Source organism: Micromys minutus, assembly GCF_963924665.1.
Source record: "Micromys minutus genome assembly, chromosome: 11".
Classification (NCBI taxonomy): Eukaryota; Metazoa; Chordata; class Mammalia; order Rodentia; family Muridae; genus Micromys; species Micromys minutus.
Genome location: NC_137980.1, coordinates 23,770,190 through 23,892,085, shown reverse-complemented (window position 1 = coordinate 23,892,085; position 121,896 = coordinate 23,770,190). Strand labels below are relative to the sequence as shown.

The window sequence follows — 121,896 nt, the reverse complement described above, 5'->3', positions numbered from 1 at the left end:
CTGTATTGGATTTTTAAGAACTTGAAATTTGTATTTCCTGTAACAAAAACATTATTTTTCTTCCTAAATAAAATAATTATGATCAGAACCCATGGGGGGAGGCATGATAGTAGTCCAAGTCAGGGTTTCTATTGCTGTGTTGACACATCATGACCAAAAGGCAGGTTGGAGAGGAAAGAGTTTATTCAGCTTACAAGCTTACACTTTTACAAAGGAAGTCAGGACAGGAACCTAGAGACAGGAGCTGATGCAGAGGCCTTGGAGAGGTGCTGCTCACTGGCTTGCTCTGCTGCTTTCTTATAGAACCCAGGACCACCACTCACCATGATCTGGGCCCTCCCCTATCCAGAAAATGACCTCTTCTCTGATGACTCTAACTTGTGTCAAGTTGAAACAGAAAACCAGCCAGTACATGAACTGAACACACTCTTTAAAAATAATTCTTTATTTTTACTTTATGTATATCAGTATATTCTGCCTGCATGGGAGTCTGTGTGAGGGTGTCAGATCTTGGGGTTTTGGACAGTTGTGAGCTGCCATGTGGTCCCTGGAAAACTCCCAAGATTTGAATCATCAGAGAGGAAGGAGCCTCAGTTGAGCAAATGTCTACATGATCCAGCTTAGAGCATTTTCTCTTGGTTGCTGCTGCTGCATACTACAAACGGACCCACACACTTCGAGGGGATTCTGCCTCAACCTGGAATCTCACAACAGGAGTGCTGGACTCACAGGTACATACCGCATGCCTGGCTTTCTATAAGGGTTCTTGGGGTCTGACCTCAGTGCATCAGGTTTGTGTAACAATCACTTCTACCTGCTGAGCTATCCATAAAAATACAAATATTTTTTAAGTCATAAAATGCTATTGCTAAAAATAATTGGGTATACAGAATTTATTTGGGGAAGCAATTTTTTTTCTTTTTTAAAAAAGGATTTTATTTTATTTATATGAGTACTGTCTTTTATATATATATATATATATATATATATATAAACTTATATATATATATATATATATATATATATATAGACTTATATATATATTATATATATATATAAGTCTATCTTCAGATACACTAGAAGAGGGCATCAGATCCTATTACAGATGGTTGTGAGCCACCATGTTGTTGCAGAAAATTGAATTCAGGATCTCTGGAAGAGTAGTCAGTGCTCTTAACCACTGAGGCTCTTCAGCCCAGAAAAGCAATTTTTAAATTTCGTTCTCATTGACTTTATAAAACTCTCAGTTAAATAACTGTTCTTTTATCCCGCCCCCCCCCCCCCAGGTATCATACAGCCCAGGCTGGCTTCCAATTCACTATGTAGCCCAGGTTAGTCTTTCTGATCCTTCTTCCTCTCTCTTCTAAGTGTTGAGGCTGCAGTACAGTACACCAGCCCTAAAGAAAACCTTTTGAGGAAGGTTGTTAAGGAAAAGATGAGGGGGCACCAATGAAAGGAAAAGTCACGGGGCACCAATGTTGTGAAAAGATGATGTCCCAGATTTCGGCACCAATGTTAGGGGAAGGATGTAGAGAGTGGGGGGCATATGGCCCATGGAGGTGCGGTGAGGCCCGGGGGCAAGGGAGTTGCCTCTGGGGGGCCCATGTTGGGAATCCCTTTCCCCGGAGGAACCAGCCACACAACGGTATAGTACAGAATAGAGTTTATTCAGGTCATGGGAGAGTTAAGAGGGTGGTGGAGGCAGAGAGAGAGAGAGAGAGAGAGAGAGGTAGAGAAGAGGCCGGCCATGAGCACGTGGAGGGAGAGGGGAAAAGGGGAAGAGGAGGGGTACAGGTGGGAGAACGCGGCTGCAAGAGGCCAAGAGGCCTAGAGAGGCAAGAGAGCAAGAGAGAGAGGAGGGGGCAAGCAGCCCCTTTTATAGTGTCAGGTCACTGGGGTGGAGCATACCTGACTACTGCCAGGTAACTGAGGGGTGGGGTTTACAGAATCCCAACATTTTCCTGTTTTGGCTTAATTAAAAAAGAAAAATTAGAGGTGATGGTGGACCAGGAATAGGGTTGTTGTGATCTCTTAGACTGCTTCATGCTTGTTTGGGGCGACATTTCTAGAGAGTCCAGAAAAGTGGGGTAGGGATGTTTGTCCAGTCTTAGAGTTGGCTGTTTCCTTGTTGTCCAGGGTCTGTGGAACCATTTGAGGATAAGTCAGAAGGAACAGGTTCAGTAGAAGCGTCTGTGTCTGTGAGAGAAGGCTGAAGCATCTGTAGGTTGCTTCTCTGGAGCTGTTCTAGATGTAATGAGCTCCTGGACTTGACAAGATGCTGGAACACACATATGTATACATTATAGGTAGAAATTAAGTACATTTGGTTTGGAAGAGAGAAAAAGTTTTCAGGAGTAGTCCTAATGCTGCCACTCCTCCCCTTTTCTTATCGTAAAAAGGAGAAAGGGGGGAGGGGGAAGCTGATGGTGAAAGGGGAATAGGGGTGGCTAGAGTCTCATTGGCTACTTCCTGCTGTCTTGGGGCATTGTAGGGGGTGCAACTGGCTCTCACCATCAGGATCCACCTGGCAAACAATTACATCAGGCTCCTCTATGGACAGTGGCTGGTAATCCTGTAACAGGAACTAATTAATAGTTTGGTTAGAAATTTTTGTGTCTATCATTGGAGTAGACAGAAGATTGATAAGGTTTGGAGCAAATTACTATAATGTGTCCCGGATGTCTTAAAACAGTTTGCCATGCCATGAAGAGGGATAGAGGAAAGGTGTGGAGTCATGGCAACGTCAGAGTCAGGGCAGCTGATAAAGGGTGAGGTAAGGTTACTAGGCAACATGACTGGGGAGGCTCTAAGTGGCAATTGTGAGTTTGTTCTAGGGGGCATGCATAGCCAGCAGTCTTTAAAACGGCCGGGTGGGATGACATCAGTTGAGACCTTTTTTCTGAATGTTGATAGTCTCCCACCTGGGATCCCATGGATCTTGTGTGTGGAAAAAGAGCTGTAGGCATCTCGAGAATCACCTTAAAAGGGTCCTGGTGGGGTCTAGTAATTGCATGACAACAGAAGAATGATGTTTAGCAACCCACTCGGGGGTCTACCTGAGAACCTGGTAAAGGAAACATGTTTGTGTTATTAGGTTGACCGGCTAGAAGGAGCAGAGGGATTGCTGGCAAGCTTGGGTTCAGGCGAATGGGGGGAGCAAAGGAAATAGAGGCTCCCAACTTAGCTAGAAGATTTCTTCCCAATAAGGGGACAGGACATATTATCACGTGAATGGGTGAGAGGTACACCCCGCACGTGGAGGGAGAGAGGGAAGGGAAGGGGAAGAGGAGTAGAGGTAGGAGAGCAAGCTGCAAGAGGAGAAGAGGCCTAGAGAGGCAAGAGAGGCAAGAGAGGAGGAGGCAACCAGCCCCTTTATAGTGTCAGGTCACTGGGGCGGAACATACCTGGCTACTGCCAGGTAACTGAGGGGTGGGGTTTACAGAATCCCAACAAAGGGGACTTAAATCAGCTAAGAGATGGAGGTGGTGGGGGAGGGCGCACTGATAATGTCAGGAATCCCGGGGACAAAGGAAGCATAAGGCATCAGGAGAGTGCAGTGGGTTGTTTTGCTCTATTTATTTATTTATTTATTTATTTATTTATTTATTTATTTATAATCATGTAACAGGTAACTAAGAACTTACTGGAGGTCAGCATTCTGTGAAGTCCTGGAGAATGAAAACTGCTTGAAGCAGATGCCAAGATGCTATGCTAAGGCGGAGGAGACTCTTCTAACTTACGCTTGAGGCTCTCTGACTGAGCTTCCTGGAGGCCCTGTGTGCTGGGAATTTCGAGATATCTATCTATCTATCTATATATACATACATTCCAGAAGTGAGTCAAGTCATGGAGATTTCAGCATAGGCAAATTCATTTTATTTACTTAATTTTACCCTCTCCTGCCTAGAAAAGATTATATGTGTGGTGTGAGTACGCGCGCGTGTGTTTTAAAATGTCCTAACAAAAAAGCTGCATTTCCTTTTCTCTTCGACCATCCTGCCTGCGTGTGGAGACAAGGAGAAAGCTGACATTCATCCTCCGGCCGGCAGGGGGCGATAGGCTGCGCACCTTGAGGTCTCCAGCTACTCTCTTTCCCACGTCGCTTGCGTACTGGCAGTGCTACATACTGCGCATGCGTACGCGACTCCGGTCTTTTTCCCCCTAGCGCGGCCGACTCTGCAGGTCTGCGTGGAGCCGCGGTTGCGGGTCTCTGTTCCGCAGGATGGTGAGTGGGCATCTGGGTCTCAGGCCAGCGCGTGCACAGGGGCGCCCTCTCCTCTCGCGGATGCCCATTCGGGGCTCGCTCGTGCGGCCCGGGGGGCCGATGGCGTTCGATTCCCGACTTCTGCCGCCGCCGCTCCAGCGTGGCCTAATGGCTGCCGGCTGCGAGCCGGGGGAGGGGCCGCGGCGGAGGGTGCCCGGGACGCGGCTTCCCAGGCGGGTGGCGGGCCGCAGGCTTCTCCGGGGTCATCCGAAGGCCGTGCTGCGGAACCCCGAAGCCGCGAGTGTCAGTCAGTGGAGGTCGAGGCGCCGCTGCGTCCGGGAAGGGAGTGCGTGTCATTCGGGATGAGCCGGCCTTTGGCTCTTCATGGCCAGTTTTCAGTGTTTTGCTGAAATCGCACTGAGAGGTGGGGTGCAGTTCTTCATTAGCGGGGAGTAATTGCAGATCGTACTCTGCCTGTAGAGCCCAGTTTAGGCAGGGAGGAAGTGAGGTGCGCGGTTGTCGGCACAGATTGGGTGCGGTGTACGTAGCACATCCCAGAGGGGTGGCGTAGGGATTAGTGGTACAGGATGTGAAAGATTGTTTAAAAGCAGTAGGAAAAATGGGTTTGTACCTGCAAACGTAAGGAGTCTGCAGTTGTGGAGGGAGAGGGCTGAGGTTTGGGTCCGGCCCTACTCTAGCCGTTTTTATGTTTTCTGATGTATCAGCAGTTCTCAATTTGGTTCACAACCCACCTGTCAGGTATTTGTATTAAATTAATAACAGTTAACAAGAGCAATGAGATATATGGTTGGGGGTCGCTACAGCATGAGGAACTAAGCAATGCTGGGCCATCTTGGGCTACATAGTGACATCCCGTCTCAAAAGGAAAAAAAAATAATGGGATGAAACAATTAGCAAAGCACTGATGTTTTTGTTTTTTGTTTTTTTTTCCTTTAAAGGGGTTCGTGAAAGTTGTCAAGAATAAGGCCTACTTTAAAAGATACCAAGTGAGATTTAGAAGGCGGCGAGGTATGAGCAGCTTTTCCTGTTCTAGTTTCTGAAGAATCAACTTAGGAGTGGAACATTCCCTGATGAAATTTTTTTTTTCTTGCAGAGGGTAAAACTGACTACTATGCACGAAAAAGATTGGTGATCCAGGACAAAAATAAGTACAACACACCCAAATACAGGATGATCGTTCGTGTAACAAACAGGGATATTATCTGCCAGGTGAGTTATGTTCTAGACAGTGTGATCAGGCCTCACAACTCTTTCAGTAACTGGCAGAGATGATTTTCTCGCGGTAGATTTAAAGATTAAAGTGGTAGATGTCAGTTGGGGCAGGTTTGAAAATCCTGACTTAGCTTAATTTCCATTATCGAATTTGGGGGAAAGGCTGGAAAACCTTCCCAGCATGACAAGCTATTTTGTTTGAAATAGGTCTTAAAATGTACAAATAAATACCTTCCACTTTGAAAGCCCTTTGAAAATTGGCAGTTCCTGTATTCAGAGCTTTACAATTAAGAAATGGTGCTTGGCTGAAATTTGCTGGTCAGAAGACACGCTTTTTGTGCATATTTGTTGACTATGAAGGTGGGGTTTTCTGATGTTCTGATAATTAAGGAAGAAGTATCTAAGACTTGGTTAAATTTAGCTCAAAATATACTTTAAATGGTTTATATTCTTGTTGACTTGGTCTCCTGTAGACCAGGCTGCCTGTCTGCCTCCCCAGTGCTAGGATTAAAGGTGCCCTTTTTTGATTGTATTGAGTTCTAACGTGTATTTTAGCCATACTTTCCCCTAAACCACTGTAGTTGACGCCCATGCAAATCCATGTTCATGAGTTGTCTCCTCCCCACACCTTGTTAAGGTGCTTGGGAGTGACAAGTAATGAAGCGTCGAAGGCAGTTAATTGATGGCCTGGTTTTTCTCGCTGCAGATTGCATATGCCCGCATAGAAGGGGATATGATCGTCTGCGCAGCATATGCGCATGAACTTCCCAAGTACGGTGTGAAAGTCGGCCTGACGAACTATGCTGCAGCCTATTGCACCGGCCTGCTGCTGGCCCGCAGGGTATGTACGCAGTGTCCTCAGCAAGGTGCTTTTGGCTTCAAAATGTGGCTTGCAAAGTCATCAGGGAACTTGGTTTTGTCAGTCTGGGAAGCAGTTTGTCTTCCTGTTTGTTGCTATGGTCACTGTAGACCAGCTGGCTCTAGGTAGGGAGCAAAGACCCAAGCACCTAAATAAAACTGAAGAAATGTAGAAGGAGCCAGACTGTTGCATTGTTCTGACTGTACTGAGGCTGTTTTGTGTTGACTTGTGTCCACAGCTTCTGAACAGGTTCGGCATGGACAAGCTCTATGAAGGCCAGGTGGAGGTGACAGGAGATGAATACAACGTGGAGAGCATTGACGGCCAGCCTGGAGCCTTCACTTGCTATTTGGATGCAGGTCTTGCCCGAACTACAACTGGCAATAAAGTTTTTGGGGCCCTGAAGGGAGCTGTGGATGGAGGCTTGTCTATTCCTCACAGGTAATGGTATTTAAGATTATCATCTTGACCCCACTATTTCCTGCTGGTCACTTGTTGACTGGCAATCATTCAGTGCCTGTTCTATGTAGCTACTGTACAGGAACCTGTTTTAGGGTCTCACTGTCTAGCCCAGACCAGTCTGGAACTTGGAGTTAAGATCTTCCAGCCTGTGTCTCCAGTGGAGTGCTGGGATTAAATTTGCGGTCCACCACCTGGCCTCATGCGATTTCCAGTCAAAGTTTATTTACTGGGTTAGGGGAAAATGTGGATTCTACAAAGCCTCAGATTTGTAAGCTTTCAGTCATTAATAAGATTGCTAAATATTAGAGATTAAGTTAATTTGTAATTCCTCTGCATTTTTGTTGTAGATGTCATAGTGACTTAAATTTTCATAAATTTCTCCTTGAACAGCCTCATTGATGATTATTTAGACAAATTCTCATTCTAGCTACCACTGAGAACTATTTAAGGGATGAGTTTTAAGCTGCCTCCTGTGCCAAAGGGTAGGGAAACTTGTAATAGAAAGCCCTGGTGCGGTCTAGCCCTGGTGCTTGGGGCCGACAGGATGGCTAGAGCTCGGGCCAGAGTTCTGAAGTACCCAGGGCAGGGCGGGCTCTAGAAAGGTGAAAGCTAATGTGTGTGCATGTGGGGTTCTTATGAGTTCGGAGATGAGCTGCTAATGATGATACAACACTAACTGAGCAGTTAGTAGTTGGTCCTTTGATTGCATGTGATGTGATCACTGTTTCAAGACGGGACTGATGGCAGCATCTGAGGAGAATTCCTGGAGTGTTGTAGTTGCTTGTCTATGATAACATGAACTTCCCATTTCAGTACCAAACGATTCCCTGGTTATGACTCTGAAAGTAAGGAGTTCCATGCAGAGGTACATCGGAAGCACATCATGGGTCAGAATGTGGCAGACTACATGCGCTACCTAATGGAGGAAGATGAAGATGCGTATAAGAAACAGTTCTCTCAGTACATCAAGAACAACGTAACTCCAGACATGGTAAAAATTTACCTGATCATGCTGTTCACTTGGAGAAACAACTGCTTATCTTAGTGGTTGTAGTCTTAACATATGTTTATTTCATTTTGCAAAGTGGAAGGTTGGATGTGGCTTTGTAGGTAGATACAGGTAGGCTAAGCTGCTACTACTTTTGAGTGAAGTTGGTGTATTGGTCAGGTGGGGAAAGGATGTTTTAGATGCTGATGTACATGGGCTTCTAGCATCTGAAATCTTGGTGTGGTAGGAATGGTTTTTGCATTGCCTGCTGCCTCATGCTGGTCAGATTTCTGTGCAAACTCGATCACTAGCTCTGCGTTATGTGGCAGCAGCTAAGGGAACCAGGTTTGCTAGAGCAACTTTGGTGATAGCAGTGTACTGACCTCAGAAGCTACTGAGGTGCCCATTCTGTCCCAGTACAGTATTTTAATGGCTGCTTTGTAAGAGATGTAACTTTGCTTTGTGAGACAGGGTTTCTCTGTGTAGCCCTAGCTATATACTGGAGCTCACTTTGTAGACCAGGCTGGCCTTGGAAATTAGAGATCTGTCTGCTTCTGTTGGGATTAAAGGTGTGTGCCACCACTATCCAGCTTTGGGGGTGAGGGGTGGGGTGGGTGACCAGGCCTCACTTCTGGATTTGTCTGGGGACTTAATATTCAACCAGGGCCACCTTTGACTTTAAGGTAGTCCTGACTTAGTATGGTAGAGTTACCATACTCCACTGTGACTAGCACTTTGGGTTTTGGATGGTATGAAAAAAATACATTTTAGAATTTATTGAAATCCTTGGGCTCTGTACTGGTGTTTGCAAAAGTAGGGGTGGGGATGTAATTGAGTTTGATACTGGAATTTATTGGCTGTAAAGTTTCCTTTCTAAATTATGGGGTGGAAATACTTCCTGTGGTCTGTGCTCTTATACTAAACACAGTTTGAGCTTTTAAAAGAAACCCACGAACAGTGGTTTTACTTTAGACTGAACTTCACGGCAGTCTTTCTGCAGTCTTGTGCTGACCTACTCATGTGATACTTGCTTAGAATTTTAGGTTTTTGGGCTTTATGTGCTTATTACATGTTCACAACATGCTTTTCAGCTAAGGCATTTTATTTCATGGTGCTGGAGATTAAATCTGGGGTTTTCTATGGGGTGAAGCATCTATGCTCAGCCTCTGGAGTATTCTGTTTAGGTGCTGAAATCTGCAGATGTGATGTTTCTCAGCAGAGTGAATCATTCCATGGCCTTGTCTACATATGGAGGCTAGCTTTCTCTGTTGGAAAGAACTGGGTTGTTCTTTTGCGGTTTTCAGACTAAGGGTTGAAGGAACATTTAAGTCTTCCTGAGGTACTGATGAATGGCTTGAGAGTGAGGAAATCTGTACTTCATGGGAATGTGTCTTAGGGGTTGAGAGGGGATTAAAATAGTTGGGTCTGCAGTTCAGTAGACCTTTCTGCATATTTCTTTTTCACTTCCTCCATACTGAAATGAATCACTTTAGGAAGTTCATTACAGTCACTTTTAGTAAGAGCTTGCTGGGTATCAATCAAGCTCTTGGCATTCCTGTTTTTGAGCACCTGTACTTTTGAGGGGGTGCAGTTAATAGGTTACAGCCTTCAATTTTATTTAAGACAAACTTTAGAATCAAAGATTCCAGCAACAAAATCTAACCAATTGGTGGGGGCTTTTTCAGAGACCATACTGGCTGCCACATAATAAAATTAGAGCATAGAGTATGTCTCTAGTGCTGGGAATTGCTTTAAAACGCCTGTCACATAAGAGGGATTGTAAATCTTGGATATATAATAAAAGAGATTGCTGTTGCCCCGTTTGGTGGGGTACCCACCCCCTCCTCATGCGCTCAGTTATCAGTGTGTCCTCGTCCCTGTCTAGTTCATATTTCGTGAGCATGCACCCTCCCTCGACAGGCAGTAAGTAGACTATAGAGTGTTGTGTGGTATACAAAAATGATGGGCTTGTAGACTCCAGGCATGGCTACCTTCCTTAGAAATGCACGCAGGTTCCTCATCCTAAACAGTGAGATGTAAGGAAAGGGTAGGCTCCACTTTGGGATTTAAGGGGATAGCATTGGCTCAGTTGAGGTCTTTGAGAACTGAAAGCAGGTGGTATTGTACCTTACTAATAGGGCACGTGAAATGAAGGCAAATACTGTTTGCTTTGCTTTGTTCCAGATGGAGGAGATGTATAAGAAAGCTCATGCTGCTATCAGAGAGAATCCAGTCTATGAGAAGAAGCCCAAGAGAGAAGTAAAGAAGAAGAGGTGTGTGGTTTACCATTCTCTAGGAAAGAAACCTGCATCATGCTGGTCAGATTTCTGTGCAAACTCGATCACTAGCTCTGCGTAATGTGGCAGCAGCTAAGGGAACCAGGTTTGCTAGAGCAACTGTGGTGATAGCAGTGTACCGACCTCAGAAGCTACTGAGGTGCCCATTCTGTCCCAGTACAGTCCTGCATGTTTTTTTTTTTTTTTTTTTTTAGTTACCTATAGAGAATCCTTTCTTTGCCTGCATTCATGATCTGCCTGAATTCATAACATTTCTGCCTCTACCTGACACTAGGCTTATAGTGTGCACCATCATGCTCAGCTGAGATGGCATCTTATTCCTTACTTTGTTTTGTAGGTGGAATCGTCCCAAAATGTCTCTTGCCCAGAAGAAAGACCGGGTTGCTCAGAAGAAGGCAAGCTTCCTTAGAGCTCAGGAACGGGCTGCTGAAAGCTAAGAGTTTTCTATGAAGATTTTTTCATAAAGACAATAAACATATTGATCAAGCAGCTTTTTCTGTGTTAAGCTGTTATTGTGAGACTATAGGAAATAGTGTGAAGTTACAAAAACAAAAGTGTAGCTAGTTTAATTTATTTTACCTTTTCTCTTGTTGCACCGTGACCTGCCTCTGCTGGGATTAAGGGCAAGTGTCATCACACCTGGCTGAGATTCTATTGTTTCTCTTGACAAAACAAGTTTTTTTTTTTTCCCCCCCCCAGGAAAAGCCAGCTTACACGGGCTCCTACAAAGCTCCAAAGTGTTTCTTGGGTTTGTAGTCTTTCAGATCTGGTAGCAGCATCGGGACATTCATTTATTACACCCAGGTGATTAGTGGGAAGAACACCTCAGGGTCAGTCTTGAAAGTGAACAACTGGTGCTAACCCATAGCTTTAAAGGTTTGAGAACTAAAGTTCATGGATATGTTTCTTTTTTTTTATGGTGTATGCCAGATCTGAAACTACATAGGGTCAAATGTTAAACCTTGCATATCATGTTCATGTGGGAAATAGGTGATATTTATGCCCACAAGGAGGAAGGACTATCTTCCTGATTTATTCTAGTCTTATTCTATCTTGGCTGGGGTGGTGTACATCTTTATTACCTCTGTCTTACAGTGTCTCCAGCACTAGGGCATCACACAAGTCAGGTAACTAGTTAACTGCTTATCTAGACCCCCAGCTTTAGAATAATGAATTTCAGTCAGGGTAGTAACTGCGTGTTAACTTGAGCATGCAGAATATATGCTGAAGCTAAAAGCCATTCAACAGTTCACTCCATCTGAAGTTAAGATGTGTAAGTATACAGTAAATCATGCTATATTAGATTAGCTTTTTAATAAATGAGTCATTGGAATTTACCTGTGTGACATTCTTAATTTGTGTTAATGTGCAAACTTTTACCATGCTAAAACATTAGTAAATTCATGTATAAATTTCTTTGTTTAAACAGCAGCTTCAATGCAAACAATGTCCAGCAATGGGATTGGCTAACATCTACAGAACACTCACTGTTTATGGAATGAGGGTTTTCACAGCATTAAATTTTTTTTTTAAGTCAAAATAGTTAACAGTGAATATACTTGTGAACTTTTTTTAAAGGGCAGGAATGAGTTTTGGACACCTCTTGGCCCTACACCTGCCATTATTGTCATGCATTTAAGATGATGACTCCATAGGCCCAGGGGACAGAAGCCATTCTTTTAAATGCTCAAAATCATAAGTAGGTTCTCAATGGCAATAGTCCAAATGAACTAAGAGTCATTCGTGTAGGAAATCTTCTTCCACAATAATGTTTTTAGGTTATTTAATATCAAAGAATGTTCCATTTCCATTTGATTTGCTGTGACTTTGAGAGCAATACAAGAATAAAGCTGCTTTTCTAATTCTTCCCGGATTTCACTTGGAGCACCATGTAGTAGGTAGTCTTTGAGTAACTGACAGGCTTTTGCCAAGTTTGGTTGTATTACTTCTGAAGTGCACTTCATTGTACTCAGGTCACAGCTAGTTCTACAGTCTGTCCCGTAGACACAGTCCAAGTCAGACTCACAGTGGCGGTCCTTAATAAGTTCCTTCAGGTTTGTCTCTGGCACAATTTTTCTCATATCCACCATTTTCAGGTCATACTTCTCATTATATCCTAGGTTTTTGGCACTGGTATCACACATGAGAAAGTTTCCATAGGGGCCGTGGAAAACATCCTCTACGAATTCTAGAAGTCCTATGGCTATCTTGGCCTTTCTGGGCCATGATGGTGTGAACAACTGATCCATGCTCCTTCTGAACCCAGATGGAATAAAAAGTTCCATAACCCATGGAAGACTTATTCCATACAAAGAGGTATATTCAACACTTTCCATCACGTAGAGATCACCACAGAATCCCATTAGTTTGGGGGTGTGCTCTTTATCTTGAAGTATCACCATCAGGAGAAACTCATTCAACTGAAGAAGTGCCCATGCTGACTTGGCCTCTCCTAGGGACACTTGGCCGTCTCTGTCCCCGTCAGCCACTGTTAAGATGAGGTTAACCAACTCTGAGAGATTTCCTTGGTCACCTAACTTTGCCTGTCAAGACAAGAATTGAGTTAAATACAGACAAAACTAGAATTAGGATCCTAAATTCAAGGACAGTCTGTTTAGCTTAGCAAGTAAATCTAGAGTTGTAGGTGTGAGGGTCCTGAATTTAACTCCTGGTCCAAAATATAACAACTATGGGTGGGGTGTGAGTATATGTCTGTGCACACGTATACTGTCAATGCCTTTGGGTGGATGTCAGCAGACAACTTGTAAAATCAATTCCCTCCTACTACCATGTGGGTTCTGGAGATTAAATTCTATTTAGTGCATTTGGTAGTAAGTGAATTTGCCCTGAGCCATCTCCCTAGAATAAAAAGTAAATGATTTCCAATACTACTTTTATATTTGTGTGTTTACATTTTTTCTTTTTTAAAAGAATTATTTATATATGAGTACACTGTCGCTGTCTTCAGACACATCAGATCCCATTACAGATGGTTATGAGCCATGATGTTTTCCTCCTTTTGAGATGGTCAAATGTAGCCCACAGAAACTCTAAATTCCTGGTTCTCTTGCTTCTGCCTTCCAAGTCTGAGATTGTATGTGTGCACCACAATGGCTTTCTTAAGATCTAAATACTTTCCAGTCCAGTGTAATGGTGCACACCTGTAATTAATCCTGGCTACTCAGAAGGCTGAGGCAGGAGGATACCAATTCAAAGCCAGCCTGATCAATTTAGTCTGCTTCAGAATCAGTTACCAAAAAAAAAAAAAAAGGGGGGGGGGGGAGATGGCTCAGCGATTAAGAGCATTGACTGCTCTTCCAGAGTTCCTGAGTTAAATTCCCAGCAACCACATGGTGGTTCACAACCATCTGTAATGGGATCCGATGCTCTCTTATGGTGTGTCTGAAGACAGCTAAAGTGTACTCACATAAATAAAATAAATCTTTAAAAATGTATAGATTTGTTTAAAAATTAAGAAAGAGCTAGGGATAGAGTTTAGTGGTCTGGCCCTGGTTTGTTCCCCATAGGAGAGGAATGGATGGGAATCCAGGGAGATAGAGCATACTAATTTTATTTCACTATTTTGATTTCAGATTTATTGATTTATTTATGGACATGGTGTCACACTGTACTCCAGGCTGGCCTGGAACTCACTATATAGTCCATCTGGTCTCAAACTGGAGGCAACTCTCCTGCCTCAGTCTTCAAAGCAGCTGAGATTACAGGAGTAAGTCACCGTACCTGGCTCTGCATCAGTTGAATGTCTAAATGTACAGCAATCTAATACCCCTCAATTCTATTAATATGATGGCTTAACATCAATTTTTTCCCTTTCTCTGAATTATTTCTTCCAGAGAGAGTCTCTGATGGGAGTAAAAGAATGTCAACAATATGAGGTCTGCCAGTTGCTCTAGAAGGGTGAAGCTTTATACTGAGGTGTAGGACTAGATAGATACACTCACCTTAAAGAGACTGTACACCATTTCCTTGAATTTCTGTACAGTAGTTCCCTTGGTTGGTTTATCAAATAGCACTATTTCTTTTCTTGGCTCTAGTTCAGTTCCAAAATCAAGATGAAGAGCTTGTTCCATTTGACACTTCACAACACCTGGTAGATTATCCCAAACTCCTAAATACATCTTTGTGAAGAAAAGTGATAAGTTATGCATCATATGAAAGGAGACTGCACAGAGCATACAGCAGACATTTTCAGGCCCTCTACAAAACGTAAACAAGCACTGGACCTCTCAGATCTGTGACTTTATTTTACCTTTGTAAGTCAGACCACTGTGTAGTCCAGGCTTCATACTCCAGTCTTGCCTTAACCTCCTGGGTATACACTAGCATACTCAGTTCCTGACTTTATTTTTGAATGCACATCTGAAATATGCCCAAAGTATTTTTCCTTAAATGACTTTTAGAAGATGAGCGTAAGGCTGGAGAAATGCTCAGGTTAAGAGCACTGACTGCTCTTCCAGAGGTCCTGAGTTCAATTCCCAGCAACCACATGGTGGCTCACAACCATCTGTAATGGGATCTGATACCCTCTTCTGGAGGGTCTGAAGACAGCTACAGTGTACTCAGATACATTAAATCAATAATTTAAAAAAGATGAACATAATGCATACCTAAAAAGTGAAACTGGAAGGATCCTAGCCAAAAGCAAGGTCCACTATGATCTACTTCTCTGGTCCCTAGTTCAGAGGGACATTTTGTGCTTTGTGCAATGCTTTTTGTGCTGCTAAGATTTAGGGTCTCCCTAAGCTGTTCAGGCTGCTGGCAAATTATGGACATTAAATAGGTACTTATCAAATTAACATTATGCAATATTTACTACATTTTATGTGAGGCTGAGTTCCCCACAAGCAGCCCCTAAACGGTGTGATGAGCTTGGAGTAAAGTCAACATTGCAATGGAGACTCAGAGGATAGATGTGAAGGAATGTGTGAGGGACTTAGCAAGTAGAGCTGGGCCTGCTGGAGCCCCCAGGGGCCCACATGTCACAATTTATCTGAATAGGACCGAGAGTTGACCATGGCCAGTCTCTTCCTCCTCTACCTCGTTCCTCCCTTTGGGATGGGAATGGCTTTCTTAACAAACACTCTTTATGCTCAGCTAGTGTCTAAGATTAAGAAACCTTTGTTTTGTCTCATTTGAGTCAGGGCCTTTCTAGGTAGGTCAGGATCACCTTGAACTCACTGAGTAGTCCAGGCTGACACTAAATTTGCAATGATTCTCTGCCTCAGTCTCCCAAATGCTCCAATTATAAGCCTGTACCACATGCCTTGCTTAATAAATAACTATTAAATGAATGTATCAACCCTTACAAGATGGAAATACATATCATTCCTAAAGCTGTTTAATTCAAGAATTTTTAGTTATGTATATTTGAGAGGATGTGTTTTGTTTTTAAGACAAAATACTCTCTCTCTCTCTCTCTCTCTCTCTCTCTCTCTCTCTCTCTCTCTCTCTCTCTCTCTCTCTCTCTCTCTCTCTCTCTCCAGGGTTACCTGAAATTTGCTATTTATATCAAGCTGGCTTCAAACTCAAAATCCTTCCGCTTCAGTCTCCTGATACAAGCATTCCTCAGCTTCAAGAATTTTTAAAAAATATTTATTTAATGTATATGAGTACACTGTAGCTGTCTTCAGACACACCATTACAGATGGTTCTGAGCCAGCACGTGGTTGCTGGGAATTGAACTCAGGACCTCTGGAAGAGCAGTCAGTGCTCTTAACCACTGAGCCATCTCTCCAGACACCAAGCTTCAAGAATTTTTAAATAATGCTTTAGTTTAAGGGAAAATTAGAATTTACTAGCCAGGTAAAGTACAATACTATAAACACAACTCTTAGAAGATGGAGACAGAATGATTAAGAAAAGCTATAGCCACAGAGAGAGAAACCAGTTCAACTTACATAAGACTGTAGCAAAAACCAATAATTAATAATGACGACAATGGTCAGATCTGTACCTGGTTGTTGGGCTTGGTGGACAGACATTTTCCAAAGTACAGTGTTTCTGTGACACACAGGCTGTTGCATGCAGGTCCGTCAATAACTCCAGTCTTATATTTGTCACACTGAGAATCAGGAAATAAGAGGGTAGTAAATGTTCATGAGGAGAAAGATCTGAAGGATCTGAGTAAATGATAGTTACTTTATTTTTTTTTTTACATCTTTAAAACAGTTTATATAGAAAGCCCAGGAAATACAGTGAACTGTTCATTATTACAGTAGAAATACAGTAGGTAGGAGGTAACTGAAAACCAATGCAACATCAGACTCAATTCTATGACTTCTACAGCTCCTTACACATGGTTTCAGAAACCAAACCCAACATTTCCAGTAACCATAAAAACAGTTAAAATAAAAACAGCCATGAAAGCCCTTCTATCATGCTTGATATAGGGAGGCAGGAAGATGTAAGAACCAGGACACATGAGACATGATGTTTTATCTACAACTCCTGTTTGCTTTACTGAAGATGTTTCAAAATTCAGTCACCTTCTTCAGCTTCAGACACAGATTCCTCCTCAGCATTTTCGAACCATTCTAAAAGCGTCTTCATTTGCTCAAGGAAGACACTTTCCCCTTTGCATCATGGGCTCTTCACTCAGGATCTCAGCTTTATTTATTTTTTATTTTTTATTTTTTTAGATTATTTTTTAATCTTTATTTTTTTACAGTTATAAAGGTTTATTCTGTAGGAATCAATACAAAGTGATATATGAATATATATTTAAAGATACAGAGATAGGTAGTGAAAATATATAGTTATACTCAGAATTACATAAATTGGTTCTTTGTTTTAAAAATATAAGGATTGAGCATAATGTCTTTTTTGTTTGTTTTGTTTTCTTTTTTTCTTGAAATTCACACAGTCTGTGAGTTGTTTCTGGGGCAGTGCGAGCCTCTGGGGTTAGCATCCCACTATCAGTGACTGCATATTATATCTGTTCTTTTGTGACTGGGTTATCTCACTCAGGATGATATTCTCTAGATGCAACCATTTTCTTAAGAATTTGTTAAGTCATTGCTTCTGATAGCTGAGTAGTACTCCATTGTGTAAATGTACCACAATTTTTGTACCCATTCATCTACTGAAGGACATCTGGGTTCTTTCCAGCTTCTGGCTATTATAAATAGAGCTGCTATGAACATTGTGGTACATGTATCTTTGTTGTATATTGGAGTGTCTCTGGGGTATATGCCCAGAAGTGGAATAGCTGGATGTTCAGGTAGTACTATGTCCAGTTTTCTGAGGAATCGCCAGACTGATTTCCAGAGTGGTTGTATCAGTTTACAACCCCACCAACAGTGGAGAAGTGTTCCTCTTTCTCCACAACCTCGCCAGCATCTGCTGTCATCTGAGTTTTGGATCTTGGCCAATCTGACTGGTGTGAGGTGGAGATAGTTACTTTCTTTAAGAGAGAATTCTCAAGCCAGGCGGTGGTGGCAATGCCTTTAATCCCAGCATTAGGGAGGCAGAGCCAGGTGGATCTCTGTGAGTTTAAGGCTGGTCTACAGATCGAGTTCACACACACACACACACACACACACACACACACACACAACACACACACACACAAAGGGGGGGGAGGGAAAGAGAGAGAAGATATTCTTTGATGAAAGAAGCTCAGACTTTGCATTTAGACAGACCTGGATTTGAACCCACACTCTGTTGTTTACTAACTGTGAGAAGCTTCCTTCTGGGGTATACACAGAATTTTGAAAGATTTTTTTTCCTACTTAACATGGTCTGAGACAGTATGGTTTCTACTCCTTCCAAAAGAAAATTACTATACTTTTAAAAAATGGTTCTAAACTTTAATTAAATTTAAAAGTTTGAAATAACAAAATAACTTTACCCTAGTCATTCTAGGTTTAAGGAACACAGCTGTAGGAATGTCCCAGAATTCCATTTGGCTTCATCAATGAGGGGCTGAACAGCAAAATTCTCTCTCTCTCTCTCTCTCTCTCTCTCTCTCTCTCTCTCTCTCTCTCTCTCTCTCTCTCTCTCTCTCTTTTAAGATTTATTTATTTATTATATATAAGTACACTGTAGCTATCCTCAGACACACCAGAAGAGGGCATCAGATCTCATTACAAATGGCTGTGAGCCACCATGTGGTTGCTGGGATTTGAACTCAGTGTTCTTAACCGCTGAGCCAACTCTCCGGCCCAATAGCAAAATTCTTAAGCTGTTATCTTGGTTGGAAGCAGGAAGTGGGTAGACTGGAGTTGGGAGGGGAAGAACTACAGGATAGCTAGCCTGTCTGTCAGCCACAGGTTTCCTCTCTCATCTACAGTGCACACAGGCACATGCACACCAACTTTACTGCTAGTTTGGTTTACTGCCTGACTGTTTATGAAAGAAATATGAAAAGCGAATATCAAAGGCAATATCCTAGAAACTGCTGGGATGAAGAAGAGAAAGAGTGCTATGAATTCAAGGGATTTACTGACATCCCTTAAGTAAGACTTCGGAGCATCAAAAACAATGCAACAACAGAGGAAATGTAGAATAAGCTAATGGAACTTAGAAAGGAAAGGAACAAAAACCTAGAAATAAAAAGCCACATTATGGGGAATGGAGAGAAGGCTCAGTGGTTAAGAGTACTTTCTGTACCTATAGAGGACCTGGGTTCAGTCTCCAGGACCCACATGGTGGCCCACAGGCTATAAATAACTCCAATTGTGGGGCTCTGACATCCTGTCTGGCTTCTACTGAATGCACATGGTATTCCGAGAAGCAGGCACACATACCTACCTAAAAAAGTTAGTGTGGGAGAAAGGATAAACAAGGGTAAAAATACAGGAAGACCTAAGATACTGCATTGAAAAAACTAAGAAATAGGGACTGAAAAAAACGTAAAAGAATTTGAGATAAATCTGTAGATGGTATAAAAGACCAAAGATGTACAGCACGCTGGGCAGTGGTGGCATCTCTTTAATCCCAGCACTTTGGAGGCAGAGGCAGGAGGATCTCTGTGAGTTTGAAGCCAGCCTGGGCTACATAGTGAGTTTCAGGACAGCCAGGGCTACATAGAAAAAAAACCTTGTCTGATTAAAAAAAAAAATAGATGCACATCACATGCTCATGTTAGAGTTTGCAGCTGGAATGCCCCGCAAGGTTCATTCACTGAAAGCCCTGGTCTCCAGCTGGTGGCTGCAGGGAGGTAGTGTCAGAGTAAAGCTGAGCTGTGGGGCAGGGCCACTGGGTGGAGCCTGTGAGGGATACTCTGTTCTCTGCCCTTCCTTCTCTGTCTTTGCTTTCTGGCATCTGTGGAGCCTCCTTTACCACAAGCTCCAGCCCCCACCATATTCTGCCTTGTGGATCTAGACAGGCATGAGACACATGAACTTTTCTTCCTCAAAGCTGGTTTTTTTTGGGGGGGGTGAATGGTTACCCACCCTGACAGAGAGCTAACAAGAATTGTGGAAAAGAAAAAAAATATTCAGGGCTGGAGAGATGGCTCAGTGGTTAAGAGCACTGGACTGCTTTTCCAGAGGTCCTGAGTTCAAATCCCAGCAACCACATGGTGGCTAACAATCATCTGCAAAGAGGTCTGATGCTCTCTTCTGGTGTGTCTGAAGACAGCTACAGTCTAATATATATAATTACTAATATATAATAAATATATTTAAAAAAATATTCAACATAAATTTTAAAAGCTTTGTTTTAATCTGCAGAAAGGAAAAGTATATATATGTGAATGTGAATGACTCTTGTGCCTTGAAGTCTACTGGACTTCAAACATGACTAATCAGGACTGTGGACATCGATTCATATGAAAGGAGGAACGGAGCAGGTCTGGGAAGAGAACACCTTGGCATTGCTTTGGAACTGCTGATGCGGTATTGCAGTTCCCGGTGTCCACAGTGTGACAAGCACTGCCCAAGTGCTGCAATCATCTATTTCTTGACAGTTTGTCACAGAAACACAAGTATCAGTTAAGCCAGGATCCCAACCCAGGCAGTCTGGCTCCCAACCACTCCTGTACACACTGAGATGCTCCAGGCTCCTGACCCCTGCTCTCACTACTAACAGCACTTGGTGCAGTTTTCTGTGAAGATAAGGATGGTCCAGAGGAAGGTTGAAAAACCTCCCACATGCAGAGCAAAGTGCTACTACCTGAAGAAGAGGCCTTTAGTTGCCGATAGCAAAAGGTTTTGAGACAAGCCTTTGACTGTGCCCAGCTTTCTCCTTTAGCTCTGGCTGTAACTAGAAATGTGGAGTTCTACCTTCATAGGTGGAGTAGAGCAATCCAGTCCGTACTGCATGTCTGGGAGACCATGAGGGCACAGTGCTGCTCAATGCCTTTCCTTTGTGAGACTTCTTAGGAAATGCAGTATCTGCATAGTGGCATCTGCTTAGCAGCAGATGGCTAGCCATCTCACTGGCAACTTCTACCTGATGCAAAAGTGCTGGAAGCCCTGAGGCTTCTCACTGTGGAGCGAAGCCTCCTGCAGGGACAGTCCACAGAGAGATTTAAACCATGCAGACCACATACTCTCTGACCACAGTTCAAATACAGACCAATGCCCCTCCACCAAAAGATGAAAATAAAATGTACTGAAAGTCTATGTAGGAAGAAAAGGAGGCTGGGCATTCAGAGTGAGTTCCAGTACAGACAGCCAGAGCTACACAGTGAAACTCTAACTGAAAAACTGAAGGAAGGAAGAAGAAAGGAAGGAAGAAGGAAGGAAGGAAGGACCCTAAGTAGTTAAAAATCAGAACACACACACACACACACACACAGAGAGAGAGAGAGAGAGAGAGAGACAGAGAGACAGAGAGACAGAGAGACAGAGACAGAGAGACCTTAACCAATAGTGAAGCATTTTTCTAATATGTATGAGGCGTCATTTTTGCTCCAAAGAAAGGTCTAGGCAATCCTCTATAAGGAACATGGGGTTTTCTTTGCAGGCATGGAACATGGAGCCCAGGCCCAGCCAGCTTCCAGAGCCTGTGCTAGGCTGACAAGCTGAACTGGAACTAGCAGAACAGGTTTACGGCTGACTTCCTCAGATGCCCCTCCTACAGTCCTCATTGAAGGTCTCTGGTCACCTCCCTCCCTCCACACAAGCCACTTGAGACAAAGCCACAGCTCCACATTGTCCTTTTGGGGCTTTTATGCAATGACTGACAGATCATCGAGCACAGAGGAAGGCAGCTGCCAAACTGTCAAGCTGAGGGAGCCTCCCCTAGTGTAGCATATTCTGCCATGACAAGCTGGGGCAGGACTGACAGGTGCCTCCTTCAACTGACTTGACTCCAACTCCTGAATCCCAACATCACTTCCTTGTCTAAAATCAAGATTTGAAGATAGCCATCTCTGCAACACTTCCCTTCCTATGTGACCGACCTCTGCACACCCTGAGCAGGCATTCTTCCTCTCTTCTTCCCTTCTATCCCCAAGTCGGGCATCGTTTGCAGCCTGGCTACCTACTCTGGTGGAACATAGGTGATTTAAAGGCACAGACTGTCTGGGCATCTCTGAAGTTCCCCTGCCCTTGTAGTATACAGAACAGTATACAGTATGAAAGGTCCTTTTATTTTCTTAGTAAAGGCTCTTATTAGTAAACCAGTAAGCAGCAGCTAGTCTGGTGGTATTCAGCTATAAGAATCAAATTTCTTGCTGTGAGCAAAAGCCTCAAGCTAATCCTGAATCAAAGGGATGGTCACAATGAACAGCTTGTGGCTTTCCATCCCAATCAAAGGCAAACTTCCCAAATGTTTGTGTGAAAAGAACAGTTGGCTTCATAAAACTATAATCACTCTTAAGAAATGTCTGCAAAATTTTTCTGGTGTATATCAAAATATCTAATGATGTTACTAAGTAACTTTTAAATAACTAAAATTCCTAAGACTTATTACTATTGTAATAAACAGCGCGCGTTTAGCTTTGATTGAACATACCTCATTATACCAGAAGAGGGCACTGTTTACTTTCTTTTTACAAAACTCATGTCTACTGAGGGAATCCTGCCCTAAACTACAAACTGGACCGAAAGGGGGCAATAACCACAAACATATACGTGTAATCTTTGGCTTCTAAATATTTTTAAAAATCCATGTTCTAAAAATGTACTTAAGATATCACTTCCAGACAGCTGGTTCTCCTTAACAAGACTAAAAAAAAAAAAAAAAAAACCAACACAGACAAACTGACAGACACACACTTACAAAAAACCGTAAGACACACACAGGCACATGCATACACAGAAACACACACACACACAGAGACACATATACACAGACACACCTACACACACACACACAGACATAAGGCACTCATACAAATACACACACACATACACACATACAGAGACACACATAAACACACACAAAAACATACAGGCCTTCACATACACATGTACACACACAGATACACATGCACTCAGGCAGATGGGCACACACATATATACACAGACACTCCACCCTCCACAAATACACACAAAGACACTCATACAGATACATAGACATCCACACACAGAGAGATAAAGCTAGATACAAGGCACACACACAGACACCCACCAACACACACACATACACACACAGATGTACAGAGACAGCCACAGACTAAAACACACAGTGACAGAGATGCATACACACACACACACACACACACACACACACACTGACAGACACACAAACAGAGGCTGACATACAAACAGACACACACAGAGAAGGCAGAGCTGGGTTTTTCATAATGCCTGGAGACTTTCCAATTATCATTTCCCCTCTCAGGCGTTACTAGTCTTCACCGATTTCTGCGCTCTGTCTTAAGCTTTCCAGTTTTTCCTTGAATGACTTCTTCCTCACACATTGAAGATGCTCAAGCAAGAAGAGAAATGAAATACTGTTGTGCATTTCTGTCTAACCAAGTACATGGCTCCTAATGGCTTCAGTTCAGTGGGTCTTAAGCTGATTGTTTTAAGTAACAAACCATTATCCTTGGAAATTGAATCTCAAAGGAGACTGTGATTAAATTAGGGTCCCTGTAGTCTTTTAGTGCTTCAGTTTAAAGGCTATGTTCCTTTAACAATCACACCAGCCCTCTAAAATGTGTGTGGGGGGGCACTCCTCAGGGAAGTGCAGGCTGGACCCTGAACTCCCAGCACAGAGGAGCCAGTCAGATGACGCAGAGGGGACCTTGTGCACAGAAGAGAAGCACCTCTCCACTCTGGCTGATGAGACGCCATGTCTGGGAAATCTCACCTAGAGTCCAACTACAAGATTTCTACAGTGGGGCATCAAACAAGATTGACGGCAATAACTTGGTTTAGGAATTACGGTTATAGTAACTGGTATATGGTTACAGTCATCTGGAGTAGAAGGGAAGTATACGCAGATGGCATTAGTCACCATTTTACAGACACTCAGTAGTCAGCACAGCCTACAGTTCAGAAAGGTGACTGACCTCAAACCTAAGGAGCCTTTACTTCAGCACTCACACCACAACAGCAGACACTCAGAGGATGAACCAGGATGAACGTGACTGCTGATGACCTCACCTCCAACTCCTAACAAAATGGAAACAATGCTCTAGGGGAGCCTCTCAAGCAATCTTTCAGGAAAAGCTTATACGGTGTGAGACCATTTGCTCCAGACTAAACAGAAGCAAGCGGAGGGCATTCGAACCTACTCTATATCCAATTGACATGTTAGAGGACCATCGGGGGTAATGCCCAAGCGTGAAGCTGAGGGGCAAATAGGGCAAAACCATTTTTCTCACCTGTAAACTAGAACTAAAGCGAGGCTGTTATGGAAGTATGAGCACAGCCTAGGACTTTGTCTCTAGCCTGGTGTTCACACCAGTGAACCGACAGGACACAGTAATCAACAAGATCCTGATTCTCAGTGAACTATCACTAATATATAGCTCTTCAGTACATGTACTGGGTGAAAGTAGTAAGATGTCAGGGGTGAGCACTGGAGGTGGTTCAGCAAGGAAAGATACTTGGCATGCAAGGTTCCCTTAGATGAGCTCTTTCTTTGATGTACAGAGCTGGAAGGAGGGAACCCACACCCACGCTCACAGGGTCATCCCCCTGTTCCCCACCTCGTATCATGCACACACAGTGATCATTCATAATTTAAAGGTTTGTTATTCTATATGTACCATGTGCATGTCTGCTGTGCAGAGGCCGGAAGAGAGCCCTGGACCCCCAGAACTGGTGTTATAGACAGTTTCGAGTGCTAGGAACTGAACCTGGGTCCCCTTCGAGAGCAGAAAGTGCTCTTAACTATTCACTGAGCCATCTCTTCATCCCAGAAATAAAAAGCCCACGTGAGAGCCGTCTTCCTCAGCCTTCCTCCCCAGTTTTAGGATTTTGTCTCACTGTTCTTTTCCTTACTAGCTTTGTCCAAGTTTTCAGACAATCACTTCCTTCCCATCAGGTTCCAATTCAAAATGGCTTTCCATGCTTTCTCCGTCTTTTCTAGGAGGGATTATATGTAAAATCTACATATAAATCAATATATAACTTATAAAACTATCTGCCTATACCATCCTTAACTATCCACCCACCCATCCATCCATCTTTTTTCTGAAGGTCTGATCCATCCATCCATCCATCTTTTTTTCTGAAGGTCTGGTTGGTCTCAAACAGATATGCCTGCCTGTCTCCCAAGCACTGGGACTAAAATGTGCCACCAGACCTGGAGAAATTACAACACTTTTTAAATGACTGCTATAGGAGGCTGGTTTCATTCCCCAAAATCACATCAGGCAGCCAGCAATAACCTGTAAGTCCAGCTCTAGGAAACCTGACACGCTCTTCTGGTCTCTGCAGTAGCTCCACTCATGCACATGTCCATAAGAGTGTGTGCACACACATACACATGCACACACACACACACACACACACACACACACGAGTGTGCTGGTTGTTATATGGTAGCATTACTTTGAAAATAAACATTTTAAAATAGAAAAATAACTAGAGAAAACATAAAAGCAATATTGCAAGGCTGGAGAGATGGCTCAGTGGTTAAGAGCACTGACTGCTCTTCCAGAGGTCCTGAGTTCAAATCCCAGCAACCACATGGTGGCTCACAATCATCTGTAATGGAATCTGATGCCCTCTTCTGGTGTGTCTGAAGACAGCGACAGTGTACTTATATATAATAAATAAATAAATCTTTTAGAAAAGCAACATACTCAAAGAGAAAAAACAACTATGCTTTTAAATGCTAATAAATAGTGTGTTATTTGTAGATTCCCTCTTGGATCTAGGTGTCTCCTTTTTTCTTTCTTTCTTTCTTTCTTTCTTTTTTTTTTTAAAGGTGTCTCTTTCTAATCTTCCTTAACAAAGATAAAACTGAGGATTTGGGATGAAATCTGCTCAAAGCTTACACACAGAATGCTATAATATTTTGCTGAGCATGGTTTTGTTATGTACGCTTTGAGATAATGCAGTTTTTAATTTGTATGCCTAAACTTTTTAAACAGCAACCTTAGATGATCTTGTTTGGTTAGTTTACTTAAAAGAACAGTAGATGTAGTAATACACAAGAGAGACAAATTACTTAGACTCCATATTTCTAAATAAGAACTGGGACAGAAGAATGTATATACATTACTAATTTTTTTAAAAAACAGGTAGCTGCTTAGGCAGATACTGCACAAACACTGGGAAACATCTGACATGTATCACATTTTAAGACAGTGAGGGCTGGCTCAACTTTCTTCAACACATATATTGTTAGGATTTGAATCTTTGCGTGGATGATTTTCTATTTTAACTTTACAGTATTTAAGGTGTGTCTCTCAAATAGTACAGTTAGATTTGGTTTTGGTTTTGAGGCAGGTTCTCGTTCTGTACCTCAGGCTGCCTTGGAATTTGTTACCCAATCTATACTGATCCTTCCAAATGCTGCAATTACAAGTCAGTTGCTACCACAGCAAACTCTAGATTTTGATTTTTAGAATACAGCCTGACAAGCCCTGTACTGAAGATATCTGGTCCATTTACATTTAATGTAATTACCATCAGCTGAGTTTAAATACACTGCATTGTAGTGCCAAAGTAAGCCACACAAAACTCCTTCTCCAGGACTTGAGAACTTAGATTAATCTAACAGTTGCTGGGAACAGAAGTAGCAATGCCCCTGTTTTAGGACCTAACTTTAGCAGGAGGCATGACTGTTTGTAAGGGTGGGACTCCATACGTACCAACTAGCCAGTGTCAGGGTTAAAGCTCTGGATGTATATCTCCACAAGTGTGTGCTTGTGGAGGCCAGAGGCCCACCTCAAGTTCTATTCTCTTGAGTCAAATATAATTAACTACATCTTTTAAAGCCAGTTGTAAGAAAATTATATATTTTAGACTTGAAAGAATGTATAAAATAATTAGCAAATTATTACCTGGAATCACATTTTGTTTCTAGTTCTTACAAATTAAAGGGAAGTTAGAGTAGAAAAGAATGTTTGCTGTCGGCTCCATCTCTGAGAGCATTATCTCTGATACTACTAGATGATGTGAACAGGCCCACCTGGAATGAGATTGGAACAGTGAATTTCTTCTAACCAAGTACAGTTATTTTTCTTAGATATGTGAACACTCACTACTACATTAAAGAATATTCAGTAAGGCCAGTTGTTTTGTTACTAAATCACTTTTTCCAAATGTTTGACTAAGGAATACTTGATTCAAAGAGTAGACATATCGGTATGTGTGCTGATATGTGTGTGTGGGGGGGGAATGCCTGACATACCCATGTCTGTGTTCATATGTGGCAGGGGAGACCATCAGGTGGTGTTAGATGTCTTTCTTTATCACTTATCACCTTATTTGCTCTCACGGATTGGGTAGACGGGCTGGCCATCAAGCACCTGAGTCCTCCTGTCTCTGCCTCCCAGGACTGAGATTGTTGGCATGCACTGCAGTAGCTTGGCTTTTTATGTTGGTGTCAGGAATCCAAACTCAAGAACTTTACCCACTGTGGTGGTTTGACTATGCTTGGCCCATGGGAAGTGGCACTATTAGGGTGTGTGGCCTTGTTGGAAAAAATGTGTCACTGTGGGCGTGGGCTTTAAGACCATCACCCTAGCTGCCTGGAAGCTAGGTTTTTCCTAGTGGCCTTCAGATGAAGATGTAGAACTCTCAGCTCTTTCTTCAGCACTACATATGCCTGGATGCTGCCATATTTCCTGGCTTGATGATGACTGAACTCTGGATCTGTAAACCAGCCCCAATTAAATGTTGACTTTTGTAAGAGTTGCCTTGGTCATGGTGTCTCTTCACAGCAATAGAAACCCTAACTAAGACACCTACTCATCCATCTCTTGGCCTGACAATACTTATTTCAATATGATTATTCCTTTTCCTCTCTGTTCAGCTATAGGTTCTGTGAGAGCAAGACATTCCCGTTGTACATACACATCTGAGGCTTAGGGAAAGTGACATCCAATACTTGCAGAACCTTTAATGATTTATAACTACAGAAAACCTAAGAATTAACCCTCCCCTTCCTCCTCCTCTTCTTTCAAGATATAGTTTCTCACTATGTATCCCAGTCTTGTTCTGAACTCAATCTTCCTGCCTCAGCCTCCATCGTACCCAGCAGTCACAGGCCAGGATTATTAAAAATAGAGTTGTATGATGAGGCCAGCAAGATGGCCCCATGGGTTAAAGCACTTGGTAAATAATTCTGATGATCTGAGGTCAATCACAGAACCCATGTAAAATGCCAGATGCGGCAGATCACACACCTGTTATCTTGCACTCCTAAGGTGAGCTAGGAAGGGACAAGGAGAATTAGCCAGAAACTCACACAGACAGCACAGCAAAGAGCATCGGCAGAAACATGGAGGAAACAGAGAACTAAAAGTTGTCCTGACACTCAAAGGCACATGCTTGCACCACACGCACACACTCACATGTTAACATGGAGCAAGCTCCTGCTTGGATGCTGAGGTCCTTGTCTGAACCAGAGTCCCATAAAAACAAAACAAACAAACAAAAAAAGAATACAGAAATAAATATATGGTCCTGAAATAGGTGTTTTGACATATATTGAAAGATCTTAGTAGAAAATATGAAGTTAACTTAATTAAGAAACTCAAGTATTTAAAATAAATTTTCTACAACAGTCACAGCCAGTAAATATGGCTATTAATCTTGAACTGGTAAGGTCATTTTATAAAATAAACTTATTACTGGGAGAGAAAAATAAGTGATAAATTTAAACCCTTTAAAGTTTAGTGTTTGCTATGACTTCATTTATTAAAAATATGTACTCTAGAAAATCTATACATTCGCATACTTATACCCTAAACATTTAAAAATATGATATATAATAAACCAAATTTCAAATATATTTGAAAATAAAAATACCTTTTCATAGTGAGATTGCTTCCACACTGATTTACCTGTACTATAGATTTCTGAGTATTGATTATATTAAAAAGTTAGGAAGTTCAGCACAACTGTAATATCAGATTGCCTTTACTGTTGAAGACATTTAATAATTAGTCCCTATGTAGTAACTGTAGTCTGTTATAGGAGGTTTAAAAAAAAACAAAACTAAAATGTTTAAAATACTTACGATGATTTTCTTACAGTCCTTCCCTCTGCATAGCTCTGTATAGGTTGAATACTGCACATATATGATCCAGCTTCCAACAAAAACCACCAGCCAGGAAAAGAAAAGATACTTCACCCGCATGTAGGACAAACGAGCCTGCAAAGAAGGACACATGACAGTCATTCAGCAGCAAGCCAGCACTCACTGCCCTGGGACGGGCATCCTCCTTGCTTGGAGAAGCACAGTATATAATCCAAGCTTTTATATGGCAATTCTAGAACAGAGTGCATTTTCAAGAAGCCCTATAGCATGGGTCTCAGGAAAGTAAGAGAGGAAAGGGAACACACACCCGTCCCTCAGGATGCACAATTAACACCTCCAGGATGCACAATTAGCCTCTCTCAGGCAGCTTTGCTCAGAGAGGCCACTCCAGGACCAGGAAACTGGGGAAACACTGTTCCAAGTTATAGCGTTAAAGGTCTTAACGAATAAACGTAGTAACACTGAATATTTTAGCGGGGCAGTGCTGGCACACTTCTTAATCCCAGCACTTGGAGGCAGAGACAGGTGGATCTCTGTGAGTTCAAGGCCAGCCTGGTCTACAGAGCAAGTTCTTAACCCTAAGCCCGAGTTCCCAAACAGCCAGGACTACACAAAGAAACCTTGCCTGGTGTGTGTGTGTGTGTGTGTGTGTGTGTGTGTGTGTGTGTGTGTGTGTGTTTTGCAAGCCTGTACTCTAGCATTTGGGAGATGGAGGTAGGAGAATCAAAAGTTCAAGGTTATCGTTAGTTACACTGAGTTGCCAGCCAAGGCTATATAAGATTCTGTCTCAATAGAAGAAAAACAAAGAAAAACAACAACAGAAAGGAAGTAAAGCATAAATTATTCCTTGCACGTCAATACTGATATATGATCTCAGCTATTGATGCCTTTCTACATCAGCCACAGGTCAAGCCTTTCAGTATCCAAACATGGCCATTGGTCAACACAGCCTGATATTTACTTTTTGGATCTAGAGTTCCAGTGGTTTGTAGAACTGAGGTCTACAGATAGAACTGAGAAGAATAAATTAAAGATGCACACACACAATGAAAGCTAGTTTTGCTTTTATATTCCCCAGCCAGCTTCTCACACTTGGAAACAGTAGATACTGTGAGAGGGCTGAGCATGCAGAGAAAGCAGAAAGAGACTAAAGAGCCGTGGTGCACAAGCAGAAGACATGAGTTCAAAGGGAAACTGTGCCCAGCGTGGCGAGCTCAAAGGGAAATGGTCCTATCTGCAGTTCAGACATCTGTCCTAAAGGGGTTTCACAGAAATATAAATCCTAGTACAAATAATTCAGTTAAACAGTATGTAGATAAGTCTGAGCTTTATTACTAAATGTAAAAGAGCTTTTAATATAAAACATTTTATATAGCACTAAATGAATTCACACACACACATACACACACACCACACAAAATTAAATCACATGCACACACACACCACACAAAATTAAATCACATGCACACACACACCACACAAAATTAAATCACATGCACAAACATACACCACACAAAATTAAATCACATGCACACACACACCGCACAAAATTAAATCACATGCACACACACACCACAAAGTTAAATCACATGCAATACAATGGAACCAAGCCGTCTGTCTAAAAATCATTTGAGATTACTTGGCCCTAACAAGAAGTCTGATCAACAGCTATAAATTGGCAGGTGCTAACATTATGAGACTCCACTAAGATTCAAGACAAATGCCTGCCAAGCAAGGTGTACACTGAGCAAACAAAAAAAACAAAAAAAACAAAAAAAAAAAAAGGTAAAATCTATTTCAAGTCATCCTGCAAGAGACCAACAATGTTGCCTTTGGCTACCTCCAAAAAGGAAGGAAGATCTTGAACCTCTAGCTGTAACCACCTGCACACAGGAAATAATGAGACAGCCTTTAGCACTGAAAACCGTGAAGCAAAGGACAATTTGAGGCAAAGCTGTGGGAAACATGCTATTCAAAGAGACCATTTCTTTAACAATTAAGTCACAAGGGGTAAGTCTAGACAAGGAGAAATTTAAGACTGGAAAATATTTAAGAAACACAGCAAATAATTACAACATAGAAATCTTTTTAGAGTTCTGACTCAAAATTAAAAAAAAAAATCCAACAACTATTTTTAAAAAAACCCACAAAAACCATCAACAGAACAAAACCAAAGAGAAAAGACCAGAACAGGGAACCAAAAGGCACATGGGAGGAGTACAGGGGGTGGGGGGGGAGAGCTATTAGGGCCCCAACCCAGAGGCAGAACTATAAGCACCTAAAGAAAGGTGAGTGGGGCAGACAGCCTTTCCAGGGATAGTCACACCATACAGTCAACCTTGAAATCAGTTACATAAATGTAACATTATACAGACTGATCAGGTTGTGTTTGTGTATTTAGAAACATATTATATATGCATGTACAATTAAAGGAAAAGAGGCCATGCATTTGAAGTGTGTGGGTGGGGAATGGAGAAAGGAAAGAAAAAAGGAGAATAATATTTTAATTTAAAGAAAAATGTAGGAACTAAGGAAGGGAGCTCAAGTGATCTGCGGTCGTGATGGAAGCTACCGAAGCTACCAAGGAGAAGACAACTCGACATTTAACCTCCAGGGATATCATCTTTGAGTTCACCTGTGACCAGTTAGAGGCACTAAGAAAGGAATTCGAGAAAGACCCCTCCCCTAACCCGGAGACTCTGGAGGCCTTGGCTGATGCACTCGAACTGACAATACAACAGATCAAGATTTGGTTCCAATATCAACATCAAGAGATGAATTCTAAGGAGTTGTCCAAGCCCCGCTCTGGGATGTGTTCCTGTGATTCTGCCAGAAGGGATGTGTCAAAGTATGGCGTGGTTTATGCGATATACAGTACATTTCCTGAAAATTACTCCAAAGGCTTTGGGTCACCCTTGAAGAACCCCAAGGAGTGCCCAAGGATCTGGAAACCCTGAGGAATTTCATGCTCTCTTCCGGGTACCAAAGCAGGGGTGGCAGCTCACAGGATTTCTGACCCCCTGGCATGCCCAGCATGTGCTCTTTCTGTTAATGTTTTTTTTTCAACTTTTGGGACAGAGGGCTGTTGGGTCTTATGTCTACAGATGGCACATTAATAATAAATCTGGCTGTTTCCAAAAAGAAAGAAAGAAAGTTTGAAAGCCAGGAGTGATGAAATACAATTTAATCCCAGCACTTAGGAGGCAGAGGCAGTCTGATCTCTGAGCTCTAGACCAGCCAGGGCTACATAGTGAGACTGTCTCAAAACAAAACAGAAGGAAACAAAGAGAAAACAAAATCTGTGAGTCAGGCCAAAAGGTTTTTTTTCCTATATTTTTCCCTACTAAGTAACTGTGTGTGTGTGTGTGTGTGTGTGTGTGTGTGTGTGTGTTTTCAAGTGCCATAAGACATTTGTGGTGATCAGGGAACAATTTGTGGGAATTAATTCTGTACAACCATCATGTGGTACCAGAGGTTGGATTCAGTGTCCAGTTTGGCAACAGATGCCTGTACTAGCTAAGCCATGCCACACACATGCTTGTCTGACCTCCTTCCCTTCCTCCCTTTCTCCGTCCATCCTTCCTTCATTCTAATTGTCTTCAGTGCTGGGGACCAGACTCAAGGTTCTGTACAGGCACACTACCACTGAACTAATCCCCACACCCCACAAAGTACCGCGAATACTTGGGAGACAACCAATAATCTGAAGTACTGAGAACCATGCAGGAGGAAGGACAAATGGCTTTAGAACTCACAGATTCAGCCCAAGGGTCACCACAGCCACATGGGTGAGCCCTGAGGAACACTTGTCCTGAGGGCTTCGTGCTGTTGTGGATTTCTGCTCTGCTTGCTGCCCTCACAGCCCCCTTAATCTAAGAACTGTGAAAACTCTGAGTGGCTTCCAGCCCCTCACTGGGCAGTGTCTCTGGCACTCACAAGTACAGTGCTGGAGCTCGGCAGCGATGCCAGAGCAGATTAATGATTCAGTCACCACCCTAGGGAAGAACTGAGAGCAGGGAGCACCACCCTTACAAAGCGTTTGGAAAAATGAAGCTGTCAGTGAAGCTGGGTTGAGATGTTTTCACTACTAACTCTGATGTAGAAAATCTTAGGGAACAATCTGAAGTTCAGGAAGACACACTCTTATTAGTCAAGCCAGGGACCTTTTATGGTCAAGGGACAAGAACAATGGCAGCGCCGGCTGACGTGACTCGCTGAGGCTGGACTGGTTGTAATTATTTCTTAGACCCATTTTTTAACTATTTATTTATCTTATGTATGCTCATATACTGTAGCTATCTCCAGACACACCAGAAGAGGGCATCAGATCCCATTACAGATGGTTGTGAGCCACCATGTAGTTGCTGGGATTTGAACTCAGAGCCTCTGGAAGGGCAGTCAGTGCTCTTAACCTCTGAGCCATGGCTCCAGCCCCTTTTATGCCCATTTTGGCCCTCAGCTTCCTGATATGATTTAATAGAATTGCTGATGTGTAGATATGCATTCTGAGGAGTTAAAATAAGTATGACTGACTTAGAGTTTTGATCTGTGATTAAGATTCTTACAAGATTACTCTTAAAGATAGAGAATAAAATAAGTAATCCTTTCTTTGTAACCACAGTTGCTGCCGGCCGGTAAGAGAAGCTGAGAAAACTACCCTGCTTGCTGACTTGGTCAATCTATAACAAGTTGCTTAGCTATGAATGTATTCGGATTCTTGGGAACAACTTGTTTCCTTCACCTGCACTGCATCATGTCATTTCCTATAAAGCAATTGGAGAACACACTGCTTTTCATAATCACTCACTAAAAGAAAAATAGTTCGCAGCCACATTGTAACTTTCTACTGCCTGAAAGATTTTGCTGGTACATATAAGCGATGGAGGAAAAAACGAAGTTGTTGGACCCTTGTTCTTCCATCCATCAACTATGTGTATGTATGTATGTAGTATATATATGTCTGAGTATGTGTTTTAGCTTGCTGCATCCACCAATTGTGTGTGTATGTATGTATGAAATGCTCAAAGCCTGCTTGTTGGAACTTTGTTCCATTAGTCCATCAGGTGTACATATTTACATATGTGCATGTGTGCACACATGTATATATGTGCATATGTGTATATGTGCATGTTTCCTTAGAGACAAGTCTGCTGAGTAATTTCCTTAATCACTGGCTGCTATAAGCAGCAGCCCCCACCAGTACCTGAACCAACCCCCATCAGCGACTCTAAGTATTGAACCCCACTGGCTGCCTGCCTCAGTTTACCCACAAAGCTGGTGATTGGCACTGAAGGATGACAGAACAGTCGATGATGTGAGAAGATGGTACTGGGGTACGGTTTGCTCTTCTCTCTGCATGAGCTGTTTTTCCCACTTCCCTTGGCAAATGAGCAAGCTGAAGAACACCCTGAGAGCTGAGGGGCTCCACAGAAGGCAGAGGAAGTCAGGATAATGAGGTCTTCAGCAGGGTGCTGGGCATCACTGTTGTAGGTGTCATGGCCAAAGAAGCCAAACACATTCTTATCCATCGAGCTACAGAAACCTGCTGGGACTCAAGTCTGAGAACTAGTGCAATGGCCTTTCCGTATCCCTTAGTACCCACAGATCCTAAATGTCTTACAGCTTAAAGTGACTGAAGAAATGACTATAAATTAGAGCTCTACTAACTAATTTTATTGTTTCCATGTGGCATTTGCTAAAATGCTTCTAGTGATCTGTTTTGTTTTGTTTTTTTTTAACAATTACCAAGACAATCTAGCCTTTGATTAAGAAATACAGTATGAAACTTTTGTTCATGCTGAACAACTTAAAATTGCTGCCTAGCAGGTTTTGTGTGTGTGTGTGTGTGTTGATTTTGTGCTTAGCTCCTAATGGAATGTTGCTTTATTCCAAATTACACTCCTGTAGAGCAAGACAACCATTTAGGAAGCACAGGACAGCGATCCTCAGCGGTGCTACTCGTCCTCTAGTGAGGCACTTGCCTACATCTAGTGACATTTTCAGCCTCAAGCTGTGGCTCACCATGGACTGCCACGGGTAACGCCTAGAAAGGCAGATAAACACATTCCAATGTTCCCTGTGTTCCCTCCCCCAAGCATCGCCCAATCCAACATGTCAAATTTATACGACATTATCATTTTATTTTCAATTAGCCTTTAATGCATAAATTATTACTAATTTAAAAGGTATGTGACATCTGTCTGAAAATGACAGACCCATTGGTAAGAATCAACATTAATCTTTTATTGTAAATAAAGAAAAGTCACTGGAAATGGAAAATATGCACATAATAAACAAATCTTCACTGTGGGTTCCACATTCAGGAGCAGGGTGCAGTTGGGCACAAAGCCCGGGGCCATCCCCAGCACAGTATAAACTGGGCCTGTTTCACGTCTGTAGTCCCAGCACTGGGGTGATAAAGGTAGGAGGACCAAAGCTCAGGGTAAAACTCAGCCATGCAGCAAGTTTGGGGGCCAGCCTGGGTAACATTAGATCCTGTCTCAAAAGCAAAGGCACAGGACAGAGAGATGAAACAAACTGACTGTTCTCCAGGTGACCCCCGTTCAGGTGACCTAGCACCTCCATGGTGGGTAATAACCATCTGTGACTCTAGTTGTCTAGGGGACTGACACCCTTTTCTGACCTTCACAGACAAGTATACAAGCGGTGCATTGACACGTGTGAGCGAGACTTGGAACAATGAAGGGGAACTAAGGCATAAGGCTGGTGACTTGGCTCAGTGGGAAAGGGGGCTTGCCATTAAGCCTGCCATTGACCTGAGTTCAAGTCCTAAAACCCTCATGACAGAAAGAGAAAACGTACACCTCCTGCAAGTCCTCCACACAGAGGCATGCGCTGTGGGAGGGTGCTACACATATGCACATAACCAACCTCCCAAATACATTTAAGGCAAAATAGAAAACCCCACAAAACCCAGAGTGATTGTGGTGCCAGCGGTGGCACATGCCTTTAATTCCAGCACAGTGAGGCAGAGGCAGGCAGATCTCTGTGAGTTCAAGGCCAGCCTGGTCTACAAAGTAAAGTCCAGGACAGCCAGGGTTATTACACAGAGAAGTCCTGTCTTAAGACAAACAAAAAGCAGCAACTTTGCTTCTTTTAATATTGCTGACATTATTGTGATTATTTTTAAAAACAAATCTGAAGATTTTCTGTTTGTGGGTTTTATTTTCGAGATAGGGTCTTCATAGCTCCCTGTCCTGAACTGACTGTAGACCCGGCTACATACTCAAGAGATCTGCCTGCCTTTGCCTCCAGAGTGCGGGGATTAAAGGAATCTTACATGAGATTGATTTTTCCTGAAACAAGTGTTCTAAAATGTCCAGATGTGCCACCCCAACCCCAGTATATTTTGTGTGACAAGTTCCACAGACTGAGGTGAAAGCTTCAAAAGGAAGAGGTCTCCTGGAACCGGTTGTGGAACTCTTGGCTGGAGCAAAATACTAAGCTATAATTCTCATGGCAGTATGTCTGTTCTATCTTCTTCTATTCCCTTTCCATATTTATGAGATATTCCTGATTTTAAAAAATGGTTAAGAAACCTTTCCTTGGGATGGTGTCACCAGCCATGACCTTATCTCCAGGAAAACCAGCACTTTTCTTCATAATCATTTACAAAATTACAAGATAGTATTATGATCAAAACTTTCCCAACATTAAAGTTTCATATGGCTGTACATGTGTCACTGGAAATGGGCTTAGGTAAAGAAAGCCTTAAATGAAAATAATTAAAATAGTTTAAATTTACACCTCCAGAGATTCACAAAAATTAGGTACCAGATGCTAAACAATATTGACCATAAAAATTTATTAACCTGATCCTGGAAATACACCGTTAGCTTTGGATGATTTTGTGCTTTACTGTGCCAATGACAATGATGGCCTGTCTGTGACTGCTTCACTAAACACATCTAGGAATTTTAATACCTGTTTCATTATGTATAAAATTCCTTGCTTGAGAACTGCAAAATACACTCAGATTCAAACTACCTGTGAATGTTTCTGTTTGTCACTGCCAAATCCTTACCCACCCAGCTTTCGAGGACCCTTATCCCAGGGACCCCCATATTCGCTGGGGTAGTCTGTGGCACAGATGGAAGCCACACCATGTCTGCAGCGTTCTTACACAAGACCAGCTGAGGGAAAATGAAGAAGAGAGTCACACACAGGACAACTGGGCTCAGTGAGGTGTGGCTCACTGAGGGCCAGCTGTGTAGACCAGAAGATGACTGAGAGGCAGGACCTAGGGGTGAGAAGAATGGCATGTCTGTAAAATCAGCTCTGGGAGGCAGACACTCAAGGATCCTGGGCTTAGCTGGCCAATCAGGCTGGCCTAATTACTGAGGACTAGGCCCCAGTGAGACACCTCATCTCAAAAGACAAGGTAAACTGCTCACGAGGAATGACTACCAAGGTTACCTCTGGCCTCTACATATACACATGTACAATGAGCAATCCTTCCACACATGAAAATACACATAATTGTCAGTATTTTTTGTAAGACTTAAAAAAAAAAAAGAATGTGGGAGAGTCTGAAGGTTCTTTTGCTACTCTTCATGTGATGTCTAGACCCACAGCAGACATTGCAGCATAATCTTTCTAAGAGAAGCCAGTGTGTACTTCTGGATATTCAGACAGCCAGAGGCACGAGAGGCTGATCTCTGTAAACCAGTCTGTCCAGGACAGTTGGATGCTCATGGAGTATGGTCCTCACAACCAGAGTCAGTCGGGGGGATGCTACCCCATGGGCTGGTACTCTGACCACTTCCTGAGTCCTAGAACAGAACTGCTTTTTCCTACTGTGCCTTGAAAAGTGTCCATCTAGTTTACTCTCTCAGCCAACCCGGAAAATAAACCTGTACACAAAATACATTATTTTCTTTAAAAAAGTAGACTCACGTCATAACAGAAGTTATCTTTTTACTTAATACAAACATATTCCTTTCCCATTAGGTTTTTATATTAAGTCATTAGTTGTATGTTTATGTGTGTGTATATGTCTGTGTAAGTGTAAGATACGTATGTCTGTGTGCCAATATGAGCCAGAAAAGGGTATTGGGTCCCCTGGAGCTGAAGTAATAAATGATTTTGAGCCCTCTAATGATATGAAGAGCATGAAGCAGAGCAGGTCCTCTAGAGGCCCAGGAGGCATGCTGAACCACTGAGCCATCGGTCCAACCCTCCCTTACATTAAAAAATGCTTTTTAAAGTGTGTCTGTGTGTATATACATGTAGTATATGTGTATTCATGTGTGTGTGTACTCATGTCTGCCTCTGCAGAGGCCAGAGGAACCCATTAACGTGTCTCACTGTCACTTTCTGCCTTGTACCCTTCAGTCAGGGCCTCTCACTGAGCCTGGAGATAGGCTAGCAGCCAGCAAGCTCTAATAACCCTCTTGTCTCTGTTCCCCCACCACAGAGCTGGGTTTCCAGGCATGTGTGCAGCCATGCTCGGCTTCTTGTATGGGTCCCAGGAATGTGAACTCAGGTTTTCATGGCTGCACAGAAAATACTCTTATCAAGCCAGCCCCTCCCCTTAGTTATTTTTAAATGGTGTCTAAATGGAGACCTAACATTTTAAAGTGCGGTGTGCTGTCATATACTTGACCCTATGTGGACTGTTGAACACTGATTGTTTCCAATATTTGCTAAAGTAACAAAAACAATACTATTAATGAAGATCAGCATGAGCTAGTGATGTTCCACAGATGGGTTAGGGTTAGGGTTATGTACTTTAGGTATGTTGATTTATTTAATCCTCTTAAAATTTCTGACCAATTAGAGTAAGATAGTCAAGGTTAGAAAGCTCTGGCCCATAAGCCAAGATGCTCTCTGATTTTATTTAAATTACAACCATAACCCCAAAAATCTATGTATTAACTAATCCAGCTTCCATCCTACAACAGTGACGTTCAATGGTTGCAGGGACCATACAGCTATCAAAGCCAATGTTTAAAAATCATTTGGATCATTACAGAATCTGCTAACCTCTAAACTGTCTGGAAGATTCATTCTCTCCTCTGCCTCATGGAGTCAACTCGGTGCTAAGTGAGTGTGTGGCATGATTTGTCTACAGGAACACATCCCTGGTCATTTACTGACCCCTGGAGAACAAGTGACGCCACAGTCCACATGAACCACACCCGTGTCTCTGCAAGCACAGCAGAGCATATCTGGTGTGTGGGGGAGAAACACATGCTTGTTGTACGCTTGGGGGAAATTGTTAAACACACTGCCGTAGCTGACTGACCTGAAGGGATGACCATTATTCTCACAAGAACTCAGGGTGGGACTAGTCTTCACAGCACAGACACACACACCTGAAACACATAAGGATTAAGCAAAGCCATAATGGTTCTAAGTAAGACAGCCTGAATTTGAATCGAGGCAGCCTGGCTTCAGGATTTATAATTGCTCTGCTCCACAGCCTATTGTAATAAATACATAAATCTTTGCCTAAGTATTTGATTATTTTTTCAGAGAGGATTTCAGTGACTGACATTTCTAGGTCAAAAGCTTTGCAGTTTTAAGAGGTTTAAGAAAACATAATGTTACAATGTTTTCCCAAAAACTTGTAAAAATTAACACTCACTGTTTTCTCAAATGCACTTACTTTACCCAGAATCCACTTCTGCAGACATCAACAAAGGCTCATTTCTTTGACAGTGGCATATTTTATTTTATTTCTTTAAAAGATTTTATTTATTTTATTTATGAGTACACTGTAGCTGTCTTCAGACACACCAGAAGAGGGCATCGGATCCCATTACAGTTGGTTGTGAGTTGGTTGCTGGGATTTGAACTCAGGACCTCTGGAAGAGCAGTCAGTGCTCTTAACCGCTGAGTCATCTCTTCAGTCCAACAGTAGCATATTTTAAAATATACTCTTTGAATTTTTACCATGAGGCCTGACAAAAGTCCAGGGACACTGAGGCTAGGTGGACACTAAACAGACTAAACTTACACATGACAGCCTTTTACAATGCAGAGTATGCCAGGGCTGCAACCAGAAAAGCACTGCAGAGATGGAACAGATGGAGCCCGTTTCTAAAGCACTCTCAGAGGAGGATGACCTGGGTCAACATCACATATCGTAAGATCTACCAAGGCTGAACTCTTTGTGTCTGACCTAGAATAATGAAAATTCAGGTTATAGGATTGGACTAGGATTATAATCTTGCCTATATGCACTCTCTTCAAAGGTCTTGAAGATTTGCAGGCACATCTGTAGAATAATGGTCATAGTGGCAGTGGTTTTCAGAACAGACTGAGGAAAAAAAGAAAATAAAAAGTCAGTTGATAGGGCTACCAAGATGGCTCAGCGGTTTAAGAGCATATACTGTCGTTTTAGAGGGGCTCACAACTGCCTTAAACACCAGTTCCAGGGCATCTGATACTGATGGCCTCAGTTGGCAACTGCACACAGACACATATATATATAATTAGAAATAACAAAAATGAATCTTAAAAAAACAGTTTGGGGGGGTCTAGAGCTGGCTGCTTTCCAGGGCACTTGGATCCAATTCCCAGAACTCATATAGCAGCTCACAACTGTCTATAACTCCTGTTCCAGGAGATCCATCCAATTCCCTCTTCTGACCTCTGTGGATACTTGGACACATGGACACACACACACACACACACTAAACAAATATTTTTTTTAAAAAATCAGTTTGTAAGCTGGGTGTGGTAGCACACACTAATTCCAGCAATCAGGAGGCAGAGGCAGGAGGTTCTCCGAGTTTGAGGATAGCCTGGTCTACAGAGCTAATCTCAGGACTATCAGGACTGCACAGAGAAAACAAAACAACAAAACAGTCTATAATGATAAAATGTTTTTAGCGAGGCTTAGACACCTTAAATCACACCACTTGGGAAGTGGCCTGGTGTGAGTTGGAGGCCAGCCTAGAGGACAGAGTTCTAGGACAGCCAGAACTATACAGTGAGACTCTGCAACAAAATAAACAATCTGATTTTAAAAATATTTCATAGTATGCAAACAGATGGCTCTAATTTTGGAATTTCTCCAACAGGTGTTAATCTAAAATTACCTTCTCAGTTCTCAAATTGTAAAGAAAGCTAAAAACAAAACCTAGAGAAAGTTCTTCAAGAAAAATAACAGCTGTCTTGATCACAACAATGTTTACTTAGGAATAAACTTATAATGAAAGTGCAGGAAGATATTCTAAGAGCTGTGGCCACTTCCACACTGGTAATTTCTTATCATAACACTCAAGCCAAGGTAGTAACAGGCTTTGCTCTGCCCTAACAAGGATGCTGAAAAGCAACGACCCAGAAGCCTTCATGAAAACACAATGCTTAACTGAAGTAAGGGATAGCACACAAATGAAATCTGAACTGCAACAAATTCCTTAAATGTGTGCGTGTGTCTCATAGGCAAAAGACATGAATGGCTTTAAAATTTACCAAGAGTGTGTGTGAGCGGTGGCTCCCCAGCACAGCTGTTGTCATTTTGTTCCATGCCTGCCAGCTATTTCATATTGCTGCTGTAACATGCAGAAAAATAACTTGACTCAGAACATACCCTGTTATGTTCTGTGTCTTCTATATGAGGTTAGTTAATCTTAAAAAAAAAATCCACAAAGTTTTACATCAGACCCATCAACTTAAAGGTCATTATGAACTGTTATGTCTAAAGTGGTTTGAGTCAGAGCTGACCACTGAACAGCACTTCCTGCACCTGTGCATGAGCTCGTTGTGGTTTTTATACTTTGCAGACTGACAGAGAAAGATGTTCAGAGGTATAGATAACTTCAGCTACTCAAATCCAAATTATGCTCCTGATCTAATCAGTATTAGGGCGTGCATTCAATAAACCATCCCTTCTAACTGAGATCGGTGTTTGTGTAGCGACTCATGGACCTCAAAAGTTTGGAAAGATTTTGCAGTTGGACGTATGTTCAAACTGCCAGTACCCATATAAAAGCTGGACATGGTTGTGTGTACATGTAACCTGAGGTCTGAGTGCTGGAGACAGGGACGCCAGGAGTGTGTTGACCAGCTAGCCTAGCCAGGTCAGCGAGTTTCACATTTGGTGTGAGACCTTGTCACAAGGCAGAATAGGACACAGCAAGAGATGATGAATCCTCTGCTAGCCTTCAGAAATTAGAGGTGTGCGTTATAGAATATTTGATCACACTGTGAACCCCAACATTGTGTTTTTTATTGAAAAAAGCTTGTTTCTAGCTGTGGTGTGGCTTAGCCTTAGCACACACCTTTAATCCCTTTGGCTGCAATGCCTACAGTCGTGCCTTTATTACACGCCTTTAATCCCAAACAATGAAGGTAGAGTTAGATTATAGAAAGAAGCAGCCATGTTTGGAAGGGATGTCTAATTGACTGGCAGACAAAATGACAAATCAGAGAAAGATTTGAAAAAACAGGCTATGCCCAGCTCTCACTAGAAGAGAGAGGAAAGGGAAGCTACTTAAGAGAGCAGTGCAGACAGAGAGAGGTGGGAAGAGGGAAAGGAGGAGAAAAACGGAGAGATGAGGAGCGCAGAGAAGAAAGAAAAGAGAAAAAGGCCGTTTTACTGGTTGTATAGAGACATGCTGCAGAGGGAAGACAGGCACAGGTAAAGACAGAACAAGCCAGAGAATGAGGAGCCAGAAGACTAGAACGGATGGCCAAAGTTAGCATCAGGTCAAGCAGTGCAATTCAGGAGAAACTGAAAAAAGCCAGATTAAATCAGTTAGTGCACAGAGGAGTTTGAGCCAGAACAGCTGAGATGAACCAACCAGCCAGAGTCCAGAAAGAACTAGAAAGTGAGCTTATTCAGCAGTAAGGCTCAGAGGCTGAAAACATTCTAGGTCTGGATAGGATTGTATGGAGGCTGGAAGCTTCCAGGACTAGGCCTAGGTCAGCAGATGGGGGCAGTAAACCTTTACAATTATCAGGCAAATAAAAGATACCACAACAGGTGGACACTACCAAACTGTTTGTGAAATGCTGGGGACTGAATTTAGGCCTTATTTTTGTTAGTAATCTACCAACAGCTACATACCCAGCCTCTTATTTTTGTTGTGTTGTGTTGTTTATTTGATTTTGGGTAAGTAGCTCTTTGAAGCACTTAACTGAATGGGCCATCCCAGCAATCTCCCTGTATTTTTTAAGCTTTAAAAGACTACTTTGTGTTTTATTCTAGGGTGTTATTAATTTTAAAATTATATCAAACACTTCATAAAATCATCTGAGTGGTTGCTTTATGGGATAAGTGACTGACAGGGTCACATGAGAAAATTTTAAGAAGATAGAAGTGTCAATATAAGTCATGTGTTGGTTATCCTATGAATACATTTGTCCTCACTAGTTCGGATTATACAGCTGAAAACTAAAACAGTTCTTTTCTTGTTATACCTCAGTAAGACAGGCTACTTGCTATACATGTTAGAAATAGACCAGGTATTGAAATGCTTTTAGATTTAAACATATCTACATTTCAAATTCTAAATAATGTCTGTCTTTGGAGTTAAGAAAGCAGGGCCAGTTGGAAAGTTATTACATCAGAGTTTGGAAGTAAGAAAGGGAAGAAAAGGGAACAGGTGAAAATTAGAAAACAGAGTGATCAGAAATATATGATTATGAGCCAGATTGGACAACAGACAAACAACCCCAGGAAAGTACTAGTCTTGTGGGGGGTGGATAGAAATAAGGAGTTTGAAGTGGAGGAGGAGGTAGTGATGAAGGAGGAGGAGGTAGTGATGGAGGAGGAGGAGGTAGTGATGAAGGAGGAGGAGGTAGTGATGGAGGAGGAGGAGGTAGTGATGGAGGAGGAGGAGGTAGTGATGGAGGAGGAGGAGGTAGTGATGGAGGAGGAGGAGGTAGTGATGGAGGAGGAGGAGGTAGTGATGGAGGAGGAGGAGGTAGTGATGGAGGAGGAGGAGGTAGTGATGGAGGAGGAGGAGGTAGTGATGGAGGAGGAGGAAGTAGTGATGGAGGAGGAGGTAGTGATGGAGGAGGAGGAGGTAGTGATGGAGGAGGAGGAGGTAGTGATGGAGGAGGAGGAGGTAGTGATGGAGGAGGAGGAGGTAGTGATGGAGGAGGAGGAGGTAGTGATGGAGGAGGAGGAAGTAGTGATGGAGGAGGAGGTAGTGATGGAGGAGGAGGAGGTAGTGATGGGGGAGGAGGAGGTAGTGATGGAGGAGGAGGTAGTGATGGAGGAGGTAGTGATGAAGGAGGAGGAGGTAGTGATGAAGGAGGAGGAGGTAGTGATGGGGGAGGAGGAGGTAGTGATGGAGGAGGTAGTGATGGAGAGGAGGTGACAATTATTAACAAGAACAAAAATCTACTAAACTGTACTACACAGCACTGAATGGGTATGTTGTTTCAGAGGTTATAAAAGAGCTTCTGTTTTCTAAGCTGGACAGAGCAGAGGTAACAAAGCAGGAGTTTCTGCTCACCTCGTGATACAGAAATCATGAGGAATCAGGCAGAATAGTTAAGCAGGGCGGGGCCTCTTCAAAAGAAGTTTTAAGAACCAAAGCCAAGCCACTTCTGCTCTAAGTGCTCAGAGAAAGTGCACAGTGAGTTTGGTCAAGCATTCTTTTCAACACACGGGTGCTTGAAACATTTTATCAGTAAGTTGACTTTAAAATTCTCACCTAATTGTAATTCCGCTATACCACAAAAGGACTTAAAAAGGTTCTTATGTGCTCATAATAAACTCACAGCCCATTAATCATGGCTGTTGATTTACTCCATGAGAACTTGATTGACCTCACCTGATAAAATTCTTTAACTAAGAGTTTCAAGGATTCACCCTAAGACCTGCTGAATCTGAATCTTTGGGATTAGGCCTGGGAGCCATATTTATTGTTTATTTGCTTATCAGTGTGTGTGGATGTAGGTGTGTTGTGTGTCTGCTTGAATGATATGCATATGTGCTAATGCATGTGTGTGGAGCTCAGAGGACAACTCTGGAGTTTAAGGGTACCAAGGCTCAAAACTCAGATCACCAGACATTCATGGCAAGGAATTATCTGCTGAGCCATCCGAGCCAGAAATATTCTCCTTAAAAATTCCCATGCCTAGGAGAAAATGGTTGCGGTAAAAGCCAAGTAGATGAGGACCTGTGGGAGGACACCTATTCAGTCAGCAACAGTAGGATTATGGAAGCCTCAGTCCTGTCCATTCCAAGGTTCCATTTAGTAAAGGACTTTGAGTGATGTCACTGCTGATAACAACATGAAGAGACAATGCTGCAGCTCCTGGGAGGTGAGAAAATCCATGGGGAAGGGGTTGCCAGCAAATGCATCCACTGAGTTCAGCCCTGAGGACCCACATCTAGGAGAGTCCTAACTCTCACAGGTCATCCATCCTCTGACACCTGCTGCCATATGTCCCCATATAAGTAAATGATTTTTAAAATGAGTTTGGATAATATTCTTTTGAGACAGGGCTTCTCTCTGTAGCCAGGCTGGCTTTTAACTCAAAGATCTGCCTGCCTCTGCCTCCCAAGTGCTGGGATTAAAGGCACACACCACCATCACTCAGCTATAAGTTTGAATAATTTATTAAAACTTGGGTTTTAAATTTCATACATAACTATAGGATCTTGTGTAGCAGCTGAGAAATAATGTAAAAATCCTTTTCTCAGTTTTCTCCAATGATAACATTTTGGAAATCATAATACTACAATTACAATACTGATACAATCCACTGATTTTATTCAGATTTCCTACTTTAATTTCTTTCACTTATTTTTGTTTTTATAGACAAGGTCTCACAATGTCGCCCTGGTCATTCTGGAGCTCCATGTAGACCAGGCTGGCCTTGAACTCACAGAGACAGAGATCTACACCTCCTGCCTCTGCCCCGAGTGCTGGGACTAAAGGTCTACCTTTACTTTTACTTATTTTATTTGCATGTGTGGGACACATTTCCTCCATGTGGGTTCCAGAGAGTGAATTCAGGTCATTGGGCTTAGGGCAAGCACTCTTACCCACTGAACCATTTTGCCAGCCCCAGACTTCCTGTTTAACATACACAGGTCATGTGTGTGTGGATGGTATAGGTGGCTATATTTCTATATGATTTTATGATCATACAAAAGAGTTCTGTCATTAGAAGTTAACACTCTTTTTATAATCACAGTCACCTCTATTCCCCCTCCCGCTCTGGCAACATTAATCCGTTTTCATCGATACTATTTCATGACTGCCATATAAAAGGCTTCATACAGTTGACAAGTGTTTGAAATTGTAATGTTTTATGTGTGTGAGTGTATCGTGTGCATGCCTCATGCCCACGGAGGGCCCGAGTGAGTGCTGAACTTCCGGGAATTGAGGTAAGTCATGTGCTGTCATGGGAGGAAGAGGAAGAGCATCTAGTGCTATTAACCACTGAGCCTTCTCTTCAACCTCTAAGTTGTTTTTTTGTTTGTTTTTGTTTTTGTTTTTGTTTCCACTGAGCCTAATTGTCTGGAGACTCATCCAGGTTATGCTGGTTTGAATGTTCGAGCTGCCCACATAGCACAAAACACAGAGTTCTCCACGCCTTTCCTTTGCAGACATTTCATCCTGCAAAAGGTATTTAATCTCTGAGGAGTTGTAGGCACCTATTCTCCAGAATGAACAATCAATAAACAGTGTGGAGCCGAGGACTGTATCGGCTCCACACTGTTTATTGATTGTTCCCCAGCTCCCCCTGCCCCCAACATGGGGGCAGGGGGAGCTGGGGAGCCTTCCTTGTATAGAGCCGCCACCCCAGTCTCCAGAAGGGTCCTCCATACTCCCGGACACTCACCCCCTGAGCTAAGCCAGAGTTCCCTATCTCTCCTGGCCTCATCGCAGGCCTAGGAACCCCCTTTGTTTCAAACTCCACTTGGTTTCCAGAAGTGACTAGATGCCCAGGAGTTAGGGAACCCCAACTTTAGCTTCAGCTTGTGTTGTTTTCCACTCAGTTTCCTACCTCCGGAGTGGTGGTGGAGTTCCATACCCCAGCAGCAACACAGAACACCTCCTCCTCCAAATTCTTCAACCAAGCTGATGGCACCAGGAGAAAGAGTTTTTGGACAGCAGCTAAGCCATGAGGTTACTGTCTTCATTTATGGGACTGATAACCTCATAAGAGGCCCTGGTTTTTTGTTTCTGTTTGTTGTTATTTTGTTTAGTTCTCTCTGTGGAGGGACGTAGCTAGAAGGCAACATTCCACAGTCCAGAAAGCCGGACTTCACTAAATAATGCATCTGCTGGCTGCTACCTTCACCTTGGGCTCTGAGAAATAGCCTTTATAAAGTCTGAATGATTAGGAGACCATGTGCATCGATACGTTCCATTCTACTGTTCCGTAGTGTCCCACATCTATTTGTGCTGGAACTTGGTTAAGCCTTCCTACTCAGAGACACCGAGGTGACACATGGGCTGCTTCTGGCCTTTATATGAATTCCTGTGTCAAAGCAAGGTTTTATTTCCCCAGAACCAACGAGCAGGAGCACGTCTGCCGGGTCATGTGACATCACATATTTAGCTTCCAAGTGATTTCCCAATTATTTACAAAGTGTTTTACAGTTAATATGCCTACTAGCAATGTGGGAGTGATCCAGTCTTTCCATATCCTCAGCAGAATTTGGTGCTATCCCTGATTCCACTTGGAATCACAACACTACACAGTTAAATGAGGAAGGAGTCTGGACTTGAGGGGGAGGAATTTAGGATCGTGTTTTGACTTTGGCACTTAGTAAATACAGGCAAACTTGAACTCAAAACTTTTAAAAATGTATTTATTTATTTACTTCATATTCCAATCACAGCCCCCTCTCTCCCCTCTCCTCCCAGTCCCACCCTTACAATCCCTCCCACAATTACCTCCTCCCCTTCTTTTCAGCGGAGGGAATGCCCTATTTGGGTACCACACCACTGTGGGCCATCAAGTTGCAGCAGGACTAAGTGCATTCTCTCCCACTGAGGCCAGACAAGACAGTCCAGGTAGAGGAAGGGGGTTCAGTATCAGGCAACAGAATCAGAGACAGCCCCAATTGTTAGGGGGCTCACATGAAGACCAAACTGCACATCTGCTACAAGTGTGTAGGGGGCCTAGATCCAGACCCTGAATGCTCTTTGGTTGGCTGTTCAGTCTCTGTGAGACCCCATGGGCTGAACTCAAAACTTTAAAATGCTGCTGGGCATGGTGGTGCATGCCTTTAATCCCAGCTCTTGGGAGGCAGAGACAGGTGGCTCTCTGAGTTACCAGGCTGGTCTACAGAGCAAGTTCCAGGGTTATACAAAGAAACCTTGCCAATTTTTTTCTTTATATGTACAGGTGTTTTGCCTGCATGTATGTGTGAACCATGTGTGTATCTAGTGCCTATGGAGACTAGCAGAGGGCATCAGATTTGGGATGACAGATGGTGAGTCAACGTGTGGGTGCTAAGAATGAAACCTGGGTCTTCTAAAAGAACAGTTAGTGATCTTAATTGTTGAGCCATCTTTCTAGACCCTGAACACTGTTTTGAGACAGGTCTCATCTGTATTGCCCAGGCTGACCGTGGGCTTTCAATCTTCTCTTGCCTTGGCCTCCTGAGTAGCTGGGCTTGCAGCTGTGCATCAGCTGGCCTAACAACTCATACACACTTGTTGATATAAGTGGTAGTTTGTCCTTTAAATTATGATTCGTAACTCAGAATAGTATTACAACAGAATTATATTAATATATTTTTTTAAAATCTGCGTCAGTAAAAAGACAAAGGATTCTCTTAGCTGGTAGGGAAGACAGGTGGAGTACAAAAATATTACATGAAGATTTGCAAGAAATTTTATATAAAGAGCGAAGGTTCTTAAGTTGTTTGGGATTTTTTATTTTATGTGCATGAGTGTTTTGCCTGCAGGCATAACTGTGCACCATTTGTATGCTTGGTGCCCATGGATGCCAGAAGGTATCAGATTCCCTGGAGCTAGAGTTACAGATCATTGTGAACCACTATGTGGGTGCTGGGAACCAAACCCTGGTCCTCGGCAAAAGCATCAAGTACTCTTAAACACTAGGCAATCTCACTAACTCCTCAAAGTATTTTTAAAGCATTACAGTGTATTAGGTACCTAAAGAGGGTTTCAGTTGCTTGAACCTTCAAGCCCACCCTACCCTCCTCTCAAAGGCTGGACAAGTGTACAGCGCTGTGCTTGCCGTCTTCTGAGTTCAACAGTTGCTTGAATTTTGTTCACAATCTGAGTTCAGAGAAAGCAAAGGTCACAGGGCAGGCCTAGTAATTTAAAATATGTATAATCTTTCTGTTGCTACTCTGGTACAGCTCGGCTGAACATAACAGTCATGGTATCTATACACAGACACACGGGAAACAGCATTAGCTGAGCTGCTATTTCTGTCCACCACATTCATGCCAAAACATGCCAACTTTCTAACTAAGGCAAAATGAATACTGACTCACTATAATTCAGTCATTTATGCACTCTATTCCTGAGCTCATGAAATGATATATGAGAGAATTCAGAGTGAGCCCAGATGGATTGCCTTAAGTTCAAGATCAGCCTGAGCTACAACAGACCTCAGATGAGTTATTGATACCTATCAGTAGCCCTGTGTGCTCCCAATTCTTAAAGAATACTGTCTTTAAGTCACAATGTGAAAAAAAGGAGACAAAGTGGTCTGCCCACTTTTATCTATATTTGGGGACATTTCTGCTTTTAGAATACTACAAAGATAGATACTGAATCCTTAAGCAGAACACACCAGAAACACCGTTTTCTTTTTCCTATTACCAGTCTCTTTTGCAAAAACTGCACAGAGTTCTCTGTTCCACAGAGAATGAGACGATAATCTCTTAAATTCCTTCAGGCGTCACAAGCAACAGAGGGAGCCCCAGAGTGTAAGAAGCTGTCACCAGTAGAACACAACATTCCAGAGGCCTTAACCATGCCTCACAGCCCTCCTGACACAGCCTTTTACTGCTCCTCATGGCTTATTTTCTCTGAGCTACATCATTCTTCCAACCCTGATGAACAGAAAATGAAGAATATGACAACACTGTCATTCTCCTGCCTCCATGCTGGTAGTGGGGACTGAGTTTCCAGGACATGGACCTTAGCGGGCATGCCATACCCAGGCTGTGGCCATGTTCAGAGAGCTCTGACACTACCCGAGGCTCCTGTCATCTGCTGGAGCCCTTAGCAGCTATCACTCTTCATTTTACTTACTCCAGTTCCCCTGATGTGAGAACATCAGTAAGAAATTTGGCATCAACTCGATCGATGTTTAAAGCAAGCCCTGCATTAAGAGCTGGAAATGAAGCCAAAGGGATCAGGCTCTCGTACCCTGGCAGGGATGGAGGTGGGATGAAGCAGCTGCTTTGGAAAGCAATTTGGCAGTTCTTCAAAAGGTTAAGGAAAAACTGAGCATATGACCCGACAGTTCCATTTCTACGTATGCAGTCAAAAGAACTGAAAACAAATGTCCACATTAGAATTCGGACCTGTTCTAAGTGTTCATAGCAACATTACTTGTAATAGTAAAAAGTGGAAAAAATCCAAATAACTATCATCTGGTGAGCAGATAATGGTGTGTGCTGTCCTGTACAACAGGCTATTACTTGATCATAAAAAAATGAAGGGTGGGGGACGGAGCTTTAGTAGCATGTCTGCCTAGCACACACAGGCCCTAGATTCAATTCCTAGAGCCACGAAAACTGACTAGGAGGCCCATGCCTTTAATCCCAGTACTCAAAAATCGAAGGCAAAGGGATCAAAATTTAGGGTCATCCTCCTCAGCTACATTGTAAGTTCAAGATCAGCCTGGGCTGTGGAGCCCTGGTGTATACCACAAGTGTGAACCTCGAAAGCTTTATACATGTAAAGGAAACCAGATTAAAACAGCCACATGGGAGACACAAAATAGATTAGTGGTTGTCAGGAGCTGGAGTGGAGACAAACGTGTAGTTGTCTTAATGGCTTCTGAGAATGGAGTCTGTGACATCCCCAGGAGGCCATTCTAGTATCACAAGTTTCCAGCACATCTGTTTTAATAACTAAGAAAGCAGAGGTTTCCTCATTCGTAGGGCATAATATTTAGGCCTATGTAGAAAAGAAAAAGGGATCAGAATCCAGGGTCTTCTTTTAACTCAAATCTCCCAAGACAACAATAATCTGAATTAACGGACAACCTGAAACTCTTCATATTTTCCTGGTTATATTTGTAAATGTGTCTATAATCCCATTATACTAGAAGAACAGCTTTAATTATCTGTTTGCTTTCCTAGCAATCCAGATGCAATTTACTTTATAGACAGCTATAATCAGTATGCATTCTTTCTGCACTGTAAACACTGTTAGCCTTGTTTAACAATGTTTCCAGTGTTGCAGGGATGCTCCACCCAGACGAATGATCATTATTTACCTTTTCTTTCTCGGCTTTTGTTTTAGTTCCTCTACTCTGCTGTGTACAAGCAAAAGACAGACTTTGAGTTTCACTCTTTCAATTACTTTCTTCAGGTTGTCTTTTAACAGCAGTTTACAAGTCATGGAACATGAACATTTTTGTGACTCTTGTTCTCCAAACAAGTTTCCACACTGTTTTGCACAGTGTTGTGGGGGCATGCTTACAGATAACTAATTTAACAGATTAAATAACATTAAAATCTTATTACTGAATTTTATTTGTCCAAACAGATCTATATATGCCTTTTAATTATAAAAATTACAAAGGTTCTCTACAAAAAAATGAACAGTTGCTGGGCAGTGGTGTGCATACCTTTAAACCTGGCACTCAAGAGACAGAAGCAGGCAGATCTTTGTGAGTTCAAGGCCAGCCAGGGCTACACAGAGAAACCCTGGGCATGGGGGGGGCAGTTTATAAAGCAAACAGAAAGGGAAAGGGTAAAAGGTAAGTCTTCCTGTGTGAGAGGGCTGTTGAAGCACACTTCTCCTAAATTTGATGTTATCTAAGTATAAAATGCATTTGATGATCAAAGGCTCTGGGGATGACCACATGGAAGTTATGCATAGCTGATGGAACACAGAGGATTCTGGGAATGCAAGGACTAGGAGATAATGCAGAGTGCTCCAAGAGAAGAGCACACATGTGCTTCTCTGAGGAAGAGATGCCAGGGATAACAGTCCTAGTCGCTCTGACTGAGTAGCTCAGCAGAGATTCAGGAAAGCCTCCCTTCCTTTTCTTTAAGATGAGGTTAGGGTTAGAATTACCTAATCCAACTAGTCTTGAACTGGCAATTTCATTTTTGTTTTGTTTTTTGAAACAGGGTTTCTTTGTGTAGACCAGGCTGGTCTAGAACTTATAGAGATCCGCCTGCCTCTGCGTCTCACCTCTGAAGTGCTAGGTTTAAGGAGTGAGCTACCACTGCCCAACATGAACTGGCAATTCTTGAACACCAGTTTCCCAGGTGTCCTAGTGCAAAGAATATCCCAGCATTCCATCTAGGAACTCGTTTTATGCAAACAATAATAATGCAAAAATCTTAGCTGCATCTCCCATAGCTCTAGGAGGTGACATGCAGTGTGTTGGAGGAGGATCACCAGCAACAGTGTCAACAATAGGTCCCGTGTGCCAGCTTCAGGCAAGACACGCCCCCGTGTGCAAAGGTGGCATGGCTACTGCAGGGATAATTAATCACTTATGTTTGCACTTGACACACATTTCACAGGAAGGAATTTACGTCTGGTACTGTAAACCTGGTCAAAGGCTATGTCTGGGAAGGCCATAGGCTGCAGTAGGGAAGATACTGTTGCTTTATTAAGTAGACATATAATTGACTCCTAAATGTTTATGCTTATACCCACATCAGAGATTCAAAATTAGTCCAAGTTTTGAAAAGTAATGCTTAGTCCTATGTAGGAAAATTCCATCACCCCCTCCAAGGTTCAGACAACTGCACAGAGAGGAGACAGAAAGGAACGCAGGAGCAGAGGAAGAGGTGGGCTTTATAGACACCTGTCCTCTCAGCAGAGATGGCCACTGAGCTCTCCACTGTCAGTGGTAGCAATGACCTGAACAAGATGCCCACGGTTGGGTCTCTCAGCTCTGTCATGTGGTGGAGCTCATAAAGTTCTACCTTCCCTTGTGAATCTATAGGCAGTTAATAGTTCCTCAATGTAGGGAGAGACATTTTCTTCCCTGTTATAACCACTGGTAAGTTAACTCCTAAACAACCCTACTAAACCTCACGGTGAGCACACGACAAGGGAGCCATGAAAAGGGAAAGGACGGCTTGGAAGCTGAAAGGGAAGAGAGGGCGCAGAGGAACAGAGAGGAATGCCAGGTCGGCACATCACAGCTGCGTCCAAGGCAAGAGAAGAGAGCCATGCTGCTTGCTTCTGCTTCTGTTCAGGCACCTTTCTTTATCATTAATGCAGCATGGAACTAGCCCATGAACTGCGACCACCACATCAAGTAACCAGGACAATCCTCCTCCTCATAGTTAATCCTAGATTGTATCAAGCAGGTAGTTAAAATTACCCAGTTCAGAGGAAGGCCTCTGAAGGGGAGCCATTCATTTACATAGGTCCAATAGGAACTCACCAAAAGTTTAATAAATTGATTTAACACCAACCTTCAAAATAAAAAAAGTATTAAACAATTCAGCACAAAATTCTCATATGAAGGAAAGGAAGAATGATGTCAATCAAAAGAATGTATTATTTGAGCCAAATCTATTAGGGTACAAATAGCACTAGGGGCTCAGTCTGAGACTCTGCATGAGACATAGTCTTTCCTTCAAAGAGCTACATTCCAGATAGGATGTAAAAACATACTTAGAGCAACACATAATAAAAACCAGGTTCCAGACAGGATCTCTACAGAGATTTGTGTAGCTGGAGGTGACAAAGGGTAAAGGATTTTAAGAATAATGCCCTAGAGGAAATGGTCACTGAATTCAGTCTTAGATGGTTACAGTATGTTTGAACATTGAAAGGGACTATTTGTGGTATGAGATGAGTGTCCTCCCAGGAAAAGAGCATGTTCGAAGGGAGTAAACCCTCGCGTACTGCCAGGAATAAAGATGGCTGGTTGGTGTTGACCAGCTGAAGAGCCCAGCGGAGCACCCAGGCCTCAGGACACACTGAGTGTCTGAGCAAGGGAGTGGCAGCTTCTAGCACAGTAGTCAGCCTTTGAGAGGAAGGAAGGGGTGTAGGGCATGGTGGCTGAGAGAAGAGCATTCATGGAACACAGGCTCGGGAAGTAACCACACAGAGCACTGGGTAGAACTGAAGGCGGACCTGAGGTACTTCTCGCAGGGTCTGGAGGAAGCCAGATATCCACTACTGGACAGTAATGATTATGTGCTGTTGCTACTGATACTTTGTAAAGATGATATTTTTAAATCCCAAGCTGCTTGTCTTAAACTGTATATGAATAGAAGGAGGCACTACTCCAGTTCTCATGAACTTGACGATTGTGTTGAGAAAGCAGTTCTTTGTTCTAGTTTTTAAGGGCTACAGAAAAACACTTTAGGCAGACATATTGTGACAGACTTCCTTGAAAAGGAACTGAAAAGCAATGGCATTTCCAAAGAGGGGTGTGTCAGATTAAATCTAGCACACACTCAAAGTGTAATGTGCAAAAGCTAAACCAAAACCTTGAAGTGAGATAGGGTGTTGCACACGGCCTAAGAGGGGCAGAGGAGTCTGGGACGGGGACTGTGAAGACAAGCTGCTGTACCTTCAAAGAAAATCTAGCTATTAGTCTTAAAGAAACTCTGAGAAGATTAAAAATTGTTTGTTAAAAAAAAACCCCAGCATTCAGGAGGCTATAGCAAGAGGATCTCAAGTTTGAGCTAGCTTGTATTACATAAGAACTTAGCCTAGGGGTTAGAGAGATAGCTTAGTTAGGAGCACTGGCCTAACTAAGAAACCCAGGTTCAGTTCTGAACACCCACACTGTGGCTTACAGCTGTCTCTAACTCCAGTTCTAGAGGATCCAACACCCTCACACAGACATACATACAGGCAAAACACCAATGTACATAAAATAAAAATAAATAAATCATGTTTTAAAAAAAGGCTGAGTGGTGATTCATACCTTTAATCCCAGTACTGGGGAGGCCAAGGCAGGCAGATCTCTTGGGTTTGAGGCCAGCCTGGCCTACAGAGTGAACTCCAAGACAGCCAGGAGTATATAGAGAAACCATGTCTCTAAAACAAAACAAACAGCTTGTTCCAAATAAAACCCCTATGAGAGTGTCAGGAGCGTACATGTGACACACTGTGCTGGTCTCGGCAGGACATCTAGGAAAGCAGAAATGTGGAGGTGATAAAGAGACAGACAGGTAACATGAGAGGGAGGGAAGGGGACGGTGGCCTGGTGTCAATGCAGGATGACGACTGTAACCACTACCGTGCTACATGCTGACAGCGAGAGAGGCTCAGTCTGTGAGGATACAGAATAACAGACTCTGCAGGTTACTCAGCTCTGTTGTAAATCTCAAACTGCTGCAAATATTCTTTTTTTAAATTTTAATTTAAAGAGATTAGTGCTAGAGAGATGGCCCAGCTTTAAAAGCCCTCAGTGCTCTTTCAGAGGGCTAGAGTTCAATCCCCAGCATCTCTGTCAGACAGCCCAAGGTTCCCTATAATGTCCGTCCCATGGATCCAGCACTCTCCTCAGGCCACCATGGCTACCTGTACGTGTATAGGAGACATACACATAAATAAAAATCTTTTTCAAAAAATTAAAAGCTCAGGAGACATAGCCTGGAGCTTAAGAGCACTGGCTGCTCTTGCAAAAGGACCTTCTGAAAGTTCTGTCCCAGCACCCACATGTGGCTCACAAGCATCTATAACTCCAGTTATAGGGACCCAACACCCTCGGCTGGCCTCCATGGTCACTGCATGTATAGATCCAGGCAAAATACTTCTATGCATAAAATAAAAATAAATATTTAAGATTAAAGAGTTCATAGAGCTTAGCAAGTCAAAAAAACAAAACAAAGTAAAATGAGAAGAATAAAGACAGAAACTAATAAACCAGAAAACAACCTAAAACATCCAGTAGGGCGACACACTTTTGTGATTCCAAGAATTGTGTGGTAGAGGCAGAAAGGTTAGGAGTTCAAGGCCATCCATGGCCTTATAGTAAGATGGGATCCAATTTAGGATACAGGAGGGACCATAAATAAAGACTGACAAAACCAAGACATTGTTCCTTTAAAAATTCCAAGAACAAATGGAAAGTGTGAATAATTTCTTTACCTAAAACTTCTGGAGACAGGCATGGATAATGTATTATTTATCTTCCTATCGCTGTGATAACCACAACAATTGACAGAAGTTTATTTGGGCTTATGGTTCCACATGGATATGACTCCACCATGGTGGGGAGACATGGCAGCAGGTGGCAGGCAAGGGGACAGGGGCAGGAAGCTGACAGATCACATCCTGACCACAAGCAAGAAACAGAAAGTGGACTGGAAGCAGGGCAATGCCGTGACAAACTTCCTCCAGCCAGGCCACACTTCTTAAACCTTCCCACACAGCATCCCAACTGGGGACCATGTGTCCCAATGCCTGATCCTTCAGAAGACATTTTCATATAAGCTACCACAGTCAGCAATATACAAAACCATAACAAAGTAAAGTGCTGTTAGGACTGAGAACTGCCCGAGGAGCCTGGTGGTGCAGAGGTAACCTCAGCATAACCTCAGCACGCTTAAGCAGGATGCGGTGAGGCAGAACGAACTTTCAAATGGAAAAGGTCCTGGGTAGGGTAACAATAAAGCTGACATTATATATCTTCAGAAGTTAGATCCAATTATTACACAGTAATGTTTGCTTAATTCATTAAGTTGGATGGAAAAGAAATAATTGCATATGTAAAACTTTAGATGTTTGACAATAATGAAAATAAAGAAGCTGTAAGATTCCTAAGTAAATCCACAAATGAATGCACACAGCCTGGTCAAACTGCTATTTAAAATCAATCTAGATGTGGATGCGGAAGTTTTGAAAGAAACTCCAGGACAGAGAAACTAGTCCAGACTGTACGATGTGTCAGGTGCAGCACAGGCTAAGTCTCTGGTTTGTATAAGTGCATATGCACAGTTCTTTCCACCTCGGCTCCCCTCCCCCCAGCGTCTTGAGACACAGGTAACTACAGAACAAACAAACATTCTGCATTCCTCCTCTTCCCACCAAACCATGCACCACACCACAAAATTAAACAGGCGTCTCTAGGGAAACCCATTTGCCAAGACAGTTTGTGGCAAAAATAAATCCTGGCTCTCCTCCAGCCTGCTGTGCATGGACCATGGCGGCTGTGCTGCAGATGGAAATTGATTGCTGGCTGACTGTGGTTCCTTAGCAGTGGCAAGATGAAAGATATCAGGTACAGACCATCTCATGCCCAAAGACTTCTACCAACAAACTTGCTCTGCCTACCTTCTCACACTCGCCATTAATGAGGATTATTTACCAAAGAGATGGCGTGCCCTGTTCCTGTATGTTACTGACAAGTAAACTAAAGCCAGAAAGCCCAGGCCATTTGCCCTGAATCACACAGATGACTGGTGTCAGCTCAATGATTGCTAAACCTCTCTACCAAGCAGTACTGCATGCCAAATGATTATTAAAAAAACAAAACAACAACAAAAACAAAACAGGAGCTCTGTTTTCTTGGGTTTAGAGACCTGCTATGGTGTCTCTCTCAGGGAGAGGGTGAAGAAAAGTGAAATCAGCTAGTACACCAAGTACACTTGTCCTGTCTATGGCAAGACCAAGATGAAGAGACAAATCACTAGCATCTGGCACTGTGGCTCTGTGATAGAAAACAAGGGCTGAGGGGCTAGACCATAATCTCTGTTCTGTCAAACTGGAGTCTGCCATCAGAAGACTGAAGGGACCAAAGACCAGTAAAAGTGCTTCATTTGAGACTTGCCTAGCCTGCAATAAATGGGTTAATTTATGTAGCCAAAAAGAAAAGAATGTTCACATCTTTAATAAACACTTTTCATCTTAGTCATCTAAAAAATATGAGCCACAGACTCTTCCCTATTTAGTATAACTTTTGCAAGAACTTGTATATAGCAGATTTTTGTTTGGTTTGGGTTTTGTTTCAGTTTATTTAAGGCAGAATTTTACTCAAGTGAGACTGGGATTCACTCTGCTGCTCTGGCTGAATTTGAACTTGTGGCAAGTCTCCTGTCTCAGCTTTTCCAGTACTGGAATTACAGGCATAAACACCGTGCCTGGCTCATACTAGATTTATTTTATCTAGTGATAATGGTTGTGTGTATGTGTGTGTACATAATGTGTGTGCTTGGGCATGCATGCCACCGTGCACACATGAAGGTCAGAGGACAATTTGGTGGCTTGTTTACTTCTTCCACCTTTGCATTGGTCCTGGGGATTAAGCCTTAGCTTGCCAGTGTTGCTTAGAAAGTGCCTTTATCTGCTCACCCACCCCAGCTGACCCTCATAATAGCTTTCAAACAGACTGTGTTAGGATTATAAGTTCATAGCCTGCCTAGGCTGTATAGCAAAACCATATCTCAAAATAACCTAATAGATAGATAGATAGATAGATAGATAGATAGATAGACAAACAGACAATGTATTTAAGTTCTAGAGTCACTAAAAAAAAAAATAGAACTGATTTAAAAGTATGAAAATCTACCAAGCAATGGTAGTGCGTGCCTTTGACCCCAGCACTCCAGAAGCAGAAGCTGGCAGATCTCTGAGTTCAAGGTCAGCCTGGTCCATTAGCAAGTTCTAGGACAGCCAGGGATACACAAGAAACCCTGTCTTAAAATAAACAAAAATATAGTTGTTGGGCTAAATATTAAAAAGAAGGTGACTGGTTCCAGCGTGGCTCCACACCACGCTACCCCCGTTACTCCCTGACCCCGGCGGTCTCTCCCACATTACTTCTGGCACAGTGGGCCATACAGAACTAACATTATATTCATCTCATCAGCGGCCGCCCTCTGCTAACCGTGAACTCTGGCAACACCCCAAGCAGACCGATAAATTCAAAACTCCAGAAACTTGTAATTTAACAATGGTTTTATTTATTTTTAATTTAACAATGGTTTTATCTCAGATTTTCTCAGCAAATTTTACACTTCACAAAACATCCAAACCATAAACTCAGAGCCAAATGATATGATACAATTTGCCCACCTAGACAAGACAGATCATCCTATACAAACCCATTCCTTATAGAATATTCATAGCAACCTGTAGCTATGCGGAGCAGCGCAGAGACTTTCATCCTCACCTTCCTCCATCCTGCCTCCTCCCTCTGGCGTCTCTCTTCCTTTCTAAAACTTTGTGGCTGCCCAGATAAGACAAACTGTCCCAGCACAGGCCTGTGCCAGCCCTCCTGGCATAAAAACAACAATCTATATGTAATGACAAAGAAAATCTTCATTTGTAACCCTGGATGATTCTTTAAAACTTGTGGTCTATGAAGTTTAAGAGGAAGGACATGGCAATCAAAGCCACAAGACTGAGACTACTGTGGTTTGGATGTAAATGTTCCCCACAAGATCTTGTGTTGAAGCCTTGGTCTTCTGCATGTGTCACGATTTGTGGTTGGTCCTTAAGGCTTTGGGAGGTGAGGCACAGTGATAAGTAGGAGGGAATTCCGGGGACCTGCGTCTGCCCCTTGTCCTTCCTGTACCCGTCTCTTCTTCCTGACCACACAGATCGATAGTTTTGCGTCTGTCTTATACCTTGTTTGTCACCAAGGCCCAGAAATAACGAAGCTGATGACCATGGATGGAGCTCTCTGAAACCATGAACTAACCATCTTTTCTTACTGAACTGCTCACTCAGCTTCGCTGTTAGTCATGTGATGAGAAATTAGCTGGTATAGCTTTAAACTTATGCAACTGACCAGTGTAATTTGAGCCCATTTCCTTCTCATCAAAACAATAAGTAAATACCATTATCTGAAATTTATTACAGACAACTCAAGGATAAGATCTTTACTGTATTCTTATCACCTTGTAGCCTTGCTCCACATCTGATCAGGAAATACCATCTCTATTATTTAAAAAAAAAAAAAAAGGTTGCAGGCTCGGCTCTGCATAGTCAGAGAGAAAATGTTAACAAAAAAGTATAATATACAGTCAGTGTTCAGAAGACTTGAATCTCATCTCTTTGCATTCATTTATCTATACAGATGGTTTTTAAACCCTAAGTATGGCTCAAGGGGAAACAGAAAAGCATAAAGATCAGATCAGCTGTCTGAGTCCAATCACATCAAGGACCAGCCGTGGCTTGGGATCAAGTATCAGCAGCCTCTGTGCACTGCTCTGTTTAGTATCATTGCGTGCAGGACCTGGACGGCTTACATTTGATTCTATCTAGTCAATAAGTCACTCAGATCTTTGTGTATGTGTGCTTGATGTACTCGTAAGTGTGCACACATATGGAGGGGGAGAGGACACTTTTGGGAACAGTTTCTTATTACACTCCAAGACAGGGTCTCTAATTTCTTCTGTACCCCATACGCCAAACTAGCTATTGGCCAAGATCCCTGACAATTACTCTGTCTCCACTGCTGTCACACTACAGGAATGCTGGGATTATGTCACCACATGGCCAGGTTCTGAACTCAGGTTGTAAAGCTTGTTCAGTTAGTGTTTTACCTACTATATCCCAAGCACTGAATCATTAACAACAACAACAATAATAATAATTTTGGTTAACATGTGATGGGTTTCACTGTGACTTTTTTATACATTATATTTTGTTACACTCTGTTGTAACTTTTATTTTTTTCAAGACCTATTTTTAATGGTGGTTCTTAAATGCTTTAACCTCTCTTTTAACCCACCACCCACCAGAGGTAGTGGAAAAGAAAGGATACAGAGGAAGTGGACCTGTTTAGAAAGGTCCTTTGGAGTAAATCTTATCTGTGTTGTCGGGAAATGAGCAGTTCATTTCACAGGACTCAGCAGTGGCAGCACGATCCCAAGCACTGTATGGATACACTAGCAGTCCCGTGCGGTAGAGTTGGGACAGCAGCAGTGGCAGGACCTAGCAGAGACAGGGAGGCCTCAGTTTAGGCACAAGTTAGCAGGAGGGATGAGGAAGGAGGCCAGGAGAGAAGCTCTCAGTGGTGCCTTTCTCGGTGAAGCAAAGATCAATGAGGATGCAAAGCACAGCACAGCTCGCTCTATAAGCATGCCTGCCCCAGTCTCTCTGCATCTGTCCAGTCTCCTCATGGCCAGTCTCTGAGGCTAGCCCTATTGAAGCTGATCTGCATGCTCTTTGAGAAACCAGTAACTGAAACAGTCTGTGAATCATTTGGGCTATTTGCTTTGACTTCCACGTCTCAGCTGATAAGAGGTTTTTCCTGATCAGATCTAACATTTATAAATGTTGTTGATAACCATATTTTTTTATTCCCTCTAGATATGTGAGCATAACCACATCCCCTTCTTAAAACTATTGCAGGATTCCATTCTAATGTCAACACATCCTTATAAAATACTGGTTTGCCTAGGTCCTCAAGTTTTTGTGTTTTGATAACCCAGGGTCTCTCACTGCTGCTGTTCCTTTTTTACCAACATAAAGAAAACTGAGAGTCAAATGATTGTGTAGACTGTCCCTGGGGGCTTTTACTCTCCCTTTCTGTTAATCAGTATCCCTTTTAAGGTATGATTGGCTCTTTCTGTAACTGCTTGTCTGTTAGATTGTGGGTACACCAGTAACAGAAAGGCAGCAGTAAAGTGTGATTATCCTGCCCCATGAGCCAAAACACAGGCAAGAGCTGCCAATAATCTCCAGCTCATTTGTCAGACCGAAAGGGTTTTTAAATAAACATTAAATAAAGCTTTATATCTTTTCTTAGAATAAACCATATTTTGAGGATCTTTGTTCCTTTGGGTCAGTTTGCCTAGAACTGTCTATTGAAGCTAAGTGAGGAAGGTAAACAGACCACTCCAGCTTTCTTTTAGCAAATTAACTGGTCGCTTAGAAATAACTTGTTAGTATTACTTGACTGGGGACGGTAAGCTGAATTTCTATTTAATTCATGGGACTTTCGGTGTGCAGAAAGGAAACTCCCACCTGCTTTTCTTGGTGGAGGCCAAACAGCAAATCAGGAAAGAAAAAGAGGTTCGAGATGACTTTAGGCCTCTCTTGGAGCCAGAACTGAAACTTATTCTAGACATGAGTGACTCAACATTGCCACAGAATTCCTTCTAAATTCTGGCAGTTCTAAACTTCTAAACTTCTGGCAGTTCATGTCAGAATGCTCACAACAACCTGTAACCCGAGCTCAGGGGGAAGTGGCCTGGCTTCCTTAGGCATTCATGCCTACATGCCTTACACATACATAGGTAAGGCTGATTAAAAATTAAAACATACACAAATAAAAATATTTTTAAATTGTGTATGTTCTCAGGGAGGGTGTGTAACGTGTATGGGAAACCCAAAAGTCAAACTGAATGCTAGCTATTACTCGGGTGCCATCCCCCTTGCTTTATCTGAGGCAGGCTCTCTCATTTGGCCTGGAAGCCTCAGAAATCTACCTGTCTCTGCCTCACCAGAGCTGGGAAGACAAGTGTGCACCACCATGCCCAGCATTTTTCTATGGCTTCTGGTCTTCAGGCAAGCATTTTACTGTCTGAGCTATCTATCTCCCTAACGCAATTACACCCTCAGTTATACAGCAATCTAGAGGACAACCTGTGAGCTACATGAGATCCTGGAGGGACAGACAGACAGACAGACAGACAGAGACAGCGAGATTGATTCTCCAATAGCAATATAAACATGGGAGCTCACAGTGAGTTATTACCCTTCTGCTCTTTCTGCCCTGCGGGATTGCCCACAGGAAGTGGTAGTAGCAATGGAACCAAGCCTCACCAGGGAACCCGAGGTCCTTTGATTCTGAACTTCCCAAAACTATAGAACTATAAAGTAAACGTATTCCAGTAAGTAATAATGAATCCAGTAATTAAAAATAAACTTCATTATTTGGGCATCTGTTAAAGCAACGCAAATGTGCTACAGCACTGTTTGTTGTTTGTGGCATTTATGAAGCCCGGGGAGCCTCTTGTTCTCATCACTGCCTGATGCCCAGGTTCGTCCTCAGCCAAAATTCAGCATGTATCCACACTCTGCACCGCATGTGGCACCGCCACACTTCATTCTTCCTGTATCTCCATCCTTACTGAGGTCTTTCTCTCCCTGACCCATATTAGCAAGAACGTCTCTGAGTTTGAGAAAACAAAACATAGTAGAATCTTTTGGAGAATTCATTTTAAGTATTTATTAAGGTTAGAGAGATGGCTCAGTGGTTAAGAGCACTAACTTTTCTTCCCAAGGTCCTGAGTTCAATTCCCAGCAACCACATGGTGGCTCACAACCATCTGTAATGGGATCCGATGTTCTTTTCTGGTGTGTCTGAAAACAGCTACAGTGTACTCATACACAAAATAAATCTTTAAAAAGAAAAAAACAATTATTAAAAAAAAAAAAGACAGCACAAGGGGAAACTGTTCCTCAGAGGATACAGTTTTGTCTAGATAGGTCAAAGGATACAAGATTTGAGTTAGCTAAGAGGTGTAAGTAGAAGAGATCTAGTGTGTAACACTGTATAACATGCATAATTAATAACAGTGATGGCCTATAATCCCAGAATTCAGGAGGCTAGGGCAGAGGACTGCCAATTTGGGGGATTATAATAAAATCCTGTCTCAAAACAAATATACTCTAAAATCCACAATGTATTGTACACTTAAAAAACTGGTGAAAGTAGAACTTTAAATGTTCTCACCACTTTAAAATGTTTAGTTTTATTATTAATGTGCATGCATTGACGTGTGTGTGTGTGTGTGTGTGTGTGTGTGTGTGTGTGTGTACACATCTGTGGAGTCCAGAAAAAGCTGGAACACCTGGAACTAGCATCATGGGCATTTGTGAACCCTCTCATACGAGTGTTAGGATTGGCACACTGGTCCTCAGCATTGAACAGCAAATGCTCTTTCTTAACTGTTGAGTCATTTCTCTTCCCCCAAGACTGTTCTTTCATCTCAGCCATTGGCATGCCTTCCACACTGAAGAAGACCCAGAAATTTCACTTCTATATGAGCCAAATCCATTCCCACACTGACAAGAACCAGAAACACCCAGGAGGATAAGGTAATGCCTTGGCATGGATCATCACAGTGCCCATTTTGAACTGTATCACTCAGGTTACTCTGGAAGAAAACCAGCTTGAGGCTACCCTCCCCCATCACTGACTGACTCAGTGCTAGCAGGCTACTGAAGTTTAAGGAAGTTCACTGAAATTTAGTGCAGCAGACGGGCTAAGGAGGCTTATGGGTCTTGGAATATCTGTCTTGATGACTTGAAAGTGTAGACAAGAGGTTCATTAAACCAAAAGCATACACATATATTTCTATGACCTAGCTATACCATTTCAACCCACATGTTTACATATTTGCAACTTCAACAGCTTAAAACTGAAAACAACCCACCCTTATTAATAGTAGAATGAGTAAGTTTAGCTATGTTCACACAGGACAACCTCCTGCGTGCTGGGATTATAGGTATGTGGCACCATAGCCAACTTAAATCTCATTATTTAAATAGAGGGAAATATAATACATAGAGCTCCTCTAACATTCCCCCAGACAGGGTTTCTCTGTGTAGCCCTAGCTGTCCTGGAACTCACTCTGTAGACCAGACTGACTTTGAACTCAAGAGATCTGCCTGCCTCTGCGTCCAGATAGAGGTAGGAAGATCTCTGTGAGTTCAAGGCCAGCCTGTCTATACAGTGAGGTCCAGGCCTGGCAGGTATTCATAGTGAGACCTGGTCTAAAGCATACAAACAGTCAAAGCAGAGCTGAGAAAACAGATCAACTGGCAGGATTCAGACATGCAGCAAGGCCTATCTTAGGTCTCTAGTACAACACAAGCCAGCCGGTACAGTGACATAAACCATGTGCGGTAACACCACCAGTAATCCTGTAGCCTGAGGTTAGAGGCAGGAGGATCAGAAGTTCAAGGTCATCCTCTGGTACATTTTAAGTTTGAGGCCAGCCTAGGTTGTAGATTTCGTCTTAAAATACAGGAGTCAGAGTGCACCTGTATCAGGGCAAGCAAGGGACCCCATGTAAGGGAGCAGCTGAAAAATGAGCATTTTTTCATAAGGATAAGGACAACTGCAAAACCAAATACACCAAAATAGTAGCATAATACCCATCAAAAGCTATAATTTGAAAGCTAAGAATCATACTGAAGCAAATTAGACTACTGCTTAAACAATAATAATGAAGGACTATAAATTCACCAAGTAACTATCGTGAACTAAGTAGGTTTGTTTATCCCTTCTCTGTCCTAGGGGAATAAATGATGTCATGAGTTCATTTCATCCAGTGCTACTTAAAAGCTGAAGAAATGCTTAGACAAGTCATTCTATTAACATAAAAATCCTTTATAGAACATAAATATAATCAAACTCAGTAAAGTGGGAAGTATTTCTGTACTTGATAGTCCTCAGAAATAAGCCACAAACATTCCTGTATGTGTATGAGTGTGTGTGAGTGTGTGCGTGAATGAGTGTGTATGTACAAGGACTCGAGTGCCACAGTGTGAATGTCGGGCGGAGGGCAACCTTAAGCATGATCCTTGCCTTCCACTTTATTCATACAGGGTTTCTTTGCTGTGTTCCCATGTGTGCCAAGCCAGTTGGCCCATGAGCTCCCACCAACTCTTCCACCTGCTTCCATCTTCCCCTAGGAGTGTTGGGACTAGACACTAGTGCTATAGCATCTGACTTTATGTGGGTTCCTGGGAATCAAACATGGGCCTTTTCACTCATGCAGTGAAATGCCACCCACTCTTACCCACTGAGCTGCCTCTCCAGCACAGAACTCTAATCTCTAGGTTGTCCTTTTTTTAAAATGTATGCATGTATGCATGTATGTATGTATGTATGTATGTATGTATGTATGTATGTATGTATGTATATATGTATGTATACTTATTTGTTTAGTTTTGAGACAAGGGTTCTCTGTATAACCCTGGCTATCCTGCAACTATGTAGACCAGGCTAGCTCAGAGATTCACCCACTTCTGCCTCTCAGGAGCTGGGATTAAAGGCATGACCCACCACTGCCAGGCCTAGGTTGTTCTGTTTTAACCAAAATAAACTTGCTACACAAGACATTTTTGTTTCATTTAATTTTTTGTTTTATTGCTGTTGTTTGCTTATTTGTTTTTTAAGACAAGGTCTCTCTGTGTAACCCTGGCTGTCCTGGAACTCACTCTATAGCCCAGAATGGCTTTGAACTCAGAGACCTGCCTGCCTCTGCCTCCTAAGTGCTAGAACTAAAGGCATGTGACCAGCAATTTTAAATTGATACATTAAATATAAAAGTTGCTGCCAAAGCTATGCAGAGAAACTCTGTCTTGAAAGAATCAAAACAAAAACATAAAAATTGTTAGCAGTTGCCATTTCAAAAAACTTCCACTGTATAACATTTAAGTCAGGCTTAAACATACCTATTTACACATACCTTTTCTTTACAGTGAAACCATTCAAACTCTATTGACTACCTTCCCCTCAATGGAATTTTTTTTCCAGTTCTCACTTATTTTGTGTTGTCATTTGGGGGCCTGGCTTATTTCACCAAACAATTAGTTCCGTTAACATGTTATGAATGGCAGGACTTCATTTTTTATGTCTGAATAGTTTCCTGAGGTGTAGCGTGTCACATTTCTTTTCATCTATTCAAGAGACACTAGACATATTGGTTGTTCCCATTTCTTAAGGAACACAAAATATGGGAACCCCTTCCAACATACTGATTTTATTTCCTTTGGATAGATAACCAACCATTGTGGGATTTCTAGATTATGGGAGTCCCATTTTCAGTTTTTTTAGGACCTTCCATATTGTTTCTAAATTGGCAACACTAATTTACAAACCCACCATATATGAAGGGTTTTTTCATATCCTTGCTAGAACTTGTTACCTGCATTCTTTCTGGTAATAGCCACTTTTTAATTTGTATTGTTTTGACATTTATTTAGCGGTTGGTGAAACATGACATAGAATATGTATGGAGGTCAGAGAACAAGGATCAAACTCAGGTTGGTAGGCTTGGTGGCAACTGCTTTTTACTCATGGAGCCATCTCTGTGGTCACCCCACAAGGCTTCCTCACTGAAGTGCACTACTTTTGTGCATGGTAGGACTGTGCATGTTTGTAGGGAGGATGTGTGAGTGTACGTATGTAAGTCAAAGGTCAACCTTGGGTGTTGCTCCTTAAATGTCCATCTTGTTTTCTGGAATAGGGTCTGACTGGGCATAAGGCTCACAGATTAAACCAAAATGGCTAGTCTGCGAACTCTAAGGCTCCTGCTGTCTCCAGCTCCACACTTGCTGGATCACAGTATTCAGCATCATGTCCAACTCCATACACAGGCCCTAGGAATCAAACTTGGTTATCCATGCTGTGTGGCTTTTCCAGGTCTTGAACCCTGAAGTCATATCCCATGGATTTTGCATTTCTCTGATAGTGTATTAGCTACTTTTCTCATTGCTGTAATCAAATACCAGGCTTCAGGAAAGAGTCCAGCATGGCCCAGAAGGCTGAATGAAGTCAACCACTTTGTGCACACAATAAGAAAGCAGAGGAAAGGGAAGACTGGTACTGAGTCTGCACACACCTTTCAACTTGGTATTTGGTCCCTCTGCATGGAATGGTGCTGCCCTCACTTAAATTACCCTCACCTCAATGAACCCATCTAGAAAATTCCTCGCCGACATGCACAGAAGTCTGTCTAGATCCTGTCAAGTTGATATCAGTATTAACCATTCCATTTAATTATGAGGAGCATTTTCCTATACCTGATGGGCATTTGTAAATATTCTTTTGAGAAATATCCATTTAGGTTTGTTGAGTTTTTTAAAATTTGGGCCATTGAGAGAGGAGAGGCTTGTCAAGGAGAGCGAGCAAGGAAAGGTGAGGCAGGGCAGAGAGGGAGGGGAGGGGAGGGGAAGGAAGGGGAGGGAAGGAGTGGGAAATGCAGAGAAGTTGCTGTTATAGCTTCTGGAGTGTACAGATGGGTGATATTAATGAATTTTCTCCTCTAATGTGTGTACTAGTGAGCAGAGGTGAAGCTGTGTTTCTCAATGTTCGGGAACATAAGCACATGGTATCTTCAGTAATATAGTTGTAATCAGGGAGAAGGGGAGGAAGAAAGGGAGAGAGTGGGGGGAGGAGAACATGTGTGCACTCAGTACACATTTGGAACAGAAGGTGATGTGACATCTGGAGTCTTCTATCTTTTTCTACCTTAACTTTTGGAGTCAGGTCTTTCACTGAGCCTGAAGCCCGTAGTTGCAGCTAGATTTATCTGACAGTGAGGCCCGGGATCTCATCTGTCTCCACCCCACAGCACTGGTTAAAAATAAACTCTGCCATCCCTGCCTTTAATGTCATTGCTGGGGATGTGAACTCGGGCCATCACACTAGCAAGCACTTTGCACAACTGAGCCATATCCCTAGTCCCTTAGCTACCAAGTTTCTCAGGCCCTTGTACGGCTGAGCCTTAATCCCTTGTCGGATGCATCGCTTGGAGAATATTTGCTCTTGGTCTCTAGGTTGTCACTTCATCCAAGCAGCTGCTCCCTATGCTCTGCAGAAGCGTCCCATCTGATGCAATTCCGCCTGTCCATTCTCACCTTTGCTTCCCTTCTTGTCTCCCTTTAAGGCTGGTAACTCTAATTCTCTTGCCTTATTTAATTGAAATATTGAAATAACTTGCTAATTCTGTGACAACTAAACACTGGAAGGTCAAAATTCATATCAGGACTTCAAGATGTTAAACTGAAGATACATGTTTGCTATTACGCAGCTTGCCACGCCACACTTTATCCAAATAAACAAAAGATCAATAATTGCTAACATTAAAGAGAAAGTTGGACAATCCATAGTATATAGAAGGGCTAACAAAATTGTAGAATTAAAAAGGCAAATGTAATTCTGATAGAAGGAAGAGGGAGGCAGAGAAAGACACAGACCAGAACATTCCTAAATAACCTGGAAGCAGAACTCTTGAATCCAGAAAGCCAGCCTAGCCCCTTAGCACACCTAAGGGCTTTGGGCTTGGAGTCAGCCAGGAGGAAAGGGATGGAAAAGGGCAGTGAGACTGGGGGTGGGGTGGGGTGGGGCTGGGTAGGTGAGGGTGGGAGGGTGGAGGTGACATTTGAGAAGCTGCATCTTGCTGGTTGGCAGCTTGACTGCTTCCCCCACTCAACACAGGTCAGCCAAAAACTAAAAACAAAACACAGACGTCTGGACCTGGAAATGCATTCTTGTAGCTCCAGCTCTCGGCAGGCAGTTTCTAGGAGGCTGAGATCAGCCTGGGCTACACCGTGAATACCTGGGCATTCTGGCCTGCAGTGTGAAAACACATCTAAAAATCAAGAAGGAAAACAGAAAGATAGGATTTCTGAAGAAAAGAAGAATCAGAGATGGCCAAAGCTTCTGTGTAGGTGCAGGATCAGGACCACAGGAAGTACTCCAGAGGCACAAGGGGCCTGGGGCCATAGGGCAAAGCAACAGCCACTACATTCTGGCTCTAGAGGGGCTCAGCCAGTTATCATACTAGTCAGGAGTTTACTGATAAAACAGAACAATCTACCACACGAGATATACTCAGTCCTTTCTGAAACAGATAATCAAAGATGAGCAAGTACATAGGAAATCCAGGGGCATGAAAAAGAAGAGCTAAGAAAACAAATGGGGGAAAAAACAGCTGAAGGGAACAAAGATAAAGGGAAATAAAATATTCTTCATAACTCCTATGAAAGCTGTGAACACATTCAGCAGTAGAACACTTACTGAGGAGGCCTCAGACTTGGTCTTCAGCAGAGGCCTGGCAACTGAGTGGTGGAGTGAGGGAGGGAACATCTACAGTCCAAATACCAGAGAGGAAAATCCACAAAAAAGAGTAAGGGCTGGGCATAAGCCAGACATGCTCACACACACACACACACACACACACACACACACACACACACACACACACACACACAGCATTCCAGATGTAGCAGAGAAATAAGACGGTTCAAAGTCTAGCTGTGGAAATAGCTTGCATTGCCATGCAAGCCTGATGACCTAAGTTTGATCCCTAGAGTAGAAGGAAAGACCCAGCTTCTGAAAACTGTCCTCTGACCTCCACTTGAATGTGATGGTGTATGCGTGTGTGTGTGTGTGTGTGTGTGTGTGTGTGTGTGTGTGTGTATGTGTGTACTTGTGTATACACAAAAGCTTTTTATTTTAAGGAAATGACTTGTGGTCATTACCTATATAATGACAAGTTCAAGGCCAGCCTGGGGTTCTTGAGAACTTTTGTGAAGCAGTTCACAGATATCACCTTGACATACCTAAACAGAGGGAGGCTCAGGTGTGGAACTGCCTCCATGAAATTAGCCTGTGGTATTTGTGGAGCATTTTCTTAATTGCTAACTGATGCAGAGGGTACAGCCCATGTGGGCAGGGTCATCCCTAAACAGAGGGGGCCTGGACTGTATAAGAAGGAAGCTGAGCAGGCCAGGAGGGCAATCCAGGAAGCAGGTTCCTCCAGGCTTCAGTGCTTCCCTCTCCTCAGGCCTTGGCTCCCCCTCACAGAGGTCTTTAACCCTTTCCTCTCTGGGTTATTTTTTGACAGCTTACAGGAAATGATACAAAGATGGACACAATAACATGAGACACAAGGAACCAATCCAAGAGACACATGATCTGACAAAGACAAAGTCCTAGAGAGTGGAAGCAAAGAGTATAACAAACTGTTACATCAGCATATCCTAAAGCTGAGGTAAGAAAGTTTTAGCGTTTAATACCCAAAGGGCTGATAAGCATGGTGGCATATGCTTTCAATCTCAGTACTTGGGAGGCAGAAGTAGACAAGTCTCTGTGATTTAGGCCAGCCTGATATATGTCCTAGGTCAGCCAAAGTACACAGTAAGACCCTATCCAAAGAAAACAAAGACTATCAGAAGGGCTCAGGCAGAGCCCAGTACAGCTGATACAGAGACTGCACCAGTCCTCAGGGAATTTCGAAACAACTATTTAAAAAAAGAAAAGAAAAGAAGGGCTGGAGAGATGGCTCAGCAGTTAAGAGCACTGACTGCTCTTCCAGAGGTCCTGAGTTCAATTCCCAGCCATCACATGGTGGCTCACAACCATCTGTAATGAGATCTGATGCCCTCTTCTGGTGTGTCTGAAGACAGTGTACTTACATATAATAAATAATCTTTTAAAAAAAGAAAAAATTCTTATTAAAAAAAAAAAGAAAGAAAAGGAAAGAAAGAGATCACATACAAAGGACTGAGACTCAAACTGGCCCTTTGGCAACAAAGTGCTATTAAAAGATCCATGTTTTTGAATTTTCAGGAAAAAAAATTACTTTCGGCTCTAAATTCTACATTCAGCTCAGTGATAAATAGGAAGTAGAATATAAGAAATCCAGTTTTAGACATGAAAGCACTCAGAAGGTTCACTTCCCTCACATGCTTCCTTTAGAACTTATTTTAGGATGACTGTCCCAGTAAGATGACAACATAAACCAGGATAGAAGAAACTCAGGATCCTGAAGGCTGTGAGTCCAACCCAGAGAAAAAAGGAACCTGGGCAACTGTTGTAAGCCCAGAAGATCCATGGGGTCTGAGTAGAAAATACCTAAAAAATGTTACTTACTGCATTCACTGAAAGAGGACAGGAGAGCTGGGCAGTAACAGTCTGCAGCACAAGGCCAGGGATTTGTTTTTAATCAAAGAAAAGTCAGGTATGGTGGCGCAGACCTTTCATCTCATTCAGGAGACTGAGGCAGGACTGTCATGAATCTGAAACCAGCCAAAGCTGCATTCATGACTTTCAGGCCAGCCTGAACTAACAAAGTGATACCTTGTTTGTTTGTTTGTTTTAAAAAGAGCCAAAACCCCATCCCACCCCCCAAAGGAAACAGACTACACAGGCAGCCAGTGCCCTGGGCATGAAGAACTGATGGCATATAAGAAAAACCCAATGATTAATGCTGGAAGCCTGGGAACCCAAGGGTCATTATCCTAGAGAAAAAGTAATCTTAGCATACAAACTAGGCCTGCACTGAGTAGTATTTATAGAATCGCATTTTAGGGAATACTAAAATTAAAGATTACTTTCATCTTAGGCCACAACTAACAATGACTATGTTGGGTCTCAAGTCATAAATTGCAGGATGCTAGGGCCATCAACTCTGCCTTTTAAAAAGACACATAATATCAGCTGACTCCCAGCTCCACCTTTCTATACTCTTCTTCTGGAGGTGAGAGTCATTTTCATTATTCAAACGGCTTGATGCTCTTCAACCAGCCCAGGTCACAGGGACTTGAGAAGCAGATAACAGGAAAGACATCTGCACCGAAAGCTGAGAAATCAGTCAGAACCTTGGGAACGAGGTTCATAATGCTCTCAACTTTTACTAGGGCTAGCTTTAAATCATTATTCTTTAACATAAATGTGGAAAAGCAACCAAACCTAGACAATCTGCAAATGTCACATTTTCTTCCCAAGTTGCAAATATGTGGTGTTTTCTGGGAAGGAACTGCTTCAGTCTGCTCCCGCAGGTGATCAGTACAAGCTTTAGTCTATAGATCTCATGTTTATTTCATGGAAAAAGTGGAAGGAGAAAAACAACTCCTGCAACAACCTGACCTACATATACATGCTATGGCATGTATGCAACCACACACACACACATACATACAACTATAACTGAATAAAAATATAATGAAAAGTTAAAATCAAGTGTATTGTTTATATGACCATGGGGGACTCAGGTGAAACTCTGGGAGTTAAAGACCAATATAGTGGTTTGAATAAAAATGGCTCCCACAGCCTCCTAAGGAATGGCACTATTAGGAGGTATGGCCTTATTGGAGTTGGTATAGCCTTTTTGGAGGAAGTGTGCCACTGGGCAAAGCTTTGAGGTTTCAAATGCTCAAATGTCTCTCTCCCTCTGCTCCTGTTGCTTACTGATCTGGATGTAGAAATCTTAGCTAACTCTCCAGCACTATGTCTGCCTGTGTGCTGCCATGCTTGCTGCCATGCTTGCTGCCATGATAATGAACCAATTAAATGTTTTCCTTTATAAGCGTTGCTCTGGTCATATTGTCTCTTCACAGCAATAGACACAGTTAGCAGTTAGAGGTACAGCTACCAGACAGGTTTTGGGAGTAAAGCAGGTCAGATAGAGTGGAAGGAGGCGCTTAAGGCTTGTAGGATATTATCAGCTATGTGCTTTTAGTTACTGTGTACACATTCTTTCACATAAGGAATTAATCAGTTCCATAGACTCTGTATCATGAACCAGCTGTAGAGGTGCCCGTGTGAGAGCCCAGCAACAAAAGTCTGAAGCAGGAGTTCAAACCAGCCTGGTGTACATACAGCAAGACCCTTCTCAAATAAGCAAATGGACAAATAAGACACTCCTGTCCCAACTCCCCAGGAAAAAGCCCTCCCTATCTCTATAAATGTTTAAGCACATTCACTGTACAACTGGCCACCTACTCTGAGCTAGACATAGGAGGCAAAGAAAGGAAACTGACATTTCAGCTCTCAAGGAGCTCCCAGCTTTGAGAAAAGACAGGAAAACACCATGATGCTTCAGTATCTTGCTGGCTATCATTTACTCAGAGTCTGAAACAAGCAAGAGAGGCAGCTGACATCTGAAGGTACTAGAGAGGAGTGTTCAAAGGTCACATCCTGTTTGAGTTAAGACTAAACCAGGCAAGCAGATGTGAAGGCTCAGCGGAGGAACGGCTCTACAAAGAGGAAATGGTAGGACGGGGAAGCGGTTAAAGGCAGAGCACTTGTCTAGCATGCACATACACCTGTGCAATCCACAGCACTAAAGAAGAGAAATAAAAACTAACTTAAAGCAAAGGGGAAAGGCTGAGGCAGACATGGCGAGTGAGTGGCGTGCTAGTGGGTTTGGAAAAGTCAACTTTTTAGAACTGCTGGAGCAAAGGGTCACATGACTCCGTTAAAGGACAAGTACAAAGGAAGGAAGCCCAGACAGACTTGCACCTTGGGGGTATTGCTGAAGGTGGGGGTGCCTCTGTACTGGTAGAGCAGGCTATTCTACTAGGACAGCCAGCACAACAAAAGGTTATGGTGCATTCATGTGTTAGTTAGGAGATGCATCTTTAGAATTTGGGCATACCACTCTCGCGTATAATCGGAGATGACCCCTAAAAGAAATGGGGAAAGATTCAAGGTAGGTGACAATCCAGAGGTAAATATCAAGTAACTGTTGAAAACACAAAACTCAAGTGCTGGGGTAAGGGGCAGGCTAGGAACACTAAGATAAGGCCCATTGTTGTGGAAGCCATATAAGGAGACACATTCACTCAGAGCCTATTCGAAATGAGAATTAGGTTAAAATCCTAAGGATACTGAGGAAGGGAAGGGGAGACAACTGTGGGGCTCCAGACTAGAGGGAAGGTGAGTCAGAGAAATGAGGAGGTGGTGGTAGAACAAAGGCAGGTGGGTGAAGAAATGGACCCAAGAATGTGGACTAGAAGGGAAGGAATACCCTCAGAGAGGACTGGAAGGAGTGAGCTGACAAGACCCTCTACCCTGAGGATGATGTCCCTCACTTGGTAAAACACTTGCCTAGTTTGTTGGCAGGCCATGGGTCTCATCCCTTGAACTGCAAAAACCAGGTGTCACACACACACACACCACACACACACACACACACACACACACACACACACACACACACACACACACACACACGAACTCCCAGCACCCTGGAGGTAGCAGCAGGAGGAGGATTAGAAGTTCAAGACCAACCCTGACTAATCCAGGAGTTCAAGCTAAACCTGGACTATATGAGACCCTACCTCTAAAAAGTAAGTCTAAACAAAACAAAAAAAAGATAGTATCAATAAAGTGACTGACAGGTAAAGACTGTGAGCCATGGCACTGAGCACCCAGTAAGTACAATTCCATCCACTTCAAGAGTGGCCACAAAATATGTTTGATATGTATAAAGTATGTATGTGCTTTTTGCCCCCTGAACACATTCTTAGAGTGGAAGTAAACAGTATAACAGGACTGTCTTTGTTACTGTTCAGGAGGCAGAGGCACATGAATCTCTTAGTTTGAGGCTAGCCTAGTCTACTGAGTGAGTTCCAAAACAGCCAGGACTACACGGAAAAAAACCCTATCTTGAAAAGCAAAAACAAAACAAAAAACCGAACAGTCTAAATAACCCAATAACTGATCTGTGATGTCTGTACACTAACTTGTTCAGAAGGTTGTCAGTACATGCAAAATCTTTCAAGAATGTCCTCAGACATAGTCATTCTACTGTTTGGAAAGAAACAGGAATGTGTTTACAATAACCCATAATCTCACTGAAAAAAAAAAAAAGAGTCAAACCAAAACAATAAACCAAAAAGAAACTTTCCTTTAAAAAGACCTACAAATGGTCAGCAAACCTATGAGAAGATGGCTCAATCGCCAGCCATTAGGGAAACAAAATCAGAACCACAATGAACTATCATCCTGCTCCCAGAGGATGGCCACTACAGTCAAAACAGAAAACAAGTGCTAAGCAGAGTCTGAAAGAGCTGGAATCCTTGCACACGGTTGGCAGGAATGTGGAGGGAAGTATGCCCACTGTGAAGAATAGTATGAAGATTCACTGAGAAACCAGAAAGAGAAGTTTCTCTTACATGTAGGCCTAGCTTTAAGTATTTAAATACATATGGGATGTGGATATATTAAGAGGGAAGAAGGGGTTGGAAGGAAGGAGAGGGGAACGAAAGAGAAAAGATCGAGTATTGCACATTTTTCCTCATTTCCAGATTATAGAAACACATACTAATATTTAAGAGGCAGAAAAGGAAAATGAGGAGAGAGTAGACATGGGTTTTGGAGGGAAAGATATGAACAAAGCACAATTATACACATGACAAAAATGAAAATGTCACAACGAACCAACTATTCTTCATACTAACTAATATATTAGTTATTCTAATAACATAAAAAGACACTTCACTGTATGGTGGTAGAGAACATCTTTAGTCCCAGCACTTGGGAGGCAGAGGCAGGCAGATCTCTAAGTTCAAGGCCAGCCTGGTCTACAGACTGAGTTCCAGGACAGCCAGGGATACACAGTGAAGAAACCCTGTTTTAGGAGAGGGATTAAACACGGGGGGGGGGGGTTATTAGTATTTTTGCTTGTTTTGTTTTTCAAGAAAGGAGTGAGGGGAAGAGGCAGGAGGACAAGGGAGAGGAGAGGAGAAGTAGAGAAGAGCAAAGGAAAGGAGGGAAGGACAGGAGAGGAGATTATGGGTGGAAAAATACTGCAGGGTTCTATTTACACAAGTTATTTTAGGAGAGTCAAACTAATAGAAACAGAAAATAGGATGTGGTTACCAAGGACTAGGGTGGGGGAGGGACTAGAAGGAAATTGGGAGTATTTCAATGGGTGGAGTTTCAACTTTGCAAGATGAAAAGGTTTTATAGGTCTTTTATAGGTCTGGTATTATTCCAATACCAGAGGCAGAGACAGGGAGATCTCTGTAAATTCAAGATCAGCCTAGTCTACAGTGAGTTTCAAACAGCCAGAGCTAAATATTGAGACCCTTTATCAAAAAACAAAACACTAAAGTACTATGAAGGCTAGGAATACCGACTGCTTTTTTAGAAGACCCAACTTCAATTTCCAGCACACAATTGGTGGCTAACAACCATCTGTAACTCCAGTTCCAGGAAATCCAACACCTCTTCTGGCCTCCATAGGCACTTGGCACAAAACACTCATGTATATAAAAACAATTTTCAGGTAAGTTTGAAAAACTTGCTAGAAAATTAATTATTTATGTTTCTCAAGAAGCATAGTATTGTGCTAATTCTATGTTTAAATTTTGTTTCTTTTTAATTCACTTGTTTCTCTCTCTTCCTTCCTTCCTTTCTTTCTTCCTTTTAATTTTTTTGAGACAATGTTACACTGGGTAGCCTAGAATAGGTTACAATTCTCAATCTTCCTTCCTCAACCTCCTAAATCCTGGGACTGCAGGCATACACTTAAATTTAAAGCACTATCAGTCATGCACATTCTCTGTGCACTCACAACTTCAGAGAGCTAATTATAGCTCTAGAAAGTTCATTTCAGACAGGGTCAATGCATGGGCTTCTCCCTCTGCCACCATTTGGGAATACAGAACCACCTACTCTAAGATTCAGCGGCCATCTTACTTTTTTTCCTTTAGCATTTGTCAACATTGTAAGAGCTACCACTGATCTATCAATAACTCCCTGGAACTAAATCCTATAAAATATCCATATAAAGCACAAAGAACCAAAAGTCAAAATTCCAGGAATTAGAAATTTTAAATAATAGGTAATATGATTATAATACCAGCACTTAGGAACTAGGGCGGGGGGGGGGGGGGGGACAAAAAAACAAAGACAACCAAAATACTGTTCTGTCTTAAAATACAAACAACAACAACAAAAGAAATGTTTACTAAGTGCTAACAGTGTAAAGCCAGTCATTGATAGATGTGATAGCACATTCCTGCAATCTTAGCAGCAGGAAGGCTCCACAAGTACAAAGCTACCCTGATACACATGGGGAGCTCCAGGCCAGCCAGGGTTACATAGGGGACTCTCTCAAAGAGTCAAGAACAAAAAAAAATGTCTATCCATCCATTCATAACAGCCCGACTGAACACATTAAAAATGCCAGAGCAGTTATTTTGGAGAGAACATCCCCAAATTTAAAACTTCTACCCCTGGGTTGTGGTGGTGCACGCCTTTAATCCCAGTACTGAGAGGCAGAGGCAGGCAGATCTCTGAGTTTAAGGCCAGCCTGGTCTACAAGGCAAGCTGTAGGGCAGCCAAGTCTTCAGAGAGAAACCCTGTCTGAGAAACAAAACAAAAAAATTCTACCTAAAAAGCTTGAAAACTTCCAAAGAAAGATGTCTTAGACCTCAAATTTTCTTAGAATTGTACAATCTTTTCCTGTGTCACACAGTATGTGTGGAATGGCTGGAATGTGCATAATCTAAGCATATAAAAAGACCGCAAAGTCTTAACTTTCCTTCTTCCAGGGCTTACTGATAGAAGAAAGCAGATGTTTCACACTAAAGCCAACAGATTACAGGCTACTGTGTTGTCTGTCATCCTCACTGAACTGTAGTGAACCCCAAACAAAAACAGATCCCAATTTGTACATAACACATTGTTAAAAACGCACGCAGGTTCAATGCAGAGTCCTGAAACATTCCTGCTCTGACTGTAAGTATAAGTTCTTTATTTAAGCTGGCTGACAGAGCAATGAACCAAGTCAAGAGTCTAACTTGGTTCACTCTGCCTCAACACTTGGCACACACAGAAAGTGTTATTTCCAGTGTTAATTTTCAAGAAAACGGTGCCAAAGGATGTTGGGTACATTAGCTTTCTCTGAGAAATGATGCCTTGACACGGGGAAACTGGGGCTCAGCTGACTTATTCTGAGAGGGTGCAGTGTTCTTGCATTACTGCCCGGAAGCAAGAATTCCCCACACCAAAGAGCTGGCACTGGTGAAAGCTGTAATGGGGTAGTGGGTCGGAGAACAAGGTCTATGTCCATAGTCAGCTCGACTATAGTCACTTCCCCTTCTGCCTCCCCCACTCTTTACTGTTTTACTGAACTATAATCTACATACTACAGAAATATGCCTTTGAGTATTGTTAGGTAACATGCAGTCATGCAGGTACTTCTCATCTCTTTCCCCTCAAATCCTACCCACAGCCACTCTTTCTTACCACCCAACTCTAAGCACCCACTCATCTATCTCAGTCTTTACTGGTAAATAATATTTTACTATATGGATACAGCACTTAAGTTCTTTTCTTCACAAGCAGTGGAATCTCTTGGCCGTATCAACTGAGGTGATCATAGTTGTTAGGTACTCACAAAGTCCCGTTAGGTTACAGCAGAAATTATAATATTAATCACAAAATACTAGGTTTTGGTGGGGAGGAGAGGTGACTTACTGGTTTTTTGTTTGTTTGTTTGTTTTGTTCAGGTTTTTGAGGGTTTCTCTGTGTAGCCCTAGTTGTCCTGGAACTCTCTTTGTAGACTAGGCTGGCCTTGAACTCATAGAGATCCACCTGCTATTTTTGTTTGTTTGAATCTTTGTTTTCTGAGGGTTTTTTGAAAGAGAGAGAACATTAAGTTGGGTGGGCAAAGAGGCAGGGAGAAGCTGGGGGAGAGGAAATATAATCAAAATATGAAAAGATTTAGAGAAAAAAATTTACTAAGAAAAAAATATAGAAAAAGGAACTTAAACTCTCTAAGGCCTAAATGGGGACATAAGTGATCTTTGACCCCACCCAGTTGAGACAAACAAGAGAAACTGCCAAGTATATAAAACTGGTTTCAAAATCTTTCCAGGCCCTTTACCCTTCCCTCCTCTTGGAAATAAATCTATCTTGCTGTTTCCTTATCTACAAAGACAAGAGTACCTCCTGTACCTGCAGAATGATTACAGCCTCCCTGTAACTAAAATGTATCTGGAGGGGCAGGTGGCACATGCCTTTAATCCCAGCAATTGAGAGGCAGAAGCAGGTGGATCTCTGAGTTCAAGACCAGAGTGAGTTCCAGGACAGCCAGGGCTACACAGAGAAACCCTGTCTTGAAAAATCAACAACAAAAATATCCCTGCACAGAACTGCTACTGAAGTCAGATATCTGGCAGGTGTGACTGGACCATTTCCCAGTACCTGAGAGGTTATTGCAGAAGAACCACTGTGAGTCTGAGGTCAGCCTGAACACATACTTGGGTACAAGTCAGCCAGCACAAGGCCTTAGCTAGAAAAGCACAAATGGAAAAACAAAAATCCCTCAAAACAGGTATCTGTGCTATAAGATATTCTCTCAAAACATAAGAACTAGTTCCCCTGAAGTGATATAGTGGGCACACTTGTAATCCCTGCGGGAATTCAAGGCTAGCCTGTGCTACTGAGACTTGGGTCTCAAAAGGTAAGTGTGTGTGTGTGTTCTATGTGTTCTAACATACACAGGAAAGTTTTTTATTTTCTTTTGCCAAAAGACAGTGTACCAGAAACCCTCTTTATGACTAGTCAAATTTGGCTAATACTAAGTTAATGCTAAGCATGAGGTACAACTTTGAAGTACTAAAGAAAAAATAAAAACAACTGAGAACCCGAATAAGTGGAGACAGGAGGATTCCTGGGACTCACTGGTCTATGTGGAGAGTTTGGTGGCTCCTCAGGAACAACAGTGGAATATGAATTGTGCCATACCTATATACCCTTGCAGTCACAAAATCAGAAATTCAAGGTCATTCTTAGCTACCTAGCTAGTTCTAAGCCAATCTGGGTCACAGGAGAACTTGTCTTTTAAAAGAAATCTTAAGTTTACCTTTAAAAGTTTTTGACACAAAATTTATCTATGTGGCCTCAAACTTACAGAGACCTGCCTCCCAAGTGCTGGTATTTTAATAAGTTTAAACATTCAAGGAAATGTAGTAATCTTAATATCTGCCTACTAGCAAGCTTACCCTCATTTGATCACTGATAATGATGCAAATTCAGAAAGAAACACGCTGTTTATCATTAACATAAGCACAACCATTTGTAAAACTAATTTTGTGTGTGTGGTTTTGGGGATTGAACCCAGAACCCTTAATTAAGTTTCCAACCTTAACCAAATCAGAAAACCCATGTGCAGTTATAGTGCCAAAGATTGCAATCGAATCTGTGGAGAACATTTAAAGCCAAAACTAGAGCCTAAAACTCTACCAACCCTTAAAAAAAATCAATAATAGTAAGCTAAGTAGTTTAAGTTCAAAGAATGTGCCAAATGCTTTATCCTGGCGGAGTAGAATGCTACACTGGGTTCTAATACTGGTACTGAAGGCACAACTATTTCTGGCCGTGATGCTACAAACGTTTAGTCTCACACCCTTAATACCACGAGTCTTCTCAATCTGGGTATCACTCGTTTCAATGTAATGACCTACACATGCAGATTTCAAATTAAAATGTTAAGATCTATTTGGACTGTGATGGTTTCTCCTCAACTTTTCTTTGATACTCCTAAGAATCACACCATCAGCTGACCTAAAACACACACCCGTCCCAGGTTGTCAGGCCTTTTAATGTAAGCAGTGTCCTCTAGAGACCTAACTATCAATGTGTGAGGCATTGATTTGTAGTTGTTTTTCCATCCGAGCTATGTATTTGTTCTCAGCTACTCACGACGTCCACTAGGTCCCCCTGGTGACCAAACAGTGCACGAAGGCAGCAGGAGGGTTCTAAAGTCTACTGACAGCGCAACAGAAAATCATGAAAAATTAACACGCCAACAGTACACACGACGTGACTGAGAATTGCGTTCGCATTGCTGGCGGGCTGAGTGCAGAGCCGCACCACAGTCACCATCCTCTTTTTTGCAAAGCGAACGCCCATCGCCACGATCGGGCTTGCAGATTCCTCCCTCCCATTTAAACCAGAGATGTGATGAGAACACCAAAACCAGGGGATCTGCACGAGGCACAGCGGCTGGCTGGGACTTGGGGGACCCACTGGCATGACAATCGGTCACGATTCTGTGAAACATGGAGGAATGACACACCACCCCTTTCCTACCCCAGACAGAGTCAGGAATGGCAGGTCGCCGGGGCCCTTGGGGAAAGCGGTAGAGCTCGCAGAGGAGGAACCGCAGAGCGTCCGGGGCCGGGACTCCGAGGGGCGCAGGGCTGGGGCGGCGCCCGGGGAAGCGGGACGCCGGGCGGACCGGGGCTGGGGAGGGCGCGCCGCCAGGTGCCGGTCCGCAGGAGGCGGCGGGGCGCGCACGGAGGGAGGACGGGGCGCGGAGTCCCGCGTGGCGCGGAGCGGAGGGCGCGTGGCGGGGCCGCGGCCGGCCTACCTGGAGGTAATGGGGTTTCCTCAGCCAGGCCCCCGCGCAGAGACTCCTCGCCATGGCACTCACATCGCCCCGCCGCGCCGCAGTCGGAGGCGGACCCGAGCGCGGCCGCCCGCCGGCCTCCCCGCCCCTGCCCCGCCGGCCCGCCCACGGCCCGCCCCCGGCGCGCGCAATCCCCGGCCGCGCTGCGGCGGGTGGCGGAGGCCGGCTCGGCGCGCACAGCCCCACCCCCACCGCCAGCCGCCGCGGTTGTCAAGGCGCGGGCGCGGGGCTCCGCCATAAAGGCGAGTCGAGCCTCGCGTCCGCCGACACAAATCCGCCTGCGCCTCGGTGCTTAAAGGGGAGGCGCGGACGGGGGAGGGGTGCGGCCGAGGCGGGCGGGAGCAGCCGCGGGATGCGCGAAGCGTGGGCTCTGTGGAGCGCCCACTTCTCCGTGACAGGCGTGCGGCTCCCGGTGCGGAGCCTCGCCGTCTGCGCTCTGGACTCCGTTTCGAGTCAGGACCTGTGCGAGCCGGTTGCACCGAAATTCTGTGGATGCTTGGTGCTGCTTCCTAGGCGACCAACTCCTAGATCCTCTCCAGGGAGAGGAGGCGCTCGGGAGACCCGAGCACCGGTATCTCTTGGAGGAAGAGACTCCTTCCCGCTCAGTTCTGCGCGGCCTTTCAGACACTAAGCCACTTTGAGTACCTTCAATTTTTTTTTTTTTAACAATTTTGAAGTTTGCATTGTTTGCAAAACAACTTCAGAGTTTTCTTGCCTCTACCATAGAATCCTGATTCAAAGGTTAAATAAACAAATGCCCAATAAATACAGTTCTAAAGTCAGGGGACTTCCCCTAAGACATGGCAGAGCAACTCATTTAAGGCTTTACAGCTCAAGGCGGTGACTTCCTTCTTTTGACACCGATGCCAAATAACTGGAAAGAGCCACTCAAGAAGGACAGCTATTGATCTGAATGGCTTGAAAGCAGGGAGATGCAGGTCCTATTTCACCCCCCTCCATTTACCATACTTTCACGCGATACCCACTAAGTTTGTGTTTCTAGTGCTTTCAGTTTCTGGAGACAGGTTTTTAACCTGGATAATATTTTGTTACTTGCAAACAAGTTGCATTAGCCACTGACTTTTTTTTTTTTTTTTTAATTAAAGGGCTTCAGTAATTTCTAAGATAAAGATAAATATGAGCAGGGCATGGTGACTCTTACCTGTCATTCTAACATGCAGAGATGTAAACAGGATCAGGTATTCAGGGCCAACCTGAGATGCTTAAGACAGAGACAGAAAGAGGGGGGGAAAAAGAAAGGAGAAAAGAACGGACCCTACTGGCTTTGTTTAACTTTTTAAGATTTTATTATTTATATGTGTATGTTTGCCATATTTGAGTGATTGCTCATAAAAGCCAAATGAGGGCATCAGAACACCTGGGGCTGGAATTTCAGTTGGTTTTAAGCTGCCCAACTTGGGTGCTGGGAACCAAACTCAAGTTCTCTGGAACAGCAGGAAGCCCTCTTAACCGGGGAGCAATCTCTCCAGCCCCTCAAGTATTTTCCTTAGCACTCAGATACTGTTTAATTTTTTTTCTGTATACACAAAAAAAGACAAAGCCGGTAGAATCCCTACCTTTATGGATATTACATTTTGGAGATGGGAAGACAGGCAATAAATAATAAACACCATGACTATAGAAAATAGTCTGGTAAGAGCCAGTTAACATATGCCTACAGTTATAGTGCTTGGGAGGTGTAAAAAGATCGGGAATTCAAGGCCAGCCTCAGCCCAGCTAGCCTGAGCAATTTGGAAACCCTATCTCAAAATAAAATAAAATAAAACTGGTCAAGGCCAGGTGAGGTAGTAGCAAGCAGATCTGTGTGAGTTCAAGACCTGCCTGTTTTATATAGTTTGTTTCATGCCAGCCAATGCTACATAGTGGGACCTTAACAGTAATGGGGTAGTGGGCGGGGGGGGGGGGGTGTAGAGAAAACTGCAGACAGTTGGCTAGACAGAAAACACCAAGAGTTTATTTGTTCAGGTTACATTTAAGTGTGTATTTGGAATTCAACTAGAGTCTGGGTTTGGGGTTTTGGGTTGATTTTTTTTTTTTTTAACCAAGATTGTATATAGTCCAGGCTGGCCTTGAACTCCTAATCCTCCTGCCTCTACTCCCAAGTGCTAGGATTGCAGCTGTATACCACCATATCCCGCTGTCATGGCAACCTCGAGTAGGTGATTGTGTGCATGAGAGTATAAGGTAAAGGAAAATATTCCACACTAGAGATACACAGGAATTACTGGCATTTTCAGATGGCATTAAAGCCAGTTTTTACAAACTAGATAGTTTTGTAAAGGGGAGTGTGTAAATAGGAGAGAATCAAGGATGGAGCCCTGGGTATAATACAAAATCAAGGGAGGCGAGCAAGGGGCGGAGTCTCCGGAGCAGCCAATTAAGGATTAAGGTGGCCTTCTAGGCAGGTGAGGCTAGTGTGTCAAGGAAGAGTGAGTACCCTGGTAAGGAACTGACCACTGGATTTAGTCTGTTAAAGAACAGTGACAGCGCCTACATGGCAGCTCACAAACCACCTTAATCCAATCCCAGGAGATCCAGTGCTGTCTCTGGTCTTTGAGGGCACCAGGCATGCAAGTAGTGTGTGTGTGTGTGTATCTCTGTGTGTGTGTGTGTGTGTGCAGGCAAAACACTCATACAAGATACAATAAAAATGAAGTTTTTTTTTTTTTTTTTTTTTTTTTTCCTTAAGAATGAGGAGGAAAAAAAAGCATTTGGCGAAGTGGGGGTGTGGCTCAGTTAGAATGTTTGCCTAATAAGCACAAAGGCCTGGGTTTGAGTCCCAGCACCACATAAACTGGAGGTATCCAGAACTTCAGAAGTGGAGGTAGGAGGGTCGAGGTTATTCTCAACGTCATAGTGAATCTGAGATCAGCCTCATGTAACAGAGACCTGCCTCTAAGAGAAGGAGGGGAAGGAGGGGAGAGAAGAAGAGGGGTGAGGAAGAGGAGGAAAAGAAATCGGAGGAGGAGGGGACGGGGAACAGGGAGGGAGGAGAAGGGGAAGAAAGAAAACAAAGGGAGGAGAGTGATTGAAGATGGTGTTTTCCTAAAAACCAGAGCCCCACATTGGAGCAGTTGAAGTGGAATCAGAAGGAGATTTAGGTCACTGGGTCCCCTTAATGACAGTGAATACCTGAATGCAGACATCACGGCCGCACAAGATGGTGAGAATACCCAACCATCAGCGCTCAGCTAAACAACATACTTACAGTACCTTCTCTAGATGTCAGGAAGCGTTTTAGAAGAGGGACAGAAAGTGTGTAAGAACTGGAAGATGGTGCAGAGGGATGTAGAATACCATCCGCTAGACTCAGCACAACTATGACAATCATCAATGTACAGCAACTGCCTAACACAAGACCCGTCCTGAAAAACACCATCTGTAGATGGAATCTGTAGATGGAGAAGGCACCCTTGGGCCCTTACTGTTACTGATGAACTATTGGCTGTTGGTAAACTCAGAGGTAGGGAGGGGAGAGGGAGGAGGATAGGGGAGGATGAGAGTCGTTTTCTTCAGTAACCCACTGGGCTCCAAACCTATGCACAGCTCTGGTTAAACGCAGTAAGTCAGTGACCTGGACCAACAGGTTGTTCTTCAGTGGCAGGTACCTGGGGAGGAAGGGTCAGAAGATTAGAGATAAAGGCAGAGTGTGGGTTCAGAAAGTCTTGCATAAACTATGTCTTATGCCAAGCAATGTCTTATGCCAGCCTGGTCTACAGAGAGAGCTCCAGGACAACCAGGGCTACCCAGAGAAACCCTGTCTTGAAGAAGCAAGGGGCAGGAGAGATTTATAGGAGAAAGGGAAATAAATAGGTAAGAGGAAGACAGGAAATAGATGGGGGTAAGAGTGGTCGGTATGTGTCACATATACTTGTGAATGTCTAAAGAAATTATTTTATAAAAGATTTAAAAAATTGCAGAGACATATCGTGATGCATATGACACCAAAAAATTAGAAAAAAAAAAGAATAGGAAATGAGACCTGCTGGACAGTATTCTGGAGAGGTTTTGTCTTGGAATCTGGTTCTGGTGGTCTCTGTGGGAGCACACACTATATATCTAGGCACGCAGTTGGGTAGAGGTGGTAGTGGAACCTTCAGGTCTCCTATTCTGATAGTTTCAGGTTTGCTAGAGGCATAGGAAGTAATGTTTCCGGGATGAGAAGTGGGAAAGGTCAGTGGGAGTTTGAAGAAGGAGAAGGTTTCACACAGTCCTCAAATGGGAAGATGGATGGGCTAGAAAAAATACGAACTTGCAGAGTGTGCCCGCTGCCCAGAGTTCATGAGTTTAAGTGTGATAAGTTGATGTGATCCTGGTGTTTTCCCTAACATAATCTCGACTGAGGATGCAGGTTCAGCTGCTGAGAATTCTGCCATCAAAATGTACAAGGGATAAGGGTAAAGATAGGGCAGTGAGGAAAAGGGTGTGTGGACAGGAGACTGAGTTTGTAAAGAGACGGAGTGGGGACCCAGAGGTCAAGGATGGCCAAAGGCTGGTAGGATAGGCAACTGGCAAGCACTACGTCACTGAACCCTGGGATCGAAGAGCTGGAAGTCTGTGGTTCTGAGGGTTCTGGGTCAAGGCAAAAGAGAACCATCTGGACAGAGGCAGTGCAAATGGCCTAGCTCTGTCTGTTCTCTTGGTGGAAAAGTTTCGACCTCTACCCTTCCTTTTTGTGCCTCACATCTAGACTGTGATGGGATCCACAGATCCTGAGGATGTAAATGCAGGTCAGAGTGTGTGATCACAAGAGCTGGGTGTGGTGGCACAAACTAGAATCCCAGCACTTGGAGGGGAGGCACCAGAAACAAAAGATCAAGAGTTCAAGGCTGTCTCAGCTATATTGGAGAGCATAGGGGGAATATGACCATGCCTTTAATTCATAAGCCAGGTGGCTCAGTCACCCCTGTATAGTGCCTGGGCTCTGCCAGCCCCCATCTTGCCATGATCCTTCTCCTCTCGCTTTCCCGCTCTATCCTCCATAGTTTATTTACCTTTACTGTCTGGTTCCTTTTGAAGTCATGACTTCTGGGTTAAAGTCATGGAAGTGATTAGGGAAGGTAGACTCTGACAGGAGCTTCTTGGAAACTTCAGAATGGAAAGCAAGAAAGGCACAAGTGAAGGAGGTGGGGAGGGAAATTAGGCTGTGGTTGCAGCTCAGTGATACAGTGCACGAAGCCCTGGTTTTGATTGCCAACAGCAAAGGAGCAGGAGACGAATGAGTGCAGGTGGAGGGGGGTAATCTTTACCTGAAACTCCCCAGGTAATACTGTTACAAATAAGTCCTTTCTGTAAGCTGCCTGGCTTGTATTTACCTCTTTTGTCAACGTGGTGTAGAGTATTCATAATTCAAGAGGGTCAGTGAATTTACACCCCAAGAAAACTTAAACATGTGAAATATCCTACAATTTAATCATGAGGCTGTAAAGAGAAATTAAAAAAAAATCCTTCCATGAAATGGCTTATTGGACATAGGCATAAACACAAACATGAATCAGGCCAACACAGCAGGTCAAACCGTTAGCCATGCAAAGCTGGCAGCCTGTGTTCTAGCCATGCAAAGCTGGCAGCCTGTGTTCTAGTCCAGGAACGAATGTGAAAAAACAAACAAGAGGCCAGGTACTGGTAGCCACGCCCTTGATCTCAGCACTGGGAGGCAGCGGCAGTAGGATCTCTGTAAATTCAAGGACAGCCTGGTCTACAGAGCAAGTTCCAGGGCATCCAGGACCATACAGAGAAACACTGTCTCAAACAAACAACAGATGCAGTGGTACACATTGTAATCCCAGTATCCCTACAGTAAGATGGGAGGCAGAGACTGAAGGACCACCCACAACCTCATAGGCTTGCTAGCCCTATATTAAGAACACAGAAGCAGACTTAACAAGAGACCCTCAACACTGTTGTCTTAGAGCTATTTTGCCCGGATGAAACACCATGAGCAAACGTAACTTGAGGAGGAAGAGTTTATTTGCCTTACATATCCTGAATCACAGTCCACTGAGGGAAGCCAAGGCAGGGACCTGGAAGCAGGAGCTTACGCAGAATTCATGAAAAAGTGCTGCTTATTGGCTTGCTCCTCGTGGCTTGCTCAGTCCTCTTTCTTGTAGAACCCAGAAGCACCAGCCTAGGGATGGAACCACCCATAATGGGCTGGGCCCTTCCATCAATTTAAGAAAAAGCTCTCTACAGTATTGCCTACTGTCCAGTCTTAAGGAGGCATTTTCTCAATGAGCTTCCCCACTCTCAGATGACTGTAGCTTAGGTCAAATTGGCATAAATTTAGCCAGCACAAAGATGGAAGGCAAGAACCAGTGTACACATACACAAATAAAACATAAAAAATAAATTCCATTTTTTCTACTACAACCATCAAATATGAAGAAACACATTGTATCCAGTACACAGAAAAACTGCTGTTGAGGATATGATCAAAAGAAACGTATTACAAAGTAGGGAAAACATTTTGGACACCTGGTATCAATATGTGGAGCAGTGCTTACAAATAAGAATTAAAAATAATTCTAATTCATTGTCGTATTTCTCATAACTAGCATAGCACAGTACTGATCTATATAGGAGGTAAGCTGTTCAAGCTTGTTAAAAGGGTGAGTACATTCTGCTGTCAGGAGGACTGTGGCGGTTTGACTATGCTTGCCCCTGGGAATGGCACTATTAAGAAGTGTGACCTTGTTAGAGGAAGTGTCACTGTGAGGGTGCTTTGAGGTCCTATTAAGCTCTACCCAGGGTGAAAAAGACCCTGCTTCTGGCTGCCTGTGGAAAACAGTCTCCTCCTGGATGCCTTTGGATCAAGATGTAGAACTCCTGGCTCCTTCAGCACTAAGTCATGTCTGCACATCCAGCACCTGCATGCCGCCATGCTTCCCACCATAATGATAATGGGCAGAAAGCCTCTGAAAGCCTAAGCCAGCCCCAATTAAATGTTTGCCTTTATGAGAGTTGCTTTGGTCATGGTGTCTCTTCACAGCAATGGAAACCCTAAGACAGAGATGGTACCAGGCACTGTGGTATTGCTGTGATGGGCCTGACCATGCTTTTGTTTGGAGAAATGTAGATTTGGGGGCTTTGGAATTGGAAATCAGTAGAATGCTTTAAGTGGGACTTGATAGGCTACCCTAGTAGGAATATGGGAGATGGTTGTACTGAGGATGATTTAAACTCTGGGGATCTGGCTCGGGCTTCAGGAGAAAAGAATTTTAATGTTGTCTAGAGATCATCCTTGTGATGTTTTGGTGAAGAGTGTGGCTGCTTTTTGCCCTTGTCTGGAGACTCTGCCTAGAGTTAAGGTAAAGAGATTGAAATTAACTTTATTGACGAAGTCTCAAAAAAAGCCTAAGTTAGATTTTATCCTGTGGTTCACTCTTATGAGAATAATTTAGGGGATGGAGAGATGGCTCAGCAGTTAAGAGCACTGACTGTTCTTCCTAGGGTCCTGAGTTCAATTCCCAGCAACCACATGGTGGCTCACAACCATCTATAATAGGACCTGTTGCCTTCTGGTGCGTCTGAAGACAGCTTCAGTGTACTCATTACATCAAATAAATTAATAAATCCTTTTTTAAAAATGAGAATCATTTTGGTCAAGTGAAGCAAGCTGAAAAAGGAAAAAGAGTAAAGGGGCACCAGGATGAACACAGGAATGAAGTCAAATCCTGTGTTCAAGGATATTAAATGGAATTAAGGGAGTGGGAACCTCCGGGCAAGTTCCCACCCACCTAAGCTTATTGCTCCTTGTTTATTCATTTGTAGTTGAAAGTTACATCATGTTAGGCACGATTATGACCTTGTTATTTTCATTTGGACTCGAGAGGATGAGATTATGTGTTAAATTGACAAGTGGTGGATTGTGGTGGCTATTCTCAGTTGTCAACTTGATTATATCTGAAATGAAGTACAAGCTAGAACTTATAAAGGTCTTGTGAAAAGATAAAGAAAGGCTTAGGTCTAGGCGTAGTGGTATACACCTTCAATCCCAGCATTCTAGAGATAGAGGTGTGCCGTGGACTGAACCAGCCAGCACCAATTAAATGTCCGCCTTTATAAAAGTTGAATTGCTCACGGTGTCTGTTCATAGCAGTGGAAACCCTAAGACAAGGATAAATAATACTAAGATAAATGTTTGGGGGCTGGAGAGATGGATCCACAATTCAGAATACTAGCTGCTCTTCCAGAAGACCCAGGTTCAATTCCCAGCATCCACATGGAAGCTCACAGCTGCCTGTAACTCCAGTTCCAGGGGATCAGTCTGACACACACTGGTGACTGCATGGAGAACACCAGTGAACATAAAAAATTTAAAATAGACCCTTTGGCTTTAAAGATGCTTTAAAATTAAAGGTAGCACGCAAAATCTGAAGCAGAATCTCAAACATCAACCTTTCCTCTATTCATTATTCATATTGATGTATTCCCTAGAGAAATGATGTTTTTGATAGTTCTTTAAGAAAACAAGCAGCCCGTATGATTTAGCACTACGATTTGGTCTGGCTTGAAGAATAATAATATGAAACTCTGGAAATACCCTAATGAAAATCTGTATTGGTAATTCACAGTGATTGTTACAAAGGTCTGAGCTTAAACTGACAGGAAACCTGTCACACGGAAGTTACTGAAAAGATCACCTATTATGGTGCCTTGTCTTAGGAGGACAGCGAACTTGTCCTGAGGCTGAGAATATGTCAGCCTCAGTCAAGATTCCCTATTTGGGGGGGGGGGTGGTAGAATACTGTCATTATCATTCTATGTAGCAGGTTTAGCCACATTCTCTACAGGAACTCTGCCGAGACAGACATAAGGAAACAAGTGGTAGCCTGAAAATACCCTTAGATCACCGTTCTCTTTTGTTGTTTTCTTGGTTGTTTGGGTGGGCAGGTGGGAGGATTGATCAAACACATGTCTGTAATACCTCTTGTCTTAGTCAGGGTTTCTTTTCCTGCACAAACATCATGACCAAGAAGCAAGTTGGGAGGAAAGGGTTTATTCAGCTTACACTTCCACATTGCTGTTCATCACCAAAGGAAGTCAGAACTGGAACTCAAGCAGGTCAGGAAGCAGGAGCTGATGGAGGGGCCATGGAGGGATGTTACTAACTGGCTTGCTTCCCCTGGCTTGCTCAGCTTGCTTTCTTATAGAACCCAGGACTACCAGCCCAAGGATGGCACCACCCACAATGGGCTAGTTCCTCCCTCCTTGGCCACTAGTTGAGAAAATGCCTTACAGCTGGACCTCATGGAGGCATTTCCTTAACTAAGGCTCCTTTCTCTGTGACAACTCCAGCTTGTGTCAAGTTGACACATAACCAGCCAGTACAATACTTCTGTTAGGATTTTATTGCTGTGAACAGACACCATGACCAAGGCAAGTCTTATAAATGACATTTAATTGGGGCTGGCTTACAGCTTCAGTGGTTCAGTCTATTATCATCAAGGCAAGAACATGGCAGCATCCAGGTAGGCATGGTACAGGAAGAGTTGAGAGTTCTACATCTTCATCCAAAGGAACAGACTGAGCATCCTCAGGCAGCTAGGAGAAGTGTCTCCAAGCCCAGCCCCAGAGTGGCACACTTCCTCCAACAAGGCCACACCTTCTAATAGTCCCGCTTCCTAGGACAAGCATATGCAAACCATCACACCTCCTGTAATGCCAGGTCTAATCTGTTTATACTGGAAATCCATGGACAGCCAGTGTCTTCAACTAGTCCTTGTAAAATATCAGCTTCTGACACAAGTTAATTTTACTTCTTTCTTTACAAGTGTGCATGCACATGATGCATGTGAGCATATTTATGCTCAGACAGACGTACATGGCCACACTGTATGGGAACACGTGTGTGCCTGTGCAGGTGGAGGCCCAAAGTTGATATTGAGACTCTTCCTTAAGGGCTCTTCCACCATATTCTTTGAGGCTGAATCTCTCCGGCAAACCCTCAGAAAGGCAGTCTCTGTTAGCTGTCTAGGCCTGGGATTTCAAAAGGACCACCGTGCCTGCTCAGACACTGAACCATTTCCCCAGCTCTCAACCGCTCTCTTTAAAATTATTATTATTATATTTATTTATTTATTTTTGGTTTTCTGTGACAGGATTTTACTGTGTAACAGCCATAGCCCTCCTGCAACTTGCTCTGTAGACCCGAGGTTGGCCTCAGACTCAAAGAGAACCACCTACCTCTGCCTCCCTTGTGCTGGGATTAAAGCTGTGTGCCACCACGCCTGGCTTTTATTTGTTATTTTTTATGGGCATTCCTGTATGTGCCACATGGTATGAATGTGATGGTCAAAGAAGTGGGTTCTCTCCTTTGACCTTTGCGTGGATTCAAGGACTTGAATTCAGGTCATTGGGCTAGTGCAACAAGCACTTTTACCCAATTAGCCATCCCAGTGGCCCAGTTTGTCTTGTTTGTCTGTCTGTCTTTACGGCAAGGCGTCACCAGACAGTGGTGGTACATGTCTTTAATCCAGCACTCATAAAGGGAGTTAAAGGCAGAGAATCTCCAGAAAGTCATGGTGGTAAAGGAGGCAGGAAGAAAACAAAGACTCAACAAGGTGCAAGGCAGGGATCAATCTGAGTTGAAGCTCTCAAATCCACACCCACGCATAAGCACACACATCACATAGATAGACAGTAGGTAGATGATTGATAGGAGACAGGCATGTGCATGATAGGCAGACAGACAGTAAACAATTTTGCTGATCAAACTTGTCTAATTATCTTAGCTCTAAGGAGGCAAAGGCAGGTGGACCTCTGTGAGTCTGAGGCCAGCCTGATCTACATTGAGAGTTACAGACTAGCCAGAGCTATATAGTGAAAGCCTACCCCCAAAAATATAAATAATAAACATGTAGCTAGCAAGTTGCTGTCTCAGTTACTGTTCTGTTGCTGGGAGGAGGGAGGCCCAATGACTAAGGCAATGCTTATAAGAGAAAGCATTTAGTTGAGGGCTTGCTTACAAGCTTCAGAGAGTTAATTATCGTCATCAGGGCAGGGAGCACAACTGCAGGAAGATATGAAGCAGAAGAAGTAGCTGAGAGCTACATCCTGATCCTCAGGTACAGGTGAGAAAGAGAGATGCTGGGCTTGGATTTTGAAATCTCGAAACCCACTTCCAGTGCCACACCTTCAACAGGGCCACACCTCCTAATCCTTTCCAAACAGTTCGTCAACTAGGAACTAAGCATGCAAGTATGGAAGCCTATAGAGGCCATTTTTATTCAAATCATCACATTTTTCCACACAGTAAAAAAAAAAAAGATCCATGAAAACTTTCCTCTTTCCTTCTCTACTGAAGAGCCTCTTCATTATCCAGCCTTTTCCTGTAGAACTTGAATACCCAACTGAATGTAGTAGTTCTGAGAACATGCTTCCATTACTAGAGTGGGCAAGAATTAAAGATGACCTTCCTCGGCTCCTCTGAGTGTACTGGGCAGACTTATTCATGTGACAACTCCAGCAGCCATCTGGCATACTGCTTTAATGACACAGTAACTGTCTGTTCTTTATGACAAGCAGGAAGAAGACAGTGGGAGAAACGTGAAACACACGTGGACTCACCGACGCAGGTGGATCTCTGTGAGTAAAGTCAGCCTGGTCTACAGGGCACGTTTCAGGCATCCAAAGCAACGAAGCAAAATCCTATTTCTGAGACAATGCGTACTTTGGTTATTGAATTGACTGGAACAAATGTTATGGCAATGTTAGCTCTGAGAATACGAACCTTCTGTGGGCTCCACAAACACATGAGCAACACCATCAATTTCATGGACACCCCAGAGCGATGCAAAGGTTTATCCTTGGGACTAGTTAGTGTGAAGACATAGCCACATCTTTGAGCAGTGTGTTCCCATTAACACCACCTCTCCCTCTGTGGAACAGAGGCATGTCAGCATTTAGCTCCAGCACCTTCATCACCATTGCAGTCAGAAATTGGCACAAATGCCACCTGGTTAGTATTATAGTCAGTTCCCTTAAGGTCAGAATTGGCTTCCATAGCTCTTCTGGCTGTAGCTAGCTCAGTGGGGTCCATTTTGGTAATAGCCAAAATTAGTCATTTCTGTAACCTGGAGTGGCAAGCTACAATAAATCCCCTTCCCCAAGTTGCTTTGTCAGGGTTTTTTTTTTTTTTATCACAACAAGAAAAATTCTTGGTAGAATTCTAACAGCACACCTTCACAACATAAACTTGGGTAAGTTATCCCCGGGAACTTAGTTCCAGTCTGTGACCTAGGATCAAGCCATCCTTCCAATGGTCTCACCTTGATGAAATTCTAAATGTTAGTTGCCCCCATGAACCTCTATTCTTGTAGATTTTTTTGTTGTTGTTTTGTTTTGAGACTGGGACTTCCTATGTATCTGTGGCTAGCCTAGAAATTGCTGTGTAGAGCAGGCTGGCTTTAAACTCACAGAGAATTGCCTCTCAGTATTAGGATTAAAGGCATGTGCCAGCACACCTTGCTTCATAACTAGACTTTTGTTCTGGTCTCTATTTTTAGAATTTCAGTTCCAATGACCTAGACAGCTCATTTGATCTCTAGATGGGGCCCTGACCTGTCAGGTTAAAAACCCCAACAATCTCCAATTACCACCTCTAGCCCACCAGTTTGAATTCCAGAGCGTCTCCCCCTGAACTTGTTGGTTCTGTGTCGGTTTGAGTCTGGCTAGCTGCTTCCCTTGTACCATTCATTGACAACAGCTCCACGACTTCAGCCTGACATTATGGAATATTTCAAATGTGCCTGCTCACAGCCAGAACTTCCGAGACATAGCCTCATGCTAATGAGTGTGTTCAGCACTAATTCTGAGGTAGGATAAAAAAGACAGGGGAAAACTTTTCTCTGAAATAGGGTCTTTGAATGATGGGATGACACAATAGGACAGATTTTTGAAATAGGGTCTTTGGCTGGCAGGGCTACACAGTAGAGAAAAGCTCTTGCCAAACAAGCCTACTTACCTGAGTTTGATCCCTAGAACCCATAAGGTAGTAGGAGAAAACCAACTCCTGGTACATGGGCAGCCAGCCCCAGTGCTGCTCTTGACTGTTTCCCATAGCTTTAGAGTTACAGTGGGTACACAATCATACCACAAGAGTTCACCTGGGTGCTTGTATTTGACAGCAAGCATTCTTGACCATCCTGTTATCTCTTCAGCAGCACCCCAAGTCATTTTCTTCAATAGCATAGCCACTTTTAAGTTGCCTGTGTGCCAGCAAATAACTTCCGCCGTGTACATTTGAACATCCCAAATAAAACCAGTGGGTCACAAATGAAAGATATGAAATTAGGAGGGTAACTTGGGAAGCAAGAAGGTATTCAGGGCAAAAGGCAGAGTGATGAGGTAGTAATGGGGTGCAATGACAAAAATACAGTATATACAAATATGAGATAGAGAATATAATATGTACATATATGAAATAGAGGATAATGCAATATGTACATATATGAAATAGAGGATAATACAATATATACATATATGAAATAGAGAATGATACAGTATATATACATCTATGAAATGGTCAGAGAACAATACAGTATAGAAACAGATAATGATACAGTATATACATATATAGAATGGAGAATAATACAATCAGAAAATAATAAAAAATGTTTAGCCTCCATATGGCTCAGTGTAGCCAGGATTTCTTTGACCCTCGAGGTCTTATCAGACTATATAATCTCATTTCCTGGAAAAATAAAAGCAGGGAGTCCTCTTTGGATCCTTTTGAACAACTTATGTAGTCAGGTGGTGGTAGTGCACACCTTTGATCCCAGCACTTTGGAGGCAGAGGCAGGTGGATCTTAGAGTTTGAGGCTAGTTTGATCTACAGAGCAAGTCTCAGGACAGTCAGGGCTACACTGAGAAACTTTGTGGCAAAAAAAAAAAAAAAAAAAAAAAAAAACCCAAAACACAACAAACAAACTAACTAAAAACAAACTAAACAAACACATAGAAAACAAAAACCAAGGAAGCAAAGTTTTATCTCTAATAGTCTTGGCTAGGCATTGGACCAGCCTGGTAAATTAGGAGCCAAGAGGACACATCCCTCCGAGGATGTGACTCAGTGCGGACAGAGCCTTGCCTGTCATGCATGAGACCCTCGTTCAATCTTCAGTGCTGCTTACATCATAGCAAGGGGCACTCAAGAGTCAAGGACAGGACGACTCCTCCAGAAACAAATGACCTACCGAATGCTGCACATGTATAAGTTAGGCACAAAACAGTGACCAAAGAGACTAAGGCCAGAGGCCTTTAATCCCAGCAGTCATGAAGCACAAATCTCTGAGCCTGATGCTACCTGGTCTACATAGAAAGTTCCAGTCCAGCCAGAGCTACATAGGGAGGCCCTGTCTCAACAAAGAAACAGAATAGAAACAATAGGCTTGAGAGATGGATCCGTAGGTAAGAGTGCTTGGTGCTCTTCTGTAGAACCAGTTAAGTCTCCAGCATCCACACTGAGTTCACAACTGTCTATTAACTCCAGCTCCAGAGGATCTGATACCTTCTTCTGGCCTCTGGAGGCACACACCAAATTGTGGCATTCACTCACACAGATGCATAAAAATAAATAAAAGTCATCTTTAAAATAATAAAATTAATTGGGCTAGAGAGATGGCTCAGCAGTTAAGAGCAGTGACTGCTTTTCCATAGGACCTGAGTTCAAATCTCAGCAACCACATGGTGGCTCAGAAACATCTGTACTGAGATCGGACGTTCCCTTCTGGTGTGTCTGAAGACAGCAACAGTGTACTCATATACATGAAATAAATAAAATAAATCTTAAATAAATAAAAAGTCTTTTTTTAATAGAAAAAAAGGCACCAAGACATGAACCACACCCAAAAGCATGGGTGTGAACCCTCAAAGAGGAGTAGTTATCAAAAGGCTTTTGTAAACGTAGATTTTTTTTTTTCTTTTTTTGGTTTTGGTTTTTGAGACAGGGTTTCGATGTACAGCCCTGGCTGTCCTGAAACTTGATCAAGCTGGCCCTGAACTCAAAGATCTCCCGCCCCCACCTCCTAAGTAATGGGATTAAATGAGTACACTACCTCCACCCAGCTAACATAGTTTGTTTTGTTTTTGTTTTTAAATATGGGAGTTAAGAGAAAAAGAAACACTCGGGGAAATAAGACAGGTAACCCCAGTCAAATGTCGGTGTTAGCCATACGCCCCTCTGTGGTTGGCACTTCTCAAATTACATCTCAGAAGGGTTTTGAACCTCCCCACCTTCACTTTTTCTTTCTTTTTTTTAATTTTTAAATATTTATTTATTTTATATATGCTCATACACTGTAGCTGTCTTGAGACACACCAGAAGAGGACATCAGATCTCATTACAGATGGTTGTGAACCACCATGTGGTTGCTGGGAATTGAACTCAAGACCTCTGGAAGTACAGTCAGTGCTCTTAACCACTGAGCCATCTCTCCAGCCCTTCTTTTTCTTTTTAAAAACACTTTTAAAAGTTATTTTTTTCTTTGCATTTAATGTCTTTGTTTTGTATGTATGTATGCACACATGCACCAGGGCACACTCATGTGCCAGAAGATACCTAGAGAAAATCTGTTCTCTCCTTCCACCCTTTGGGACCCAGGAATCACACCTGGGTCATCAGGCTTGCTGAAAAGAGGTCTTTACTTCCAGGGCTCTCTTTTTATTTTTTGATGTGTGAGATTATAGATATCTCCATGGATGAATTATATCTGTTTTGATCTTTTTTTTTTCTGTAGCTGAGGACCGACCAAACCCATGGCCTTGTGCTTGCTAAGAAAGTGCTCTACCACTGAGTTAAATCCCCAACCCGATGGATTATATCTGATAAAGTAAAACCAGAACCCTATAGGGCTATACAAGGGCTCAGTACATGTCCTTCCCTTGAAAAGGGTTTTCTGGTGAGAGTTTTAGAAAACAGCACGTTTGTAGATAGGAAGGGGGAAGGCCTCACACATTTGTTAATTGTGCTGTAATTTTCTTTTTTGCCTCTCAGATGGAGGAGGCTTCAGCCAGGCTTTGGGGTCGGAAGCTCCTTTTGCTCCCAGTTTCCCCTTTCTATCCTGTCTGAGAGTAGTCTGAGCAAGAGGTCAGAACAGGGGAGGTGGTGGGGAGGTCAAGTACCAGGCAGAGAATTCCCCAAGGAAGTCCTCCTTCTCAGGCTAAACAGTGTCTGGAAATAATGTTCATTCTTTCGTAAGGAACATGGGTTGCTCAGGACCAGCCTTTCCCTTTCCTACTGCTAACAAATGTTTTGGCTGCACAACATGAGAGCTGCCAGTTTCCTCCACTTTTGGGCAGTGTCTGCTGTGCTCTCCCTGGGTACTATAAAGTTCTTAATCAGGACCAGCAGATGCTTCTGCGCTGATTCTGTCTGGCAAGAGACTCCGAGCATCTGGGGACATGTTGAGAACTGGAAATAGATCCTGCCCATTGACTCAGCCTGACAGGAAGGCTTGCTTCTTAATCCCACACCAAGTAAGGACTTGTCAGTGGAGAAGAAATACTATTCGCTCCCTCTCGGGGTCTGGTTTTGTTCCAGAGGTGACTTTCACATTGAAACAGAAGTAGGGACAGCTGGTACGGTGTTTTATCCTCCCTCTTGAAAACTAACAAAGTCATGTAGTTCTGAAAGCCTGTCAACATTCCTCCTTCTGTGAAGCAGGAATTTCACAGAACACTACCCCTATCCAGGCCATCTGGGGAAGCAATCTCTTGTCTCCCAAAGTAGAGGAGCTCCTAATTTACTTCCTTTAAGTTGGAGAGCTTGCCACTTTATCTACCCAAGGGTAAGGGTCTATATTCCATTTGTTTGGCCTTTGGAACAATGTCTTAGGCTGAATCTCAGGCTGGCCTGGGACTTACTATATAGCCAGTGTCATCAAAACTTTCAGTAATCCCCCTGCCTCTGCAATGTTGGGATTACAGATGGGAGTCATCATACCTGTCTCAAAAGCTTAGCACTATTTTATAGGTACACTATTTGATAGGCATTCTACTCTTGTTTACCTGCAAGAAAAGATAGCGAAAGTGGGGACATTTCTTTACAAGGTAACATTCCTTTGCCATTGGATTAATGAAGATTGGTGGAGCCTATCTTTCCCTCCTAACCTTTTCTCTGCTGTGAACTCTGACAGCTCTGGCCAAGCAACAGTGTCCCTGAGGTCTTCTGTGGTGAGGGATATTTTTTCCTGAGATTTATTTATTTTATTTATTTTACCATTTGAGTATAATATCTCCATGTACAGCTGCCTGCCAGCATAGGGGATTATGTCATATCACAGATGGCTGTGAGTCACCATGTGGGTATTGGGAATTGAACTCAGGACCTCTGGAAGAGCAGCCAGTACTTTTAACCCCGATCCATCTCTCCAGCCCAAGGGTTCTTTAAATAGATTTGGATCCCGTTACTTCTGCTTGGAGCCTAGCTCTAGAGGTCCTGACTAGGTAATCTTAGGTTAAGTTACATGGTTTCTAGTTTTTCTAAACTAGTTTGATATTTAGATCCCTGAAAGTGTCTGAGGAGCTGGGGGTTAATTTTAGTGGAGGAGGACTTCCTAGCATGTACAATTCTGGATTCTATTTCTATTATATATAGAGTGTCTCACATACTGCAGATGTTCCACCAACTGTTCTGAGGCTGAGACATCGTTCTCATGAGGTTTTTGATCACAGAACTTGTTGCACCTGAGATTGTCTGGTCATAATATACAATTTGACTTGTGATCTTGGGTGTTTGGGAAATAATCATGGTCTTATAAATGCTACTACACAGCTAAGCTTTATGTTTCATCCCTGGCTTTAAAAAAAATGTTACTTGTATGTAGTGATTTATTTACACTTGTACTCCCAGCCCTTGGGAGGCTGAGGTGGGAGGATTGGTGCAAGTTAAAGGCTGGCCTGGTCTATAATGTGACACTTTATCTATACAGAGAGGGGGGGGGGGAAACACCACCGTGTAGAGCTGTGACCTTAGCACCTGGGAGGGAGAAGCAGGGGAATATCAAGCTACATCTATTTGATATGCATAATTAATGTGTTAAGTTAATAAAACAAAATCCTAAAAGTTAAACTGGGAATGGTACAATGGCCCATCTAGTAAAAGCACTCACCAAGCAAGCCTGATTGCATGAGTTCAATCCCTGGACCCTATATTAAAATGGAAGGAGAGACATGACTTCCAAAAGTTGTTCTTCATCTACAGACATGTATGTATACACAGGCATATTAGTAATAGAGGGAGAGGGAAGAGCATGGGAGGGGGAGGAGAAAGGAGAAATTAAGACATTTGGCAAAGAGAAAAGTTCAAAGATAGGAAAAATAATGAGGCTTGGTGTGAGAGTTTGCATATGCTAATCCCAGGGAGTGGCTCTATTAGAAGGTGTGGCCTTGTTGGAGGAAGTGTGTCACTATGGGGGTGGGCTTGGAGACCCTCCTCCTAGCTGCCTGAGGATGCTCAGTCTGTTCCTGGCTTCCTTTGGATGAAGATGTAGAACTCTCAGTACCTCCTGCACCATGCCTGCCTGGGTGCTGCCATGCTTCTGCCTTGATGATAATGGACTGCACCTCTGAACCTGTAAGGCAGCCCCAATTAAATATTGTCCATTATAAAACTTGCATTGGTCATGGTGTCTGTTCACAGCAATAAAACCCTAACTAAGACACATAGAGAAAGAAAATTATTGGAACATGTGAATGGAAAGGAGCCCTTGACCCCAGAGTGTAGCTGAAGCTTCCTTTTAGCACCCAACAAGCAAGAATTCTCTGCACAGTTAACAAATGGCTTAAGGCCTTCCTCCCTTCCCAGACATAAACCTGCCATGTTGTGGGAATCTCACTGAAAACTCCATTTACAGCTCCTGCAGCCCCAGTGGCTCCTCACTAAAAACCATTACATGGTACATATGGATAGTTCGGCACACTGGGCTAGAACGCTCCTTTGCAGAGCCACACTTGGGTATGTCGTACTTTCTACAACTTTTCTTTAAGAGGACTATGCCCTCGCCCTTAGGTGTACTTATATCTTTTTCAGGGCTGCCTTTCTAACTTTAATAAAAACCCCAACTCTGTCATGCACACTAGTCCTGAAATTGATATTTACATCGTCACCGTAAAGCTCTGTTTGGCTGAACTCGAAATTCCAAAATAATCGGGAACTCCTCAGGATGCTAAGGATGACAGTGTAGGGCTGCACCTTATGCCCTCAGTGCCGATAGTAATACCTAGGGATAAGAATATATCATCTTAGGCTAGAATGATACCTCAGTGGTTAAAGTGCTTGCTGTCAAGTCTGATTGATAGGTTCCTGTTTAAAAAAAAAAAAAAAAAAGACTACACTTTCCAGCTTCCCTTGCGGCCGGAAGGGTGGAACCATGGGAGGAAATGTGATGTAATTAATTTTACTCCCTTATGAAGGTAGTTGCTTCTCTGTCCCCTTTTAGGTATTCTCTCCTTCACCTGTGTGGTTTTTGATATATGACTCAATTTCCTGTAGGTGAGACTATGCTCCCTCGCTGTGTGGTCAATAAATATGGTCCGGTCTGTCTAAGGTCAGATGTGCTTTTCTTAAAGATGCATCAGAAGCCGGGCGGTAGAGGTGCGCATCTTCTTTAATACTAGTACTTGGAAGGCAGAGGCAGGAGTATCTCTGTAAGTTCGAGGCAGCCTGATCTACAGAGTGAATTACAGGCCAGCCTGAGCTATACAGTGAAACCCTATCTTAAAAACAAAACCAAAACCCCAACATCAGAAATCTCACGCTCATGATCTGAGAATTCAGTCCCTGGGATCTACATGGTTGAAGGAAAGAACTGACTCCCACAAGCTGTCCCTGAGATCCACATGCACATGGTGGCGCATGGGACCGCACATAATAAATATAAACAAAACATTGAATGTAGTACACTAATACCTGGGTATCTAAAATTTACTTCTAAACGACTGAATATGTGATTAAACAACTGTGACTCATTTTTCCGGGAGGAAAAAAACAAATCTATTACAAGATTCATATTGTCCAGAAAATATAGGAGACCCAAGAATCAGGATCTGGGAAAGAGCAGCAGGTGCTGTGTGTGGCTGAAAAGGTGACAAGAAGCCCCTGATGTCCCCTAAGAGGCCAAAAACACCTAGATGAAGAGAGTACTTCAATCGGTGCCAAGACTGCTTCATGAGCTGTGAGGCCGAGCTCACTCCTTCACCATTGCTCTGAGCCTACTAAGGAGTCGCCATGAGCAAAGCCCACCCTAACGAACTGAAGAAATGTATGGACAAATTATCATTGAAGTTAAACGGTGGCAGGCATGTACAAGGAACGCTGCAGGCCTTTGATCCCTTTATAAATCTTGTGACTGATGGGTGTGTAGAGGCGGCAAATCGTGGGCAACAAAATAACATTGAAACGGTCATCATAAACTGCATGTCAGAAGCCTTGGAAAGAGTCCAAAACACTGTCCAGCAGGAGCGCCCATACCCCTCCCCAAAGGGCCTGTTCGATTGTGCCCGTAGAATTGGGTCATGTACACTTTCATATGAAACTTTTTGTAAAATAAACTTTTGTGATATTTGAAACAACAACAACAACAACAAAAAAAAAAAAAAAAGGTAAGGTTTCAAACAGAAAGACAGGAGGAGTAGACAAAGACTAAGGAACTACTGACCACAGTTAATATTTAGAAATCTATTCCAAGGCTGGGGCATATACTCAACAAAATGCAAGAAGCCCTGGAATCCATTCCCAGCATCACATAAAATGGGTGTGGTGGCACACAATACCAGCACTCAGGAGGTGGAGTGGGGAGAACTCGGTCATCCAGGGCTACACGAAACCCGTCTCAATCGGACATTTAATCAGTCTGAGTCTTGGCCGACGCTGACCCTGAGTCCTGTAGCTGTCCCGGCAGCAGTAAAGATACTCTACAAAGACATGTGCCCCTCCCTTTGGCTATTGGACTATTGAAACAATGGACCCCAAGAAGTTGGAATTTCCCCAGGAATGTCACGCTGGGAAAAGGAAAAGGCTGCAGTCTGGTGCCAGGTAGACAGGGAGAATGGAGCTGGGACACTGGTGATCGTTGGGACAGCACTTTGACCAGCCTGCTTACTTCTACCCCTTCCTCATGTCAGGACCCTGAAGATGGATTCTGTTCCTTTTCACAGTGTGGCCATGTTGAGTAAACATCCTTTTTCTGTTTTGGGTATTACTCGTTTCTGTTATTACCCAGTTGAGACTGGTTGGCCACAGGACTGCTAGGGCTTACTTCGCCTTTGATCCTAAGAACTCCTCTGATAACAATCGCCTTTCAGATTCTCAGGATTTTGTGGCAACTGAGCCAGCTCATCAACCGCTTCTCTCAGACCTTTGCCAGTGTGTCTTTAAGTCCAGTGGGCTGAGGAGGGACCCGGTATTCCCAACACTGTTACACAGTGATTCATTACTATAGAGGAACAGATGAGGTAAGCAAATTGTAACTATTATATGGTATTTTGTTTGTTTTGCTTTTGAGTCATGGTTTCATGAAGCCTATTCTGGCACTGAAACCTGAACAGTAAAAGAGGAGCATTTCTCAAATATCCATAAATATCCCACCTTAAGCTGGGCGGGACAGCATGTATGTGTAACACCAGCATTTTCAAGGCTGACATAGAAGGATCACAAGTTTGAGGATAGCCTGGGCTACATGGCAAGAGCTTGTATCTAAACAAAACCTATATTTTAAGTTACATGGTTTAGAAAGCTCTGCTTGCTTCTTTTGATGTTTTTATAAGACAGTCAGGGAGAAATCGTCTGTCTCTCAAGGTCCAAATGAAATATTAAGCCAGTACTAACATCAACATAAGATCAAAATTTACACCATTGCAAGAAAGTTAGTAGGAGGTGTTGGAACATCTTCCTGCCTTGGAATATTTGCTTACTTGGTTTGACAGAGATGAAGCAGAGGTTGGAATATCTCTGTCCTGTCATAACTTTCATCCACATCGATAGGACCATGTGAGTTTCTCATCTTAACAGAGTTGCCTGAGACACTGAATCAAAAATTCGGTTCATTTAATCGTCTAGGTAAAGCGGCACGGGTAACCAGGGTAAGAAATTTCTGGAAACGCAAGAGAGTGCACGTGCAGGCGCGTTTCACCGCATGCCTACTTTGTGCCTTTTCTTCATCTGAGGAAAGTTCTTTTTTGAACCAGTTGACAGAAGATCACAAAGTTCAATCCTGGGTTTTGGATATGTTTCCGCAATGTTACCCAGTGAGAATGGAATTATCACAGTGATCTAACTCGGATGTGTCCCGACAGACAACAAAGAAGCTGTGCGCACGGTTGCATGTGCAGAATTTAAACGAAGAACAGAAACACTGAAGAAAGGGAAGCTGGAGAGTTAGCGGAAATGTTCTAGTATATGGAAGTGCCCCCGGAATGTGAGAGCATTTGTCTCCTGTGTGAATCACTGTCAAGAAGAATCTTTGAAGAGCCGGGAGGATGCCCTCCCCCAGAAGGGCTGGGAGGATGGCTACACTGGATGCTCCCCCTCCCCCGCAAGAAGGGCCGGGAGGATGGCTCCAGCGCCATTGGTGTAGCACTCAGTGTGCGAGCGTGATGACGTGGGCATGTTTCCCAGCATCTACCTGAAAGGCTGGGGTCAGCAGCATATGCCTGTAACCCTAGAGCTGGGGTGGGGGGTAGAAACAGGAGGATCTTTGGGGCTTACTGGCCAACTAGCGTAGTGGAACCAGGGATCTCCAGGTTCCAAGAGAAGAAAGGACCCACACTGGTAAAGGAGCTTGCAGCACATGTCTGGACACCCGAGTCTGGTCTCTGGGCCCTATAACTGTTGAAGTAGAGAACCACTTCCACAAAGCTGTCCTCTGACCGCCGCATGTGCTTTCTGGCCCAGCCACAACGAATAGGGAGCAACTGAGGATGGCAGTGGGGGTGTCGTGTGCGCGACACACACACATCTTAGAGGCTGAGGTGTTCTGAGTAAACAATGGTCAAGATTACCCATCTGAGAGTTCTTTCCCAGTGACTTGCACACTTAATTACCCATGAGCTTAGTGCAGTCATCCTTTCACAAAACTTATCTCACAGACACTGTTAAACCTCAGCTTGACCTTGAACCCTCAAGGTCATCTGACTTGTGCCCTCAGTTCAGAGCCATGTCCACCAGGAAAAGGCTGCCACCATGTGGCGGGCTGGTAGTGTTGTCCCCCTTTACTTAGTAATCTGTAATTTAAGAGGTTATTTGTCAATTTGTTTTTATTATTCTTAGTTATGCATATGTGTATGTGGGCACGGGAGTGAGGTGCCCTTAGAGGTGTCAGATTACTCAGGAGCTGGAGTTAAAGAGGGTTGCAAGTCAACTGATGTGGGTGCTGTGAGCTGAGCTCAGGTTCCCAGGAAGAACAGTAGCAAGTTCTCTTAACCACTGGGCCATCTCCCCAGCCCCTGGTAATTTGTAACTTGATAGCTTGTTCTCATTACAATCATAATCAAAAGTTATTCTGTCTAATCTGAAGTTCTTGCCCTCCACACATCTGCCAGATATGTTACTCATGGAATTACTAATCTTCATTTACTAATATGTGATAGCAAACCATGCTGTTAAATATTACAGAACTTACTATTTTTAAAAAATAAAGGTTCTCATGTAGCCCAGGGCGGCACTGTATTTTCTATGAAACTCAGGGTGGCTTTGAACTCCCAATCCTCCTGCCTCCAACCCTTAAATACTGACATTGCAGGCATGTGCCACCCTTCACCCCGTATCCTAATTTCATCTCTGTTGCTATGAAAAGCAGCACAAGGGGCAGAGAGAGCTTGTTTGACTTACAATCCTAGGTCACAGTTCATGATTGGGGGAAAAGCCAGACAGAAACTCAGTGCACGACATCCACAGATTAGTAGAAAGAAAAATGAATGGGTCCTTCCTTGATTGCTTTTTATTTATTTATTTTTGTTTTAGATTTATTCTTTTCATTTTATGCATTCCTGTGCAGGACATCTGTGCTTGGTTCGTGTGGAGGTCAGAAGAGGGCATCGGATCCCCCGGAAGTAGAGTTCAGATGGTTACAAACTACCCTGTGGGTGCTGGGAACTGACTTTAGGTCCTCTGCAAGAGCAGCAAGTGCTCTTAATTAGAGCCATATCTCCAGTTCCTTTATTACTTCTTATGCCCGCCTAACTTTCTTCACGCTTACACAGTTCAGTGCCTGTTACTAAGTGGCACTCCACAGAATGGGTTAGCTCTTCTACAACAATAAACAATCAAGACAACTCCCCATAATCATATCCTCATGTCTGTCTTAACTAGATAATTTCTCAGACTCTCTTCCAAAATGATACTAGATTGTTCCTAAGTTGATAGTTAAAACTCACCAGCTCACTCAGGTGAGAAACCTTTCTTGTAGTAAAAGAAAAGAGACTGTGTTTAAAGGACTCGCTGATCTTAACCTGCATTTCCTGCCCCAGATAGTGTAGGCAGAATAGGGGCATTCAAGGAAATCTATTCGCATACTGTCCTCTGCCATGAGACCAGCCAAGGAGAGCAGAAGAGGAGCTGCCTCTGCAGGGGCATTTAGGAAGCCTCTGCTCAGATTAGACCTGAAGCGCCTAAACCGGTTTTGTCATCAACACAATTTCTTTAGTTTGGGGATGTGGCTTGGTTTGTAAAGTGTTTGCCTAGCATTCGTGAAGCCCTGGGTTTAATTCCCAGCAGCTCATGAAAGAAGGCATGGTGGCGCATACCTGAAATCTCAACTCTTGGGAGGTAGAGACTAGAGAATCAAAATTCAAGGTTATCCTAAACAAAGTAGTGAGTTGAGGCCAGCCTGGGCTATGTGAGATTCTTCCTAAACAAAACAAAACTTTTTTTTTTAGTTGTTTGGATTTGTGTTTGTTTCTTGTCTTAGTCTAGGTTTCTATTGCTGCAATAAAACATGACTAAGAAGAAAGCTAGGGAGAAAAGGGTTTATTCGGCTTACACTTCCACATTGCTGTTCATCACCAAAGGAAGTCAGGACTGGAACTCACACAGGGCTGGAACTGATGCAGAGGCCATGGAGGGATGTTGCTAACTGGCTTGCTTCCCCTGGCTTGCTCAGCTTTCTTTCTTATAGAACCCAGGTCTACCAGCCCAGGGATGGCACCACCCACAATGGGCTGAGCCCTCCCCCCTTGATCACTAGTTGAGAAAATGCCTTACAGTTGGATCTCATGGGGGCATTTCCTCCACTGAGGCTCCTTTCTCTGTGTTGACTCTATCTTGTGTCAAGCTGACACACAAAGCCAGCCAGTAGTTTCTGAGTCAGGATCACTGTGTAATCCTGGCTGGCTTGGAGCTCATATAGACCAAGCCTCAAACTCTTGGCAATCTTCCTGACTCGGTTTTCTGAGTTCTGGGATTATAGATATAAGCTACCCTCACCTGCCTTTAGCATACATGTTTTCTTTTGTTGTTGTTGTTTGTTATTTTGATGTAGGGTCCTAGCTGGCCTGGGACCATCTACATAGATCATGGAAGAAAGAGATCCACCTACCCCTGCCTTAAAAGTCCTGAGATTAAAGATATGTACCACTATACCTGGCCTAAAATACCTCAATGCAGGTCTTTGTACCTGTGTAGTTTTGACAGACCCTTCTTTTATTTTTCGGACTACTCATACCCAAAATGTACAAAAAATCTTCCTTACTGCACACATTTGCCTAAAGTGCTTGTGTTGGTCCAAGACAATGTAAAAATCTACGTCATTCTATGATGCAATTTAAGTAAACCCAGATCTTGTACAATTTCTTGACCCTGCTGCACCAGGACCTATATAATGCCCTGATTCTGCTATGCCAGTCTTTTCTTGTATGCGAGGAAAATGAGGCAGTGGTTTTTGTGGAAGGAAAGGGGTACATACTGACCTAGCTCTCCTATGCCTCAGATCAGTATTTAAATATTAACAAAACCTAACCTGGTCACTCTAGAGCCTGTGCTTGGAATAAAATAGGAGTTGAGCTTGGTGGTACATGCCTATGATGCCAGCATTTTGGTTTTGAAGAAGAAGGAGGGGGAGGGGGAGGGAGGAGAAGAAGGAGGAGGAGAATATGGAGCTGCTTCAGATGTTCCACAGCAGCTGACTATTATTTGTCTCGTGCTCTGGCAGGAGCAGGATTTTGTCAGCTGCAGATAGTTTACATTTGGAATTCTGGGGACTCTTTAGAAGGTCCCTGCTGCTTGCTGATTGCTGCTTTTGAACTGCTGTTTGAGGATTGCTGGTTGCTGGATTGATGGTTGGAGATATCCTGACAACGAAGATTGGACCTTTGATTGGAACTGGATGCCCCTTATATGCAGGAAGTATTCTGACAATATTGATGTCTCCTTTCCCCTCTAACCTTCTTTCCTATCTAGTGTTGGGGGTTTGGAAGGGATGGGCTGGAGGTGGTTGGGAGGTAAAAAAAAAAAACCCAGTAAAGTAGCCAAAAGTCCAGTTACAGATAAGAACTTCAAGGCATCCCCTGCTGGATATTGAGTTCAAGGCCAACCTGAGCTACATAAGTGCCCCTGTGTCTAACAAACACAACATTTTGTTGTGGTGGTTTAAACTAAGTAATCAGGATTCCTTTCTGTATTGGCTGGTTTTGTGTCAACTTGATACAAGCTGGAGTTAGCACAGAAAAAGGAGCCTCAGTTGAGGAAATGCCTCTATGAGATCCAGCTGTAAAGAATTTTCTCAATTAGTGATCAAGGGGGGAGGGCCCAGCCCATTGTGGGTGGTGCCATCCCTGGGCTGGTAGACCTGGGTTCTATAAGAAAGCAGACTGAGCAAGCCAGGGGAAGAAAGCCAGTAAGCAACATCCCTCCATGGCCTCTGCATCAGCTCCTGCTTCCTGACCTGCTTGAGTTCCAGTCCTGACTTCCTCTGGTGATGAACAGCAATGTGGAAGTGTAAGCTGAGTAAACCCTTTCCTCCCCAACTTGCCTCTAGGACATGATGTTTGTGTAGAAATAGAAACTCCAACTAAGACACTTTCCTTTTTTTTATTTTTATTTTTTTTTTTTTGTTTTTTTTTTTTGTTTGTTTTTTTTTTTTGTTTGTTTGTTTTTTTGCTCTTTGTTCTGGTTTGTATAGCTCTGGCTGTCCCTTCATAGGTCAGGCTGGCCTCGAACTCACAGAGATCTTCCTGTCTCTGCCTCCTGGGGGCTGGGAGGGATTAAAGGTGTGTGCCACCACTGCCTGGGGCTTGGTTTTATTTTTATTATTTTTTTAAGAGTCAAAACATGGTCTAGAACTCTCAAAAACCTTTCCCTCAATTTCCAAAATAGTTTTCCTTCCTTTCTCCTCCTCTTATGTGTGTATATGTGTGGGGGGGTTGAGTTTTAGGAGTGTGTATAGGTGACTTTTGTTTGGTGATCTTGAACTTATGACTCTCTTGCCTCTATCTTCCCTAGTCTGAATTTTGTGCTGGATTCTAAAAGAGGGCTTTTGGTTGTTTGGTTGGTTTGATTGGTGTTCAGCAGATTTGACATTTATTTTTAAAATGATGATGAGGTGTGTGTGATGATGGGGTGTGTGTGTGATGATGGGGTGTGTGTGTGATGATGGTGTGTATGTGTGTGATGATGGGGTGTATGTGTGTGTGTGATGATGGGGTGTGTGTGTGTGTGTGTGATGATGGGGTGTGTGTGTGTGATGATGGGGTGTGTGTGTGTGTGTGTGTGTGTGTGTGTGTGTGTGTGTGTGTGATGGGGTGTGTGTGTGTGATGATGGGGTGTGTATGTGTATGATGATGGGGTGTGTGTGTGTGTACACAAGTGCCATGGTATGCATTTGCAGGACAGAGGACAACTTTCAGGAGTTGGTACTCTTCTTATACTCTTGATCTCCAGGATTGAACTCAGGTTGTCAGGTTTATGGATGAATCCTTTCCCTGGCCCAAAATTGATGTTTCTTAAGAATGTATGTTTTAGGTTGTTGGCCTTTGGGGGGAGATGCTTTTTGTTTGTTTCAGGTTTTTTTTTTTTTTTTTTTGGCTTTTTTTTTTTAAAACAGGTTTCTCTGTGTAGCCCTGGGTGTCCTGGAGCTTGCTCTGTAGACCCTGCTGGTCCCAAACTCAGAAATCTACCTGCCTTTGCCTTCTGAGTGCTGGGATTAAAGGCTGCCAGGTTTTAGGGGTTTTGTTATTGTTGTTACCATTGTTCTTGTTTGGTTGCTTGGTTTTGTTTTGTATCATTGGTGTTGGTGGAGGTATAATGGAACTCCTCGAATGCTAGGCAAGTGCTGCACACTTCCCCAGCCCTTTTTACTTGAAGACAGGGTGTTATTAAGTTGTCCAGGATGGCCCTTTAACTCTTGATTCTCTTGCCTCAACATAACTGCAGTTGCAGACTCTCATCATCCAGCCCAGCTTAAAGTGAATCAATAAATTAGTTTCACATCAGACAATTTTAATTCTGCTTACTATTTATAAGTTTAGGAATTGATTAATGTTCAGCTTTTTTCTTGTTTAACGTCTCTTTCTTAAAAAAAAAAAAAAAAAGAAAGAAAGAAAAGAAAAAAATAGGCCATGACAGCTTGCCAAAAGGGAAAAAAAAGGGGGGGGGGAGGTTCTGCATAACCATCATGACTAAGATCTGACTGAAGGTCTCAGTGGTGTTGAGTAACCTCAGAGATAGATACTGCTTTTCTTATGATTCTGTCTAGAGATGGAGACACTGGAGACTCATCGGTTGCCAGGAACTTCAGTTACTAGATGCCTTATCAACGGAGGGAATCCCATTTCTCTTCCTGTTGAGATATTAAGCAGAGCTGTAGTCATCCAAGAAAAGCACACACCACCCTTCACGTCTCTACGGAGGATAGACAGACAGAAAGAGGGAAAACATATCTACTGTGCTAAGTACTATGCTGTGTGTCTTATGAATCGGGTCTCAAATAATCCCCACAATGACTTCATTGTCCACCTTTGACAGTGGGGAAAACTGAGGGTAATGGAGCTAGAGAATAACAAAAAACACCGGAACTGATTGGTAAATTATGTGGGCAGAGAAGGAGAGCCAGGAAACTGCTTCTCCCACATCAATTCTTTTACATGGTTGTGCCTGCTGGTTCACAATTTTGCAAAGCATGTGAACATCCCTTAAGCATCCCTCTAACATTCTTATCTCTTTCATGGCCCCATTCAACCTTACTACTCTCAACTCCCTCCCCTTATTCAATCCAGCTCACATCTCTGGTTCAAACTGTCTCTCAGTTCTGTAATTTGCTTTCTGCTCTTTGGCTTCTAGACCTAATAAAGAAAGTCATTCACCTCTATTATCCATTGACTGGTCTGTGGAATTGGATCATTAAACGTCTGACCCAGGTGTCACAGTGAAGTCAGGTAAGCAAGTGGGAGCTAGAAAAACATGTTGCAAAAGCAGGACACGAGCTTCATATGATGGCTTGCACCTATAAACCCAGCATTCAGAAGGCTGAGGCAAGAGGACTGCTGAAAGTTCAAAGTCAGCCTGGGCTACACAGTGAGTTCTAGACCAGCTTATAATACAAGATGCCCAGTGACAGAAGCCATCCAGGAAAGACTACGACAAGCAAGTGAGTTACCTGGAGACAACCCACCATTTTGCATGGCTGGCATGGATATGCTCTGGGAGGCAAGGTCCCCAGAGACTTCATCCCAGGATTGTTTCTCATAACTGGGAATGGACAGTTTATTGTAGATGTAAGGACAGAAATAAATAAACGACTAGTGTATACAAGACTTCAAAAATTAAAAAAAAAAGACACAAGACAGATGATTTGTCTTTTGACAAAACCATGCTAACTTGTGGCATAAAAAAACTATTGCTTTAAGCTTATAATGAACTTATGGAGTCAGAAAATAAGAAATGTTCAGTCAGGTACTAGTCTTAATGGAAAGACATGTAAACAATCTGCTGTAATTCCTTAAACCTTACTCGCCTATGACATGAAATATTACCTTAAACTTACTGTGAACTTATGGAATGCAAAAGTGCTTAGAAAAACCAATTATCCTGAGAAGGTATAAAAACTAAGAACAATAAAGTGGTAGTATAGCCCTTTTCTGCTTCGTCCAGTGTGCATGTGTCTGTGCCCATTCCCTTTTTCTTTTCTCTCAAGCTTACAAAGAGTTAATGAAGTCAGAGCCTCTCACTTGTCCAGCAAGAGCTTCTAAATCAGAGTTCAAGTAAATACGTTAGGTTTCTTCTCTTAATTCCCTGCTGCTGTAAGCAGGAGCCAATAGCCACAAGCCATCAGCTCACAGCCCTAGAATACCAGGAGAGATTTTAATAGCCAAAAGTCATCCTGCATTTTGCTCCCCCTAACACCACACCTCACTGCCTTCCTCAGTTTACCCCCTGGGAGGTCAAGTTGACTCTTTGCAGCCCTGTCTTAAAAACAATAAAAACCATCAACAAACAAAACAAAGAATCAAGAAATGGGCAGAATGCTTGGATAGCATTCACAAAGCTCTGGGTTCATCCCTAGCACCAAACAAAACATGGCACAGTAGCACATTGTAATCTCAGCACTCAGGAAGAGGAAGGAGAAGAGTCAGGAATGTATGACTGCTGACTGCCCCACCGCAGTTCTCAGGCTAGCCTCAGATACACAAGACCATGTCTCCCATGTTTGGTTTTGTTTTTAAATAAAACTCATTTTCATATCCTTGGCTTACCAGCCTCATGGTGGGAGGAATTATAATCGATGTGTTCGACTGTCCAGAGAAACTTTCTGAGGTTAATGTTAGAAATTTTAAGTAAAATAATAGAAAAGGTAAACTTTCTCCCAAGGGAATTTCTCGCACAAGTCATACAAAGTCAGCTGTGTTGAGTATAATCTATGAGGCCCACTGTCTAACTACATGGCCCTGATAAGACCTTGAAATAGCTTTACCCAGGGGATGAAGCCAAGCCAACAAGCCCTGGCTTTGATCCAGAACTTAATACCCCATCTACTTTGTCTTTTACTCTCATGAGCTGTGTTAGAAGCCAAGGAAAATACAAACGTTTCCTTTATTCTGTCATAATAGAGTCAGACCCAGCCCTTCCTGCAGGGCTCCTCTCAGCTGGGTCTTAACCTAGTCTCCATCCCCACCATGACCCTAATCTTACTCCTGGGCCTTCCAAGGGCAGAAAATGGCAGCGTTCAGGACAACATGTCACCTAGATCATTTATTAAAATTTATGACACGTATAGATATTTTGTCTTTGTGTATGTCTGCGCATCATGTGTGTGCCTGGTGCCAGAAGAGGGTATTAAGATCCTCTAGGACTGAGATAACTGGCACATATGAACCGCCATAAGGGTGCTGGGAATTGAACTCGGGTCCTCTGGAAGAGAAGCTAGTGTTCCTAACCACCTAGCTGTCGCTCCAGCCCTACTACATTCTTGAAGAGGGAAGAGTGATTTGAGGTCATCTACTAGCAAATAAGAGCCCACATGAAGCCCTTTGTGCCTACAAATGACAGGGAAAGTCCCAGAGAAATCTAATGGGTCAGAACTAGGAACTCACCCCTGAGTACACATGCCACACTGTTTGGAAACCTCTAGAAACTCTTGTGTGAGATTCAGAGGGAAGACATTATAGGTCGATAAAGTCATGGGTAGGTGGGGCTCATGACAGTACGTAAGAATGTGACCTCATCTGTACTTACAGGCTAGAGCTGGAGAACATTCAGATTTCATGAAAGAAACTAAAGATGTTTACAAGCTTTCTTAGCATTGACAGTGACTTCATGCAAGAGGAATAGGCCCTGTGTTTGAGTTTAATGTCACCACAGAGTGATTCCATGTGTGAAGGGGTTTGTTGGTTCCTTTGGTTTTGGTTTTAAGTGTGTTTGGGTGTCTTGCCTGCTTGTGTGTCTCCTTACCACATGCAGTGGTGCCTGAGGAGGATGTCGTATCCCCTGGAACTGGAGCACCACTGTGAGCTGCCATGTGGATGTTTGGAATCAAACCACAGTCCTCCAGAGCACTCCATGCTCTTAACCACTGTCCAGCCATGAGAACTAGATTAAAAGTGTGTGCCACTACTTCCTGTTTTTGTGTCTCCTCCTCTTCCTCCTCTTCCTCTTGGCTTTGAACCCATGACTTTGTATATGCTAGGCAAGTGTCCTACCATGGAGCTATGCTCCCAGCCTCAATTTTCTAGAGGATTTTTAATTGGAAGACAAATATTCTACTAGAGAAAATAGATTGACATTTATACTGACTTGAAAGAGCAGAGACAATTTTGGGAATTACTAGGCTCAAATGACTTCTCTGGAGTAAGGAACCATTGAACCTGCCAGAGAAACATTATTTTCTCGAGGGAAGGGGACAGAAGAGAAGGTAATTTAGATTCTTGGTCTCTCCTAAGAATTTAGTTTCTTGCTTCTGTGTTTGTTGTGGTGCCAAGGGGACTGTCTGCCCACAGGTGATCATTGTTAACTTACTGTGGAAGGGAGGGCTATTTAGGAAACCATTAAAAGCCTGTTACAGGGTCCTAAAACTTTCGAGGCCAAAGAAATACAAGACCTGTGTAGCCTGTTTCACTCGGACAGAGACATTAGGCAGAAGATTTTAGGACCCACTGAATTTTAAGCAAAGATAACCATTTTTTCATATGGTTCATCATGGATATTCTTTTAAAAAGACAATGTGCCTAGAAAAACATATTACCATAACTAGGATAACTCAGCAAGCAGAGGCGGAGAGTCAAGGTGATCCAGACTAACGATATGCCACAATCATGTGATTTCACTAGGTTCCCACCCTCAGAGCCACAAGGAGATTCCTCAGTTGTCTGTGCAAGCAACAACTCACACCTTTGTACGCTGTAAACTGTATGTTTGGAGAGAGATACAGATCCAAAAAGGCTGTTGTTCAAGCGTTCATCAGAATTTATGACCAAATTTTCAGAATAACACCGAAGGATAGGTGATGAGCTCACAGTGAAAAATATCACCTTGGGCTGGATGTGATGACGTCACCTTGAGCTGGATGTGATGGCCCATGTTCATAACCCCAGCATGCAAGAGGCAAAAACATCATGCTGTGCCCTACAAATATTAGTGTATGTAATTTTCATTTGTCAGATGCACTTTACTGAAATTTTAAAAGATTTATTTTATTATTTGTGTTTTTGCATGCACATGTGTGCAGACTCCCTCAGAAGACAGAAGGTGTCAGTCACTGAAATTACAGGTAGTTGTGAGCTACCTGATGTGGGTGTTCAGGATCTCTGCAAGAACAGAAAGTATTTATAATGCTGAAGAGATGGTTTAGCTGTTAAGAGAACTTGCTCTTCTTCCAGAGGACTGGGGTTAGATTCCCAGCACCCACACAACAGCTCACAGACATTTGTAACTTCATTCCTAGGGGATCTGAAACCCTTTTTTGGCCTCTACAGACAGCAAGCACTCATGTGGTACACAGATAAACATTCAGACAAAGTACCCATATATATTAAATATTTTTAATAAAATGTCAGGTGTTCTCCACTGCTGAACCATCTCTCCATCCCCTTGTAGATTTTTTTTTCTTATGTATTTATTTGTGCGTGAGCGGTCAGAAGGTGCCTGAGATTCAGAGAGAAGAGAGGCTTCCCTGATCAAAATCCAATGTGGACCATACAGTAGAAAGGATAGAATCCTAATCACTAGATCACCAAGAACAGTCAAGTTTCACTTTAATTTAAAAACAAAATAAAACAGAAACAAAAACAAACCTATAAGGTTCTAGCCCTTTGTACCCAGAAGCAGGAAGATCAGAAGTTCAAGGTCATCTTCAGCTGGGCATGATGGGACTCATGTAATCCCAGCAAGGGGAGACTGAGATAAATCAGCTGATACAAGTCTGAGAACAACTCGAAGTGAGTTCTAGGCAACAGGATCCTTTCTCAACAAAAACACACTGGAAAGACAAAAGGGTCACAGGTTCAAGGTCAGCCTCTTCCACATAGTAAACTCAAGACCTCATAACTACATGAGACTCTGCCTCTCAAAACCAACCAACAGTGCCGATGACAAGACAGACTACTTCTGAAGGTTCAGAAAATTTCCTTCCGCTGTTCCCAGATTTCTCTCCTTCCATTTTATAATCTTTTTGCGTTTTGAGTCAGGTCCTCCGTAACCCAGGTTGACCTTGAGATGATTATGGCGTGACTTTGAGCCCCTTCTGCCTTCTTGTGCTGAGACGAGAGCTGTGGAATGCTGCTTCCCAACCTCGATGCTTGCAATCCGACCCCACAGCAGGCCAAAGGGGAGACTGTTGATCCAACACTACAGCTTCTCCTAAGGTCACCTTCGACTTTCTCCTACTTGGTCTGCTGACTGGTCCTGCTCATCACTGCTCAGTGAACCTCTGCTGTTTTCTGTAGCCCTCCTGTACCATGATCTCTAACCCTGCTATCTCTCCCATCTCCCTCCTCTCTCTCCTCCCTTCCTGCCTCTCCTTGCCTTCTTTCTTTCCCTTCCTTCTGGTGTTCGCCATGAAGCCCGGGGCTTTGTATGTGCTAGGTAAATACTAAGTACCATAAAACACATCTGTGAGGGACTTCTTGAAGTACATTTAGCTTTTTTGACAACACATTTTTATGCTTCTTATCCACTACGGTGGACTGAAAGAATCATATAGTCCTAGACAAAACTGAGAAAGCGCCTGCCTTGTCTGTGGCTCAGACATTGTCCGCCTTGGTGATTGCTCAAGTTCAAGTGCTAGGAAGGTACAGGGGTAGCAGTGTGGCCCCGAAACAACACGACTTACATGCACAGGCCCTATGTTCTATCCAGTGCCACAGAACAAAGAACAACCTAAAAGGCAGTACAAGCAGCCAGGCAGTGGTGGCAAGTACCTTTAATCCCAGAACTTAGGAAGCAGAGGATCTCTGTCACTTTGAGGCCAACCTGGTCCACAGACAGTTCCAGGACAGTCAGAACTACACAGAGAAACCTTGTCTCAGAAACAAAAGCAAAAACAAAAAAGAAGAGGTACAAGCATCTACTAGTTCCATGAAAGACTTCTATGGGGCTGGAGAGATGGCTCCATGGTTAAAAGCACTGACTGCTCTGCTCTTCCAGGTGGTCCTGAGTTCAAATCCCAGCAGCCACATGGTAGTTCACAACCATCTGTAATGGGATCTGATCCCCTCTTCTTGTATGTCTGGAGACAGCGACAGTGTACTTATATATAATAAATAAATCTTTAAAAAAAGGAAAAAAAAGAGAGACTTCTGTGATCAAGCAAGTTTTACCAAAACTTTTGTGCATTCTGAAGCTAACTTACTCTACAAGGCATATTAAAAAGGCTAAATATAGCATATAAATATGCTATACTAACAGAGACATTAAATTCTGTTCTTTCTAAGAGCTGAATCACCTTGCTGGTTAGAGACAGTATAGAAACAGATCAGAGTCTGAACTGACTCTGGAAGCTGCAGCTATGGCTTAAGTCACATTCACATCATTCCTCTCCAGATAGTTTTCAAAATGTTAGAGCGCTATTAAAATGAAATAGGGCGGAAGAGATGGCTCAGAGGTTAAGAGCACCGACTGCTCTTCCAGAGGTCCAGAGTTCAAATCTCAGCAACCACATGGTGGCTCACAACCATTTGTAATGGAATCTGATGCCCTCTTCTGGTGTGTGTGAAGACAGAGACAGTGTACTCACATATAATAAATAAATAAACCTTAAAAAAATCTTTAAAAAAAAAATCAAATGGTCTAGAAAGTGAAAGCAAAAATATTTCCGGTTTAGGAACAGAAGGTAAACAGATATGAGTTTGGAATTGCAGAAAAAGATAGTTTATTTTATTGATATCTGCTGAAGTGTGCACATGGAGTCGGGACAACTTTCCTTAGTCAGTTATCTCGTTCTCCATGTGAGTCCAGGAGATTCAGCGCAGGTTGCCAGGCTTTGAGAAGCACCTTTTCCTACTGCTCCACCCCAATGGCTCCTATTAGTTTAGCACAACTAAAGCTCTTAGCAACAGTTTAGATCTTCTGCTTTATAATTAATTTTGTTTTCATATTGTATTCTATCTGATGAAAGAGATGAAAAATAAAAAAATAATCATATTCCTACTATTCAAAATTAATTCCCCCCCTTTTTTTTTCTTTTAAGATAAGGTCTAAGTAGCCCTGGCTGGCCTAGAGCTCACTCTGTAGATCACGCTGGTCTCAAAATCAGAGATCCACCTGCTTCTGACTCCCAAGTGATAAGATTAAAGGTGTGCACCACCACTGCCCAGAAAATATAATTCCTATTTCTATTTTGTCCTATTTGCCTTCAGGCTCTTCTCACAATTGTACCACTTCTAAATATATTTCTCTGTCTCCTGTTTGGCCCCCTCTCTTCCTCCATCTGACTCCTGTCCCTTAGAAAATATTAAAGTAAGGGCTGGAGAGATGGCTCAGAACTTAAAAGCACCAGCTCCTCCTCCGAAAGACCCGAGTGTGATTCCCAGCACCCATACAGCTGCTCAGAACCATCTGTATCTCTGCTTCCAAAGGATCCGGTGCCCTCTTCTGGCCTCTTCCTCCACAGGAACTAGGCAAAAAGTGGTGCACAGACAAACACGCAGGCAAAACCCAAAGATACTGAAAATCAATATAGTCCAATGGCAAAGTGCTTGTCTTCAATTCATAAGATCCTAGGTTTAAACCTCTGTGCAATAATATAATAATAATAATAAATAGAAAAATTTAGGTATGGTACATGATGTAATCCCAGCACTTAGGAAGCAGGAGGAAGATCACTTAAAGGACAACCGTGTCCACATAGTGAGACCTATTTTCAACAAAACAAGATCAACCAGTTTATCCAAACCCAGAAATGGGCCAGGTAAAAGCACCTGCTGCCAAGTGAGCTCAATCCCTGGGACCCACAGGGTAGAAGGATAGAACCAGCTTCTGCCAGTTTCTCTGACTCCCATACATGCACTATGGTACAAACATGTCCCCATTGGTACAAAGAAGTGTGCACGCGTGTGTGTGTGTGTGTGTGTGTGTGTGTGTGTGTGCGCGCATACACATACACACACACATACACACAGAGTGTAACTAGAAAATTTAAAAGATACAAGCAAATGAACTTCAGGTGTAGGGGGCGTGGCAGTAACTGGAGGACTAGAGAGGGCAAAAGTAAAAGTTTAAGAACTAGCCTTGGGGACATGTCCTCCTTTTCTTTCCACTGGGTGCCAGCTGCTTGCTGTCTAAATGGGCAAGTTCATGAAACCCGGGAAAGTGGTGCTGGCCCTGGCTGGATGCTACTCTGGGTGCAAAGCCACCATTGTGAAGAACATTGATGATGGCACCCCAGACCATCCTTACGGCTGTGCCCTGGTGGCTGGAATTGACCAATATCCCCGAAAAGTGACAGCTGCCATCGGCAAGAAGAAAGCCGCCAAGCAATCCAAGATCAAGTCCTTTGTGAAAGTTCATAACTATAATCACCTCATGCCCACAAGGTACTCTGTAAATATCCCCTTGGACCAAACTGTCAACAAGGATGTTCAGAGACCCGGTGGGAGGCCAAGGTCAAGTCTGAGGAGAGACACAAGACAGGGAAGAGCAAGTGGTTTTTCCAGAAGCTTAGCTCTTAGATATGTTTTGTCTTCATCATTAAACATTTTTTAAATAAAATAAAGGAACTAGCCTTGGCTCTCCGAGACCCTGTTTTGGGGGAATGAGACTCTGCGGGACACACATATAAAATGAACTGATTATTGAGGACTATATATAGTAGTGACTCTTTCACTGATTACATTTGTTGGGATTCTGTATACCCCACCCCTCAGCTACCCAGCAGTAGTCAGGTATGCTCCACCCCAATGACCTGACACTATAAAAGGGGCTGCTTGCCCCCTCCTCTCTCACTTGCCTCCTGGCTCTTTTGCTCTCCCAACCCTACCCCTCCTCTTCCCCTTCCCTTCCCCCCTCCCTCATGGCCAGCCTCTACTTCTCTATTCCTCTCTCTCTCTCTCTCTCCCCCCCTCCTCTACCACCCTCTTAACTCTCCCATGACCTGAATAAACTGGAACCCCCCAGAGGCATCTCTCTTGCCCCCAGGCCTCGCCACACCTCCATATGCCCCTCACTCTCTTCATCCTTCCTCTAACATTGGTGCCAAAACCCGGGACGTCATCTTTTCACAACATTGGTGCCCCGTGACTTTTCCTTTCATTGGTGCCCCGTCATCTTTTCCTTTCAACATTTATATTAAGAATGAGTCATTTATATCAGAGAACAAGGCAAAGCTTACAGCCTGGGCATTTATTGATAATTACTTTCAGTCATCATTCCAGGAGCAGGGGCTGGGGAGGAAAAATGTGCATCTATTTTTTTATAGATTTGTTGGTGTAGCTCGGGCTATTCTGGTGGATACCTCACAGATGTAGTCCCAGGACCCCTTTCCTCTTCAGGGAAAGATGACCTTGTCTTCTAGAGCATGTTTTTTTCCTGTTACAAACTCTACTCTTTGACCACGCTTCAGCTGGAAACATAAGCCAAGCAGGCCAACCTGACTGCTTCTTGCCCTGACTCCAACACAGGACAGACTTGTCAAGGCAAGGTCTAACCACAAGCTCAGCATTTACCCCCAGGGTTGTTTTTTTTTTTTATTTTATTTTATTTAAACTTTGGAATGTAGAAAGTAAAACCATTCTTCCAAGGAGGCAAGGCTGCAAGCCCCAAGGCAGGGGAGTGCTGACAGTGTTGTAGGCTGTCCCACCTCGCAGTGAAGCTACCTAAAAGAATAAACTGAATACACAGAAAGAGTCTAAGGACAGGGAGGGTTTCTGAGAAACTGCCAAATCCTTACCTATGCCTAATCCAATTGCATTTCTGTCCTGAGAAAAGTGTCCTGGTGCCATATCTTCTTCAGCATTGACCCAAGCTATAAAATTATACCCCACCTCCCTTCCCTTGCTAAATAAAATTCCTCTCTAAAGTCCTAGGAGAAATGAATCCAACTGGATGCTTGGAATAATTCACACTGAGATGCAGGCAACTCTTTAAGCTTGTCTTTGCAGATAAAGGAGAGCTAAGCACTTGCAGAGACAGGGAGCAGATACCTCCTGAATCCTGCTGTGAGCGTCAACTGTTCCAAATAAGAAGGTATAGAAAAAAGAACAGCAAGGGGTCTGGATAGGATGGCTCAGTAGTTAGGAATACATCTTGATCTTGCAGAAGACCTAAGTTCAGCTCCCAGCACCTACATCCCATAGTTCACAACTGCCTGTACCTTCACCTCCAGGGGACACAGAGAATCCATTGTACTCTTCTGACCTCTGAGGCACTGTGCCCACATGCACAGAGAAGGTGTAATTTTTAAAAAGTTAAAAAAAATGCCAACACGGGCTCTTCCAACATGGCGGCAGCAGCTCTGCGGGTTGGCTGGTGCTGCTGTCCGAGGAGGTGCCTAGGCAGTGGAATCCAATTTTTCCAATCGCAACCTACCGCATGGTTCAAGCTACCAGATAAGCCGGCCAGGAGGGGAGCAGACACTGACCTAATCTTATTCTTTTGGGAGCAGAAAGGGTTTTGTTTTGTTTTAAATCAGGCTTGCTAGATAATGTCAAACAAGAATTAGCCAAAACAAAGAGATGAAAGAAAGCATAAAAAAAAAAAAGTTGGGAGATGAGGCCAAGAAGCTAGAAGAGCCGGATGCCCTGCAGGAAGCCAGAAGAAAATACAAAACCATTGAGTCAGAAACTGTGCGCACCGAGCATAAAAGAAGCCTTCAGAACTCCAAATAGGTTGGACCAGAAAAGAAATACCTCCCGACACATAATAGTCAAAACACCAAGTACCCAAAACAAATAAAGAATACTAAAAGCAGTAAGGGAAAAAGGTCAGGTAACATATAAAGGCAGACCAATCAGAATCACACCCGATTTCTCAACAGAGACTATGAAAGCTAGAAGAGCCTGGACAGAGATCATGCACACCCTAAGAGAGCACAAGTGCCAGCCCAAGCTGCTATACCCAGCAAAACTATCAATCACCATAGATGGAGAGATGAAGATATTTCAAGACAAATCAAAATTTACACAATATCTGACCACAAACCCAGCACTACAACGAATTATAGGTGGAAAACCCAATACAATGAGGGGAAATACATCCTAGTAAAAACAAGAAAACTCCTAAGCAAGAAAACCAAAAGAAGAAAAAGACACAGACACAACTCAACCCACTAAAGCAATAATAGCAGGAAACAGAAACAACTATTCCTTGATATCTATTAACATAAATAGACTCAACTCCCCAATAAAGAGACATAGGCTATCAGACTGGATACATAAACAAAATCCAGCATT

At 43.1% G+C, this 121,896-nt stretch overlaps 2 protein-coding genes and 2 pseudogenes across 4 annotated transcripts in view; 3 read left to right on the top strand and 1 right to left on the bottom strand.

The window, feature by feature from the left end:
• The first annotated feature begins 4,149 nt into the window (after positions 1-4,149).
• On the top strand, positions 4,150-10,629 carry RPL5 (ribosomal protein L5). The gene is made up of 8 exons (XM_080925150.1): positions 4,150-4,225; positions 5,164-5,233; positions 5,319-5,434; positions 6,144-6,278; positions 6,535-6,737; positions 7,572-7,749; positions 9,931-10,019; positions 10,381-10,629. The coding sequence occupies exons 1-8, from the start codon at positions 4,223-4,225 to the stop codon at positions 10,478-10,480; spliced, it is 894 nt and encodes a 297-aa protein (XP_080781276.1). The 5' UTR covers positions 4,150-4,222; the 3' UTR covers positions 10,481-10,629.
• Positions 10,630-11,754: 1,125 nt separating this feature from the next.
• Positions 11,755-81,652, bottom strand: DIPK1A (divergent protein kinase domain 1A). The gene is made up of 5 exons (XM_080925146.1): positions 81,532-81,652; positions 28,605-28,739; positions 16,018-16,125; positions 14,006-14,182; positions 11,755-12,586 (listed from the first exon to the last, which is right to left on the bottom strand). The coding sequence occupies exons 1-5, from the start codon at positions 81,583-81,585 to the stop codon at positions 11,774-11,776; spliced, it is 1,287 nt and encodes a 428-aa protein (XP_080781272.1). The 5' UTR covers positions 81,586-81,652; the 3' UTR covers positions 11,755-11,773.
• Positions 81,653-118,792: 37,140 nt separating this feature from the next.
• LOC308427363 (large ribosomal subunit protein eL27-like) lies at positions 118,793-119,178 on the top strand (annotated as a pseudogene). Its single transcript has one exon. The product of its transcript is annotated as a large ribosomal subunit protein eL27-like (transcript).
• Positions 119,179-120,944: 1,766 nt separating this feature from the next.
• LOC308427362 (mitochondrial import inner membrane translocase subunit TIM44-like) overlaps positions 120,945-121,896 on the top strand; it is a 5,857-nt pseudogene continuing 4,905 nt past the window's right edge. The window contains exon 1 of the transcript in view: positions 120,945-121,290. The product of the transcript in view is annotated as a mitochondrial import inner membrane translocase subunit TIM44-like (transcript). The remainder of the gene's footprint in view (positions 121,291-121,896) is intronic.

What these genes read in the sequence shown, in the direction of transcription:
- RPL5 (XM_080925150.1), top strand. An exon ending in GGCTTGTCTATTCCTCACAG is followed by an intron (nt 6,738 to 7,571) that starts GTAATGGTATTT and finishes TTCCCATTTCAG; the next exon opens with TACCAAACGATTCCCTGGTT. An exon ending in AGAGAAGTAAAGAAGAAGAG is followed by an intron (nt 10,020 to 10,380) that starts GTGTGTGGTTTA and finishes TTTGTTTTGTAG; the next exon opens with GTGGAATCGTCCCAAAATGT.
- DIPK1A (XM_080925146.1), bottom strand. Translation starts at nt 81,585, where the DNA reads ATGGCGAGGAGTCTCTGCGCGGGGGCCTGGCTGAGGAAACCCCATTAC. An exon ending in GGAAACCCCATTACCTCCAG is followed by an intron (nt 28,740 to 81,531) that starts GTAGGCCGGCCG and finishes CCTTCTTTGCAG; the next exon opens with GCTCGTTTGTCCTACATGCG. An exon ending in CCACCAAGCCCAACAACCAG is followed by an intron (nt 14,183 to 16,017) that starts GTACAGATCTGA and finishes TTCTTCACAAAG; the next exon opens with ATGTATTTAGGAGTTTGGGA.